Here is a 115,701-nt window from a genome sequence, read left to right as displayed (position 1 = left end):
ATTTCAGAATTTATCATAAATAGAGTTTTCTCAAGCATTTTCCACTATAGGTGCTTGATAAAAGCAATGTGGGCTTCTTGGCAGACTTCGCCTCACCCTATTAAGGGGGAGAACTGATGTCTTCTCTTTCCTTCCACTCCACCAAGACAGCAGCAACTTTTCAAAATGAACTTCCCTCGTTGGAGTTGTTTTTAATTTTTCTATCTCTACTTTCTATACAAGACAGTCTTATCACTTACCTGCTGAGCTCCGAAAAGCTGACTTCCGTGGCCAACCATTCCTCTGTCTGGAAACTCTGAAACCTTTCCCTGTTACTATCCTTTATGATAACTTGAATTTGAACACTTTATGACAGTAGGGTCAAGTAAATAAGATAAATCGGGATCAAAGTCTGTTTCTCTTTATGGATTCTTAGAGAAGACCGTAATTGGAAAAGATATCTTCCTAAGATCTAAGTTTTTATGTGTACCTAGGTTACTAGGTGGGGCCAGATATTGCTAAGAGGGAAGCCTGAACTTGTGCGCAAATTTGTAGCACATCTCACTAAACATTGCCACACTCAGTAAGATGACTGTGTTTTGATAATCTAGTAGCCTGTGGATTGTGACAGAACAAGACCAAGGAGAGGTTTGACTTTTATGGCAGTCAAAACATTGGAAGATTCCACACAACCTAAAAAATGCTGGAAATGCCTTTCTCCCACTAGTAACCCAAGCCCAGTGTGTAAACTACCAAGCCAGGCATGATAGGGGACAGTTTGATCCACTTGAGCCTCTCACCTGATTGGAGATTCCTTGCATTACACTGTGTTTATGATATTGTTAACAATGCATATGTTATCTGCCAAACACTATTGTTCCCATTTATACAAAAATACAATAGAGTATTATTTATGGTTATCCACCCATTGGTTAAGCACGCCAGAGATCTGCCTCTTACTGTGTGACTTTGAAAAGGTATTTAACCGCTATGAACCTCGGGTTCTATGGAAATAACAATAGTAACCTCCCTACAGAGTCACCGTGAGGATTAAATGAAATGAGGCACGTAGAGCTGCCACACAGTAAGCTCTTAGTTAAGCAGCAGCTCTTATTATAGTTATTATTGATATAGGCTGGGCAGGGCATCTTAAATAAACACAGCCTGACTACAGCATTGCTAATGTAAGAATCATAATGAAGAGCAGCTCCTGCCAGCAGGGTTGCAAGCGCCACCTAAGCCGGTTTTGAGCTTGCTTCTCTATAGACCCAAGAGCAATGTGTTTTACTATTAATATTATCATTTTTAAATGATGTCTTGGTTCTGGGTCCCTCTAAAGCAGACCCTGAGACAAAGCTTTGGGTGCAAGTAGTTTATTTAAAGGTAATCTCAGGAAGCACAATAAGGAAGCAAGAGAGGAAAACTAACAAAGAAGGTGTTAATGAACAGGTTACTGATGTGGGCAACTGTAGATCCTTTGACAAGGGTGTGTTCTTTGGAACACATCTCAGAATCAACTCATGAAGGGGAAGGAAGCTTGGATATTTATCCACCAACTTCTCTCCATCGTCCACTGAGGGACACTCTTGAAAGGTTGACTCTCTAGCACCTCCAGCCTGCCCTGTCCATAGTGGACTCTCTCAAGCTGACCAAGAATGTCCAGGCAAAGATGCCCAGCAAGTTGCCTGTTATGTGGGAACTCTTTGTAGGTAACCTCTAGGTAGGCCAAGGGGATGTGGGCAGGGCACCAACAGCAACTTCTACACTGGCTATTAGGTAATATTAGGAAATAATGGTTAATTATTCTTAGGTGTGATAATGGTGTTCTACTTATGTAGAAAATGTTCTCATTGTCAGGAGATGTCTGCTGAAATATTTATGGATTAAGTGTCATGGTGATTGCAACTAACTTTCAAATGATTCAGCAAAAATAAATAAACACACAGCAAATATAGCAAATGTTAACATTTCCTGAATCTAGATAGGGGGTATATAGATCTTCATTGTACTATTCTTCCAACTTCTCTGTATGTTTGACATTTTATCTGACTAAAGTGTTTGGAAATGTATTTAGCAGATATTCGTTGAGAATCTACTATGTGCCAAGTATTCTAAGTACTGGGGATGCCAGTCCCATCCAAGCCAATATGGTGGCTTTGTCATGAAGTAGGAAAAGATGGCTTCCCAAATCACTGTACTGCCATCTGTGGAAAATTACTGTAATTATTTTACAAAGCTATGATGTCTGTAAGATGAATGGTGCTCCTTGATCTCCACAATAGTAGCTGGGCACTCTGGGAGACCCATAGATGATTAACACAAGCTCTAGGCCTTCAAGGGTCTTACATTCTAGGGAAGAAAGTTCATGGTGGTCCATGGCTGCATAGAGTGGCCTCAGTCCTGAGGTGGGATTTCAGAGAAGAAAAATGGTATCATGGAGCCTCTTCTGGAGAGTCAAAGAAGTGATGTGACTTGTCTAAGGTCATATAAATCCCTGGGACATTCCTGTTTCCTAAAACTGACAGATGAGAAAAATCATTTTTCCATGAGTAGTTAAGCCTGGCAGTCAACCATTAAGCCCAAGTAGTTTGACTGACTGAAGTATTAATAGAACTTAATACTCCACAGCTTCCATAAGTAGCTTAGAACCAGAGGGAGAGAAGAAAGGCAGCCTTGAGTCTGAAAATTCCTGAGAATAGAGACCAATCTTCTTTGCCTTCTCCAGGCCCAGGCACTTCTGGAAAGGCAACAGAAAAGGGAGTCCGGGAACTGGCAGTCATGACTTTCTGATTACGGTGAGTATGACAATCACCTGGGGACTCTCCAGGGGTCCTCTCCTCCATCAGTTCTGACGGGACTTGGGAATCTCACCTTTAACAAGCCTCACAGGTGACTCTGGCACAGTGGTTTGTGAATCTTACTTTGAGAACCACAGCCTATGTGACCAGGCATTGACCAGGGTGATGAAGGTGAAAGCCCCTCCGCTAAGGGGAGGTGGTGGCCAGCACCGTGCATGGTGGGCTCTCAAGAACAAGGAAGGAAGGAAGGAAGGACGGACGGAAGGAAGGAAAGGAGAGACAGGCAGTATGCCCGCTTGGAGACAAATTAGAGGTTCAAGCTGGGTGCTCCACCCGAGAAGGGGCTGTGTGCACAGGGCTGGCCTGTGGGAGTCTGGCCATGCCCATGTGCAGGCCACACAGTACTTTCTAGTGTATGGGAGCGAAGAAGAGGATGGAGACAGGAGCGACCAGAATGTAGAAAGCCTGAGGGTCAGTGTGGTGACTGCTGGGCAGCACCATCCCACAGCCTCAATCTGCCATGACCAAACTTGATGTGACAGAGACAGCAACTCAGGAAATGGCTAGAAGGTCATAGTCCAGCAGCGTCATCTGCCCAGGTCGCTGGCAATGCCACTGAAGGTTTTAGAGTGACAGAAAAGCTAGAAATCTGGCAGTCAGAGCCCAGCAATGAGAGGGTGGGTCTTTGACCTATGCAGGGACCCAGCGTGTTGCCTTTTCCACCCGGACTCCAACACGGCATCCACTGAACTAGTTAAAATTGTCTTGGCCTTCAGAGTTTCCAGCTCAAACAGCGATCAGTGGTTCTCTAACTTCTCATCCCCCACTATCAGGATTCCTCCATCACCAAAATCTTAGACCTTAAATCAAGACCCAAAAGCCCACCTGTCTAGGGTTACCAGATTTAGCAAATAAAAATACAGGACACTCAGTTAAATTTGAATTTCAGATAAATAATACCTTTTTAGTATAATATGTCCTATGCAACTATTATGTGCTACTACATGATAAGCCAATATTTTAATACTTATACTTTAAAAAATCATTGTTTCTCTGGAATTCACATTTGACTAGGTATCCTGTCTTTATCTAGCAATTCTACATATGTCTAATCCTCCCTTTTTTTTTTTTTTTTTTTTTTTTCAGTTCAGCTTGGTGGTTTCCTCTTTACTGATGTGCCTCCTACCTTCCCCCCACAATAATCCTCCCTTTTTAGCAGGTGAGGAACCTGGGCACAGTGGTTCATACCTGTAATCCAGGCACTTTGGGAGGCTGAGGTGGGAGGATTGCTTGAGCCCAGGAGTTCAAGACCAGCCTGACCAACATAGTGAGACCCCATCTCTACATAAACTATTTAAAAATTAGTCGGTGTGTTGGTGCACAACTGTAGTTCTAGCCACTTGGAAGGCTGAGGCAGGAACATTGCTTGAGCCCAGGAGTTTGAGGTTGCAGTGAGCTACGATGATGCCACTGTACTCCAGACTGGGTAACAGAGCAAGACCTTGTCTCCAAAAATAAAAAATAAATAGGTGAGGAAATGAAGTTCAGAGAGGTAAAGGGACTTGTCCAAAGTGACACAGCTATTTAGTGGCAGAACCAGGATCAGAATTCATTCAAGACTCCTGGCTGCCATACTGCATCCTTTTCCAAATGTTTGATTTGAGAGTTTCTTAATTTGACTTCTTGAATCACTATGGAGGAGCTTTACAGTGTCACTGGAACCACTGAAATTGTAGGCAAAATTTGTGTGTGTGTGTGTGTGTGTGTGTGTGTACATATGTGTATTTTTCTGGGGAGATGGTCTCCTATCCTAGCCTGAATGAACTATGACATCATCCTATGCTCCACAACCTACCTATATCAAAAACAAAAATTCCTCTAATTTATCCTATAGTCTCCTTCCTTCTTTGTCCTCCATGCATTTTTTATTTGAAGGGAGGGAGTCGTAGGTACTAGGTAATTTTTACCAAGTACCTATTACGTGCTGGGCATTTACACATGTTCTTTGTGGGGTTGTTTTTTCTTTTTTTTTTTTGAGATAGGGGTCTTGATATGTTGCCCAGGATGGTCTTGAACTCCTGGCCTCAAAAAATCCTCCTGCCTCAGCCTCTTGAGTAGCTAGGATTACAAGTGAGAACTATATGCATGTCAATCTTTGCATCCACCTAGAAGGTGCCTATGATTATCCCCATTTTACAGGTGAGGAAACTAAGGCTTAGCAGGCTCTCAAGGTGAAGATGATAAAACTAAGGTAGCAACCCAACATGAACACTCCCCAAACCTGTGCCCTGCCCTTGCCCCCAAAGCTTTCTGCTTCCAGATTGAGAGCCAGGCAGAATCGGTGTCAGTAGGTTTTCATTTCCTCAGCTTCCTCCACCTGTTGGAACTGACAACCCAGAGTTGACAGGCCAGAACACCTGTAAGAGAATAGGTAGGCGAAGGTAGCAGTGATGTGACCTTTGTGACTGACCACTAGAGGTCCCTTCTCATCCACAGTGATTCTGAAGTCAGCCTTTGCTAGGGGTTGGAGAGGATATTTCCTTGGAGCTGGGCTCCGTCTGTTACAGGCATAACTGGTCCATTCTGTACCAAGCAGTGAAGGAGTAGACGTGTGACACAGCAGGAGCGACACAATAAAATGGCTTCCTCAGAAGGTGGATAATGTCCTCTGGCATCGGTCTTGAAGGCAGAGTTTTCAAGTCGAAACACAACAGAGTTCTAAAGCTTCCTCTTCATCCAAAAGGAAAAAAAACACAGGACATTCCACCACCCACCGTCACCAGGCAAACATCCAATTTCCTTCTGAGTATAGTCTGGCTCCAGGGGCGTATTTACTGGAAGCTAATGAAGCTTCAGCTTCAGGGACCCTCATTTGCACAGGCACCTTCTAAAGGCCCTGACTGTAGTCACTTTATATTTGCAATTTTGTATTGTTTTCCTTAAAGAAGCCCCCCCACCCCCAAAGCATATAAACAGCAGGCCCCATGGGGCTTATATCTAGTATATCTAGCCCTGTCTGGCTCCCGGATACAGGATTTCAGAGGAGAGGAAAGAAAGTGGGGGGAGTTTCAAAGGGAAGCTTCCTCCCACCCCACTTCCCCGCCTACCTGGCCCGACTAATAAGAGAGGGTTTCCTGTGGGATGAGGAAGGGATTCATACACATGCCAAAGACCCAGGCAGCCACTTAATTTCCAAAGAGCCAGAATTGTAGGGGCACCAGAAATGAGGGAGACCCCTCTTCTTGCCTGCTGGAAGCTTCCCTTGGCCAGCAGGAGTTTGCCAAATCTTTAGAAGTAGGGCGGTTCACTGACAGGCCTGGAGCATCCTGTTGGCTGCTTTCTGAATAAATAAATAGTCTTGCCAACCATTGTACAGGTTTTGGAAAAACAAAACAAAACGAAAACCCACTATAGTTCAAGAAGTCCTTTAAATTGTGATGAGGAATGAACTTTACAAAGGAGTAAATAATCAGGGTGGAAAGAACCATTCTGTCTGGGAGATATGAGTGGATTCTGGAATGAAAGCTAAAGCAATATGCACAATTTTAGAAGCAGATGAGTGTAAGGATATGAGAGGTTTTCCGTTTTTGAAAGCGAGTGGTGCTGGAAACCTGCAACCAGCAATGTGCTGAAACCAGCTTGCATCAGCTGGTGAGAGCTTGAAATCAGCCACCGCAGGAGTATTTACAGCTTTGAAACCATTACACCATTTACACCATTAAACCATTTACACCATTAGCCACCACTGATATTCGGGCTCTTCTCTCCAGAAGCGGTTGTTAGTCCTTTACCAGCATGTCATTGCCTGCACCTCGCCACCAGCACACACACTCACTCACATACAGAGCAGAACCTGCAAGCACGCCTCCTGTGTATTTGCGTAGACATAAACACATCACATGTATACACTGTCCCTTAGACCAATTTAGACCTCAGCAATCTTCCTTGCTCTGTAAATCTGCTGCTATCTTCAGTGTTTTCCTACTAATTGCATTCTGATCTCAGACAGTGATGTCTCTTTCTCAAATTAATAATTGTTCGCTCCCTTACATCATAAGGCCCTCGGTGCCTCAGGGATTAAGTACTTGATTGCAAAACCTTCTAAGGCAATAATAGTCAGGACAGAGATTATCATACCTGTCCATGTGTGAGCAGCAAAGATAATATCAACTACCCCACAGTATCATCCAAACAGAAACCATGTTAAGATTTGGCCAGTGTTCTTTCAAGAAGCAAAAAGCCCTTCCTGAGTTCTCACCGAAGTACATCCTGTTCCTCTAGCACAGGGAGAAATTTGACACGAGCACCTTTGTGTCAGGTGGATAGAAACAGGCAAAGTCACGTGACTGGCTCAGGCCAGCCCCAACAATGGCTATCAATTCTCAGCCTGAAAGCTTGAGCTGCAAACAGTCCACGGGAGACATCAGAGAGGGGATGACGTTTGCGTGCCTGTTTCACGCCAGGTACTCCTATAGCAAACAGCCTTTGAGGGAAACATTATTATCTCCCATTTCGGGTGAAAGAACTGAGGTCCCGGGAATTTAAGTAATCTATTCAAGGAAATACAGCTGGCAGAGAGTAGAATATCTTGTTAATAATTTAAATTAAAAAACCTTTAAGTCAAATAGCATAGCAGGGCTTGTCAGGAAAAACAACCCTTTGCCCTGTTTCACTCTCCGCCTCCCTCCCTTAAACCTGCTCCGCAAAGCAACTCTTTTAAAAGACTTTTAACTATTTCTTCTGGAAGTCACCTTAATATCTCTATCTTTAACCGACAGGCTTATTAGTAGAACAAGGAGTACAGCGACTTTGTTTTGTTTATTTTATGGCCATATCCTCAATGCCTAGAACAGAGCTTGACACATCGTAAATATTTGTTTAAAAAAATCATTTCTGGATTTATGAATTGACCTCTTGCTACGAGAGATGAAGGATCTAGTGCACTCACATGTCTCTTTTACCTCCCCAACTGTTTCCCACTAAGGTGTTTATCACTATTTTTAGTCTCTCAGCTACACCTTTGGAACCCTAAGTAACGCACGTACACCTTTATTTCTTGTTCCACAACTGCAGATAACATCTTTGGACTTCAGTATGACAGTCTTGACTTCAGTGCAGGTCTTGCCTGACTTGAGGGCTCACGCCCTTCCATTCCACGCCACGCCGCCCACACTGACCACTGCTGGGCCAGTCAGCGACCCTCTGCCTAATTTTGGGAAATATATTTTAAAATAATAGGCCCTGGGAAATGGATTTTGAACCAGAAGCAGTCTTGGGCCAGCGTATGCTAAGGAGAACAGACTGAAGATAATGGGGTGAGTCCTAGCTAGTTTGTCAAATTAAAGTTAAATTTAATGCAGAAGCATTTGAAAAAATATCGACGGTCCAAATTTTTGCTGACAATCTCCTGTTCTCTAAGGTGAATTGCTGCCCTTTCCGCAAGGCAGGATTCGCATTTTACGATAGGAATACTTTAGGCCTGGGGAAATGGTGAACACTCTGGGTTCTCCATGGCTGTCACTGGCTGAAAATACCAGAATGCCCCTGTGGGTGCCCTGGAGCCAGTTGTTTTCTTGGCGTGCTGTGAAAAGGAGAGTGGGAGCTGAGCACAGTCCTGGCATAGGACCGGGTGTGGGTTTCTCTAGATAAAGTCACTGACACCGAGAAAGGAAAACAGTCACGGCCTTTGTTTTCCAGGGGCCACTGGCTGGCACTGCACACACAACGCAAACACTGTCCACGTCGGTGCTTTACACAGATTTTTTGTTTGTGTCTATTCCCTGCCTGCTTCCAGAAGACAGCCTCACTTGTCTTTTATCTGCACTTCCTCATCTCTGGCCACTCTCACCCCGTTGTTCTTAAAGGTACCTGCCAGCTCTGTGGATCTGAGTTAGACAGGGACTTGACCTACAGGTCTTGTGCCTGTCAGGCCTTTGGATTTAGGCAGCACCCAGGGTGGCTGGCAGGAGAACTTGGTTCAGGGCCCCATGGCCTCCTGCTGGTCCTGTTACCTGAAGAGAATCCCAAGGACTAGCCTCTGCCCTGCCCTAGCACCGTCCCTGTGGTTCAGCAGGCGAATCAAGCTCTCTGCAGGCTGCCCCATACCCTGGACCCAGTCTGTCAATGCATCCTAGGTCCTTACCCTTATTAGTGGGAACCTGGCAATGTTTACCATAACTTTATACTTAGAGATAATACCTCCACTGGAAGTACTGTCCAGTAGTGGGGCAGCTCAGCCATGGCAAAACTAGATTTGAATTGCGTAAATTTAGAATTTGAACAAAGCCACATCATTAGTTAGATTGTACTCAATCAAGAGTAATGGAAAAATTCAGAAATGGCTTAAACAACACGCACATTTATTTTCTCCTTCACACTTAAGAAATCCAGAGATAGTCTTTCCAGGACTGATATGACAACCTTGGTCCCTGCCATGCAAAGGGAGACCAACAGGCTTAGAAGACCTGTCCCACCAAAGAGCCTCTGAAAACCACCAGCTCTGTAATGGATGTGTGCCTGAGGACACCAGACTTTTAAATCAGGATCCTTTTAAAATCAGCTTACTTAGACCTTGCATCCATCTTTAACACATGACATGGCTGGCCAAGTTCTGCCTACTGGATCACAGGACACTGAGAATGTAGGCCGTGCCAGATGGAGGGACCTTAGAGGGTGTCACTGACCAAGACCTGGTGAATCACGTGGCACCCTGGTCCAGGGAAAGCCACACCCATGGAAGTATATGGACACTGTGTTAGGCAGCCTCTGAGATGGCCCCAGTGATCCCCACTTCCCGGTATTCATGCCCTTGAGTAATCTCCCCTTGTTTGTGGGCTGGACCTAGTGACTCATTGCTAACAAATAGAATAGGGCAGAAGTGATGGGATGTTACTTCTGACATTAGGTTACAAAACGACTGTGGCTTCCACCTTGCCCACTGTTGCTCTCTCGCTCACTTGTGCTGGGGAAAGCCAGCTGCCATGTTGTGAAATGTCCTAGAAGAGGCCCAACTGGCAAGGAACGGACGTCACCAGTCAACAGCCAGGTATGACTGAGGCCTGCCGACAGCCACTTGAGTGAGCTCGGAAATGGATCCCTCTCTTGTCAAGACTTGATATGATGCAGCCCCACCTGCTGACTTGACCACAACCTGGTGAGGGACCCTGAGCCAGAGTCACCCCACTAACCAGCTAACCTGCACCCAGATCCATGCCCCACAGAAACCATGGGATAATAAATGTTTGTTTTAAGCTGCTAAGTTTTGTGATAATCTCTTACATGGCGTTAAATAACTAATACGGGTTTGCATCTTCTCAAGAAATTCTGTTAGTCTATTCTCATTCTCAGCTTTTAAAATTTGTTGCATGATCAGTCCCGAAGTAATAGGTTCAGGTCATGCAAGAATGTGAGTACAGCCTGAGATAATCCACTTGAAAACAGAGAAATATCTCTTCAGGCATTGTGGGTGTCAACAAAGAAATACTGTAAATCACTTCTTTTATTTAACAACTTTGTAGGAGTGCCCTGATAGATAGCATGCCCCCACGTAGAAAAGCAGTCTTGTACTCGCTGCCTGTTTTTTCCCACAGCACAGGGAAAGGACATTTAATGGTTGTGCACAGATCACATTTGCAACCTTCAACCCTAATTCAAGGTCTGGGCGCTTGTTGTCTGCTAATTGTTCTCTGCGAATGAAGCAGTGTGTGGACTGGCATTCAGGTGCAACGTTTTATTTTATTTTTTTAATTTTTATTTATTTTTATATTTTTCGAGACAGAGTGACACTCTGTCGCCAGAGCTAGAGTGCTGTGGCATCAGCCTAGCTCACAGCAACCTCAAATTCCCAGGCTCAAGCCACGCCCGGCTAATTTTTTCTAGTTTTAGTAGAGACGAAAGTCTCAATCTTGCTCAGGCTGGTATTGAACTCCTGACCTCAAGCGATCTTCAAGTGCTAGGATTACAGGCCTGAGCCACCGTGCGGGCCAGGTGCAACCTTTTATTCCTGTAGTAACACTCCTCTTTCCTAAACCTATGGCCAGTTCCATCAGTACTGATGCCAACATACATTTTTTCTCACAAAATAATTGGTATAGGTGAAAAATCTCTTCTCCTACAGCATGAGTCTGCAATGATAAGTAGAATAAAATGTTATTGTGTGCTTTTCCCTCGTATATGTAGCGCACATATGCCAGAGGCTGATTTATACTCATCATGTTAGCTGTTTCCTTTCTATGAGAAGAGAAATATCTTCAAGGATATACACATGATATTAATTGCTCTTTGTGATATTGTGAAATATGTATTTGGTCTTCATCACCATTTCCTGGCGTACAATGCCTAAAACGCTCAGAATCTCCAAAGTCAGGTCCTTGTCTATGCTAATGAGTTGACTGGTGGCTAGCAGCCTCTAGGTAGCTTCAGGCTGGGAACCAGTCACAGAAAAGACAAGGCAGGATTAGAGTTGGGACTTTTCAGCCCCACCCACCAACCTGGGGAGGGGGAGGGGCTGAAGTTAAGTCGAACACCAATGGCCAATGGTTTAATCAATCATGCCTATGTAATAAAGTCTCCATAAAAGCCCAAAGGACAGAGTTCAGAGAGTTTATGGATAGCTGAACAGGTGGAGGGTGACACACCCAGAGAGGGTATGGAAGCTCCGTCCTCTTCCCCCATACCTTGCCCTGTCTATCTCTTCATCTGGTGTTCATTGATATCTTTGTAATATCCTTTATAACAAACCAGTAAATGCAAGTGTTTCCCTGAGTTCTGTGAGCTGCTCTAGCAAATTAATCAAATGCAAGGAGGGGGTTGTGGGAACCCCGATTTATAGCCAGTCTATCAGAGGCACAGGTAAAACAATCTGGGGCTTGCGACTGGCACCTGAAGTCGGGGGTCAGTCGGGGATTGTGCCCTCAACCTGTGGGGTCTGGAACTATCTTTAGGTAGATAGTGTCAGAATTGAGTTGAATTAGAGGGCACCCAGCTAGTGTCCACTGCAGAAGTGACCGCTTGCTTGGTGTGTAGGAAACCTGCCCCCGCCACACACACACATTTGGTCATAGAAGTCTTCTGCATTGATTGTTGAATGAGAATGTAGGAAAACCTGAGTTTGTTTTTTTCCTGTATAGTCTCAGACTCTTTCACATTGTATACTGTTGAATTTTTGCGACAGCCAAAACTGTCACTGGATAAAGGACATTTATTTGCTTTCTCTTCAAGCATAAAATGTGTCATTAGCTTTGTAAATGGATTTATCCCTTTTTAACATTGGAGTGATTCATAGCATTGTTTTTTGTTTGTTTGTTTGTTTGTTTTTGGTTTTGGTTTTGGTTTTTTTTTTGCTCTTTGTGATATTGTGAAATATGTATTTGGTCTTCATCACCATTTCCTGGCGTACAATGCCTAAAACTCTGTTGCCCGGGCTAGAGTGCCATGACATCAAGCTCACAGCAACCTCAAACTCCTGGGCTCAAGCAATCCTACTGCCTCAGCCTCCTGAGTAGCTGAGACTACAGGCGTGCGCCACCATATATGGCTAATTTTTTCTATATATATTTTTAGTTGTCCAGATAATTTCTTTCTATTTTTAGTAGAGATGGGGTCTCACTCTTGCTCAGGCTGGTCTCGAACTCCTGAGCTCAAACGATCCGCCCACCTTGGCCTCCCAGAGTGCTAGGATTACAGGCGTAAGCCACCGCGCCTGGCCTACTTCTGTGTTTTCTTCTAAGAGTTTTATAGTTTTAGGTCTTATATTTAGGGCCATAATCCATTTTGAGTTAATTTTTTGTGTATGGTGTGAGACAGGAGTACAAATCATTCTTTTGCATGTGGATATCCCCTTGATCCAGCACCTTTAGTTGAAAAGACTATTCTTTCCCTCATTGAATGCTCTTGGCATCCTTGCTGAAAATGAATTGGCCAAAAATGGTAGGATTTACTTCTAGATGCTTAATTCCATTCCATTGATCTATATGGTCTATCCTTATGCTATTAGGATACTCTCTTGATTACTGTAACTTTTTACTAGGTTTTGAAATCAGGAAGTATGAGTCCTCCAAATTTGTTCTTCTTTTTCAAGATTGTTTTGTCTATTCTGAGTCTGTTGCATTTCCATATCAATGTTAGGATCAGCATATAAATTTCCACAAAATGATGCTGGTATTTTGGTAGGAATTGCATGGAATCTGTAGGTCAATTGGGAGTACTGCTATCTTAACAATATCAAATTTTCTGATCCATCAACATGAATGTCTTTCCATTTATTTAGGTCTTCTTTAATTTCTTTCAATGTTTGTTTTGTAATTTTCAGAATACAGGTCTTACACTTCTTTTGTTAAATTGATTCCTAAGTATTTTATTCTTTTTTTTTTAACCCAAAGTCACTGCTTTATTCATAATAGCTGCTAATAGGAAAAGGCCCAAATGCCACAGGGGAAGGAATAAACAAATCGTGGTGTCATTCAATGGAATTCTACTCAGCAACAAAACGTAACCAACAGCATGGTTCACTCTCAAAAGCACCATGCATAATGAAAGAAGCCAGACACAAGAGTACATACTGAATACTCACACGTGTATGAAATTCTAGAAAGGGAAAATGTAGTTTATAATAACAGAAAGGAAATCAGTGGAGTCAGGAGTTTGGGGTTAGGGGGGAAAGGGTGGAGACTGGGAAAGGGTAAGGTTTGTTAAAGCTCATCAAAAGCTTCCTATAGTAGAACCTTTATAATACCGTAAGAATTGGGGAGCAACCATAAAAATCAATTGTATCAATAGGTTCATAGGTCATTTGGGGGTAAAGGATTGTTAGTTTAAAGACAAACCACACATTTTTTCTCTTACAAAAAGACTAGTGTTCCAAAATTTCTGACCTCTTCTGTTATGACAAATAACTTTTAAAACTATACTACTAGTAGATATTAAAATAATAAATACATTTAATTAGTATCATTAAGGAAAATGTGGTATTTAACAGTGAATGGAAAGCAAGTGCTCTTACAAAGAAACTTTTGAGAGAGCATTTTGGAAATGGATGCCTGGAAATGTTTTCATTGTTATTTTATTCCTGAAAATGATATAACTGTTTCATTACCTATGAAACATTTATATCCATATGCTTTAAAAAAACTTGGAAGTAGTCTTTTAACCTATTAATATTCCAGACATAGCTTTATAATACTTTTCAATTAGCCTGGAAGAATAACTCTTTGACATCAGTAAATGTATTGGCTGAATTTCAATAAAATTTTGCATAATTGCTGGATGGAAATGAATATTAGAATTTAGCAATGCATTTTGGTGCATTTGGTACTGTGTAATTTTGAGACTATCTTTTTTAGCTATGATGGTAATTAAAACCTATTTTCAAAATAAACTGAAGTTAGAAACACACTTGTGAGTCACTGCATCACAAATTAAGCCCATATTTTTTAAAAACAATGTAATGTATTCAATTATAGGGAGAACAAAAAATGTTTTTGTACCTTGAAGAAATAAAATAAAAATTTAAATTAAAAATATTCATGTCCTCTCTATTGCCTTTTAATTTACACATTTGTATATATTTTACAATGTTCATATATGTTTAGTCATATGTGTACAACATTTAGAATTAAGTAAAAGTACTAGGGATTCATGCTTAAGTATTTTTATTGATAGGGTATGCTTTCAAAAGGGTTTGGAGACCACTGGTTTAGAAAGACAGGTATGAACCTATGTATGAGATAAAAGAAGAGAAAGGGCAGAAAGACAAGAGGACAAGAGCCTAGTCAGTTACCTCTCCAATACGATATTCTGGGCTGTTGGTAATAAAAGGCTGCATTAGGGTGGTGACATTTTGAATGGAAACGAATAGATCCAAGAGAATGAGGCAATGAGAAGACAGAAGCAATGAGCATTGACAACAGTGTGTAGAAAGCAAGGGAAGGGGAGGTGTCAATAACTGAATTGAGAGGAAGACAAAGTTATTGAGGGATAAAACAATGAATTTTGTTTTAAATATGTTGAACTTATGTGCCTTTGCAGCCATTAAGTGAAAAGTACCTAAGGAACAGTTTTAAAAAAAGAAACTGCACGATAGCAGCTAAAAATTACTTTTTTTTAACACTATTTATATGTTTTGCAAACTAACAGACATTGCTGAAAAGATAACATGCTGTCATGGGAACTGAAAATTTTGGCTTCTTAAAATATGGATAACTTTTGGAGGCATATGCATCTCTTTTTCCCCTCAGGACTTCCCACTGTAACAGAAGATGTGTAAGAGAGAGACTACAATGGATTAATGTATGCACATCCCAAAGCAATGTGCATACATTAATGGGTTCCAAACCCATTTAGTAGTAATACAACTTTGAAGACTTATTTAACTCTTCTAAGGTTTAGTCCCCTTATTTTTTAAAATATTTTTTTCTTATTTTCCTTTATTTTGAATTATAAGAGAAACCCAAGTCCTCTTATTATTAAATGATGGCACAACAATACTTATTTTATATAGTTATTATGAGAATTAAATGAGCTAGTATATGTAAAGTGCTTATGTCCTTGCCTTGTACAATTAATCATTCAATTTAGTTCTAATTATTGTCTGTTCACTGTAGTTATTGGAAAACAAATTGGCTACTGTGTTTTTACCTCAGACTATTACATCATATGCTGCATATTCACCTGCATACACACACACACACACACACACACACACACAAAATAAAGATCATTCACAAAGTTTTTAGTACCTGAGACTTGAACTTAGAAAGAATGTTGAAATTCCCATATTTGGATCATATCTATAATTATAATTATTATCCTTACATCTACAGAGAATTTTGCAGTCACAGAAATCATATACATTGATAAAACACAACAGAAATCTACCATATATACTTGGTGTCCTTGAGGTAGAGAGCAGAGCAAATGGAAAATAAAAATACTCAGAGAAAAGTATACTTTCCTAAAATGAAGAACAGAATCTACAAATTTGAAGGATACACTGTATTGTAGGAAAAATTAATACAGAGGCATAGAAACATGACATAGATACATCAAGTAACTAAACTCCATGAATTAAGTGAATTGTCCTATGGGTATCTAGGCAGAAAACACAAGTCACTTGTAATAGGAAGATGAAAATCCGAGCTTAAACTCATTCACAGCAATGGTTCATGCCAGAAGATTATAGAGCAATGTTTATAGTGTTCTAAGGAGAAACAAGTGTGACCCAAGAATTTTATGCCCAGTTAAATTTCCACTTGTATATAAAGGTGATCAATAAATAATCTCAAACATGTAAAAGTTTACCTTGGGTAAGGCACATATAAACAGTTGTTGAAAAAGCTACCTGATGATAAAGTCCAGCCAATTAAGACATTTCAAACTGAAAAACTAGGGAATGGGGAAAATTTTACAAGGCTAGTCATAATGTCTGAATCTATTTAAATCCAGAAATAAGGCCGGGCGCGGTGGCTCACGCCTGTAATCCTAGCACTCTGGGAGGCCGAGGCGGGTGGATCGCTCGAGGTCAGGAGTTCGAGACCAGCCTGAGCAAGAGTGAGACCCTGTCTCTACTAAAAATAGAAAGAAATTATATGGACAACTAAAAATATATATATACAAAAAATTAGCCGGGCATGGTGGCGCATGTCTGTAGTCCCAGCTACTTGGGAGGCTGAGGCAGAAGGATCGCTTGAGCCCAGGAGTTTGAGGTTGCTGTGAGCTAGACTGACGCCACGGCACTCACTCTAGCCCGGGCAACAGAGTGAGACTCTGTCTCAAAAAAAATAAATAAATAAATAAATAAATCCAGAAATAAGACAAAACAATTACAGATATTACAAAATAGGACCTACATGTTTGAACAAGGAAGCACAGCTGCCAAGCAAAGTGAGGTGGACATCCGTGAGGTGGACCTCCATGTGGTGGTGCAGCTCAGTGCAGGAAGTCACAGCCTAAGTAGAGCAAAGAGGGCATCCACACAGGGGAGCAGCCCAGCGTGAGGTGTCAGAACCTGGGCAGGGTACCAATATCGAATGGCTGCCTGAGTGCAAAGAGTAGGAGCCTGAAGGGGGTGAGAAGGGTGTCCGTGTGAAGTGGTTGTGGTGGCTCAGTGCACAGTGTCAGAGTCTGAGCCAGGTGACATGCATCAGGCTCCATGCATCAGGGTGACCTGGTGACAATGTCAGAGCCCAAGCAGGGAAAGGAGGGCATCTGCATGGGAGCATAGCCTGGCATAGGGTAAAAGATCTTGAGCAGCGTGAAGAGGGAATCCCCATGCAGGGGCATAAAAAGATTTTTGTACTTATTTTCCATTTTTTTCTAAAAAGTGTGTGACTGTTCTTTAAAATGTACCTTAACATATCAGATTCTTTCCCCATTATTATAGATAATTACCTGGGGGAAAATAACATAGAAAATATGCATAAAGTATTATTTGATGTATATGTATACAGATACTAGGAGTATCACATTAATCCCATGACACTGATTCCTTTCAATAGTCTTGCTTTTCCAATGTGTAAATAATTTTGGACATATCACTAAGGAACTTTGTCATGCTAATTTAATAAAACATTTTAATGATACTTAAAGAATATGAAGTGGGTAGATTGCATGTAGACCCTGAGAACTCCTAGATCACTTCCATTTGCAGTACTCATTCACCTGTTTCCTCACCACTGCCTAAGAAAGCACATGAAGCTTAGTCACTGTGCAGACTCCCCGAATTTTCTAGCACTCCACCGCAAGGGTTGAACCTTAGAACCAACTCAATTTCCTTGTGGTTTCACACTTTTGTTCCATTTTCTTCTTGCCTTGCCACCACCCACGCAGACTCAGCCTCCTGGCTGCATCAAATTTAGGTTGCATCACTTCCCACTTCCTGGCTTCTGGGAAGCCACACTTGCAAGAGCTATTGAGGGTGAAGCGGCTGCCCTAGTAAAGGCGCACAAATTAGGACATAGGAGCCACAAGTATGCTACCTGAGTGTGTCAGGGTAAGAACATTATGTTGACCCAGGCCTCACTTGTCCTCTGGAGGTGAGGCGTCTTGGTTTTCAGTCTTCCAATAACTGTCTGTGGAACATTTTTGCATGATATTCTTCTACACACCTAAATGACAGCATGCTTTCAGGACACAGAAAGTGTCATATTGGGTCATAATGATGATTCGATGGGCTCTGGATATTTATCACTGGTGGTATCAGCAACCCACTTTGTACGATCTACTGGTAGTGATTCCAAACTCTGGTCTCTAAACTTGTGCTAATATGGAAAGAACTTTTCTTTTAGTATTAATCTGTGATGAAATTAAAAGAGTAAGAATAATGTGGGAGAACAAGTCCAAATGTCATTTCAGGGAGAGAACTATTCTTTATCCTGAGGCTATGCCCTGCTTATATTTTTAGTTTCAAAAATATCCCTGTTTCATGAAATGCAGGTGATAGTAGATGGCAGGTTGTTGTTTTTCAGTGTCCTTACTTGGCAAAGTAAAAAGCAGGCAACCTCATGCAGTCCCTGGGCAACTTTTTTCCAATACTGTTTTTTTTTTTTTAAATTGTGGTAAAATACATATAGCTTAAAATTTACCATCTTAATCATTTTTAAGCATACAGTTTAGTGGTATTAATTATATTCATGTTGCCATGCAACCTTCACTACCATGTATCTCCAAAACTCTTTTCGTCTTGCAAAACTGAAAATCCATACCTATTAAGCAATAATTCCTCATTCCCTGCCTCCCACGCCCAGCCCCTGGCAACCACCATTCTACTCTCTGTCTCTATGAATTTAACTACTCCAGGTGCCTCACATAAGTGAAATCATACAATGTTTGTCTTTTTTTGAATGGCTCATATCACTTAGCATAATGTCCTTAAGGTTCATCTGTGTTGTAGCATATGTAAGACTTTTCTTCCTTTTTAGGGCTGAATGGTATTCCATTGTATGTATATACCACATTTTGGGTTTTTTGTTTTTTTACTTTTGGGTTTCTTTTAGAGACAGAGTCTCACTATGTTGCCCAGGCTGGAGTGTGGTGGCTATTTATAAGCACAATCATAGTGCACTGTAGCCTGGAACTCGTGGCCTCAAGCAATCCTCCCACCTCAGCCTCCCAAGTAACTGGGACTACAGGCATGTGCCACCGTACCTGGCTCACATATACCACACCTTGTTTGAGGAAACTCATGTTGCTTCCACCTTTGGGCTATTGTGAATAAGGCTGCTTTAAACACCCATGTACAAATATTAATTTTTTAAAAAGGAGTAATTTACATACAATAAAATACATAGATTTTAAGCGAACCATTTGATGAGTTTTGATCAAATGTTACTGTCACCCTAATCAATATATAGGACACTTTTATTACACTGGAAAGTTCCCTTATACCTCTTCTCGGTCAATCTCTTCTCCCAAACAACCACTGTTACGATTTTTTTATCACCAAGACAGTAGATAGTTTTGCCTGTCTTATTTAATATAAATGGAATTTTACAGTATGTATTCATTTGTGTCAGGCTTCTTTTGCTCAATATAATGTTTTTGGGATCCAGCCACATTATTGTAATCTGTTCCTTTTTATTGCTAAGTATTATGTCATTGCATGAATATAACATGCTCTCATTTGGTTTGCTTCCAAATGATTCACAATGTGGGGCTATTATGAATAACGCTGCTATGAACATTCTTGTGTATCTTTTTGTGGACATACACCTTCATATCTCTTGGGTAAATGTTGAGGAGTAGAATCACTCTCATCAGAGAGTTGTATATATAACTTTTTTAGGAAATGACACAGTTTTCCAAAGTGTTTTGCTTTTACCATTTTACCCTCTCCTCCCACCGCCACGCCCATCAATGTATTAGAATCCCAGTTTTTCCACATTTTCAACATTCAGTATTTGTCAGTTTTTTAAATTTTAACTCTAGTGGGTGTGTGATTGTCCCTGTGCAACTTTTTATAAGTTCCCCATGTCAATTAATTTCAGGGACTAAAAGCTTTGATAGGATAAAAGTTGGATAAACTTTTATCTTTGGATAAAAGTTACAGAAACACAGTTTAAACTAGTTTAAGTGGCAAGCAGAATTTGTTGCTTCTTGCACCTCAGCTATGGAGGGTGGAGGTGGAAGGGCCCTCAGGAGTGACTGAAACTACCTTCGGATCACATCTCCTTTCTGCTTCTCTCCACACATTGGCTTCGTTCTTGTAGCTCTATTGCCCCCACTAAACTGGAACTTTGTCTTCAGGCAAGTCTAAACTTTTATCCACACCGTCTTCTAACTGAACAGAGAAGAAAGTACCTTCCCTCAAGTTCCAGCTAGAGAACTCTGATGACCCTGGCTTGGGACATGTGCAATTGTCCCAACTTGAACCGATCACCATATTAGGGTGGAGACCAGCCTGGGTTGTGTGCCCACACTGTAGCTGGAGAATGGAGAAAGTGGGATTTGGTAGCCATGCCATAACTATGTTTAGAATGAGGAAGGGACAGTTCCCAAAGACATAGAGTACTCTTTGAGGTAGCTAAAACAATAAATGTCTATATAATCTCCCTGATTTTTAAGAAAATTTTATATTTCCACGAAATTCAAAAGTTTTGGAACCCTTGTTCTTCAACCCACTGATGACCACAAATTAGGGTTACAGCCCTGATACTTCTAACCTCACTGCTCTTGCACATCTCTCAGCTATGAACTTAACTAAACCATCCAGGAACCCATTCCATTTAGGTTTGGGCCTGTGTGGCCTCTCGAGCTAATTTAAGAACTGAGAGGGAGCACTACTTAAGCAGCTTTCTCTTGGATCCAGCAGCTCAAATACCATCTAGGCTTCCTAGCAGGGCTACCCCACCTTGTTAAGTTGTTGACATTCTCTCTTTCCATATTCTCCTTTGGCTCCTTAATCCTTGCCTTTGGAACCCAACTCTGCTCAGTAAATCATTGTCTTTTAACTCCTCTTCCATAGCCAAGCTTGTAACTTTGGAAACTTTCTGCATTTCTCTGCAATTCTCAGGTTCTAAGTCTAATTACTTTGGCTATTGGAAGCCATCTCAGGAACTCTCTTTTCTCCCACTTTTGCTGAAGCCTTATATTTACAGTTTGGATCACATTGCCTCCCAACTTCTGTTTAGATAGTATTAAAAAGCAGGAAATGATTTAATTCATCCTAATATGGAATCCATTCTGTCCCTCTGATATGTCGTTGTTCTTTGCAAAACCTTCTCCACATCTTGAAGCACAGGCACCAAAAATTCATTCAGCATCCTGATATGATAGCCCATTGATTTTGTGAGACTTTGTCAGCAAGTCAGCTGGGCCCCTTTTCAAGAATGCCAAGTTCTCCCCCTGTTGCCACCCCAACATCTTTCCATTCATTAACAACCATGGTTGCTACCAGAAATTGGGGAAAAGAAGAGCAGCCATGGTAGCCAGAAAGATAAGAGTCGTCCTCCCATAAGGTTTTTAAAGGCAGGTGTAGTATTCACAGCTGGGGTATCCCTAAAAGCACTAACAAAGCAGGAACATCAAAATGAGAGAGCAAGGCCCGTTGTGGTGGCTCACGCCTGTAATCCTAACACTCTAGGAGGCCAAGGCAGGAGGATCGCTTGAGGTTAGGAGCTCAAGACCAGCCTGAGCAAGAGCAAGACCTCAGTTCTACTAAAAATAGAAAAATTAGTCAGGTGTGGTGGCTCGCACCTGTAATCCCATCTACTCAGGAGGCTGAGGCAGGAGGATCGCTTGAGCCCAGGAGTTTCATCATTCCACTGCACCTATCCTAGGTAACAGAGCGAGACCCTGTTTCAAAAAAAAAAAAAAAGAGAGAGAGTGAGAGAAACATTCATCTTTAATTAATGAAATCTGAATTTTTTAATCCTCAAATCTAGAAAGAAGCTATTTTAATTTTAGCATATATGCAAAGTTCATGTAATTTTTAAAATTACATTTTTATTTTGAATTTTCTTTTGGGAAGGAGACACCCTCATCTTTTTAGCACTTAAGGCCTCTGAGGCTCTTCTTAATTTGGCCTTAATTGTGTTTTCATCACATCTGTATGCACAGAGCTTTGTACTGTACCTGGAATAAAGACTGTGCTTAGGCTGGGCACAGTGGCTCACACCTGTAATCCTAGCACTCTGGGAGGCTGAGGCGGGAGGATTGCTCGAGGTCAGGAGTTCGAGACCAGCCTGAGCAAGAGTGAGACCCTGTCTCTACTAGAAATAGAAAGAAATGATCTGGACAGCTAAAATTATATATATAGAAAAAAAATAGCTGGGCATGGTGGCGCATGCCTGTAGTCCCAGCTACTCGGGAGGCAGAAGGATTGCTTAAGCCCAGGAGTTTGAGGTTGCTGTGAGCTTGATGCCATGGCATTCTAGCCTGGGCAACAGAGCAAGACTCTGTCTCAAAACAAACAAACAAACAAATAAATAAATAAATAAAAAGACTGTGCTTAGTCAAAGTCTGTTGTATAAACTAATAAATGGAAAATGGATGGAAGACCTTGCAGAACAGAACCAAGTGCTGGGAAAGGGACAGAGATAGGGGATGGGGAGCAGAGTGGCATTGGAAGGAAGCATTAGAGAACTTGACTGGAACATCTGCTCTGGTGCCCCTAGAGATTTGCTGTAATTTCCACCAGTTCTGTCTTAAGAGCTAGTTCAGATTTGGGCATACCTTGCTACATCTGTCTTATCTTCAATTACATCAGTTCACCCGGTTTTATTTGGTTTCATTGACTCTTCTTTCCTTTCTTTGAGTGTCTCTCTTCCCTACCGAGCATATGAGCTAGTAATTTGTATCTTATGAAGGTCATTTTGCAGATCCACTCTCCTGTTCTGTGTCCCTGGCACTCAGGGCCTCCTAGGGAGTTTTGGCTCTTGCATGAGCTTGCACCATTTTTCTAGCTGCTTTCCCCAGTGCTTTAATTTCCCTTGTACCATTTTCCCCCCAGACCCATAACAGAAAGATGGCTGCAGATTGTTCCCATAAATAGCATCAATCTCTTCACCTTCTGGAGCTTCAGCTTGTACTTTTAAGACAGAGTCCAGCTGGCTGGGTGTAAATGTGCTTTGTTTATACCAATTCAGTCTCAGCAAGTATTTTCATCAAAATTAGAGGCTGAAATTGCTGACTGCCAGAGCATCCTTGGTAACTGAACATGTGTTTGGTTCGGGGTGTCAGTCGAGTTCTGGGCCCTTTATGCAAGAGTGCACAGTCCTAGTTTCTTGCTGTTTTTACTGGAGGATGTCTTCAGATCTGGGCATACCTTACTACATCTGGGCAAGAGAGCACTTGGTTCCATTTGAATTTGTTGCTGGAATCTAGGGCCAGCCTTGGGCAAACCTCTAAGATAAGTATAAAGGTATAACCCCAGTAAAACTAAGCTATATTTAGCCCTGTTGCGGCACAGAGTCACATCCAATATATGTATATATATATATATATATATCCAAATCCAACTCCTACCAAAACCTTGAAAAATAAAGTTTGAAAATATTCACAACTCACCATTCACCTTGAAATTATCTTGAGGGCACCTAGAAGAAAGTTGCTGACTCCATTATAGAGGATACTGTCTTTCTCCTAAAGTCTCACATTTCTCAAGAGCTGTCTTCCTTCTTCCTTCTCTCTCTCTCTCTTTTTTCCTTTTTTTTTTTTTTTTTTTTTTCCTGAGACAGAGTCTCATTCTGTTGCCCCAGCTAGAGTACAGTGGCCTCATCACAGCTCACTGCAACCTCAAACTTCAACCTCAACCTCAAGTGATTCTCCTCCCTCAGCCTCCGGAGCTGGGACTACAGGTAGGCGCCACCATGCCCCGCTGATTTTTTCTATTTTTAGTAGAGACTGGGTCTGGGGCTCTTGCTCAGGCTGGTCTCAAACTCCTGACCTCAAGCGATCCTCCTGCCTCAGCCTCCCAGAGTGCTAGGATTACAGGCGTGAGCCACCATGCCCGGCCCATATATGCTTTTTATTACTCTCTCTCCTTTCAGGGAACGCAGGGAGCAAGTGTTTTGTTTTTTGTTTTTGTTTTTTAATTTGAGGTAAAATTCACATAACATAAAATTAATCATTTTAAAGTGCGCAATTCAATGGCATTTAGTACATTCACAATGATGTACAACCATTAGCTCTACCTAGTTCCACAATGTTTTCACCACCCAAAAGGACACCCTGTACCCATTAAGCAGCCCTTCCCCATTCCCCCCTGTGGCAGTGTTTGTTAAAAGCTCCCTGGTTGGCTCTAAAGGGTAGCCAGGGCTGAAAGCCATGAGTATCAAGCAATCCCGTCTTCCCTGTGCCTTCCCTACTCACATCTGCACTCTTTATCCACATGGCCAAGCAGCTAAGTCAAAGACCCTCTTTCCACATGTGGGGGCAAATTCTGTTTTTCTCCCAGTCACACAGGTACCATTGTCTTTGGCAACCTGATTCCTCCCCTTTTATAATTTCTCTCCCTCTCCCGCATTCCACTGTCACGGACCCCTGCTCTCAGGAAGCCTGTTAAATAAATCCTCTCTGCAGTAAGAATCCCCCCCTTTCCCATCCCATCCTTAGGTGTCAGCTAATCACCAGATCCCTTGAGTGTTTGCCTTTTAATTAAGGAAAAAGTCTTTAAGATTCAGAAAACCCCTCTCTAATGGTGCATTTTAGGCATTAGAAAGAGGCTTTCCCAATTATTCTTTTTTTTTTTTTTTTTTTGAGACAAGGATTTTGTTTTGTTTTTTTGAGACGGAGTCTCATTCTGTCACCTGGGCTAGAGTGCCATGGTGTCAGCCTAGCTCACAGCAACCTCAGACTCCTGGGCTCAAGCGATTCTCCTGCCTCAGCCTCCCAAGCGGCTGGGACTGTAGGCATGAGCCACCTCACCCAGCCTCCAATTACTCTTTATCTATGAATGAAGCATATACTGAAAGAAGTATGGGTTTTGAAGTTGGAAGATAGTGTGCTACTAGGCACCGGTCACCTAATCTCTCAGAGCCTATATTCTTACTTGCAAAATGGTGATGATGATACTGACTTCAAAGGGCTGTATTTCAATACGTTGCAGCCGTAGAAACTGATTCTGCTTGCAAATGAATTTATTAAAAGGATATTGGCTGGCTCATAGAATTGCTAGGAGGGTTGGGAAATCAGAGGTTATACACAGACAGGAACAATGCCCTCAAACAAGCCGCAGAACTTAGGAAACTGCTATGTCACCAAGTGCCAGCTGCTGCAGCTTGTCCTGCCAACACCACTGGCACTGAGAGCAAGGTGTCCTGTTTGCTCTGTTGCCAGAAGCTATACGTTGCTGCCGTCTCCACCACACCACAGCCAGAAAGAATTACCCACGGCCTCCACTTCTTTGTGTCACTAGCTCCCGATTCAAAGTCTGTCACAAGTTCATCTGCTTGGTCCAAACCTAGGCTAACGCCCATGTCCTGTGAGAGCAAGCACCTGGCATTTTCAGCCTGCAGAGTGGGAGAAGGCCCTGCCTTCCACCAAGACTCCTAAGGTGGAGGGTTCCCCAAACAACGAGAGGGGGTTTCAGGTGCTGGATAGCCAAAAATAAGAACAAATGTTCCTTTTCAAAATTGTGGGGATTAGTGAGGCAAACTGTATGAGAAGCATTTTGTAAACTCTCAGGGGCCACGTGGGTATTGCTTATAAGCACTTTGTTCACACAGTCACTATCCCACTGCACCTCCTCCTCCTCCGCCCTCTCTTCTTCCATCTGTCTCATATACAATTATATGCCCCCCAGCCCAGGACAGGGCACACTCATAAATATTGACTAAAATATTCTGCTGCTTTTGCTCATTTGGTGAAGCAGGTCGGTATCTATCGGTTGTGTTCCCAGCTTCCATTCCCTGTTTCTCCCTTGCCAAAGGCCCCAATTCCCATCTGGGGATCCATGTAGTTCATGGGACTTGAACTCCATCTCCGACCCCAGCAATGGAGTGCACATCCTACACTACACCAATCAGCATAGTCTGTCTCCCTGCCCACAGTGACTGGTTCAGGGGTATGCAGGTGATCTAAGCTGCCCCGCTCTGAGCGAAACTTGGCAATTTTGCTAGGACAAGGGCATCCTCTGTTTTCTTGCTGGGTATGAATAAGAACACATGTGGTTTTGGGAGTTTCTGGCAGCCCTCTTGGAATCACGAGAGGAGTCAGACTTAGAATAAAGTGAACATTGTAGAAGGCAGGGCCAAGGGACAAAAAGAAATCAGGTGCTTGGTGACCATTTAGCCACCAGATAAAGCTATGCTTGAATCCAGACTTCTCCTTTGGACTTGTCAGTTAAATGAGCCAATAAATTCCATTTATTATTTAATCTAGAATGAGTCGGGTTTTCTGATATGTACAACCGAAAGTATCTGATACCTGCTTCCCTCCTTCCCTGCCTCATGAGAATAGAACTACTGTCTATTTGGTGCTGGCTAATAGTCTTTTGGAAACACAGATCAAAATCACTATTGTGGTCTCACAGTTGGACAGCAGCATATCTTTGCCCTAGAAAAAGGCCTAAATAAAACTGAAAATAGAATAGGCCTAGCTAACCAAGGGCAGGTTTTAAAAGAAATTTCCATAAACATCTTTCATTTGTCGTTGGCCTAGAAAGATGAAGACTCCAAGGAAGGAAGAGAAAACTCTGTAAAAACAAAACAAAACAAAACAAAACAAAACAAAAACCAAGAACAAACCCCAAACCAAACTAAACCAAACGGAAACAGAACATAATGCAAAGAAAGCAAAATGCATTCCATCTAACCCACGGAGGGAGGTATTATATTATGGGGTTATATCCTACCTAGCTGTCTTAAGGCATGTTCCTAAAAGCACAGCCTGAGACAAGGATGCTTGTACAAGTGATTTATTGAGGGAGTGCCCTTAGGAGAAACCTGTAAGGGATGAAAGGAAGCAAGACAAAGGAAGAAGCTAAACAAAGAGGAAAGAACTCTTCCCTCAGCCCGATCCTGCAGAAAGCTCTGGAGCATAAGCTGTTCCAAAGTTTGTCTCATCCAGAGGTAAGGGGGCCCATTATACCCTGCATCCATCAGTCATTAGGATGACACCGGCAAGCAGTGGGATGCAGGCAGTGTGTGTAACTTCTCGGGCATTTCTGGGCAAAGCAGCTCCCGTCAGCCAAGGGAAATCTTCCCAGCAAGGGTGCAGGTGTAGGCATCAGCTAAGAGGTGGGTACACCAGTTTGGCAGAGAATCTGGGCAGAAAACCAACAGCACCTGCAAGAACTGATAGGGCCAAAGTTTCTCTTGAAAATTTCTCCAATTTAGCCATTTTGAGGCTTCACTCCATTCATAAAAGATTGCCCTTCAGAAATAAAATCATTTTGTTTTTTGCTAATTGCAATACATCAGCAAATTTATGAAAATTCTGATTGGATGCTGCTTCGTGTTTTCATCATCCTTATCTTCTACAGACAGCTTTGGTCAGTTCCTCTAATTCTTCCTTAAGTCAATGCGTCTCTGAGGCCCTTGGTTAATTCTTGGATTTCTTTCTCCACAGGCACTAACCACATGCCTGATCACCTGCATATTGCATTTCATTTCTTCGTTAATGATCAGTAAACCCACATATTCTTTCCACAGTTTGCACCAACATGTAAATCTGCTTTATCTTTGGTTGCTACTTTCTTTCTCTTACTCTTTCTCTTTGTAAGTTAGATGTGCATGCAATGTACATATACCTCGGACTGGGTTAAGTATAACAAACCCCAGGGTGTGATGGCAGGAGTTCTGGACAGATCTTGCAAGGAGGGCTGAAGTTCCCAGCTCTGTTCCGTGTGCCTTGCCTGAGCTGGTTAGTGACAGCTTAAAATTAGAAACTTTCTAGGCTGCCCTGCTACTCCTCAGAGTTGTGAACATTGAGTAAAAGAACATACCTGAAAGCACATACAAATATAAGGTGATGGTGTTATGCAGACTGCAATTGACGTGATAATTGTATTTCAAATCCCAAATTTGCTTTCAGATGGTTGCCTTATGAATTCTGAGATGACTTCATCTCTTACTAGTTTTTTGGGCTGCAAGTTGCTAGGATTTCACTTTCTCTTGCAGAGGTGATCCAGAGCGAGTGGCCACTCGCCAAGGAGAGTTGATACTAGGAGGACCCAACAAAGAGCAAAATTGAAATGGAGGTTTTAATTGTGATTCAGTCTTTCGTCTCCCTTCTCTACATCCATTTTCTCAGGAGCTTCCCATCCTCTTAGAGTGGCTGTTGGATTTTCAGAACCCAATTCAATGAACTGTAACCACACCTTTCATGCTCTCAGACAGCTTCTCAACAAATAAATAAACTAAACAAAAACAAAACCTTTTGCTCTATGTTCCATTAGCTTTAGGGTCTAGATCAGGGGTCTCCAACCTTTTAGGCACCAGAGACCATTTTCATGAAAGGCAGTTTTTCCATGGATGGGGGAGGGGAATGGTTTCAGGATGATTCAAGTGCATTACATTTATTGTGCACTTTTATTTCTATTATTATTACATTATAATATACAATGAAATAATTATACAACCCACCATAGGTTGGGGACCCCTGGTCTAGATGACATGTTAAAAAACGGCTGGGCCCTACTAAGTGTCAATGCATGAAAATAGTTATTACTCTCCATTTCTCTCTCCCACTCTTTGAGATTATTTTACACTTTCCTCTCTTCCCTCCAACCTCCAACAGCTACTCCAACATCCTTACACTCAGCTGATGGCCTTGTTTCCCATTTCATTAAGAAAATAAAAGCAATCAGCAGAGAACACTCTCCCAGCACCTCACCTGCCTGCTTAATTGTACCTATGCCCTTATCTTCTGCTTTTCCATTTGTGACTACAGACGAAGTGTCTGTGCTCCTACCTAAGACCAGTCCTTCCACTGGTATATTAGATCCTATCCCTTCTCAACTATTCATACTCAAAGGCATGGCTCCACGAATTCTTCCTTCCCTCAAATTTCCATCATCAAATTTTCCCTCTTCAATAGATCATGCTCATCAATATACGAACCACCTGTAATTTCTTCCATATTAAAAAAAACCCAAACTCTCTCTTGGCCTTACATCACCTTCCAGCTTTGTCCCATTTTTCTACTCTTTATAGCAGGACTTTTCAAAAGAATTATTTCACCAACTCCACTTCATCACCTTCTATTCTCTCTTAAGCCCACCCCATTTGGGTTTTCCCTGTACCATTCCACCAAAACGGCTCTTAAAAAGGTCACCAATAATCTCTGCAATGCTGAATCCAGTGGTCAATTCAATTTAGTCCTCATTTTGCTTGCCCTCTCAGTAGCACTGAACACAGCTGATCACTCCCTCTTCCTTGAAGCACATTCTTCATGTGGCTTCCAAGAGCTCACACTCTCTTGATCTTTCTCCTACCTCACTGGCCACTCCTTCAAAGTTGAGTTTGCTGATTCCTCCTCCTATTCCCCACCTCTATACATTGACGTGCCCCAAGGATCCAGGATTCAGCGTTCAGAATCCCTCTTTCTCTGCCTCTCCCTCCTCATTTCTCACTCCTTTGGTGACACAATCTCATGGCTTAAATATCATTATGCCCTGGACTCTTAAATGGATATTTTCAGTCCAGACCTCTTCTTGAACTACAGATTTATACATCCAACTGCCTGCTTTGCTATGTGGATGTCTGATAGACATCTCTAAAGCTGAGCTACTGATGTTTTCCAACAAACCTGCTCTTCCCAAAATCTTCCCTAGCCAGTAAATGGTACCTCCCTTGAATGTCCTCTCCTCAGTAAGCCCTTCCCTGAACACCCACCCTATTTAAAATTGCAATCTGCTGTCCCTATTCTCCTTCTCTGTTTTATTTTTCTCCACAGTACATATCCTCACCTAAAACCTGATTTATTTTGAGCATTTGCTTACTGTCTGTCTCCTATCATGATGTAAGCTCTCTTGAAAGGAGAAATTTTCTTCTGTTCACTGCTGGGAATGGTGCCTCCTGGCATGTAGTATATGCATAATTAATATTTATTGAATAAATGAATAAAGTGTGTTGACATTTAAACTGAGAGCTCTCAGAGGTGCAAAGCCTTAGAGCTGAAGGAAAGCTCTCTATTAGTCAAATTTCTGATCAGTGAGGGAGACTATTTGGGCTTTTCTGCTTCTCTCCATCACCCTGCCTGTTCCACACACCTGAGGCAACTCCAGGGATATTGCTTCAGAAGCTGTTCCCACTCCCTGCTAGACATATGTGCTTCTGGATTTCACACAGGTATCTCAAACCTAAAAGGTCTCAAACCCAATACCTAATCTCTTTCCCCACACACCCCAACCTTCTCCCATTTGTTTCTTTTCTCCTGTCTTCCTCATTTTGGTTAATGGCAAGGCCACCTACTTGGTCACTTTCACTAGCTCATGAAGTCATCTTTTACTTCTTCCCTCTTACCCAAGCAGTTGCTAAATCTTGTCAATCCAACAGCCTAAACATCTCTCAAATTTATCTTCTTTCTATACTCACTAAATTTGTGAAAATCAGTTGGATGACAACTACTCTTCAGCCTACCCCACACAGCCCCGGGAATTCTCTTGCTAAAACACAGAGGTGCTCTACCCCATTCCTCCTCACAAATGGCTCTGTCAGTTTTCCATTGGCTGTGGAAAAAAAGCAAAACCTCCTCAGCATCATATTCAAGGTCTTTCATCATCTAGCACCATCTTGCCTTGACAGCTGTGGCTCCTCCCAACATATCTGATATTCCAGCCACCATTCACTACACGCCTCTCTCTGCGCCTCTGTCCTTGCTGGTCTCTCTGCCTGAGTGCTCCTTTCTCCATTTTTTTTTTTTTTCTGTTTAAGAATTCTTATTAATTAAAAACAATAAAATAATGGTAATTTCTGAATGCTTGTTATATGCCAAGTATTACATTAAATATTATGTATTATCTCATTTAATTCTCAGAAAAATGAAATAACTTGCTCAAGTTAAAATGGATAGAAAATGGTTGAGCCAAGGTTTAAACTTGGTTCTGACACCAAAGCTCCTGATCTAATAGCTTTGGTGAAGTTTCCTCTGATTCCTCACCATAATTGCTTGTTCCTTTGTGTTGCAAAAGCAGGTTTCTTTTTCTTTTTCTCTTAGAGACAGGGCCTCACTCTGTTGCCCAAGCTGAAGTGCAGTGGCATGATCATAGTTCACTGTAACTTCAAACTCCTGGGCTCAAGTGATCTTCCTGCCTTGGCCTCCCAAAGTGCTGGGATTACAGGCATGAGCCACTGCACCTGGTGTAGAAGCAGTTCTACTACAGAGGTTAAACATACAGCTGCTGAAGTCAGACTCCCTGGGTTTGAGTTCTGGATCTGGGGCTTGCCACTATGTTATCTTGTGCCTCACTCTCTTTATCTATGACATGGGAGTAATAATACTACCTACCTCATAGAATTGTTGGGGGGGATTAAATGAGTCAACCAATGTAAAGAGTTTAGCACAGTGCCTATTACATGCCTCTGGCCCACTGACACATCCTGTCCTTTGTTGTTTCTATGTTCTATGTCCCTCCATAGACTCAGGCCCCTGGGAGGAGAGAGATCTCCCTCACTCCTGTTCCAAAGCTCTAGCACCCAATACAACAGACCTCTCACCAGATTGGGTGCTCCATAAACATTTGTCAAATTAAATTGGTAAATCTGCAGGTGTTTGTGCCAGACAAGATGTTTACAAGTTCATGATCTATGCTGAACTATAGCTTTAATCACCTATGAATCTTTTACAGAAAGTGGTTACCAAATCAGGCTGTCCATCCAAAAGCCTCTGCCCTGTTTATTAAAATCCCCGTCAAACACTTAGCATTTCTTTGTGCTGGAAACATTTTGAATCTCTTCTAGCTAAACGTTCGAGATGATAGATATCCTAAATATTCTGATTTGATCATTATACATTGTATGCATGTATCAAAATATCACATGTACTCCATAAATATGTACAATTATCATGTATCAATTTTAAACAATTGATACATAGTAATCAATGTACTGATCAAGGGAAGAGGCCTTGAAATATCTGGCATTCTGCCTCTGTGCCCAGCAAGCCTTTTTATCGCCACGCCTTTCCCAAGTTCCGTCACTTGTGAGGCCAAGACTTGTCTTGGGGAGAGGAAAGGGACACCTGTCACAAGGTTCAAGATTTCTCAGACACAGCTGGAGGTAAACACAAAGCCAGCCCTCCTCCCTCCTTTTTCCCCTCCAGTGAGCGGTGACTGGGGTCTAGAGTTTTGGGTTTCACTTCTAACCACAGGCCGGTAGAAGGCTCTAGACCTGAAAGAGGACTCAAACACACCACACCTTGGGAGGCCTGAGGATTCCTGGGAGGGCGCTGGCTCAAGTTACATCCCATTATTTCACTGCCCTCATGCTTGTTTATTTACGTTTCAGCCTGCCTCACTAGGTGAGGCTGCAGGAGTGAGGGGTCAGGAAGAGGTTTTAAAGGAGAGTGAACATGGCAGAAAAGGAAATATTTGATTAGAGGTTAACATGTCCCCTGGGGCTTCTTTGATTTGGATTATTGTAAAAGTGCATGGTGTAATGATTAAGCACTCCCGGGGGTAGAGGGGGTGGGAGACATGTAGGGGATCTTTGTACAGAGTTATGGCCTTGTTTCTGATGAGTTGCAGCTGCTGTGCATAATGCAGATTAGACCAAATGTGGCGTAGAGGAGAAGTGTTCATAGAACCTGAGTGACCATGCTTGACCCCATGGCAGAATACTAAACTCATCATCCTCACCTAATCTTGTGCTTTCTCCTGTCCTGTACCTCAACTAACACCTGCAAATTGCTTAGGCTGTAACTTGGAGTCAGCCTACATTCCTTTTCTCTGTCTCCAGATCCTGTCCACTTTCCTTCCCAAAGGTCTTTGGAATCCATTTCCTTCTTTCCACCTCCACTGGCAATGCTCTCGTTCAGGGAATCATCATGGCCTTCTTAGAGTATATCTTCCTTACAGCTCTCTCAGCCTCAAGTCTTAGGCCTCCCATTCCATTCTCCAAGTTACTGTCAGAGAGATTTTTCTAAACTAGCTTAAAATCCATCCATTGCTCTCCGTGGCCGTCCAGATCAAGTGTGCTCCCCATAGCCTGGCTTGTGAAGTTCCCTGGGTTCTGGCCCTGCTTCTCTGGTTCATGTTCTGTCACCTCCACACCTGTGAGCCCCTTCACGAAATTCCCAGAACATGCAGGATTTGCTCTCAAACCTCACAGCCTTCTGTGCCTGCTCCTCCTTCTGCCCAGAAACCCTCCCTTGCCCCATGGCTTCCCTTCTTCTCCCTTCCTCCTCCTCAGATTGAATGAAGTTTTTCTCACCTGTACTCCCATACCTCTCTTATAGCATTTATCACAAACTGCATCGAATATCTTAATTGGGCAGAAGAATGAATTGCTTCCTGGCACCCAGCTTTGGCATACAATAGTTGCCCAATAAATATCTGCTAAATGAATGAATGCACTCTACTATCATATTAGGGTTCAAGCATAGTTCAGGGAAGGGGCCTTGAAATACCTGGCTCTGAAAGAAGGAAATTCAACAGTTATTGCAATTATGTTTTACATGGGTAGAATTTCATACTCGATAAAAAGATTGTGAAGTTTTGTGTTTCTTCAAGCTAAAGTGACTGCCTAAAGCCTATTTGAAAGGCCAGGTTAAAAAGATCTCTTCTCTAGACTTGATGAAACACTGTAATTGCCAGCTTTGGCTGAACCCTGAGGAGTTTAGGAATTATACTAGCCCAGGGTTTCTAGAAATGTCAAACCTGCTGCTTTAAAAAAAAATGTCACTCCAAGGCAACAGTTAAATCTACAACTCGCTCAGAAGCGGTTTGAGGAGTGGACAGTTGAATTGTGAAATGCAAACTGCCTAATGAGGGGGAGACCAGCACACACAGGGGACAAGGTGGGCTGACGCTAAAGAAATAGATAACATTAACACAAAGGGGGCCTACTACGTAGCACATGTCTGCTAAACGTAAAGGAGACACCTTCTCTCCACACAGCAACTCCAAGATGGAACGGGCTGCCTTGTGAGGTAGCGAGCCGCCTTCCACTCCGGCCGTCCCGTTCTCTCCAGCCGCACGCAGGCAGCGGGCCCGGGCCCACGCAGGACGAATCCGGAGGAAAGGTGCACAGGCATTGGGCTAGGTGTCCTTGGACTCTTCGAACGTAGACTCTTTCGAACTTACTGATTTTTTCGCGTCCTTTGATTCTTTCGAACCTTTCGATTCTTGGTTCTAAGTGTTAAAGCGCAGCTGAGAAAAGCTGCGACAAAGATGGGAAGGGAGCTAGTAAGAGTACTCAGAGAAGAAGGGGAGCCAATTTAGGGGAGAAGCCATAAAGAAGAGAAGGAGCGAGTAGAGGAGAAGCGGAGCAAACGCAGAAGAGGAAACAGGGAGGCGGAAAAGAGGGAGAGGAGCCTCTGCGAAGGGAGAGAGTGACCAAACTCGTCCCGGACAGAGGAGAAGGCACGCCCAGGCGGAATCGGCTGCTTTAAGGGAGGCCCCGCCCCCTGGCGTGACGCCGCAGCAGGCGCGTCCGCGATTGGCAGCGGCAGGAGGGCGGGATGGGGTTGCTAGGCGCGGAGGGGATCCGGCAGGCCTCCGCCTCCCGGAGCGCGGAGCCGCGGGAGCGGAGCCGGGGTTAGCGGCGCTGCTGGAAGATGGCGAGCGGCTGGGACGCGCGGCCGCCCTGGCGGCTGGGGAGCCTCCCGCTGCTCCTGTGCCTCCTGCTGCTGAGGAGCCCGGCCCGAGCGGCTCACATCAAGAAGGCGGAGGCGACGACAACAACGACGAGCGCGGGCAGCGAGGCGGCCGAGGGCCAGTTCGACCGTTACTACCACGAAGAGGAGCTGGGCTCGGCGCTAAGGGAGGCGGCGGCCGCGGGGCCCCCCGGCCTGGCCCGGCTCTTCAGCATCGGCCGCTCGGTGGAGGGCCGGCCGCTGTGGGTGCTGCGTCTCACGGCCGGCCTGGGGTCGCTGCTCCCTGACGGCGACGCGGGGCCGGACGCAGCGGGGCCCGACTCTGCAGGGCCGCTCGTGCCCGGCCGGCCGCAGGTGAAGCTTGTGGGCAACATGCACGGCGACGAGACCGTGTCGCGCCAGGTGCTGATCTACCTGGCCCGCGAGCTGGCGGCCGGCTACCGTCGCGGGGACCCGCGGCTCGTCCGCCTGCTCAACACCACCGACGTGTACCTGCTGCCCAGCCTCAACCCCGACGGCTTCGAGCGCGCTCGCGAGGGCGACTGCGGCCTCGGCGACGGCGGCCCGCCCGGGGCCAGCGGCCGCGATAACAGCCGGGGCCGCGACCTCAACCGCAGCTTCCCGGACCAGTTCAGCACCGGCGAGCCCCCCGCCCTGGACGAGGTGCCGGAGGTGCGCGCTCTCATCGAGTGGATCCGCAGAAACAAGTGAGTGTTGCCCACCCACTCTCTCCCATCCATGCGAGCATCCAAGGGCAGAGGCTGGTTCTGGCACCCAGTAGGCGCTCAAACAATGCTGGCCTAAGGGGTGGCGGTAGTGACGGTGGAGGGAGACATCCTGTAACAGCGACAGGGCCCAGGCCGCGTAGCCTCCTGTCCCGCTAATTGTCAGAGAAGCGCTGCCTAGAGGCTATTTGTTCAAGGGATGGGAAGACTTCTTTCTGGCATTCTGGTCCCTGTTCTTACAGGACTGTAGACTATGAGCCATGGAAGAGACCTTACGGATAACCTAGATTATTAGCTCACTCATTTTATAGATAAGCTGTCAATATTGTTATCTTATAACTGCTGTTGTGCTAAGCTCTTTCCGTGACCGCATTGCCTCACTTCATGTTGGCCACAACCTGATGACATAGACACCATTAATATCCCTGTTTTGCATTAGGGGAAATTGAGGGTCAATTGGTTAACTGATTTACATAGTAAGCAGTATAGCCCGCACTTGGTCTCTGATTCTTAGTCAGTGCTTTTAACAGCCAAGAGGGAGAATGTAGCCCAGAAATGGTAAATGACATCTCCAAGGTCTTCTTCCTTTTGGTTATTTGACAGAAACTGGTTCTTCTCCAGTCTTTATCTCTGACTCAGCTAAGGAGAATATAAACTTGGCTGGAGAACTTGCACAGATCTGCGAGTTGCTTCATTTTAGACTCTGAAGGGTTTCTGGTGCCATTTGTGCAGCTTATTAATGGGCCTGGGCAGAATGGCTAATTGTCACACTTAATACACATCTTGAATGTTATTCAGCACTGTGTGACATTTAAAAAATTAAAAAGCATGAGCATGAGGACCTCAAGAAATTAGTATAAAACAAGAGAATATTAGAAATATTTATAAGGTGTGTTTATGTACCCAGTTAAACTTTGCAGGAATTGTTCCCACTACAAAATGTGTGTGGGCTGCAAGAATATGGACCACCTATGTGGAAGAGGTAGAACTTGAGCTGAATCTTGAGAGATGGGTAGGATTTTCAGCAAAGAAGAGGAGAGCAATAGAGGAAGAGGGAACTTACTCCAGAGGGCATAGTGTCTGAAGTGAACATGCACCTCTTCCCTTTTCAAGCATCAGCTTTGCCAGCATACCCCATTTTTGTGTCTTCATAAGGCTTTTGAAGCAATAATTAATCATTACATCTTGATTTGAAGAAGATCTGAGTGACAGGTAAGATAAAGGTAATAATGAACACAGAAGTTTCTCTGTGGGACTTGGAATCATTTCTTCTACAAGATTTAAGTCATTGGACTCTGTCCTATAGCCTTAAAAAAAAAAAAGATTTTAGTCATATATAGCAGATCTAGAAAATTCACAGTCATTGAGACAGTTCCAATCTTTTTATTGTCTACCTTCCACTTTACTCCCCTTTATAAGATCCCTTGTAGATATTTAATTTCACTTAGACTTTCTGGGAAGACTTTTTTTTTTTTAATGATGATCGTGTCATGACCTCTGAACATCTGCATAAGAAATATGACTTTGACATACACTTACTGACAGATGCTGTGATGGCCAGGGTTTTCTGACATGATCTATCAAATGCACGGTTTGCATTGTTTGCTCGGTCACGGCCCTTGCAGAGATGTAAATTCTGTGGCTAGATTTTTCTCTTCAGTATTAGTTCTGATCTGACCACAAATGAAAATGAGCTTTCTCTTGGCGTAAGTCACCTTGAGGCTATGTGTCATTTTGTTCTGTGGCTATGGACTTCCCTTACCATACCAGACCATTTTTGAAACATAGACCTCTAATCAAAAGGGAAAATAGGTGACTATGTAGGGTGAAGAGTACATCCATCCATCCTCAGTCTTCAAAAATTAACTCAAAATGCATATTCTTTTTTATTAATCAGTAAAAGAGGACACTGATGTGTGAATAAAATTAAAAACAGAAGCACACACACAGTTTGAGATTGATGTCTACATAGAGAGTCAGCTTTATGGATAGGACATAAAAAAAACCCAAACATTAGTCTGTATGGGAAAACTACCCTTTTGAGTGTGAGGTAAATCATTTGAGTAATTTCCTTTTTTTTTTTTTTTTTTTTTTTTGAGACAGAATGTTGCTCTGTCACCCTGGGTAGAGTGCAGTGGCATCATCATAGCTCATTGCAACCTCAAACTCCTGGGCTCAAGTGATCCTCTTGTCTCAGCCTCCTGAGTAGCTGGGACTGCAGGCACACACCACGACATCTGACTAACTTTTTTGTTTTTAGTGGAGACGGGGGTCTTGCTCTTACTCAGGTTGGTCTCGAACTCCTGAGCTCAAGCAATCCTCCCAACTTGGCCTCCCATCCTGAGTAATTTCTTGATATCCTATTCACTCAGCTATGTTAGAAATAGATTTTTTGTTGTTATTTCCTCCAGTTTAGGAAAGTAAAGTTTATTTGTTTCACTTTACACTTCATCCAATGGGTGTTGAGACAAGGAGGAAAATATAAAAAATGTTAACTCCATCATTAAAATAAACTTTTTATAATTTACTTGACCCCCATATTTTTGGCATAACTATATTTATTTATTTAAGTAAATATACTTGCTTAGAGAGATTAGCATATAAATGATTTTTTGACTTGTCTTTGAAAAGCATTATCGTGGTGTTCGAGGGTGGGTGCAGATTATTTGGGGGGAGATATATATATAATCTACAATTTCCTGAATCTTTGAAATGTAGTTTGTCAGACATCAAGTTCTCCTAATTTTTTTCAAGTTATCCACAAGGTTATCTGGAGAGCATAATAGAGTTAATTTAGAGATTAACTTTTTTATATTTATAGACTCTTGTTTATATTTGCAATATATTTATCAGCTGCTTTAAATCTTATGCAAAAAATGATATGTGATACTGCAGTCAAGTGTGAGAAACACTTGAGAGAATTGATCTGAATGGAAACTATAAAATAACCTTTCAAATAAGATTGGAGTTGATATGCAAAGTTGGTTTGATGGAAGACTAAAAGCAGTAATCTTATAACCATTGTAATAGATGTCACTTTCTCTTGAAATCCTCATTATAAGAGTGGTACTGGTATTTTAAAAACTGTGTGATTACAGTAAGGAAAATCCAATTGAATTTTATCACTCAAGTAGATTGCAGATATTTCATTATCCTGAAAATATTTGGTTAGGCTGTTTTAACAATATTCCAAGAAGTGTTGCAAGAAAAGCCAAACAAAATGAAAAACAGCATTTAGTAGAGAATCTTGGATTTTAAAGTTTTAAATAAAAATATATAATTAAAGTAGCATGCTTCACTTATGTAGAATATTTTATTCATTTATCCACTTTATTCTGCTCGAATGTGAATGCTAGAGGGCATTTGTTTGTTGTGTTCACTGATGTGCCTAGAAAAATGTTAGGCACAAGGTCTACACTCAAGAAATATTTGTTGCTTAATGGATTACCTGAGCTGAAGTCAGTGGGGGTAAAAAGTACTTAAATTATTTTAGAAATACAAACCAGAAAGTAAATTGTTAATACCTTAGCGCTAGGGGAGGAGTGGGTAGGGTAGAGTTAGAAAGTTAGAATATGTGTTTAGTTTTCATTTCTGTATCATTCTATAACCAAGGGCTGACAGGATTGGAGAGTAGAATGATAGTCTGTAAGGCAGTGTGATTCCCTAAACAGGATGCTAGATGTCTCCAAAGAAATGAACATTTGTTGAGCAGGGGTTATAAAGCAGTCATTGTGCTAGAAGATGTTTCATGTTTGTTATCTTACTTAATTTTCGTAACAACCCTGGGGAGCAGGTAGCATTAGTCCTCATTTTATAGATGAGAGGAAAACTGGGGTTCAGTGAATTTAGAGGCAGTAGCTTCTCCTGATCATATTACCAGTGAGCGACATATCTGGGAGACTGAATGCTCTTACCCATATTTGCCTGGGCCCAAAGCCTATGCTATTGCCACTACACCAAATGGCATTCTTCTCTGGTGTCTGGAAGGGTGCTAATTATAATGATATTAGTTTTTAACTAGTCTCTTTTCATAGTCTATTCTAGTGTTTAATCACTGTCATTACTGGCTAAGTTCTACCTTCTGATGAACAGATTCTGTATTACAAGTAATTTTCATTGTTTGCTCTCCCCTGGGATGGTACTGATCATGCTTAAGCTAACCTTTCAAATTAGACATCTAACAGATTTAATTTTCTTTCCTGCATATAGAGAGAAATGTTACATATCAACCCCTTTTAGAATTTTGGTAGGTCAGTTAATTTCAACCACAGGCAAAAGTAAGAAAATTCAATTTAGAATCCAAAGAGAAAAGTATTTAATCTCTACTCATAGTAATGGTTTGAAATGTTACATAAGGGAAAGATGCATAAATATAATTTAAGCATGTTTTTTGCTTTTAGCTTTCACCATAAAAGGAGTTCTTCAGCATTTCTATATATATATATAAATTTGACCAAATTGTAAATTTGTTCACTAAAAGTAGAAACATTAAAAAAAATTTATTTATAGGAACATCCTTGTCTCCGTGTCAGTTTATTTTTTAATGGTCCAATCAGAAACCTTGAGCCTAGAAAGAGAGCTGCTTCTACAGTAATGCAATGGAAGACTAGTCTTTGATATGCTGTATTGTTTTTCTCTGAAAGCAGCTCACTGTATCAGGTTTTGGTTTTTTTTCATTTGTTTGTTTTTTGTTTTTCAAAATCTCCTCAACTGTGGCTTCTTTCTTGAAAATGTGAATTTAGTATATTGTGAAACTGGAGTGAGACAAAATACATCCTGCTTTAAATTAGACTCCCTATCTTAAAAATTCTCTTTGGATGATAAATGTAAAAAGCTTAAGTTATTAATCTAACTCATGTATTCAACAAATATGTGTATATATACCAGCCATGTTTTCTATGAAATTGACACATTATTAAATACAAGTACTAGGCTGAACTATATGAAATTGTCATTTCTGTAGGTCAAATAATGGTTGAATACTGGCAAGTTCATACTGTTCAACCTAATATGTGAATTTGGAATTCCCTAAATAAGACATCTGAAACATTAATTTATGTTGTGTTATCCAGCTACTTTTTCAGTTATGGAAAGTTCTTTACATTTACATTAGGTTAACTTGAATTATAAAAGCTGTTTGAAATTTTAAATCGATAATACTTTCTTTCCATTTCCTTTGTTGTTGTGTGTGGTGGTCTGCTTATAACAGCCGATAGAGTTGTCTTCTAGGTCTCTAAGAGAGATATCTGAGTTCATTTATGAAAGGTGTTGTGGAATTTTAAAATGCATGGTATTTTCTGGGTCCTTTTTTAGTGATATGTAATTTGGTTGTGTTTTCAAAGGTTTGTGCTTTCTGGAAATCTGCATGGTGGCTCAGTGGTAGCAAGCTATCCTTTTGATGATTCTCCAGAACATAAGGCCACTGGAATCTATAGCAAAACCTCAGATGATGAAGTCTTTAAATACTTGGCAAAAGCTTATGCTTCAAATCATCCCATAATGAAAACTGGTGAGCCTCATTGCCCAGGAGATGAAGACGAGACTTTCAAAGATGGAATCACAAATGGTGCACATTGGTATGACGTGGAAGGTATGTGAAGCACTGAATTTGCTGTATTTTCCCCCTTGTTCATTTGGTTTTCTTAAGTATATTTTGAGTGGAAAAGAAGAAACTTTGTAGAATTTTAATTTTTAAAAACCTTATTTCTTTTTCTTTTGAAATTTTCAAACTCACAGTAAAATTAAGACCACATGAACATTTATGTATCCTTCATTTAAATTCACCACTGTTACCTTACCCCAAGTGTTCTGCCTCTTCCTCTCTCACTTTCTACTTCTCCCCCACCCTAGACACACATTCCATTGCCAAACCATCTACAAGTGGGCTCATGACACTTTACCTATAAGTTGCTCTGCATGTATTTCCCAAGTATAGGAACAGTTTCCTGTACAACCACTACTATTATCACAACTGAAAAATCAACAGTAATTCAATACTGTCATACCACATGCTTTCCATAACTCAGATTTCCCTTATTATTTCCAAAATAGCTTTTGTAGCCCCATTTCCTCCAGATCTAGGATTCAGTCAAGGTTCAAGCCAGAGGTGGGGCACCTTTTCATGTTGGAAGGCCACCTTAATTTAGCTGTAATCAAATAAGCCACATTCAAGAAACTTCAATTAGATACACTTAAACATGTACATTATTTTGTAAAAATCTACTATGTACTTAATAGTTTCAAAAAATGAAAACAATTTGTTAATTATAATGTTAACCTTTTAATGACTTTGTTGTGTCTGCTTTTTGTTGGAAAGCATTGGAATATTTGGTTGCAGCATATAGGTCCCAAGTTTCAGTTGATCCTCTAGATGGGTATCAGTTATTTGTAACCTTAAGGGCATCTTGATTTGGGTCAGGTAGGAGAATGTGGATTCTCAGCATTAACTGGTTGAAAAGCAAGAAATCATTTTTCGGCCATGTTGCCAAAGACGTGAGTATTCTGCATTTTTCCATATTTCAATTGGATCTTTCTTAGCATCAAACAATGATTTTAGAATGTCATCTACTGAGAGCTCAATCAATTCCACCCGTAGTTCTTTACATGCCTTGGTGATATCAACTAGGTGAGGCTGAAATGCTAATTTGAGTGTGATGTCATGATTCTCAAAGTCAGTGAACCTTTCATTGCATTCTCCAATTAATAGGTCTATAACAGCTGCATATTCTTCACATGATTCGCATATATTGTCCTGCTCATCAATGACCTTTGCTAACTGGGAAAAATGTTCACCTAAAATTTCCTTTTGAAGAAGTGTTTTGAAAAAAGATAGCTTTTTTTGAAATGCTTGGATTACTTGCTACAAATCATATATAGACTTAGTTTTACTCTGCCAAGAAATATTCAAGTCATTTTGATTTGACATGATATCAACACAGAAATGCTACATTCCTATAGAAATCTTCTTTCAATCATTCACTTTGCTGATTTTGTTCTTCATAAAATTTAACTATCTGTTCTTGCTGAGATAAAATTTTGGCTAACACTTGTCCCTGCAATAGCCAACACACTTTAGAACACTTTAGAATGATACGGCAAATCCACACTGAATACCTCATCATTCAACTTTAGCATGTTACAAAACTGACTATGCCATGTTACATTTGCATGAATATAGTTAACAATATTTATAACTTGTTTTTTGTTTTTGTTTTTTTTTTTTGAGACAGAGTCTCACTCTGTTGCCCGGGCTAGAGTGAGTGCCGTGGCGTCAGCCTAGCTCACAGCAACCTCAAACTCCTGGGCTCAAGCGATCCTACTGCCTCAGCCTCCCGAGTAGCTGGGACTACAGGCATGTGCCACCATGCCCGGCTAATTTTTTGTATATATATATTTTAGTTGTCCATATAATTTCTTTCTATTTTTAGTAGAGATGGGGTCTCACTCTTGCTCAGGCTGGTCTTGAACTCCTGACCTCGAGCGATCTACCCGCCTCGGCCTCCCAGAGTGCTAGGATTACAGGCGTGAGCCACTGCGCCCGGCCTATAACTTGTTGCAACGTGTCACTTAACATAGTAACTTTACCACAGAGATTTTTCTGATGCAAAATACAATGAAAAGAAATTAGAGCATCTGGATCTGTTAATACTTTTTTATTTGTGCCATAAACCCTTCATGTTTTCCTGTCATGGAAGGTGCACCGTCTATACATACACTCGGTAAATTTACCAAATTCAGTCCAACTTCCCAACATTTGTCTTGAAAGTTGTTGAAGATATATATTTTCTGTGTTCTGTTCACAAGAGTGACCAAAGCGAGTAACTCTTCGTAGCAAAGAAAAACTGTTATGACCTGAGTCCTGTGCTGAGTCTGTAGTATCAGTTGATTCATCCAAAGCAATTGAATAATATATTTTTTCCTTTTGAAGTATCGAAGTTTTTCTGTTAAGTATGAAGTTGTTTTGTTAAGTTGAAGGCTAATTCATGCTGCTGATCAGTTATGGTTCTCCTTGAAAGAGGTAGTTGTTTGTACTTTGAAATGTTACCGGGATCTAAGCATCCTCCAACTTCCACAATGCATTCTTTCACAATTTCTACATCACTGAATGGCTTCCCTTTTTTCTTGAGTACATAAGCTACTTTATAAGTTGCTTCAGTGGCATTATTTTCAGGTCTTATTGCTACTTGAAAGAATTGTCTTTGCTTTTGCTTTTTATCTTTTAATTTCTGCAGTACAACCTTTTGCTCCTTTCCCTCTAGTTTGAAATATTTGTGGTTCTTATGAGTGTTATACTGCTGATGAGCATTGCATTTCTTTAATGTTGATATTACAGTATCACAAAGCAAGCAGATCATCTTTTCTTTAGCAGAAACAAGATGATGTTGCAATTCCCAATCCTCATTTAAAAAATCTGTTTTCTTACTTCAGTGTTCTCTTGATCTTCTTTGACATGACAGAATTAAAAAATACTGTCGAGCTGTGCAGCTATTCACAGATTCCCCACTTCAAACAGAAACACAGTGCGGTGTTGTCAAAAGCTGATAACAGACTGGCGTACTCAATCCCAATAAACTCTCACCAACCAGCCTCATGTGGTAGTGGCGCCAGTAAGGCTGGGGAAGTTAGAACTAAATCATGAGAGTGGCAGATGTCAATTTAGCCCTTATGGCTTACTAATGTTCTAGTTGTGCAGGTCAACCTGGGAGGATTATTTCATTGAAAATTATTTTATTCTTTGGTATTTTAAATATTTTTACTTTAAAAATAAAATAAAAATATAAAAGACAATCAAAAATTTATTAATAGAAATAAAAGGATTTGTTCTGTAAAATTTGGACTCAGTCAAAAGGCCACACTTAAGAACCTAGAAGGCCACAGGTTCCCCACCCCTGGTTCAAGCATTGTATTAACACTTCGACCTTATGAAAAGTCCAGGCCAATTGTCTTATAGAACATTCTATAATCTAGATTTGTCACTTTCTTGATGATAAGATTCAGGTCAAATTTTCCAGCAAGATAATTATGTAGATCACATCACATATTATTGGGAGGCACATAATGTCAAGTTGCAAGTGGCCAAGTTGAACATCATAGTTAATATAATGACCACCACCAACCAGATCTCTCCATTTTATATAAAGGCACATTTCCCTTTTGTATTTTAATCTGTGGGGAATCATGGATGCTATTTTTTTAGTGTTGTAAAAAATATATATAACGTAAAATTTGCAATTTTAACCCTTTTTAAGTATAGAATTCAGTGGCATTAATTACATTCACAATGTTGTACAACCATCACCGTTATTTCCAAAACTTTTCTTCACCCCAAACAGAAACTCTGTAACTATTAAATTATAATTCTCATTCCCTTTCTTCCTCCCTCACCACGCTCCACCCCTCCAGCCACTGGTAACCTCTAATCTACTTTCTATCTCTATGAATTTGCCTATTTTAGATATTTCATATAATTGTAGTCATATAATATTTGTCCTTTTGCATCTGGTTTATTTCACTTAGCATAATGTTCTCAAGGTTGCTCCATCAGAACTTCATTCCTTTTTATGGCTGAGTACTGTTCCTTGTATGTATATAATACATTTTGTTTATCAATTCATCTGTTTATGATCACTGGATTGTTTCCACCTTGGCTACTGAATAATGCTGTAATGAACATTGGCATACAAGTATCTGGAGGGTCCTTGTTTTCAGTTCTTTTTGGTATATACGCAATGCAGGAGTGGTAATTCTATGTTTATCTTTTGAGGAACTGCCAGACTCTTTCCCATAGTGGCTGGACCATTTGCATTCCCACCAGCAATACATAAAGGTTCTAATTTCTCATGGAATGCTATTTTTTAAAAAATAGTTAAAGTGGCTGGGCCCAGAGGCTCATGCCTGCAATCCTAGCAGTTTGGGAGGTCAAGGAGGGAAGATCGCTTGAGGCCAGGAGTTTTTTTTTATAGATAAGAGACCAGCCTGGGCAACAAGCCAGACCCCATCTCTACAGAAAATTTAAAAAATTAGCCAGGCATGGTGGTACTCACCTGTAGTCCCAGCTACTTGGGAGGCTGTGACTGGAGAGTCACCACCGCACTCCAGCGTGGACGACAGAGACCCTATCTCTTTAAAAAAAAAAAAAAAAGAGTTGTTACAGTAAGCTTGAATTGTTTACCTTTTCTTTTTAAATGTTATGAAAACAGCTATTGGTCTTCTAAACTTTCAGTATACTTTGAATAATAGCTTTTTTGTTTTTATGCACAGACTTAGACTTGGACTTAGAAGGAACTTAGAAGGAACAAGTTAACCCATGGAAATGTCATCAACATAAACTTTTTCTGTTCTTAGAATTGCCCATGGTGAAATGCCTTCAGTTTTTCTTACCTTCTAAAAAATCGTCTAATGACATGTCTAATCTTAATGTGCCTTTATTTAAACCTTTGAGTTATTCTTTTTCGTTTTATGCCAAGCCATGTGTACCCAAAATGGGTCCTAAGTTTGAGAACTTAATACTTTCTAGAATTTTCTTATCCTCCTGTAGTTTCTACCAATGTTTCTTATGTATAACAAGCATATACAAAGAGATTTGAAATACTATTTAGAACCCAAACTCTTCCCCCCATAATAGTGAGAGGTGATTTGAAAAACCTTAAACAAGTTTTTAGTAGAATAAGGGACATACTTTAATGTATTTAATCTTTACATTTCAATCTTCAGTAAATATATTTAATAAAACCTAACTTGGTGAATTGGTGGTTTTGTGATCTAGTCAAGTTACTTAATTAATTTGAGATGATGTTATTTAAAATAATGGGTTAAAAATAATTTACTTTTCCTTTTTAGAAAAAGTTGTAAAAGGTTGGAAAATAATTTCTAGTTGACAATTGATTGAGGAAGGTAAATCTGTATTAAACTACTTAAAAAATAAGTATCCTGCCTTCACTGAAAGTAAGTGTACTTTGGAATTAAGGTCAGAGATTATCTGACTAAACCAGTTATCAGATTTTTCTGATTCTTCAAATATCTGAAGAAGCTAAATTTTGCTGCTGTCCTTGTTATTGTTTTTATGAGCATCAACTTTTCTCCTTTTTTAGTTGAATGGTCAGATATGTCTTATGTTATTTCTACAATAACTAGCTTATTTCTCTTCCCACCTCAACAAATATTGAGCAGTTTCCTCTTGAAGAGGAGGCTGTGATAGTTTCAACAGGGCAAATTTCATTTTGTTTATCTTATGCAGTGAGTAAGATGTTGTGAAACCTTGTGACTAGGCATATATGCAAACCCGGATGTCCTGGTGTAATTTTACTCATGCTTTATTGTGATGTATTTAGGAATTCTAGCTCAAAGAATTACAGACTTTTGGAGCTGAAAGTAAATATATTGAGTTAGTCCCACCCTTATGCTTTATGGAAAATCAAGGCACAAGGGAGGAAATAACTTACGCAATATAATTTATTCATTTACCAAATATTTACTGAGTACCTGCCACGTTCTATACACTGTATTAGGTGATGGGGATACAGTGGGAGCAAAACGGAAACAATTTCTTCTCTCAACGATCAGACAATATGTTAATGTGGAACGTAGAGTGATTTGGCCCCTATGGCTTTTACTGTCACTGCCAGTGTTGACTCAGCATTTCTAGTTGCCTCTGTGGGTGAGCCTTGCTTCTCTCAACATGTCTCTCAAACCTACAGGATCCCTTTAGGGAATGACTAGTCAGGCTCCCCTGCTAAAGCCTCTTTATTATGAAAGCCTAAGCTGGACTTGTTCATGGGACAGGGTGCCTTCCTTTTTTTTTTTTTGTTTTAATCACAGTGTGCTGATTTCTGTGCCATTGGCCTACCATTCTTTCTTCACAGTTTTAAAGACAATATAAAAAACATACTAGTATGTTTTTTACTTTTTCTTTTTTTTTTTTTTTCCCCTCTTTTTTTTTTTTTTTTTTTGAGACAGAGTCTCACTCTGTTGCCCGGGCTAGAGTGAGTGCCGTGGCGTCAGTCTAGCTCACAGCAACCTCAGACTCCTGGGCTTAAGCGATCCTACTGCCTCAGCCACCCGAGTAGCTGGGACTACAGGCATGCGCCACCATGCCCGGCTAATTTTTTGTATATATATATGTTTTAGTTGTCCATATAATTTCTTTCTATTTTTAGTAGAGACGGGGTCTCACTCTTGCTCAGGCAGGTCTTGAACTCCTGACCTGGAGCGATCCACCCGCCTCGGCCTCCCAGAGTGCTAGGATTACAGGCATGAGCCACCGCGCCCGGCCTGTTTTTTACTTTTTACTTTTTTAAATTTACTTTATTCCAAAGTAAATTTAATAAAACTGAACTGTAGTTTTAGGTCAATTTTTAAGAATTGCCCTCTTTCAACTAATAAAATTTAAGAAAGGGCAAGTAAGCCCACACTACCTATATAATTGAAATTATTTGATCAAAAGCCATAGTTTTGTGTAAGTTTTAGAAGTTTTCTTGGGCAGAATGTTGTTATATTTTATTTTCCTGAAAACAGAAGCACAGTAGAAGGCAGTACATTATAGAGGCAAAGTGAGCTTTGGAATCCCACTGCCTTGGGGGAATTTCAGTCTTAACTCCGCCTTGACTAGCTCTGTGTGTGTGTGTGTGTGTGTGTGTGTGTGCGCGCGCGCGTTCATGCGTGAGAGAGATCTTGGACAAGTTAATGAATTTCTCTAAGCCTCAATTCCCACATATATATGAAATGAAGATAAATATTATCTGCCTCATAGGATTACGAGGCTCAAGTGAGAATAATATGTAAAACACTTAGCCTAGAATCTGGTACCATGGCTACTTACCTCCATCATGAGTTTAAATCTCATGAGGGTGGGACTTTATTTTATTTATTCTGTTTTCTATTTCCAGCACGTAGAACCATGTGTGGCATACAGAGGCAAACAATAAGTCTTTTTTGAATTTTTGAATAAATGAATTCTTCCCATCTGAAAAATGAGTACATAGTTATTTAAAATCTTAGATGATCTTTAGACGAGATAGTCTTAACAAAAATTTATGAAAACTTTCTTCTGAGTTTTGCTCCTGTTCTGAGAAAAATAAGTTTGCCTTACTGGTTGTTCCTAGATCAGTATTTTTTGAACTATTTTTTTCAATTGTGACCTATAATGTGAAATACTTTTTAGTGATTTATGGAGCCAGACACACTATCATTGCACCATGAGATCCTGCCTTTTAGTCATTTATGTACATTTCATATATGGTATACACATAAAAAAATTCATGAAACAATACTTACCTTTGTTATATATTCAGGTATTATTTCTTCCAGTCTGTTCTATTTCATTTTAAAAAATAGCATGTTTGAACCCACTCATATATGTCACAACCCACTAATGGATTATGACCTGCAGTTTGAAAAAACACAATTGTTGATCACCCTGTGATGGAATTGATTTATTTTCAAATTCTAAGTAGGAACAAAACACCTTAAAAGTTACCCATGATAACTTACTATTTGGGGGTTTTCTTTTGCCCTGGCTTGTTTATATGTCTCAGTCATTTCCAGTGAGGACTGAACCACAAATATTTATCTCAGCTGTTCTACTTTTAGATTGCCCTCCCTATGATATGAATGAGTATTGAAATAGGAAATTGGTCACAAATGTGGTTGTCAGGCCTGTGTGTTACTCATCTAGGTCTATGGATTCTATGATTAGTTAGGGCAGCTGCCATAAAGCTTTGTCTTTTACTTGGGGCTAAGCCTTTTCAAACTGGTAATTATTGTTTTCTCCCCTGCAAAAGGAAGAATATGTTCTGTGGATTTAACAAACTTTCTTCCCTCTCTTTTTATACTATGGGCAGAGAGTTATAAAATGTGACCAAATGGCATATAATGTAACCACTTCAGTTTTTTTTGTGACTATGAACTCCTTTAATCATGTGGCCAACCACTCTTTCTCTAATGTGGAGCTCAGACTGAGCAGCACTAATGTGCTGTAAATATTGAGGTGCATTTGGCTTGAAGCAGATTGCTGACAGAAAGAGACGAGCTCGGGGAAAATACCCAACTATTTTCAACAGCATAAAAGGTTAGATTTGGTCCAAAAATGAACCAAAACGTTTATTTTGGAAGAGTGTTTTCTGTATCATTAAATAGGGCATTATCAGTTAACCCATATAACACCAGAAAATTGTAATCTAAAAAAAATCAAATGAACAGCATATAACTGAAAAAATATAGTATCTAATATTAATAGACAAATCCATAAATATAGCAGGAAATTTAAAACATGCCTCCCTCAGTAACTGTTAGTGCATAAAGACAAAAATGTGAATAAGGATACAGTGGATTTAAATAACATAAATAAACCAGCCTAACCTAATGAATAATGAACACATACAGAATACTGTCTTATCTCTAATTTTGCTGCAGAGTCTGTTTGCTAATCTGAGGTGTAGATGCCCAAGAAACTTATCAGTTGTCACACTTAGGGAAAATGTGTCTGGTTCCATTAGTGCCCATGCTACTTTGTTTTTAGAATTATATATTAAAAACAAAACAACACACATATAAAAGCTTAAAATAAAGGGTTCTTGTATCTTTGCTTGTTTCCAATTTTCATAGGATCAAGTCTAAACTTCTTAGCATGATAATGAAGATCCCACAGTCTGATTCAAGCCTACATTTCTAGCCTCATCTCCCACCTCTCCCCTGCCACTGAACTACTACTTGTCCTTCCCCTAAAATCTGAACCTTCACGCTTTGGTCTGGAATGCTTTTTACCAGTTTAGCTGTAACCTCCTCTGAAACCTCTCCTGTAATAACTGTCACTATCCTCCCTTCCTAGAGCTTTTTGTTTATACAGTACTATCATTATAATGCTTATCCACTACTATGGTGTTAATAATTTTTTGTGTCTCCTGTTAAGAGTTTGAATTCTTTGATAATAAGTACAGTGTGGTGCTATTCACTTTGGAGTTTTCTTTGTGCAAAATGTATTGGCAGGGAAAGAGTCCTAGAGGACTAGGGAATTTTTGTTGTTGTTTTCAAAGACATGGTCTCACTATGTTGCCCAGGCTGGATTCGAACTCTGGGGCTCAAGCGATTCTCCCACTTCAGCCTCATCAGTAGCTACCGTGCCCAGCTAGACTAGGGAGGTTTTTATAGTCATTTGGAATGAGATCTATTTTAGAGATAAGGGCTTTACCTAGAGGGATGCATGGGAATGGAAAAGGGAATATTAGATATATAAGTGCAAGAAGAATTGCAGGATTGACCATTGGTTAAATGTAGAACAGAATGTCAAGGAGAGGAAGGACCCAAAGATATGACTTTGAGGTTTTTCAGCCCTAATAAATAAGAATGGTAATGATAACGGAAATGGGAAAAACTAATTGGAGGAGTGTGTGTGTGTGTTTGTGTATATTTTCTCTGCAGGTGAGAGAGGAGTGAAAATTGGAGGTGGTACTTGATATACTAGTCACAGGCCCCCAGTAGGCAATTTGGAAATAGGTTTTAGAACTAGGGAGAGAGGTCAAGATAAGAAAGAGAGTTAGGAGTCATGAGACATTTGAAAAGCATATGGCAGTGTATGTAATTTTGAAAATTGAATTGATAGTGTTTCCTGGCATAATTTAATTGCTTGGAGCTAGAAATTCAACTAGAACATATATATAAATGAACAGATGGGTGCTTTTTCACCCCCAAAGTGAATGCATTTCTGGTATTTTATACTGAGATGTTTTCTTTGAGGAATGCTGGCAATTCATATATTAATTCTCAGACTGTTCATGTTTTAAGAGTACAATTGATAATCACATGTAAATTAGTAAAGTGCTTTGTGTCTTATCTGATCTTGTCAGCGGTCCCCAACCTTTTTGGCACCAGGGACCAGTTTCACGGAAGACAATTTTTCCATGGATGGGGCAGGAAGGGAGGCGGAGCTTAGGCGGTGATGCTCATCTCCTGCTGTGGGGCCTGGTTCCTAACAGGCCACAGACCAGTCCACAGCCCGAGGGTTGGGGACCACAGTTGTACCTTAAAGAGCTGGTTGAGTCTCTTTCTTCCCTTTTCTTTCTTTTTTAATATGAGTGCTGCCTAATTTAACACATTAACTGCCACATGAGTTGTATTTAACTCATGCTAGCTTTGAGCCCAGGGATTCATGAAGCATATATAATGTCCACAAAATGGCACCATTATTTTGTCGATACATATTTCCTTATCTGGAATTACAGCAACCTGAAACCTTTCAAGAAGACAATCAGGAAGTGGCTATATCTTGAAGAGAGGGTCACCAGGAGGACATTATTCATTGTTAGAGAAATGCCACATTGTCAGAAGCATTTCAAAGCAGTTATGCGATATAAGCTTTTTCACTGAATTGTCATACAAAAGTTTTTCACCAGTAGTCCAGAAGTCTTGGCTTCTTGCTAAGGCCCACCCAAAACAACACTGCTCAAAATCGTTCCATTTCTTGAGAAGTGACATCATACCACTTTTTCAGTCAGGAGTGAGGTTTGATATTACCCTTTGTAAAGTCTGACTTGTGTCAATATTAGTTTCCTTTACCATATAGTCAACAACATCATCTGTTCTGAAGAATTTGAAAAAATCATAAGGTGTTTTTTCATGGAGATTAACTGCAATTTCAGTTGGAACACCAGGATTACTTTCAACAAAGTCAAAAGTTTTCATGTTACTTCCTGAAACTAGACCCCAGATCGGAAAACTTACACTAGTGAGGTTCTTCAGAAACATCTGATGAAGAGTCACTCTCACTGAAATCGGCTACAACTGCTTCAATTGTTTCAGTAATAGATTTTGAGCAATCTTCCCCACTTGGAAAGATCTGCATGTAATATTCTTCTTCTGGTTTTTCTCTGTGGGCTGCAACTGCTATCAGAGCTGTCCTTACTATCTCCACTAGGATGGTGCTCCTCTGAATCATCACTAAATAGATCAACATCTTCGTCACTCATGTCCAAAACTTCGTTCACTCTTTCCTCCAACAATTCCTTATGCTCATTTTCTCTGGACATTTTCTCTTGAGAACAGAAAATGCAAAATAAACTTATGTGATGATCATAGCTCTGGTCACAGAAGCTATATTAAAGTAGAACTGGGGCCAGGTGGGCAGGTCCATAGCATGCCTGCGTGCTGTGAAACCTTGCTGTCAATTGGCTCGTCTCCCCCATCTCCTGTCGCTGCTCCAGATGGCCGGCCCAAGCGCACCACTCGTGCTGGACTGTATTCTCCGGTTACCAAAACTTCTGATTATGCGTTTCCCCCTGAACGTTTGCCTGGCAGCTCCTTGAATGAAATTGATACGATAGTATGTGACGATGTGACATCGTTGCACATATAAGGGGGTGTGATTCAGAGCTTGTCATCCAGGACCACCCAAGGTCCACTCCAGATACAACTAAATACCTGTGGAATGACAAAAGGCTCAATTCTCAGAAACAAACTCAGTAAGTATGTTTGTTGTGAGTCACATACAACTCACATGGCGTGCAGTGTAAAAATTGATTCTAGCACCGTGTGAGTTGCATATAACTCATGCACAGAAAACAATAAAAAATAAATTTTTTATTAAATTAGAAAGGATGGTTTTGTCTTTGAAGTTTTTATTCTATTTTCATAACGAAGCACCATGGTCCCAAGGACAATTTTTTTTTTCTTCTGGTGTGGCAGTCAATGTGTTAAAAGGAAAGCAAAAGGTAAAACAATACTCCAAGCAGAATATTTGCTTCTTCTTGAGTCATGAGTTTGCTTTAGTAAACTGGGAGTTATAACCTAATATAAAATCTGACCTTTAGGGACAGTGCAGTTGTGTACTTTGTAATGTGGTAGTAGGCCTATGTGAGAACCAAACGCTGCTTTAGGATTTGGCCCCCAAATCTTTAGATCTAATGTCTATAGATTAGATGTGCTTTTTTCCTTTTTTTCCCTCCTTTCTTTTCTTTTCTTTTATTTTTTCTTTTTTTAAACTCAAGTGGTAGAGCATGGGAGAGTACTGAAAAAAAAAAAAAGGAAAATGCAGTTCAAAGAGCTGTGTGGGAGATAGTGTTAACCAAGTTAGACACTGAAAACAGAGGCAGGACTGTAATTTAGTTTAATTCTGTAGAATCATATCATTAGCAAATATATATTTAGTGGGAGTGGTGAAGGAAATATATTTTTCACAAGGTAAATTGCTCAGAAGACCAAGCTCAGTTAAGATTTGGTCAACGTGAACTTGAATTTAAAGACTAGGAATTTAGGGAATTTTTTAAAGGGCATCCTCTGGTTTTTCCATTCATTTGGCTCAGATTTTCCACTTATAATTTTTGCAAACATCATGCTCATTAGCTTTTAAAAATAAATCAAGGAGTGCAGAATTATCACTTAACTCACTTGTTTCTGTAACGAAATTGTTCGCAAAAGTCAAAGTTGTGAGGATTTCTCATTGTCCTTTGAAGTAGTTTTATTAAAGGTATAACATTAAGCTCCAAGTTGAAATATACAGTGTAAATTGCCTATCTGTATGCCTACACTTTAAAATGCTTTTCCTATTTAAAAAACACATAGTTTTCCTATAAAAGATTAATAGGGTTCTTGTTTAGTACAGTTTGACACTTTATAGTTGGCCTACCAAGGCAAGTAAAAATGAGAAACAAACTTGCTACCTTTAAGTCTTAACACTGAAACATTGACTATATTTTTCCTATTGGCTTTCTGCTTTACTCTCCTTTCAGAAGGGTAAATCTTTAGTACCTTTGAATGAAATGTTGAATTTATTGAAGTCTACCCTCCCATTTAAAGCTAGCTCTCTCTGTAGTCAAAATAGCAATAGAGACTTGTTCCATGATAAAGATGAACTGAGTATCTTAAAACATATGAAGATTAGTTCTGAGACAAATGGATTGAGTTTAATGAGTATGAGTAGATCCTTTGATCGTAAGAATTAGCCACCCATAACAATTAGTATTGGTATTGATCACAATTCTTTGTAGTAGTGGACAGATTCCTAATGGTGACACTTTGAGTCTTATTCTTTGTACTGGTAAAGGAATGAAAATATGGTATGTTTCATTGTACATTGAATTCAATTTTTTCTGAGCATAGAAAACTCTGTATTGGTAGGTAGATTTAAAAAGAAAATACATACCTTTTGACTTTATTTGTCAATTCCCTTTGTAGAGGAAATAGTCTAAATCGGTGGTCTTTAAATTGAGTTACGTATGGAGAGGAGGGGGAGACCAGTTAGTTTGGATACCTATAAGGAAATCTTCAATTTCCATACCTACTCTTTCCTAAAAGTGATCCACCTGAGAAAGATGCTTGCTTTGATGTTCTATCTCATCTGACTGAGATAGAACTTCTCCCACTTGACTGAAGATAGGCATACTTTTCTGCACATCTGAATCACAGTATGGTATATTGCCTCTGAATTTTACAAACTTCCAGGGCCCCAAAACAAAAGGGATAATTTGGTGATTACTTTAAGGGTATCATAAAAGCATTACCCCAAAATTTTCATTGAAAGATACATTTTCAATAATTATTTCTTCTTATTTATCAAAATTTATAATAAAACTATGGGTTTTGATAAATTGTGTGCCAATGACTATTGTAATAATTCAATCTAGAAGACAAAAATTTAATACTTAGAACATTACTGTCATTGGAAATTAAGAAAAATTTAAATATACATATCATAGATTAAAATATTGTAGGATTATCAGTGAAAGACTTTCAGGCATGCAGATTGTCACATTCAAATAACATCCTGTGGAGGAAGTGAAATGGATGGAAAAAAAGTTCAAGGAGAAAAAGGGAAGATATAAAATTCCTACTGTTAAAGAAGAGCTGTGCTCATTCAGTTTTTAAATATATAATTCTAGGAATTAAATCTCTGTGGCATTTTTATTTACTTGATACATTTAAAATAGTGATATAAAAGTTTTGTTTAAAAATACCAAAACTTACATTAGGCAAGAAATTACTTTGTTTACAACTATTTAAACTTAAGATGAAAACTTTAGATACCAACTTAAAAATTTGTGAAATGTTGCATAATTTTTCAGTTATTTTAGTATGAACAAACAAATTGAAGATCATTAGTTTAGGTAGCCCCCTGAGAGACTAATGGACAATAGAAGCTTGCTTATTTATGATTATTAATAAGTAGGATAAATAGCAGATCCTGTATACCATTAGTAAAGTACTTTATTGCTTTGAGATATGCCTATAATTGGATGTTTTACTCTCAAAATTAAAAATTTCTTTGACTAGATAAAGATATGTTGAAACCTGACATTTTTCCTTTAGTCTGTTGAGCCAAATGACATGTCAGTTCAAAAAAATAAACAAATGTAATTAACTGAATCTGGCAGTAGCTGCAGCTGTTAGTAATGTTGGGCTTATCTACAGATCAGTGGATGGTCCCTGTTACAGTGAACTCTTGTGTGAGTAGGTTTTGTGTTGAGGAAAAGACAACATATCCGAACCAGCTACTTAGTTAAGTTTACTCATTATACAATGTTTGACATTTAATATTGGAAAAATAAATGTGAAGTTTAACATAGATGACATCTCAAAAAAAATTCTTAAATTATTCATAACTCAGTTAATATCCCCATTGGTTTCCATGTTTTTAGACAATTTTTTAAAAGTAATTTCTAAACTAAAACTTGAAGTTGGTGAACAAAGACTTCTTGATATTCTAAAGCTAAAATAGCTTTATCTTTTTTGTCTTGTGTAGTAAAGATAGTTTGCTACTCTTCAGACATCAATTGACTCTTCAGAGTTTACAAAAAGATAGATTAAGGGAGATATCACAACTCACTAATTGCCTTTCGAGAATAGTTCATTATTTTAGATTCAGAATGCTTTACTTTTATGAGATAGCATCAAGAAAAGGGTACATATTTTATAGCTACCTGTTATTGATTTCTATTTAATTCCATCATGGTCAAAGAACATACTTTATGTGATTTCAGTTCTTTTCAATTTGTTAAGTTTGTTTTATGACCCAGGATATGGTCTGTCTTGGTGAATGTTCCATGTGTACTTGAAAAGCATGTGTATTCTGCTGTTGGGTGGGGTATAGTACAAATATCATTTAGATCCAAGTTGATAGTGTTATTGAATTCTTCTCTATCCTTTGCTGATTTTCTGTCTGCTTGTTCTGATTACTGAGAGAATGTTGAAGTCCGCAGCTGTAATTGTGGATTTGCACATTTTTCCTTTTAGTTCTATCAGGTTTTGTTTCATGTATTTTGAAGTTCTGTGGCTAGGTGCATACACGTTTAGGATTATATCATCTTGGTGAATTGACTCTTATCATTATGTAATGCTCCTCTTTATCCCTGGCATTTTTCCTTACTCTGAAGTCTATTTTATCTGATAGTAATGTAGCCACTCCATCTTTCTTTTGATTTGTGTGTGCATGGTATATTTTTTCCATTATTTTACTTTTAACTTCCTATACCATTATATTTAAAGTGAGTTTCTTATAGTAGCGTAGATGGACCCAACTCTATGGGTCTTATTTTTTAATATAATTTGACTCCCCTTTTATGTTGTACTTATCATATGTATTATATCTATATACTACATTGAAAACCCCACAAGACAATGTTATGATTTTTATTTTCGACATATTTTACTTTCATACAAATTCTAAAGAACTTAAGAGGAGAAAAATAGCTTATTATATTTACCCAGATATTTACCATTTCTGTTGCTTTTCCTTCATTCCTGAAGTTCCAAGTTTCTCTCTGGTATCAGTTCTCTATCAGAGAGTAGAAAAGCTCAAGAATTTTCTTTAGCATTTCTTTTAAAACAAGTCTGCTTATAATAGATTCTCTTAGTTTTCCTTCACTGAGAATGTCTGTTTTGCCTTCATTCCTGAAGGACATTTTCACTAGATATGAAACTCTGGGTTTATATAAAAAATGATAATTTTCTGTTGTTTGTTCCAGCAGGGAATGACCCAGTTAGGTTCAGGTGCAAATTCTGACTTGCCTTATGTGGGCTGTGATTCCAATGTCAGTTCAGTTTTCAAAGCCTTTGCAGTGCTGTTGAGATGTGTCCTGTGTGTGCACCACTCAGGGGCAAGTCTGGGACCTGGGCAGTGGCCTGTTTTGTAGTTCAGTTCCCAGTGCTTTTGTTGTGCTGTTTAAGGTTAGACTCACACATGTGCAGTTTAGAGGTGAGTCCAGGAATTCACACACAACTTTATGGGATCCCTTTCTCAAGCTCCCTCATATCTTGAATCTTTCCAATAGTCTCTGGCTTCCAGGGTCTCTATGAAGGATGTCTTTTCATGGGAAAAAAAGGATTTGCAATACATTAGTTGTCAGGGAAATACACATTAAAACCACGATGAGATGCCCCTATACACCGACTAGAATGCTTGAAATTTAAAGACTGACCAGTTGCTTGAGCCACTTGTTAGGTGATAATACAGAGCAAGTGGAACATTGATTCATTGCTGGTCTGGAATATGAAAATGATACTAATACTTTGGAAAACAGTTTCTTACAAAGTTAAACTTATTTACGACTCAGCCACGCCACTTCTAGATATTTACACAAAAGATATGAAAACATGCCCATGCTAAGATCTATGTACAGCTTTATTCATAATCACCAAAAAATGGAAACAACTAAAATATCTATCACATGGTAAATGGTTAAACAAATTGTATTACATTTATGCAATAGAATACTTAGTAATAAAAAGGACTATTTATATATGCAACAATATGAGTGAATCTCAAAAGCATTATGTTAAGCAAAAGAAGCCTGATACAAAAGGTTATATACGATATGATTCCATTTATATGACATTCTGGAGAAGGCAAAAATATAGGGAAAGAAATTAAATTAACAGTTGCCCAGGGCCTGGGAGCTGGGGGCAGGGAACCTCCTGGGGTGATGCAAATGTTCTGTATCTTTAGTTTGGTGGTAGTTATATGACTGTATATGTTGCACTATACACTTAAATGGGATGAGTTTTACAGCATATAAATTATACCTCCATAAACCTGACTTTAAAAAAAGCTTTAAAGGACCATATTGATTAGAGAGATTGTCAGAATTGTTTTGAATTGGTTACTTCACACTAGAGTAAAGGGGAATTGTTTAAGAAATTCTACATGCTTCAAAGAAGAATAAAATTTAAAGTATTATGCAAAAAGATTTGTATCTGCTGTTTTATAACCTTGTTTGATTAATATGTGGTAAATATCATGACAATAAATGTATGTCTGCAGTACTTGAAATGATTGCATAGTAGTCCATTTTCTATTGTAATTTACTAAGCTGGTCCTCCTCCATAATTGGACATTTAAGTTGTTTCTAGGTTTTTTTCTCCTTCAATTTAAACACTATAGTCCTCATCCTTATAGCTATTATCTTAGAATAAATTCCTGGAAAAGGAATTTCTGTGATGAGGTCATGCCTATTTTAAAGATTATATATAAAAATATATATATTACTAAATTGTTACCCAGAAATATTTTATAGTCCTTTGTCAAGTGTTTTTTTCTTAGTCTTTCATTTTCTTTTAAATTTTTTCTTGATAGTTTTTTGCCAACAAGTATTTTGTAATTTTTTGGTAGTAAAATCTATCATTCTGTTCCTGTCATGGTTTTATGCTACTTTGATGTCATACTTAGAAAGGCTTTCTTCATCCTGAGAGTATAAAAATACTTAATGCTGGCTTCTAGTTTTATTTATGATTTGATTTTTATGTTAAATTCCATTTGGATTAAAGCATTTATTTCATATGATATGATGTAAAGCTCTACCTGTATTTTTTTGCTATCTAATTAACCAGTTTTATCCACATAACAGTTACTAATTTTTCCCCATTGGTTTTTTGTTGTTGTTGTTGTTGTTTTTTTTTTTTTTGAGACAGAGTCTCACTTTGTTGCCCAGGCCAGAGTGAGTGCCGTGGCATCAGCCTAGCTCACAGCAACCTCAAACTCCTGAGCTCAAGGGATCCTCCTGTCTCAGCCTCCCGAGTAGTTGGGACTACAGGCATGCACCACCATGCCCGGCTAATTTTTTCGATATATATTTTTAGCTGTCCATATGATTTCTTTCTATTTTTAGTAGAGATGGGGTCTCGCTTTTGCTCAGGCTGGTCTTGAACTCCTGAGCTCAAACGATCCGCCCACCTCGGCCTCCCAGAGTGCTAGGATTACAGGCATGAGCCACCACGCCTGGCCCCCATTGGTTTTAAATGTCTCTTTTATCATATTCCAAATGCTTTCTTTTTGCTACTGTAATTTCTGTTTTGTTTAATTGGTCTGTTTATTTTGGCATCTGAAATTAACTACATCAGTAAGTATAGTTTTATAATATGCACTTTAATATTTGGGAATGCAAGTCCCTTCTTATCACTTATTTTTTAATTTTTTTTTTTTTTTTGGATATTCTCACACATTTCTCAGAAATTCTCACGAGGTTATTTTTCCAAATTAACTTCTAGATCATTTTCTTTAGTTGCAATGAAAATCTATTTTTTGCATATTTATAAATGAATTTGGAGGAATTTGATATCTTTATAAGCCTCCTGTCTAGAGACATGATTACTCTCTACTAAAATCTTCTGTATCCCTTAGTAAAATTTTATAATATTGATTTATATTGTGCATTTTATTACATTTAATCCTATACATTTTGTGGGATTTGTTGCGGGGATCTTTTTTATTGTTGTTATATTTTCTGATTATTGCTGAAATATAGTAAAGATTGATTTTTGTATTGTTTTTAACTGGTCATCCTTTTATTTCCAATTTCATTTTACCTGGCTTTTTGTTTAAATTAAATATGGTCTTATCAAAGGAAAATTTGGGGAATGGATGTCAAGATTTAACTGATATTCTGTATTTCTACTAGATTCTACACGTGAAGCTAATATTAATAATCATGTTACAGTTAGGTACACTATTCACTGTATTATTTCCTCAAGTCTGTAGGATCTACAAAAAGAGGCTTGTCTCCATGAAGCTGACCTTTATTTTTGGATTGTTTGTAGAGATATATATTAAAAGAATAAATATTTAAAGCATGCGATGTGTAGGACTAGAGTCCACTAAATATATTTTCTTGTCTTGGAATTAAGTCTTATTTTTAAAAGACTTCCATCCTCCTTGCTACCCTGGAGGATATATTGATATGAGTCATTGGTTGGAGCTGGGAAATTATGGTCCTATTAAAAGTTACATCTAAAAACATGATTGGGTAACACTCTAAAATGTTACTGTAAACTTGGTCTTTTTGCTGCCTCTTAGCTAGTACTTCTTAAATTGCCACTAAAGCAGGACAATTAAGGGATAGACGGAAGAATGTTAGGACTCAAACCTGGTGATTATAGTGTTATAAGTAGTCTACTTCACTGCCTTCTGGCATAATTAAAGTGTGAGTTGGCCATGTTTGCAAATTAACACAGCTATTAAATTTTACATATGTAAAAAAACCCTTAGATTAGTTTATATTTACATTGCTCTGAAATTGTTATTTTTATGTGTTCTCTATGTTACTTCCTCACCAAGACTCTAAAATCTGAGTGGAAGTATGTCTCTTATTTATAAATCCCAATAATCTTAGGATAATGTCTTACACACAATGACCATTGTACTGTGACCAAAATAGTAACAAAAATTGGAAAAGATTTTTAATAAATACTGTGTACAATGAATAGCGTGTGTGTCCATATGTATATGTGTAAGTGAGAGTTACCAAAGAATGATCATAGATCAGCAATGACTAAAGGTGCTTAATATCATCTAATGACTAAATATGACTTGGTAGGGATAGGAAAATCAGTTTCCTGCTAGTTTCTTGCCAGATCCAAAGTAAGTGCCAAGATGGTGGAAGATAAGAGAAAGCTAAGAGATGGATGGCTTTGTTTTTTAAGAGAAAAGGTTCAGACCCAAGTTCCTAGGCTTGTGGTGGTTATAAACCTGCATATGTTCTGAGAAGACAAAGTCTATTTGATATTTCCACATAGATATTCAGTGGGTATTTCAAACTTAATGTATTAAAAATAGACATCTTAATTTCCCACTGCCCCAATCTCCTTTCATTCATTCAACATATATTTATTGAAGGACTACTGTGTGCCAGGTACTGTTCTAGTGCTTGGAATAAATATCTATCAGTGGGGTAGCAAAGATCTCTGTTGCTTTTATTCTGACAGGGAGAAACAGGCAGTAAATAATAAACATAAAGGGTAAGAGGAATTGGAAATTGGGAGTGCTGGAGGGATGGCTTTGGGGACAGTGATGAGGAAAAGTAAGTAGCAACTTTAAATGGGGAGATCAGGATGCTCTGACCTCATTGTCAAGTTGAAATTGGAGCAAAGAGCTGGAGGTGAGGAACTTAGTCAAGTTAGAGGTATCTGGGGGAAGAACATTCCAGGCAAAGGGACTAAGTAGAGCAAAGTCAGGAGGTACCTAGTGTGTCCAGTGAACAGCAAGGAGGCCAGTGTGTCTGGTACAGAGCCAGTGATGGGGAGAGTATAAAAGGAGGTTAAAGAAGGAAGGCCGGTGATGGGGGCAAATCATGAAGGGCCTTAGGACACTGTAAAGATTTTGGCTTTTAGTCTGAGTGAAATACAGGGAGTCATTGAACTGTTGTGAACAGAGGAATAACATCTGACTTATATTTTAACAGAATTGCTCTGGCATCTCTGTTGAGAAAAGACTATAGAAGGGAAAGGGCAGAAACAGGGAAACTTGTTAGGACTGATTGCAGAAATCCATGTGGAGAAAAGATGGTGCCTTGTACAGGGCCACAGCAGGGGAGCTGAGGAAAAATCTTTGGATTCCAGATATATTTTTAAGTTAGAGCTAGCATGATTTCCTGACACTTTGGATATGAAACGTGACTCCAAGACTTTGGATCTGAGCCTAGAAGGACGGAAGTGCCATTAGCTGCAATGGGAAAGACTGTGGGTGGAGCAGGTTTGGGGAAGATGAGTTCAGTTTTTGGATATGTTAATTTTGTGACCTCCAAGTAGAGATGTTGAATAGGTGATTGGATGTACATACAAGTCTGGAGTCTGGGAAAGAAGTCTCGGCTGGAGATAGAACTTTGAGAGTTGTCAGCCTGTAGATAATATTTAAACCATGGGACTATATGAGACACCAAGGAAATAAAGTAAGAGAAGAGAACCAAAGACAGAGCCTTAGGCATGTCACATTTGTTTCCTTTGTTCTTCTTCATTTTTTCAGTAAACAGTACTACTATCTCTCTAGTTTCTTTTTTTCTTTACTTTTCTTTTCTTTTCCCTGTGGACCTCATGTGACTAAGTATTTCCCTAGTTCTCAAGCTGAACATATAGAAGTCATCCTAGATTCTTCATAAAGAAGTCATTTCTACATCCAAATCTTCATCTCCACTACCAGCAGCCTCTAGTCCAAGCCACCGTTATCTTCTAATTCATCTTCCTGCTTGCCCTATTTCCCCCTACAGTCATTTTCCACCCAGAAGTTGGAATAATCTTTTAAAAAGGTAATTTGGATCATATCACACCTCTGCTCAAAACCTGCCAGTGTTCTGCCCAGCAAATATTGTGAATGAATGTTTTGATTCACAAACATTGTGAATCCATGTGAAACATTGTCAACCATGAAACAATCAACAGAGTGAAAAGGCAACCTTACAGAATGGAAAAAAAAAATATTTGTGAACTATGTATCTGATAAGTGATTAATAGCCAGAATATATAAAGAAATCATACAACTCAACAACAACAAACAAATAATCGTATTAAAAAATAGGTAAAGGGCTGGCCCAAAGGTAGTGAGTTACTTCAATTGATTCTTCACAGTCAATTACAGATCGAACTCCTTGTTTTACTCTTTCCACGCTTCACATTGCTGCACTTGACTAGTCTAAAAGTAAATATAAAAATATCTTGGGCAAAGGACTTACATAGACATTTTTCCAAAGAAGACATATGATACAAATGGCCAATAAGCATTTGAAAAGGTGCTCGACATCACTAATCATTAGGGAAATGCAAATCAAAACCGCAATGAGATATTACCTCATACCAGTTAGACTGGCCACTATCAAAAACAAACAAAACCCCCCCAGAAAATAGCAAATGTTGGTGAGGACATGGAAAATCAGAACCCTTGTGCACTGTTGGTGGTAATTTAAAATGATGCAGCCTTAGGCCAAGGTGTGAGGATTGCTTAAGGCCAGGAGTTCCAGACCACCCTGAGCAAGAATGAGACCCCATCTCTACAAAAAATAGAAAAATTAGCCAGGTGTGGTAACGCACACCTGTAATTTCAGCTACTCGGGAGGCTAGGCAGGAGGATCATTTGAACCCAGGAGTTTGAGGTTGCAGTGAGCTACGATTACACCATTGCGCTCTAGCCTGGGTGACAAAACAAGACCCTGTCTCATTCATTCATACACACCTATGTGAAATGGTACAACCTCTAAGTAAAATGGTATTGAGGTTCCTCAAAAACGTAAAAATAGAATTATTATATGATCTAGCAATCCCACTTCTGGATTTATATCCAAAAGAATGGAAAACAGGATCTGAAGAGATATTTACATACCCATGTTCATTACAGTGTTATTCACAATAACCAAGAGAAGGAGGCAACTAAATGTCAATTGACAAACGAATGAATAAAGAAAATATGGTATACACATAAAATGGTTTATTATTCAGCCTTAAAAAAGAAGGAAATCCTGTCATATACTATAACGTGGATGAATCTTAAGGACATTATGCTAAGTGAAATAAGCCAGTCACAAAAAGACAAAATACTACATGATTCCACTTATATGAGGTATCAAAATTAGTCAAAGTCTTAGAAACAGAAAGTAGAATGGTGGTTGCCAGGAGCTGGGGGGAGGGAGGAAAGGAGAGTTGTTTAATGGGTACAGAGTTTCAGTTTTGCAAGATGAAAAGTTCTAGAGATCTGTTGCACAGCAATGTAAATATAGTTAACATCATTGTACTGTACACTTAAAATGATTAAGATGGTAAATTTTATATGTTTTTTAACACAATAAGACAAAAACAAAGGCCCTGCAGTGGTTCCTATTGCACTTGGGATAAAATTCCAAACTCCTTACCCTAGCTGCCAAAGCCCTGTATGATCTTGTTTGGCCTGTGTTTTCTGTTTTGTTGTTGTATTTTTTTTTTTTTTTTTTGAGACAGAGTCTTGCTCTGTTGCCCTGGGTAGAGTGCACTGGCATCATCACAGCTCACTGCAACCTCAAACTCCTGGGCTCAAGCCATCCTACTGCCTCAGCCTCCCAAGTAGCTGGGACTACAGGCACGTGCCACGACGCCAGGCTAATTTTTCTATTTTTACTAGAGACAGGGTCTCACTCTTGCTCAGGCTGGTCTTGAACTCCTGAGCTCAAGCCATCCTCCTGCTTTGGCCTCCTAGAGTACTAGGGTAACAGGCATGAGCCTGGTCTGTATCTTTTGACATTGTCTTATAACACTCTTCCCTTCTTCATTATTGTCCAGCCACAGTAGTCTTCTCTCCATTTCTCAAACTCACCGAACTTTTCCCCTCTGCCTGGAATGTTTTCCCTCTGACTTTTATAAGGCTACTGTGTCTTGTTTTTCAGATCTCAGCTGAATTTTAAGTCCTCACAAAAGTTTTTTATGACTACCTAGCCTCTGGTTGCCACCAAACACTAGCTGTCACATCACTCAATTTAAATTGCATAGCATTTCTCACTATGTGGTATTTTTCTTGTTTATTTTTGTTTGCTTCCCCAATATGGGAGAATTTAAGTTATATGAAACCAAGGACTTTGTCTATTTTGTTCATCACTCCCCAAGCACCTAGAACAGTGCCTGACATGTAGTAGGTGCTCAGTAAATATTTGCTGAGTGAAAATTGAACTTCCTAGTCTTAAATTATAATTTCTTGAGAAGGACTGCCCTTTCCCCCAAGTTCCAAACTTACCTTTTAAATTCCTTCTTGGGTATTTCTATCTAAATGTTCTGTAGATACCTCAAACTCAGCATGCCCCAAACAAAAATTGGCATGCCCCTCCCTGCTCAGTTACTCTTCCAGACCTTGCTTCTTCTCTCTGTTAATGGCATCAAATGAACAGAGAGAAGCTCAACTGGTCAGGCCAGGGGTCCTCTTGGATTTCTTTCTTTCCTTCAACTCCCACCATTAATTTGATCCCATCAGTATTTTTTTTTTTTTATCTTGCATCCTTCCCTTCCTCTCCACACAGTTGCCACCATCTCATTTTAGGTTTAATTATTTTTTACTTGGACCATCGTAAAAACTGCCTAAGTGGAGTTTCTGCTTCCAACCTCTTTCCTCTCCAGACTGCACTACCTTCTATCCATTTTTCTGTCAAAACAAATGAAAAAACTCAAATGCAGTCATTTTTTTTTTTTATGCCTTGGAAAGCCAATGAAGGCTTTATCCTCAGCCTCTTAAGACTCTGCTTATCTTTCCAGCCTGACCTGTCACTACACCCCTGAAGCCCTGTGCTCCTGCCCCCATACTGTGTCCTCATCAGCCTCACACCTGTTTGTCAGCATACACCAGGCCCTCCCACCCTGCACCTTTACAAAGCCATTTCCAGTGACTAGAGTGCCCCTCAACCCCGACGTCCCTTTTGCTGACTCACTCAGTTTTATCTACCCTTCTTTAAGACCTAACCAAAAAACCTCCTCCCCTGAGAGGCCTTTCTAGATCTTCCCTCAACTCTAAATTTGGAATTAGTGGCATAGGCCTGTAATATCTCTGTTAGGTTTTTTTTTATTGTGGTAAAATATACCTAATATAAAACTTACCATTTTAACCATTTCTAAGCATACAATTCACTGGCATTAAGTACAGTTACATTGTTGTGCAACAGTCATCCCTGTCCTCTGTTATCATGTTTACATTAATTATTTGTGGATGTAGTTGTCTCCTCCTCTAGGTTGTAAACCAACACGGCGTTATTTATAAGTGCTTGAATGAACATGAATATAATTTGATCATCTCTTTTATGTATCCTGAGATTAGACTGCACGTCACCAGCATGGGTGTGATCCTGCTTGGGTGACTTTGGGATTGTGTTCAGTTTCCTTGTTTGTACTTCTTTTTCAAAATGGCACTGGTTGGAGTTTACAGAGCCCTGGATTTTTAAAGATTCTTTGCTCAATTTCTTCTTTACTAGTTTTTGATGTTTTACACTTAACCTAGCTTTTTGTCTTAATATTTATTCTATAAATATGTCAGTGAAATGGAGCAGATTGTGTCAGGAAAGGTGGACATATTTGAAGAACTGGATGTGTCTCAAAGCACATAATGAAACCTCAACAGAAATGAGATTAAGAGTTTAGGCTCCAAAAAAAAAAAAAAAAAGAGTTTAGGCTCCAATAATATTGCTACTATTTTATTTCTGTCAAAGTTTTGTTAATTTTGCTATTTTGTTTGTTTTCTTCACTGTTTTATAAGCCCGTGTTCTTTGATGAACTCCTAATAAGCTAGGCTTTAGACTGTGACATTGACTTTTCTCCAGAAACAGGTTACAGAATTGTCTTTTTTTTCAAGTGTTCTTTTCCTGCTTTTTCTCTTATAATCAAATTAGTATATATTTTTAGACATCATAGAATCTGACAGTTGCAAGGGTCCTTCGTGGTGATCTAACACTCACTTTGCTTATAAATAAAGAGGCATGTTAAAGGCAGTAAGTGGCATGTTAATGCCAGTAAGTGGCAGAGGAATATGACTCAAACATACCTGTTGGTGCCATGTCAATGAAAGGGAGATTATTCTCCTTCCTTTTGAGATTTGAAGGATCCTGTATAACATCATCTCAGGTGCACTGGAGGCTGGGGAAGATGACCCTCCAAATCCACATTTGTACTTTGTCTTGTCAGAGGGGGGAAAAAATCTCTTTAGAGAAGATTGTGGAAATATGTCCTCCTTGCCAGGCACAGATATATACCAGGATTTTCATGAATCGTGGGCATCGACTAAGCCAAACCTGGGCTTGTGAGGCATCCTTCAGGGATAAAGGAAGGAAGTGACTAAGGTCAGGGTCCATTTCATGTGCAAAAAAATGGGCCTTAGAAACCATCTGATATTATAAATATTTGTCTGCCCACCTTTAAGGAGCAAGGTGAGATCATAGAAAAGTTATGCTCCCTTGATTCTCCACTTTTTAGTTTTTTTCCACTAAAAAGATGTGGGAAAATCAAGTAACAAGAATGATACAGTAATAGGCTTTCAGCAAAATGAGCCTGTGGGCTTATAGAGGTGTAAAAGTGGTGAAGGTGGTTGACCAGGGGTGCTTATTTCCCTTTTAATTCCATCGTCTGTTAAACATATTTTGAAAGAGTTTATCGTGTCTTTCATTTTTCCCTGATTTGTGTAGCTGTGCCACCCTAAATACAATCTTTCTTTTTTCTCTTGCCACCTTGTTGATAAAGGGGAGTACGGTTAGATACATTAAGTATAGCAGATACTTAATAATGCTTTGGCATGAATATCCTTCACACTTTAAAATCATGTATGTCCTTTATTGTCATTCTGTTATACAACTTAATCTCTTTGTGCCTCACTTCTCACATCTGTGAAATGGGTGACATAGTAATACCTACCCCCTTATAATTGTAAACATTAAATGTTAATACACATAAAGCTTTTAGAACAGGTCTGGTATATAGTAAACACTCAAAGGTAGAGCTGTTGTCGTTGTTACTGTTATTTACTGATGTATTCATACTCTTCATAACTGTGTATCCTATTAAACGTATTTCCTTGATTTATTCTGTTTCAGTGCATATCCTTTAACCTACTTTGTTTGTACTATAATTCAAGAGGCTTCTCCAATTTCAAATAACTTAATGAAAAGAAAATTTGTACATGCAGAGAGATGGCTGATTTAGTTTCTTCAGTCTTTTGGAGGGTAGAATTATTTTCCTTCTGAGGGTGAAATTATTTTTTCTTTCATGTTACAGGTGGTATGCAAGATTACAATTACGTATGGGCCAACTGTTTTGAGATCACATTAGAACTGTCTTGTTGCAAGTACCCACCTGCTTCACAGCTTCGACAGGAATGGGAGAACAATCGTGAGTCTTTGATCACATTGATTGAAAAGGTAAAATAGATGACTGGAAGGTTGGGGTATAGAAATTGGATTAAATAAGGGAGAAATTTGGTTGCATGTGAATGACAATCTATAGAGTATTAGGTATTTATTTTGTCTATTTTTATTTAAGATTACATTAATAGATTCTCTTTAAGGATTATTAGATTATAATCTATTAAAACATATTCTTGCTCTGCCTCCCCTGCCCCTCAACCTCAGCTCTCTGCTCCATAGGACTCCCTTTGCCTGTCTTAGAATATTTTTGCAAACAAATTAGCCAAATTTGTACTACCAGGTTCTTACAACATTATGTGATCATATTTGCTATAGAGCCTTTACCACTATATGAACCATGGACATCACTTTAATTTAAACATCAGACAGGTTAATAAAACAATTGGATATATCAGAAACTATACCTTGTTGAGAAAATTATAAATCTGGCTTTGAGGAGAGGGGATTTCAAAAGCATCTTATTAGTGTAGAGTTCAGACACTTATGATTTAAGTGTAGGATTTAATACTTTTGTCTATATTTTATTTCTACTTCAAGGGATTGAAAAAATGTTTTGGGGAGAGACAGAAGTAATCTTATTTTTTAGAAATTCTAGCATCAATGCAGAGAGAAGTTATGCCCTCTTGCCTTCCAAATTGATAGTCTTTGAGTTTTGATTCTTGTTTTTTTAGGTCCACATTGGAGTTCAAGGATTTGTTAAAGATTTGGTAACAGGATCTGGTTTAGAGAATGCAACCATCTCAGTGGCTGGTATTAATCATAATATCACAACAGGCAAATTTGGTGATTTCCACAGATTACTTGTTCCTGGAATTTACAACCTTACGGTAGCTTTAACTGGGTAAGAATTTAAACTACATAGACTCCTAATTAAAACGTCAAGCCTCTGTTTTATATCTAAGACAGAAATCTAGACAGAAATGTAGCCTAGTAAATGTTACTATATCTGGATTTTATTTTTCATTATTTTCTGATTTTTTTCCTTTTATAAGAAAATATGATCATGGAGTTTTTTGTCAAATAGTCTTACAACTGGATCTGAAACATAAGTGTAGCATTGGAAGGAAGGACAATTTTAAAAGCTTGAAAAGCTGCTTAGCTGTGTGAAGCATTATCTCAATGCTGATTGAGTAGGAGAAACTCAGGGCTCTGTAAATGACATTTTGAAGAACTGTCTCAGCATCCACTTTCTAATGTGTTAAATGAGTGGTTTCCCACCTCTCCTGGAAACATTTCTGGAAGCTCACTTTGATAAGGATTTCATTGATAACCTTTAATCTTGAACTTTCCTGTTTGGCAAAGAAGTTGAAATGTCAGTTTGAAAAAGTACTGCAGAGAACTGGATATTTATCCCTTCCTTGACTATTGTAACAATGATTATAATAGAGTAACAACCTCCATCTTTCAGTATTCTTTCCTTTGAATGTGATTTTTTGGTAAACATTCTAGTGTACGGTACCTGAAAAGATTTTCTAAAAGAAATAGTTCTTAAAGACTTAATCTGGGCTGGGCATGGTGCCTCTCACCTCTAATCCTAGCATTTTGGGAGGCTGAGGTGGGAGGATCGCTTGAAGCCAGTTCAATATCAGCCTGAGCAACATGTTGAAACCCCATCTCTACAAAAAATAAAAAATTATCCAGGATGGTGGTGTAAACCTGTAGTCCTAGCTACTTGGGAGGCTGAGGCAGGAGAATTGCTTGGGCCCAGGAGTTTGAGGGTGCAGTGAGCTATGATGATGCCACTGCATTCTAGCCTGGGTAATAGAGCAAGATCCTGTCTCAAAAAAAAAAAAAAAAAAAACTTAATCTGGGATTCTCTGTGAGCTAACATCCTAAAACTCTTAACTTTACACATCTATCTTTATGTAGTTTGAGTTTTGATAGACCATTAAGTACAAGAGTATGAAAAGGCTGCTGTGCTTTTATAATGTTAAAGCATTGTGTGTCTTAACTCCAAGCCATCTACTTTTTCAAATATTTTTTCAGGTATATGCCATTGACTGTTACTAATATAGTGGTGAAAGAGGGACCAGCCACAGAGGTGGATTTTTCTCTTCGGCCAACTGTAACTTCAGTAATCCCTGACGCGACTGAAGCTGTAGCAACTGCTAGCACTGTCGCTGTACCCAATATTCCTCCTGGAACATCATCTTCCTACCAGCCAATTCAGCCAAAAGACTTTCACCACCACCATTTCCCTGATATGGAAATCTTCTTGAGAAGGTTTGCCAATGAATATCCTAACATCACCCGGCTTTATTCATTGGGGAAATCAGTAGAATCAAGAGAGCTTTATGTGATGGAGATATCTGATAATCCAGGTGTCCATGAACCAGGTAATTGATATGGCTTTACACATAATTTCAGCAGTGCCTCTCAAAACTATGTTCTATACTACTATGTTTCATCTAGAACGGTCACCTATAATATGTATAATTGGAATTATGAAAACCTAACTAAAATTTAAAAAGAAAGAAAGAAAATATAACCAATCTTTTCCCAGAAAAGAAGAAACTCCATTTGATAATCCATATTAGGCATAGTATTTAATATGTGCATAGATTGGATTTCTTCTAATAGTATTTTTGCTTTCATATTATATGGCATATATATGCTTTGAGCATGCTCAGATGTATGTATTGGTAAGGAAGCTATTTTTTAAGAGATTTGCAAAGGTTTTGCTTCTTCCTAAATAAATGTTTTCTAAAATTTTTGGTTCAGGATTTATATATGTTGGGGAAAAAAACAGAGAGATCATGATAACTGAAAAGGAAAAGAAATCTTCCATGTAATTATTTTGTTTTCAGGTGAACCAGAATTTAAGTACATTGGAAATATGCATGGAAATGAAGTGGTTGGAAGAGAACTGCTATTAAACCTTATTGAATACCTTTGTAAGAACTTTGGAACAGACCCTGAAGTAACAGATTTGGTTCGTAGCACTAGAATTCACCTTATGCCATCCATGAATCCCGATGGGTATGAAAAGTCCCAGGAAGGTAAAGAATAGCCTGGTTGTTTCCTAGAATTTCTTCCTATTTTTTCCTATAATTTATAATTGGTTTAGCTCTTGTATTCTTGTAAGATAGGCCAGTCCATTCAACAATTATGTGATGAAGTTTATATTTAATGGTGTTTTCCATTTGGCAATGACTCTTATTTACTAAAAATAGTGTAGGATTTTTACAAATTGTTCCATTTTAACAATACTTCTTATTAAATTATTATATTGGGTACCTTATTTCATAAGCACAGAATCAAACCAGGCATCTTTTGAAGCCAGTAACTCTGTTTTGACTCTCAGTTCTATTCCCCAAGCATATTTTAAACCTGCTGTTACTGACTTCTCATTCCTTTGCCTCCTCTGGGCAAGCCCATCTGTCCTGGGGAAATAGAGCTAGGGCTGGGAGAGTCAGTTTTCACAGGCCACCTTATGCAGAACACTAGAAGAGTGAGGATCCATCTTTTCCTAGCCCATGATTTCTTCCAGGCAATGATACCTGTGAGAAGATTAAGCACCACAGTATGATATGCAGCCACATGACTTCTTATACTGACCTAACCACTAGAAGAATCACCTGGTCATTGGTACCCAGAAGCTCTCTTGAACAAATAGCCTCAAGTTAATCCATAGATATATTATTCAGATTCTTTCCCTAAGGACCTCATTCTTTGTCAGCTTCACAAATCCCTCCTACAGCCTCCCTAAATCTTTCAGAATGGTGGAACTAATTACTACCAGTGAGCCCTCCAGTTCAGTTTTCTTTATTCACTTGTAATTTTTTCATTATAGTGACAATAGTAGGACTCTTGCACCCTATTAAAATGGAATATGTACAGTTAAGCTTAAATTAAACCCTTTCTCCTTCATCTGGTTAAACTTCCAACTGTGTTCTTGGCTAACTTTACTTTTTTGTGATCATTTTAATGTGAACATATCACAATTTTCTTCTTTTCATTTGGTCTTTTCTTATGATGTCTTAGCTTTATACAAGTACGGAGAAGAGTATAGAGTCTCACTCTGATCAGTAATTCCTACTTAACATTATGATCATGTCATTTCATGTGGATTGACAGTTGAATAACACTTTAATATAATTTGTATAATTGGATTTTTTCCCTCTTAAAGCATGATCAGAGGGTAAAAATGGTTTTACCTCTCTGTTCAAAAGATCTGGAAGACATAGATTTTTTAAGTGCACAATGTAAAAAAGACGTGTTTTAATCATAGTGTGATTGGTAATAGTGAAGCCTGGTGTGCTCACATTTACCTTGGAATTAAGACAGCTGAAGTCATATGTGTTAGATTAAAATATAAGTGAACATAGCTTAAATTTGAATCCTTTATCATACAGGAGATTCAATAAGTGTAATTGGCAGAAACAACAGCAACAACTTTGACCTGAACAGAAATTTTCCAGACCAGTTTGTTCAGATCACAGATCCTACCCAACCAGAAACCATTGCTGTAATGAGCTGGATGAAGTCCTATCCGTTTGTACTGTCAGCAAACCTGCACGGAGGTATGGCAACTTTATATTCCACTAACTAGTTCTGGTTGAGAGTATTTGAAAATCCTGGTGGAATTTTATTTGTTTGTAGTCTTACGATTTCTTAAAATGAGTATCCTGTTGCTTTTATGGCAGATAACAATAAAGGTCTTTTCACATTACTTTTTAGGCCAATTTCTGGCTGTTTTCCCCCTCCTTTCTCTCTCTTTTCCTCCTCTTCTCTCTGTCCCCTTCTCCTCTCTTTTCTCAGCCTCCTCTTCCCCTTTCACCCCACTTCTCCTCTTTTCTCCTTTTCCCACCTCTCCCTCCTTCCCTTCCTCCTCCTCTCATAGTTCTTCAAATATTTTATATTTATCCCTTACACTGGGAACTTGGTAACATGTTCTTTGTCATTCATAAAATTTGAACACTTACAGATCCAAATGTTTAGTCCTGTTTTCTCCCTAAAGTTTAATAAACTCTTTCATGTAAATTTAGATCCTGATATTCTCTTATCTTTTACTTGCTATGTCCTTAACTGCAGCACAATGACCCCATTCTCATGTAGTGTCTGAGCTTATACACCTCCATATAAGTCGGCAGGAATAGATCAGTTCAAGAGTTCAAGATTAAAATTATCACAGTGTCCAAATAGGGTTGTGTAAATAAGAGTGAAGTTATCAATACCCAAGAAAACCAAAAACATGTCCACACATAAACTTACTTGTCTACAAATGTTCATTCAATGTACAATGTACATGTTCATGAATGTTCCTTCAGCATTATTCATAATAACCAAAAACTAGAAACAACCCAAACAACCATCAACTGATAAATGGATAAATAAAATGTGATTTATCCTTACAATAAGATATTTGGCATGAAAAGAAGTCAAGTGCTGATGCATGCTATAGCATAGACAAACCTTGAAAACCTTGTGCTAACTGATAGAAGCCAGTCACCACAGGGTACATTTTGTATGATTATATTTTTATAAAATGTTCAAAGTAGGAAAATCCATAGAAACAGAGTAGATTTAGTGGTTACCTTGGGCTGGAATGGATAGTGGTGGGAGGGAAGGGGAAAGTGACTGCTAATGGGTTTTGGGGTTTCTTTTTGGAGTCATGAAAATATTCTATAACTGAATAGTAGTAATGGTTCTACAATCCTGTGAATATAAATAACTTTAAATAAGTGAATTGTATGGTATCTGAATTATGTCAGTAAAGCTGCTAAAAAAAAAAAAAAAGGGACAAGTATTGGCACCAGGAGGAACAGGAAAGAAATATAGTGTCAACATTTATTGGGATGTTCAAAAGAAGTATCATAGTTAAGTTTTCATGGCATACAGAGTATCCTATCACGTTAAAATGACGGTACATATTTATGGATATTTAGATTAAGGAAGTAAATTTAGATTCTCCAAAAATTGCTTTGAAAGTTTGCCAGTAGTAGGGGAGGAGGAAAAAAAAACTAATATAATTGGTACTAGGAAAAAAAAAAATATATATATATATAGTTGGTAATAATCATAGACTGTTCTCAAAGAGCCAGATAGGAATTATGAAGTTAAACCCTGGTTGACAAAATAAAATTTTTAAAATATTTTGTGTATTTTATGCCATGTTGGATAGAAAATATTTTTCATTTAGAGCTTTTAAAAATATTCTCTGAGTAAGTCACATGTCATGTTGCATAAATCTGAAAAGTTAATAATAGTTACATTCCAGTGAAAATAAGTCACAAATTTACAGATGTGGTCTCAAAATCTTGGCACCATGCGGGATAGGCATCTTCAATCATACAGACATCTTTCTTTCAGAGACATATTTTGTTTTCTCATCTTAAAATCCTTAAATGGGTTTTGAAATCTTGGCAAAGAAATTTAAAGGAGGACTTCTTTGCTGCTATAGGGAAGAAAAAACTTTTCCTCTACCCTCTTAGGTTCTGCAGCTGGAGCATGTGGATCAAGTTGAAAAAAGACAGATTAACAGGAGAAAAGCATACAAATATTATTTGATGTTAATATTTTTATGGAAAGACAGGTTGTAGGAAAGAAGTGAAACCCTCAAAGAAGCAGTTAGCTTGAGGACTTAACTGCTCTTTTAACAAAGAAAGGGCAGTACATTATGGAAGAGTGATGAGACAAAGGAAAAGAGGTTTGGGCTTCTAAGGGTGGTAAATTGTAGGAAAGTGACTAGGAAATATATGGGGGAAACTAATGAAAGATAAGGGTTATTTTGGTAAGGTTTGTTTGTGTAGACTCAGCTTGGCATTGACCCCTATCTCTGATGGTAAGAATGTTCTTTTCTTTCTGGTACTGGGAAGGCACTTTTCTCATGGGAAGTTTATGCCCTGCTTTTAGGCAAAAAGAGGGAGAGCAGAGAGCCTTTCCTGCATCTGCTGCTTCTCAGTTGCCTTCAGCTCAAAAGGATTAATATGCTGAAGCGGCATATTTTGGAGTGGTATGTTCTGGTCCTCTTCACTGCCAACTTAATACTTTAGAAGGATTTAGAAAGAATGTAGGGAAAAGCAAGATTCCTTTTTATAAACTTTGATACTGATTTTTTTAATAAGGTTAAGTTCACGTAATTCCAGTGGCATTTAGTACATCCATTATCTTTTGCAACTTCCACCTCTATCATGTTCCAAAATATTTTTATCTCCCCAAAGGATACTCCATACCCTTTAAACAGTTGCTTCCCATTCTCCTCTCCCCTCAACTTCTGGTAACCACCAATCAATCTTTGTTCTGGATGGATTTATCTATTCTGGATATTTCATAGAAATGGAATCATATAATATATGATCTTTTGTGTCTTGCTTCTTTCATTTAGCATAATGTTTTCAAGGTTCATTCATGTGTAGCGTATATCAATACTTCATTCCTTTCAGTGGCTGAATAATATTTTTTATTTATATATATATATATATGTACACATGTATATGTATATGCATTTTCTTTATCCATTTATTCATTGATGAACATTTGGATTATTTCCACTTTTTTGTTAGTGTGAACCATACCACTATGAACATTGGCATACTAGTATCTGAGTCCCTGTGTTTAATTCTTTGGGGTATTAACCCAGGAGTGGAATTGACATATGATCATTCCATGTTTAGCTTTTTGAAGAACTGGTTTTTCACAGGGGCTGAGCCATTTTACATCCCTACCAGCAATGTTGTGAGGGTTCCAATTTCTCCACATTCTCACTAACACTTACTATTTTTCAGTTTTTTAAATTGTAGCCATCCTAGTAGGTAAGAAGTGGTACCTCACTGTGGTTTTGGTTTGCATTTGCCTGATGACTAATGATGTTGGGCATCTTTTCATGTGTTTATTGGCTATCTGTATTTTTCTTTGGAAAAATATCTGTTTGAGTCTTTTGCCCAATTTTTAATTGGGTTTTTGTCTTTTTGTTGTTGAGTTGTAAGAGTTTTTAAAAATATATTCTGGATACTACACCCTTAACAAATAGCTGGTTTGCAAATACTTTCTCCCATTCTGTAGGTTGTCTTTTCTCTTTGTCAATAATGCCCTCTGATGCCTAAAGGTTTTTAATTTTGATGAATCCAGTTTTTTTCCTTTTGTTGCTCGTCCATTTAGTGTTGATACTAATTATTTTTGAGATAGACTATTTGGTAGAAGTATTTTTAGTCTTTTATGACTTTTTGGGGGGACCTTAGAAAGCTAGCCATTTGAAAGACTGTATTAAATAGAAATTGATACTGACTTTTTTGTGTTTGAATTTTTATACATGGGTCATGTATTCAGAGTGAAATTAAATGTTTTTGAGAAATTAAATTTGGGTAAGAGGAGGTGTTGAAACATACTTGTTCTTGTTAGAACTATTTTGGGGATAGAATAAGCATAGTTTGCATACTTGTTTCTTAAAGAAATTATTTTCTGGGAATGTTTGCTGGTGTTTGTTATTAGAGAATTACTTCATCTGAATTCAAGTTGAATATAGTTCTTTACTTCCATTCCCATGAAGTAGTATGATGAAAAAGAGTAAAGATAAAAGTCTCAATAGAAGATAGAATAAGTGAACAGATGGATAAATGAAAACAATATGACTAATAGGAAAATAATGGATTCAATCCTGTGATGGGGAGTGGGGATGTATAGCTCAAAACTTTTGCCGAGAAGCACCCTAACTACTTTATGCCCTGTGGGGAGCATGAAGGGAGATGATACCCTTTACATATGTTGTAAAGCATCACTTTCTTTTTTTTTATTTTTTAATATGAGACGGGGTCTTGCTGTGTTGCCAGGGCTGGTCTTGAACTCCTGGGCTCAAGCAATCTTCCCACCTCAGCCTTCTGAGTAGTTGGGATTACAGGCATGCACCACCACACCTGGCAATATCACTTTCCTTACCTTAGGTCATGAAAAGTTGTATGATATAACTCCAAGTGAATAACTTCTAATATGACTATAAGATAAATTTTTAGCATTTTAGTGGGTCAGGGCTGCTGCTTCTATCCGTGAGACATTTTAATCTCTCTGCTTTAGATTCCACATCTGCAAAATGAGAAGGATAGATTAGTTGGACCTCATAGGTCTCTTCCTATTTAATTAACTAATTAATTTTTTAGAGACAGGTATCACTTTGTTGCCCAGGTTGGAGTGCAGTGGCTATTCAGAGGCACGATCATAGTGCACTACAGCCTTTAACTCCTGGGCTCAAGTGATCCTTCTGCCTCAGCCTCTGAGTAGCTGAAACTACAGGCACACACCACTGTGTGTGGCCTCTCTTCTGATTTTAAAATTCCATGACCTTAAATATGTCTGAATTCTACTGAAAAAATATCAAATTTTTTTGATCCTAAATAATATAAAATTGTTTAAATTATACCTGTACACTTCTGTTTCCAGCTCTGACATGTAAATTATACCTGTAAATTCAGGTAAATTCCCAAGACTTTTCTAGTTACCTTTAGGTATCATGCATAGGTATTTATTTTCTCACTTATCCACTTTGATTTTCTTTTTCACTCTGTTGCCTGGGCTAGAGTGCCGTGGTGTCAGCCTAGCTCACAGCAACCTCAAACTCCTGGGCTCAAGCGATCCTTCTGCCTCAGCCTCCCGAGTAGCTGGGACTACAGGCATGCACCATCATGCCTGGCTAATTTTTTATATATATATATATATACACTTTTTTTTTTTTTTTTTTTTAGTTATCCAGCTAATTTCTTTCTATTTTTTAATAGAGACGGGGTCTCGCTCTTGTTCAGGCTGGTCTCGAACTCCTGAGCTCAAACAATCCACCCGCCTCGGCCTCCCAGAGAGCTAGGATTACAGGCGTGAGCCACCACGCCTGGCCCATTTTGATTTCTATTGAGAAAATTAGTATATTTTTCATTTCTATTGAGAAAATTCACCTTGGCAAATTTTATTGGTTTCTGTTCCCTGACAGATTCCGAAAAGCTTACTCATGTGACTGAAAAGTTAATGATCCATCTTGAAACAGATAACATGATACATTTTTCTCTTTTCCCTTGTAGGTTCTTTGGTGGTTAATTACCCTTTTGATGATGATCAACAAGGAGTCGCCACATATAGTAAATCACCAGATGATGCTGTGTTTCAACAAATAGCACTTTCTTATTCCAAGGTAGGCTTATGTTTGAACACAATATTCTGTAAAATTAATCCTTTAATTTAAAAAAATGCCTCAAAGTCCTGCAAGACTCAGGGCAAGTGCTCTCTTAGTTAAGCCTCTCATGACTCCTTTCAGTCAGCCATGGGGTTTTTTCTCCTGTTTCCCACCTCACATTTGAACATACTACATGTCTTTCTCCATTGGCCTTTTGTCTATGTTTTTTAACACAGGACCTGGAACATATGCATGCTAGTTTATTTCATTTGACAAATACTTAAGTTATAAACCCAATAAAGTAAGCTAAGGTGGGGATTGATGAACTACAGCTCTGGGGCCAAATCTAGCCTACCACCTGTTTTTGTAAATAAAGTTTTATTGACCCACAGCCATATTTTTACCTATTATATGTGTGGCTGCTTTCTCTTTCAACATTTGAAAATAAGTCAGTGTAATTCACCATATTAGCAAATGAAAGCAGAAGAATCCCGTGATCATCTCAGTAAATGCAAAGGGCAGAGGTGAGTAGTAGCATCAGAGACTTTCAGATCTATAACACCTAAAATTTTTACTATCTGGCCCTTTACAGAAAAAAGTTGCCAACCCCTGCTGTAAGGCATTAAAATCTTATAGTAATATGTAGCAAGGAAAAGCAGGCAGAAATTTCTGTATTTTCTAAACTTTCTATAATGAAAGTGGATTATTTTTACAATCAGGAATGTTAAAATTTGTGTGTATATATGTGTAAGACTGGGCACAGTGGCTCACACCTATAATCCTAGCACTTTGGGAGGCTGGGGTGGGAGGATCGCTTGAGGCCAAGAGTTCAAGACCAGCCTGAGTAACATAGTGAGACCCTATCTCTACAAAAAATTACCCAGGCGCTATGGCATGCACCTGTAGTCCCAGCTACTTGGAGGCTGAGGCAGGGGAATCCCTTGAGCTTAGGAGTTAGAGGTTACAGTGAGCTATGACCATGCCACTGCACTCCAACCCAAACGACAGAGTGAGATCCTCTCATAAATAAACAAACAAACCAATCAACCAACCAACCAACTAGTGAAAAACCAAAATGGATAGAAAGCTATTAATATATATTGAAAAGTCTGTTTACCATGGTCCCATTTACCCCATTCCCACTGCCAGTTGATAGCCACACCCTGTTGGTAGTCACTTTTATTTCCTATATCCTTCTGCATCAAAATGCAGTTACAAACAATGCACGATTCTTCTTTTTTTTTTTTTCCAGGAAAATTCACAGATGTTTCAAGGTAGACCTTGCAAGAATATATACCCTAATGAATATTTTCCTCATGGAATAACAAATGGAGCTAGTTGGTATAATGTCCCAGGTAAAGATTATTTTAAAACAAGGCTTTTCCACTCCCCTGGATGGTGCTGCTTGTTACTGATCTTTCAATTTTGAGGAAGAATGGTTCTTTTAAAAACATTGTTTAAATAGTTTAAAACATTCAAATAATCTTTTCTACTACTTTTACGTTTGGTGCATTTTGAGTTTTGAGTAAGAGTAATGCACTAAAACTTGATTAAAGTGTTCCATTTTACTTCTGGCTATTACAAAGAACCTTACATGAGCTAATAGAAAAGCTATTAATACATTTGAATTCTTCTTGAATATGAAACTACAGATGTTTTGCCTGTATCACAGGCATCTAAGAGCCCTCATATGAATGCATTATTGTTTTTTATTCAATGCTGATAGAAAATGAAGTTAGCTTTTTATTAGGAATACTGCTTACCTTTTGGGATCTGAGCTATTTAGAACTACTTTAGAGTGACTGATTTTTCATTTTTTATCCTTTAGGAGGTATGCAGGACTGGAACTATTTACAAACTAATTGCTTTGAAGTAACTATTGAACTAGGTTGTGTGAAATATCCATTTGAGAAAGAACTGCCAAAATTTTGGGAACAGAATCGAAGATCTCTAATCCAGTTTATGAAACAGGTAACTATTTGGGAGTGAAGTATGTAATTTCTCCCAAAAGCAAGAAGATTTTCGTGTGCACAGGTGGTTTTCATGCAGTGATTTTAGACTACATCCTTTTGAATTCCAATTTGTTGTAGCATATTCAACCAATTTGTATATTCCAATTTGTTTAGCATATTTATCTAGAAAATTCATGAATGAAAATGAGTTTATTTGTATACATGGGGAAGAGTTGAAGAAAACAATTAAACAGGCTCATGGTGTTTGGCTCTTAATGGTTAGTGGTCACTTTTTACCCTGTCTTTATAAAAGGCCAACATTAATTGGATATACACCTAAGCATTTATCAGGTGATAGAAAGATGGACTGTGGAGTAAATGTTTTTATTCTTTTTCGTATTGCCAGTGATTTACCATGAAATGATTAATTTCCTTTTGTTTGGATATGCATGGTGGCCAGTAGGTAAAGACTATAAGAAATATGCTAATGGTTAATTAGGATAATCTGACTAATACTTTGTGCCAGTACATTGCTGCTTTCTTCTTTTTCCTGAGTAATGTGGCATAAAGGCTGTTAGTTTGTTTACTAATATTTAAAAACATTTTATTCTGAAAAATTTTAAACATACAGAAAAGTTATGACTAGTCAATAAATATTCCTATACCTAGATTTAACATTTTTAACATTTTGCGTTAGTTGCTTTTTATGTAAATTTTACTTGTACACATACACATTTTTGGCTGAAACTATTTCAATATAAATTGCATTATGATATTTTATCCTTAAATATACTATTTTAGCATCTATCTCCTAAAAATAGGAATAGTCTCGTACCTATCTCCAAATGCCATTATCTCACCTAAGAAAATTAATAGTAATTCCCTAATATTCCTAATACTTAATCTATATTCAAATTTACACACTTGTCCCCCAAATCTAATTTTATAGCTATATTTTAGGACCAAGATCTAGTCAAGGTTCAAGCATTACATTTAATTATAATATCTCCTTTTCCTTTCTTTAATCTAGAACAGTCCTTCCATTTAAAAAAAAAAAAATGATGTTTCCTTTTTGAAGAGGCTAGGCCTATTTTCTTATAGAATGTCCTATATTCTGAAATCATCAGAATGAACTTAAGTTTAAACAGTGTTATCTATGTATTCCTCATGATAAAGACAAATCTAGCCTATGAAAAATTAGCCTTCAGAAACTAACATATTTTGTTTAATGAGCATTTACATTTAACTTTACTCTGAACTTCTAAATTCTGTTTGTTCCATTTGTTTGCATTATTAACAATCTGTTCTTTTGAATATGAGCTCCCAAGATAGTTAGATGATCATCTTTACTATTGAAATCTGGGTGTCCTTATACTTTATCCAGGTTCATCAGGGTGTCAAAGGATTTGTCCTAGATGCCACGGATGGCAGGGGTATATTAAATGCCACCATTAGTGTTGCTGAAATTAATCACCCAGTGACTACTTACAAAACTGGAGATTACTGGCGTCTCTTGGTTCCAGGAACTTATAAAATCACAGCATCTGCTCGAGGGTGAGTGACTGAATGCTTGAAATTGAGTCTTTGAGGATAAGACACACATGTCTCCCTTATGGAAGATAATTACCAAAAGTCTTAGAGAGGCTGCCAAGCAACCTTGAATTTAATGCTGGGAAGTTAAGAGCTGGTTACACCTTTGACTCTCTAGTGGCAGAGTGAGTACACGAACTGTCCAATGTAAGAAATATGTAAAATTATGCACTTTGAACAGTGGCTTTTTTCTTTTACTCTCCTCCTTTCTGATCACCTGTCCCCTGTTCACAGTGTCCACAGGTAAAAGCCATAGTGAGTGGTTTCCTTCACTAGTGGTAACAATTCTGGGAAGTACCTGTCAGTTGGGGGAAAAAAAACCAAAAACCACCAAAACTCCTGTTTTGCTGCATACTTCTAGTCATGTTGTTCAATAAATGCCTCTACTTTACATTTGTGCCCTTTTATAAAGCCTTTAAAGCTCTTTCTTTGGCCGCAGTGGCTCACACTTGTAATCCCAGCACTTTGGAAGGCCGCAGTGGGAGGATTGCTTGAGACCAGGATTTTGAGACTAGCCTGGGAAATATAGTGAGACCCCATCTGTACAAAAAAAATTTTTAAAAACTCTTTCACAGACACTAATTTTCTTTACAGTTATTCATTTGCCTTATTGCTTCAGTGAAGTTTTGTTCCTATTGCCAGTTCTCTGAGGCCATTTTCATCTTTTTTACAGGGTTTCTTTCCTCAAAGATTTATTTACTAAAAAGGAGAAAATGAACTGAACTTAGGACCTTTTTTTTTTTGAAAAAAATTTACAAACAGCTTAGAATTGGAACCAAGTGACTGTTTAATTTGAAATTTATTTTTACCCTCTTGTAGTTTCTTTTTTTATGTTTTGATAAGTATAGATGTTACCACAGTATATTTTCCTCTCCCCCTCCTAGCTAACTTATTTCTGAGTGTTAGTCTGAACACCCATTGAAGTAATGGCAAGTACATGAAAACATTTATTGTTATTGTTACCTTTTTAAAAAATGGCTTTCAGATATCTAGTGGTCCATAAATGGATGGGTTAGAACCTCACACTAATGAGTAATGAAGTCTCTTCTGTTAATCCTTCCATTTTGGCAGAGTATTGGAGAAACTAAAACAGCAGGGGACCTGAGAAACAGGGCAAGAGTGATGTTTGGTAGAGAATGTCCTACGTTAGTACCTCTCAATCTTTTCCCCCCATATACCCTGATGGCAGACAAGTGAACTCAAATTCCAGGGGTATCCACTACAAGCACTAACTTTCTTTTGAAGTCATATATTTAATCTTAAAAACTCACTCATATTTTATAGTATACCTATGTCTGTTTTTTATGTATTAAGAAATCATAGATTACTCAAAGTTAAAATTTTTACTCTTTAGGAAGATGTACCACATTTATCCCAAGGATCCACATATCCTCTGCACATGTCTGTTTCCCAGGGCTTGGGTACTCCAGCTGAAGAAGTGTGACTCTGATCTATCTCCTTTATTATAGGTATAATCCAGTTACCAAGAATGTGACTGTGAAGAGTGAAGGTGCTATTCAGGTCAACTTCACACTTGTTCGATCCTCAACAGATTCAAACAATGAATCCAAGAAAGGAAAGGGGGATAGCACCAGCACTGAGGATGCCAGTGATCCAACTACTAAAGAGTTTGAAGCTTTAATTAAAGACCTTTCAGCTGAGAATGGTTTGGAAGGCCTCATGTTACCCTCCTCCTCAAATCTCGCTCTTTATCGATACCATTCATACAAAGACTTATCAGAGTTTCTGAGAGGACTTGTAATGAACTATCCACATATTACAAATCTTACCAAGTAAGTGTCACCTTCTTGCTCTTTCTTTTCCTTTCTTTTGTTTTTTGTTAAGAGAGTACATTCAACATTAGCCGTGTTGAATGGTGCTTGTAATTTAGTTAGAAATATTTGGGAGCTGAATGTATAAAGAGTTGGAGTTTACTTATTTTGCAACAGATATCTGCTTGGAGAACTTTCTAACAGTGAATCTGAGGAACTTTTTTTGAGGAACATTGGAGGAGAATTACTTGTTAGATTGGATATGTGTATAGCCTGTGCCTTCAGCAAATGCAAAATTGCTCTTCATAATAATTACTTTGACTGATTTCAAAACTCTTTTCATTTCTCAGCTACAGATCTATGCTCTGGCTAAATATTGCTAATTTTATTTTATTTTGCTGGGGGCAAGGGAGGAATGTGGAACTATGAGCGCACCTGTCAGGGATCATGTGTGACCTTTTTTTCAGATTAGAAAATGAAGCCTAGTTGCTGTCATTTTCTGTTCTACTCGCTATTCACAGATCTATTACTTGAAGCTTTAGGGACATGTGTGATTGAGGGTTCCGGGGAAAATATGCAGTACTGGCTTATGTAAAGCTGGTGGCTGAGACAGCCTTTACTTTCACTTTCTGGGGCTTCTCTGCCTCGCTTGCACTATTTCATTATTGGACCCCTTGTTATAGTTACTCCAAAATTATTTCTATGATTTTTTTGATTACTATGCTTTGCCTATTGTAGGTAAGGTCTTTCCATTTTGCGCTGAGCTTATAGTTCTCTACTGCATACCTCATGAATATTATCTAGCTTTTTACTTTTTTACTTTGTCTTTATTCATTGGTTCTTTTAATTTATCAGAAAATTTACCTCTTAAATTCTGATTTATAATGTTCATAGATGCAAAGAATGATATTTACTTTGGCAATACCAATTACCTGTCTTCCTCAACTGAATCTTTATTATTTCTGCCTACTTCAGGTTTTAATATCACACATCTTAGTGCCATATAGAGTTGACATACTTTTAGTTTAAAATAAACCCCAATTTGGACATTATTTTACTACCTGTTTACTTCATTTAATTTTTTAACCTTTTAGGTCAAGGTGCACTTTTTAGTTAAATACTGTCTCAAAATATGACACACTTGCCAGTGGTGTAGGCCCTAAGGGGCACAAGACAGTTTCAGGTGGTATACCAACAGGCACTAATGAGTATCACTGAATGGCATGATGAGAAAGCAGTAATTTTTCTATTCTATTAATCTTTCTCAATTTAATGCTAATATATTTTTTCTGTCTAATTCTAATAAATTTCCCTTTATGTTAAAAGAAAGCAGGCCATAAATATACACTTAGGTATATTTAAATATTTCTGTAAAAAATGTGAGTTAATTTAAAAGATATATTAACTAAATAGTATTATAGATTATAGAAGATAGGGCAAATATTGTGAATATGGTATGAGAATGACTAAATTTGGAGAAATGCTAGACTAAATTTGGAGAAATGCTAAACTAAATAATAATCTTTCCTAAATCTGATAATATCTTCTGTTTGACTTTGGTCAAGGAAAACTAATTTTCTTAAGATTTTTTGTTACAATGATTAATTTTTAAAGACTTTTTAAAGCTTCTCTTGTTTTATTTTCATTTCTATTTTTAAAGTCCATAAAACAGCATTAACATAATGTTTGATTACTTGCTGACATTTTGTCTTTTGGTTTTTGAAAGTTTGGGACAGAGTGCTGAATATCGTCATATTTGGTCCCTCGAAATCTCCAATAAGCCCAACATATCTGAGCCTGAAGAACCAAAGATTCGTTTTGTTGCTGGTATCCATGGAAATGCTCCAGTTGGAACTGAACTGCTTTTGGCTCTGGCAGAATTTCTCTGCCTGAACTACAAAAAGAACCCAGCTGTTACCCAAGTAAGAGAAAAGCCTGTATTGACATGCTTTAAAATGAAAAAGCTCAGTAATACATTGACTTCAGGGCACCATTTAAAAAATTTTTAATTTCTTGTTATATTTTACCCAGAGGCACCTTTCGTACAACATTATAAACTTTGCTCTTTAAAAATGAACCATCTTTGTAGTATATACTTGTTGTTAATAGTATCTTTCTATTATATTTCTTTGTATTTATTAAGAGGCATAGAGAAAAAAAATACGAAAAATTTATATTCAATCTTCTATTTAATAGCCAAGCTACTCTTTAAATCTTTACTCGCAGTTCTGTACATTCTAACTTGAGGGACATCCATTCTTAGTTACTTGTAACTAGAACCCTATCTTGAAAAATCTAGTGAAAGATAGTGTAGTTTTTCTTTTCATATAGTACATAAAAAATTATTGGACATTTTGGCTGCTAAGCGATTTTAGATAAAGCATATGGCATTGTCTACTTTAGCCATCCATGACTATAGAAAAGAAATTCGATCCAGAGGCTTAATCACATAGGATTAAGCAACCCAGTTCTATGTTGTCTCAGAGAAAGGAAGGAAAGAGTGCATCCTTCTACAGCACTCACTAATTGCAACAGTCCATAGTGAATTTAGGAAGGGGGAAAGAGCTAATATTTGTTGAATACATATTAAAACTATGTGCCAGATACTATACCAAGTACTTTGTATACCCCATTAATTTAATCTTCAATCCTGTGATAGATTATCTTCATTTTATAGATGTGCAAACTGAGACAGAGATAGTCATTAACTTCTAGGAGGTCCCTATAACTGGAAAAACTGGAATTTAAACTCAAGTGTGTCTCACTTTAAAGCCCCATGCAGTTTTGTTATACCATTCTGCCTCCCCCAGAAGAAATTTGGAAGAATTGATGTCATGATTAGGATCAGAAGGGACCTATGTGATTTAGTAAGATGAACTTAGATTAGACCTGATCAAAAATTATTTTACCATCTTCAGCAAAGCAAATTCTGTTGACTTCTTCATGTGAGTTGCAAGTAGTATGTCAAAGACATTTTTTTGTCTTTTTAAAATTGGGAGAGTATCTAGGACAATATTTTTTAATCCTGACTACATATTAGAAATACCTGGAAAGCTTTTTTTTAAAAAAAAAAACCAATGCCTGAGTAGAGGCATCAATATTTCTTTAAAAGTGCCTTAGGTTATCTAATATTTGTCCAGATTTGCAACCTACTGGTCTTATTTTTATAAAAGACTGTATATCCTAGGTAAAATGCCTAGCAGGAATTTCAAAACTCCTAGTTGATGAGAATTTGCTTCATGAGTCTAATTGGGCTTAAACAGTTCACTCACAAGACTAGATCACTTTAGATTGCCATTTGTTTTGAGCTAAGGGCTAGAACAGGGGTGGGAACCTTTCCATGTTGGAAGGCTGCATTAATTTAGCTGTAATCAATAAGGCCACATTTAAAAAACTTAAATTAGATATGCTTAAAATGTACATTATTTTGTAAAAATCTAACTACTATGTACTTAATAATTTCAAAAAAATGAAAACTAATTGTTAATTTTAAAGTTAACCTTTTAATGACTTTGTTGTGTCTACTTTTTGTTGGAAAGTATTTGAATATTTAGTTGCAGCACAGAGGTCTGCAGTTTCAGTTGATCCTTGATAAGAGTCAGTCATTTGTGATCTTAAGGGCATCTTGATTTGGGTTAGGTAGGAGAATGTAGATTCACAGCAATAAGTGGTTGAAAAGCAAGGCATGTTGCCAAAGGCATGGGCATTCTGTATTTTTCCATATTTCAGTTGGATCTTTCTTAGGATCAATGACTTTAAAATGTTATCTACTGAGAGCTCAATTCCATCTGTAGTTCTTTAGGTGTCTTGGTGATATCAACTTGTACGTGAGGTTGAAATGCTAATTTGAGTGTGATGTCATGATTCTCAAAGTCAGTGAACCTTTTATTGTATTCTCCAATTAATAGGTCTATAGTAGCTGCATATTCTAATGATTTGCACATATCATCCTGCTCATCAGTGACCTTTGCTAACTAGGGAAAATGTTCATCTGAAACTTCCTTTTGAAGAACAAATGTTTTGAAAAAAGATAGCTTTTTTTGAAATGCTTGGATCTTTTACCACATATTATATACAGACTTAATTTTACCTTGCAAAGAAATATTCAAGTCATTTTGATTTGACATGATATCACACAGAAATGCTACATTCCTGTAGAAATCTTTCAATCATTCACATTCCTGATTCTGTTCTTCATTAAATTTAACTATCTGTTCTCGCAGAAATGAAATTTTGGCTAACACCTGGCCCTGTGATAGGCAACACACTTTAGAATGATACAGCAAATCCACACTGAATACCTCATCATTCAACTTTAGCATGTTATGAAACTGACCATGCTGTGTTACATTTGCATGAATATGGTTAACAATACTTAATACTAGTTGCAAAGTGTCACTTAACATAGTAGCTTTAGCACAGAGATTTTTCTGATGCAAAATACAATGAAAAGAAATCAGAGCATCTGGATCTGTTAATACTTTTTTATCTGTGCAATAAACCCTTCATATTTTCCTGTCATAGAAGGTACACCATCTGTACATACACTCACTAAATTTACCAAATTCAGCCCAAATTCACATTTACCTTGAAAGTTCTTGAAGATGTCTGTTCCCCATGCTGTGTTTATAAGAGTGCCCAAATCGAGTAACTCTTTGTAGCAAAGAAAATCTTCTCTTATGACTGGAATGAAGTATAAAACCTGCACTGAGTCTGTAGTATCAGTTGATTCATCCAAAGTGATTGAATAATATATATTTTCCTTTTGAAGTATTGCATGAAGTTCTTCTAAGTTGAAGGCTAATTCATGTTGTGAATCAGTTATGGTTCTCCTTGAAAGAGACAGTTGTTTGTACTTTGAAACGTTATTAGGGTCTAAGCATCCTTTAACTTCAACAAATGCATACTTTCATACTTTCTACATCACCGAATGGCTTCCCTTTTCTCCCAAGTATATAAGCTACTTTATAAGTTGCTTCAGTGGCGTTATTTCCAGGTCTTATTGCTGCTTGAAAGAATTGTCTTTGCTTTTGCTTTTTATCTTTTAATTTCTGCAGTACAACCTTACACCTGTCCCTCTAGTTTAAAATATTTGTGGTTCTTATGAGTGTTATAATGCTTATGAGCATTGAATTTCTTTAATGTTGATATTGCAGTATCACAAAGCAAGCAAATCATCTTATCTTTAGCAGAAACAAGATAATATTGCAATTCCCAATCCTCATTAAAAAATCTGTTTTCTTCCTTCAGCATTCTCTTAGTTTTCTTTTTTGACATAATGGGTTGTTAAGCAGACATAATTAAAAAGTACTGTCAAGCTGTGCAACTATTCACAGATTCCACTTCGGACAGAAACACAGTGCAGTGTTGTCAAAAGCTGATAATAGACTGATGTACTCAACCCCCATAAACTCTCCACAACCAGCCTCATGTGGTAGTGGTGCCAGCTGGGTGGGGAGAAGTTAGAACTAAATCCTGAGCATAGCAGCTGTCAATTTAACCCCTATGGCTTGCTAATGTTCTAATTGTGCCAGTCAATCTGGGAGTATTACTTTGTTGAAACTTATTTTATTCTTTGATATTTTAAATACGTTCATTTTAAAAATAAAAATATAAAAGACAAACAAAATGTATTAATAAAAATAAAAGAATTTGTTCTGTAAAATTTAGACTGAGTCTAAAGGGCGCACTTAAGGATTTAGAAGGCCACATGTGGCCTTAAGGCTGCAGAGTCCCCACCCCTGGGCTAGAATTACCTGCAGAGAGCTTAAAAAAATACACACATGTCCAGAGATTCCCCATCACCAGAGATTCTGATTCAGTAGGCCTGTGATGGAGCTCAAGGTATACCTTAGGAAAAAACCACCCTCAGGGAGAGATTTAGAACCAATGAATTAAAGGGTCTGAAATATTTTCAATCTGTAGACTATTTTGCCAGAATAAATAAGCCAGGGATCACTTATTCTGATTTACTATTAGAAATATATAAGATGAAGTATATCAAAAATTGAGTAGCTATGGATCACCTGAAGGAGAAATTATTATGACTAAGACAAATATCCTACCTCCTTTTTTTTTTGACATTGATTTCAACTCTTCTGTCTGATTGTTTCCAAACATACATTGATATTTGTCAGATTATACATTCTAATTTTTAATCTAGAAAATGCAGTCTCACTATTATCATTGATCTAAGCCAGTGGTTGGCAAACTTTTTCTATAAAAGGCCAGGTAGTATGTATTTTAGGCTTTGTGCAGCACTCTGTGTTATAACTATCCAGTTCTAGCATTGTAGCACAAAAGCAGTCACATATAAATGAACAGACATGGCTGTGTGCCAATAGAACTGTATACAGCAGGCAGCAGACTGGGTTTGGCCTGCAGATAGTGGTTTCTGACCCCTGTTCTAAGTCACCAGGAAGTTTCTGGGAACATTAGTTGTACAGTAGTTTTTTGCTTCTTTTTAATTTATTTGAAGCATGAGAAAATTTTATTTATTTATGTATTTCTTTTAGTGTTCTGCCTTTTAAATTAACTGTGTTTAAAATAAATAATAAAGATTTTCTGTTTGAGACATGCATGGGAGGGTACCTGTTGATTCTACATAGAGCTAATAAACTCGTTGATTTCTGTTTCTGTTTTAGTTGGTTGACAGGACTAGGATTGTGATTGTCCCTTCTCTAAATCCGGATGGGCGAGAGAGAGCACAAGAGAAAGATTGTACTTCAAAGATAGGACGAACAAATGCTCATGGCAAAGACCTGGATACGGACTTCACAAGTAAGACTAGTTTTTAAGCCATTAAGTACTTTGGAGATAATTTTCATTCTTTTTACTAGGAGATTGGTTCCTCCTATTGTGTCAATGAGTAATGGGGTACTTTCTTGTCTAGGTTATGAATGCAAGGTATAGATGAATACAGACATCCAGAAAACTTTGTGAATTTTTCTCCTTTTTCATTTGCAAAAGTACTTAAAGTTTTTTTCATAGAAATTCAATCAATAATATTGGGATTCCATCACTAGTTGTATAGAGATATGTATTCTCTCTTTCTCAACGCTCTCATGTATATGTACACACACACACACACACACACACACATTCACACACACAAACACACTATATGTTGATTTGGAGGGGTGTCGCGCCGCAGTTGCCAGCAAGTACGACACGACCAGTTGGAGTTCTTCCAGCAGTAGTTTAATGAGGCACCTACAACAGTTACATGGCGAGAGACCTCGAACAGGAAATGCAAGCTGCTTTTATAGCCCCGGATAGGTGTGTCCCACAAGCGTGTCCCACAGGGATAGGTGGAGGGCCTGACTATGCATGTCCTGGGCGGATACACTAGGAGGCCTAGACCGCTCCCCACAGCTCCCCCGTTTGTTTTTGCCTCATAGTGAACGGAAGCCCCAGTCCGGATCTAGGGTCACAGTTCACCAAGGGGCGTATGGTCACCACTCTTCAGTGCAATGAGCGAGAGCTCATGAAGGTGCAAGGGCTGACCACAAAACAGGGGTCGCGCGCCCTTCCCGGTGCAATGGGGACAAGCCCTCGGGGTGCAAGGGCCACGCCATGCTGTCAAGGGGAAAAGCGGTAGTTGCCGTCCGTATGTAACATGCTTATCCACACTCCAGGAGGAGAGCCCTCATGAAGGGCAGCAAAGGCTTGAGCCATGACCACTCGATCCCTTTGTTGCTGCCAACGGACACGCATGAGCATCCAGAACACGAGGCCAAAAAGCAAGACATCCCAGCAGGCCCAGGGATCCAAGACCTGCCCATTCCCGAACCCCGTGTAGAAGCGACAAAAAGGTGGGGAGGAGGCCATCAGTAAGCATAGGATCTAACCGGGTAGAATTAATATGGGTGATTTCTAGTTGTAACTGAGTGGCTAGCTTGGAGAAATTGGCAGACCAAGAGCCCTGTAACAGCCGAGAAAGCTCTTTAGAGAGATTGGCCGCCTGGGAAAGGTTAGAATATGGGATCGAAGTAATACACAATCCCGGCAGTCGTCGCTCGCAACCAAGCTGGGTGAGCTGTACCAAACTGTCCACCTGTTCTTGAACCAAGTCCACACGTTGATTTAGGAGCATAATCCCTCCCGCCAGGTGTGAGTTGATAGAGCTTTGTGTGTCCAAGGCAGTTGCTACCGTTGCTGACAGGTTATTTAGGACCTGTGCCGTTTGTACGGCGCCCGCCGCCGCGATTGAAGCGGCGGTAAGGGCCGCAGCGGAGGCCGCTGCAATAGCAAAGACAAGAGCTGTCACGCCAAAGTCCCTACGATGTCGAAAGAGAACCAACGAATCCGGTGCGTCAACCGGCCAGGGGACGTACCGGGGCATGCGTGCAACCACGGCCATCCTGTGTTCTGAGGCATTCCAGCAACGTGTATACGTGCAGTTTACGGTTGAGCAGTTAAGGGTGGCCGTATGGTTTTCCAGGCGGGCCACAATCCAGATGAATGGAGGCCAGAGACAAACAGGCGTGGGACCGAAGGTCACGTTGGAAAACTGAGCGCCTGACGCAGCGGTCTCAAATGTTCACAGTTTTGTGTAACGCAGGCCACATCCCTGTCACAAAAGTCCCATTAGCAAAGGTCCCGTTGCGGGGACGCGGCCGGTCCACCCAAGCACCCGTCTGGTTGGCAAGAAGTATACAGGACAGGTTGCCGTTAGTCGGGATAATGGTAGTAAAGCACAAGGACCCAGCAAGGATATAGGATTCATTGCCGGGAACCGCTCCAGACTCGTTGGACCACGGGAGGTAGGGAAGTCCTAGGGAAGCATTGGTAATAAAGAACCGGGGGAATATCTGCGAATCATGAAACACCGGCAGGGGTCTCGGGAATACAGGCAGGATGGCCCAACGACGTGTTCTGAGGCCTCTCCCAGGGCGAGGAGGGTCATGGTCAGGGAAAGCAGAATCCGCCACAACAGCATCGTCGTCAGGAGCCGGCGAGGAAGCAGCAGGATGACTGAGGCGTCGCGTGAGGCGTGTCGGAACCCAGATAGGGTCCGGGGCGTCCTGTGGAAAAACACAAACAGCTCCCCTGGATCTGCTGAGAATCAGATCCGGTCCTTTCCATTGATTACAAAGCACATCTTTCCACATCACCCGCTCGGAAAGGGGGGGGCCAGGATCCACATGGCGATCTGCCGCCGAGCGACCACGGTCATCCAGCAGCAAAAAATTTAAAGTATATAGAGTAAGAGATAGGGCAGATTTGGGAGACCTGCCACCGCCCAAATCCCCAGCCTCCCCCTTTTGTTTTTGTAAGTAGACTTTGATTGTGCCATGGGCGCGTTCTACAATGCCCTGGGCCTGGGGGTTATAGGGCAAGCCAGTGCGATGGGTAACGCCGAGACGGCGGCAAAATTGTTGAAAGGCCCGGGAAGTATAGGCCGGGCCGTTATCAGTCTTAAGGACCTCAGGCTTGCCCCAGGCAGCCCATGCTTCTAGACAGTGCGTGACGACATGACAGGCGCGCTCTCCAGCTAAAGGAGTGGCGTGGATAATCCCAGAACAGGTGTCTACGGACACATGAACATAAGACAACTTACCAAACATGGGAATGTGAGTGACGTCCATCTGCCACACCTGGAGAGGCCGAAGGCCCCGCGGGTTGACGCCCACGGAAGGTTGTGAGCGGAAAGGTGCACAGTCCGCACACTGGAGGACCACTTCCCGCGCAGAGGCGCGGGGGAGACCAAATTTAAGGCGTAAAGTACAAGCTGGGACATGGTACAACAAATGGAAGTTGCGGGCACTTTCCAAAGGAGAAGCAAGCCAACATAATTTCGTGGCCCGATCCGCCAGGGCATTGCCGGCAGCCATAGGTCCAGGCAAGAGCGAGTGGGCCCGAATATGAGTGATAAAGAACCTCGCACTGCGCGAGTGGATGGCTGACCGGACAGCACAGAATAAAGAGAATACTGTGCTCCGTGGGTTCAAGGCATGAGACACTTCTAACAACCGAACAGCCTGAACGACATAGACAGAATCAGAGACAATGTTGAGTGGTCCTGGGAAAGTACGGAGGACCAACTCAACGATGGCACATTCCACATGCTGAGGGGAAGAGTAAGGAAAAGAAGCGGTGAAGGCCTGGCCATTGACAACATAACTACCCGTACTATTAGAGGACCCATCAGTATAAACTGTAGTACCATTGGGAAGAGGGTCAGAAGACGTGACACGGGGGAAGATAATCTGATGTCGCAGAGCAAACTGAAGAAGAGGGTGCTTGGGGAAATGATTGTCTATAACACCAGAAAAAGAGCATCGAAGGACTGCCCAACTGTCTACCGAGGCACAGAGAATCTGTACTTGAGCTCTAGTATAGGGGCAATGGAGAACAGAAGGATGGGCCCCAAACTGAGTTAAGGAGAGTTTAAGCGCAGACAACGCGAGATCAGCAACCGCGGTAGGACAGTGCTCAATGGCCCGTCGCGGAGAGGTATGCGCGTGAATCCAGAGCAGAGGGCCCTCCTGCCAAAGAACTGCAGTAGGTGTCTCCAAAGAGGGCAAAAGGCAAAGAGAAAAAGGCTGATCAGGCTGGATCCGAACCAACTGGGCGTGCTGTATCGCCTCCTCGACCAGCCGAAGGGCCTGTCGTGCGTACCTCCCCCGCCATCAACTGGTGGGGGAGGGGCGGAGGCATACGGAGGCGGGCGATAACGCTCCGCCTCATACGCCGCCACCGCCTCCTCCAAGTCCGCCTTATCGGCCGGAGAAAGCTCCGCCTCCCTCTCGTGAGACGAGGAAGAAGAGCGGGACAAAGAAGAGGAAGAAGAAGAAGAAGACAGATGGAGGGCGGCCATTTTACAAGCCACGTCCTCCCTAGATAACGGGCCGGGCAACGGGCGTCCCCGTCGCCTTCCTGAGCGCCCTCCCTTGCGGGCGGCTCCCCGCTTTTCTTCCGACCGGGTTCTCGAACGCCCCGGCCGGTCCGGACCACCCTTATCCCTTTCTGACATACTATCTTGATAGTCACTCAGAGCCTGCTGCCCCTGCTGCACTTGAATACTACAAGGAGAGTCCTCTAGGCAGGTGCGCACCAATGCCCAAATAGGAAGGACGCACTCTCGAAGGAGCCCAGTAGCATGGGCACAGCGAAGGTCCTTCTCTAATTTATCCCAGCTCGGAACGGTGAAAGAGCCCGAGTGGAGAAACCATGGTGCCACACGATCTACTTCCTGCATAAAATGCCGTAAGACACGCTTGGGGATTTTCAACTCTCGTGCAGCCAAAAGCTCCTGTAGAGCACGGAGCAGCTGGGCGCTCGGGGAATTTCCCATAGTGAAGCACGATCAAAGGTGGGGGTCCAACTCTACCTCTACTACTGCGGTTCTGAACTCACCTCTAATGAGGTTGTCTCCGCCTGGTGCGAGAGTTCCCGGGTTTCGGCACCACTTGTCGCGCCGCAGTTGCCAGCAAGTACGACACGACCAGTTGGAGTTCTTCCAGCAGTAGTTTAATGAGGCACCTACGACAGTTACATGGCGAGAGACCTCGAACAGGAAATGCAAGCTGCTTTTATAGCCCCGGATAGGTGTGTCCCACAAGCGTGTCCCACAGGGATAGGTGGAGGGCCTGACTATGCATGTCCTGGGCGGATACACTAGGAGGCCTAGACCGCTCCCCACAGAGGGGCCTGTTTCTTCTTTACTTATATGGGATCATCAACTATTGTATCATTCTGTAACTTTTTTCATCGAATATGTTGTTGAAATCTTTCCATCTCAGTACTTGGAGACCTCTAGCATTCTTGTTAATGGCTTCTTAGTATGCCATTAATCTATGGCAATACTCTAGTTTATTTAGCCATTTTCTACTGATGGACATTTAGCTTGTTTCTAATTTTTCACTTTTATAAACAATGCTGCGAAAAACACCTTGCTTTCTTTTTTTTTTTTTTTTTTTTTGGTTTTGTTTTTTTTGTTTTTTTTTTTTTTGCTGAGACAGAGTCTCACTTTGTTGCCCAGGCTAGGGTGAGTGCCGTGGCGTCAGCTTAGCTCACAGCAACCTCAGACTCCTCGGCTTAAGCGATCGTACTGCCTCAGCCTCCCGAGTAGCTGGGACTACAGGCATGCGCCACTATGCCCGGCTAATTTTTTCTATATAGATTTTTAGTTGTTCATATAATGTCTTTCTATTTTTAGTAGAGACGGGGTCTTGCTCTTGCTCAGGCTGGTCTTGAACTCCTGACCTCGAGCGATCCACCCGCCTCGGCCTCCCAGAGTGCTAGGATTACAGGCGTGAGCCACCGCGCCCGGCCTAACACCTTGCTTTCTGAAAATCTTATTTTCTTTCAAAGATAGTTTATGTTAATATATTTCTAAGTTATTTTTTATAGCAGGATATGTCTCTCCTTTTTTTTCCCCAATAAGCATTTTCTTTAACTTGCTTAGAATCATTAGTATCCTGAAGTATGTAAAACTCAGAATAACCTACCTTCTATAATGTATCTTTCTTGCTTGAGATAGTGCCTTATGGAGAAATACAGTATTTATCTACAAATTTTTAAGTTAGCATTTTGTGTTCAAGTAGTTATTATTTTCATGGATACTCACACTAAGATTTAAAACTTGGTATTTTATATTTGACTTTTTTCTTTTTTAGATAATGCCTCCCAGCCCGAGACTAAAGCCATCATTGAAAATTTGATTCAAAAACAGGACTTCAGTCTTTCTGTTGCTTTAGATGGTGGTTCTGTGCTAGTCACATACCCATATGACAAGCCTGTACAGACAGGTATGTAGAATGTCATTTCATATATATACTATTTAACCTTAGGTAGAAAATTCCAATTAAGTAATGTCCCTCCTAAATTTTTTAAATGGTGACCATTTGAGCACATTCCATGAGCAAATAACCAACGTAAGAAGATTGTACATACATCAATAGTTCAAACAGTTACTTGGGGAAGAGAGATCAGATCTAATGATAGCCTAGCTTTATTGAGTCTACCCATCTTATTACATCTGTTACGTACTGTTCAATGGAGTCCACAGGCATTTATTGAGCAATTATTATGTCCATAAATATTGGGAATACAAGTGAATATGACATAATATACCTGCCTCAACAAACTCATATGTAACCAAATATTAACAGGACAGAGTTACCCTCCCCTGCTTTAAACTTTGGCTAACTGGTTACACCTCATGGTGAGTTAAACAGTTGCTTGTTGAATCTCTGTGGGGGTCACAGAATATGGAGATAGTTTGGATTGTTTTCAATGTAGCTTACAAAGAATATTGTTATTAGGCCACAGTTACCCCAAAATACAAGTTTGTATTTTAGTGTGGTAGCCTGTTGTGTACTCACCATCAGTACCTGTTAATACAAGAAAAATGTTTGTTGTCTTAGTCTGATTATCTTGGACTAAGCAAAACCATTTAGTTAATTATAATTCTCAATAAACTTCAGTAGAGTGTAAAATTTACTTGGAGACGATGACTTGTATTCACGAAGGTGAACTTGGAGAAAAATCTTTTCGATTTCTTCACTGGCTTCTGAATTTTTCTTTTTGTAGTGGAAAATAAAGAGACTCTGAAGCATTTGGCATCTCTTTATGCAAATAATCATCCATCGATGCACATGGGTCAGCCCAGTTGCCCCAATAAATCAGGTAAGTATTTACCTTTTGTTAATGTTGTTTTTGTTGCTTTTGTGGGGGAGGGGGTCTCGCCTTACAGTCTTGTTGATTCTACATCTCTCAATGCTTTTATAGATGAGAATATTCCGGGAGGAGTAATGCGTGGAGCAGAATGGCACAGTCACCTGGGCAGCATGAAGGTACGCTTCATAGAACATGGTTAGAATGGAATTATAAATACTGGCCATCGAGTGAAAGAATAGGCAACTTTCTGATACTTCAAAGTGAATGACATCTGCTTCATGGCTTTCTTGACATGTTTAGCCCTAAAATTAACCTGATAGGTTTTTTGTTTGTTTGGTTTTTGTTTTTTGCCATTTTAACCATTTTTGATTGTACCATTCAGTGACATTAATCAAATTTACAATGTTGTGCCACCATCACCATATCTATTTCCAGAACTCTTTCATTGCCCCAATAAGAAACTCTGTACCCACTAATCAATAACTTGCTATTCTCTTCCTCCCACAGCCTCTGGAACCTCTATTCTACATTCTGTCTCTATGAATTTGCTTATTCTAGATATTTCATATAAGTGGAATTATACAATATTTACCCTTTTGTGTCTGTCTGCTTTCACTTAGCATATGTTTTTAGGGTTCATCCATTTTGTAGTATGTATCAATACTTCATTTTTATGGCTGAATAATATTCTATTGTATGGATAAACCACATTTTGTTTATCAATTTGTGTGTTTATGGACACTTGCATTATTTCTACCTTTTGGCTATTGCGGATAATGCATTGGCATGCAAGTATCTGTTTAGGCCCCTGTTTTCAATTCTTTTGGATATATACCTAGGAGTGGAATTGCTGGGTTATATTGTAATTCTATGTTTAACTTTTTGAGGAACCACCAAACTGTTTTCCACAGCAGCTATACCGTTTTCCTTATCAGCGATGTTTAAGGGTTCCAGTTTTTCTATATCCTCACCAGTACTTTTTTTTTTAATTATTATAGCCATCCTAGTAGATGTGAAGTGGTATCTCATTGTGGTTTTGGTTTGTATGTCCCTGATAGCTAATTGTGTTGAGTATCTTTTCAGGTGCTTTTTGGCCATTTGTATATCTTCTTTGGAAAAACATCTGTTCAAGTCCTTTGCCCATTTTTAAATTGGGTTGTTTATCCTTTTGTTATTGAGCTGTAGGAGTTCTTTATGTATTAACATAAAGAACATATCCTGAATGTTATATATTCAGGGTATCAAATCCTTATCAGATATATGATAGGATTTTCTCCTATTCTGTATGTTGTCTTTCTAATTTCTTGATCGTGTCCTTTGATGCATAAAAGTTTTTAATTTTCATGAAGTTCACCTTATCTATTTTGTTTTTCTTGTTTATTCTGTTGTTGTCTTATCTAAGAATCCCTTAACAAATCCAAGGTTATGAAGTTTTCTTTTAAGGATTTTCTGGATTTACCTCTTGTATTTAGGTCATTGATACAGTTTGAGTTCATTTTTTGGTGTGAGGTTCAACTTCATTTGTTTACATGTAGAAATTCAGTTGTCCCAGTACCACTTATTGAAAAGAATATTCTTTCCTCATTGAATGGTTTTGGCATCCATGCCAAAAATCAATTGACTGGCCAGGCGCGGTGGCTCATGCCTGTAATCCTAGCACTCTGGGAGGCCGAGGCGGGTGGATTGTTTGAGCTCAGGAGTTTGAGACCAGCCTGAGCAAGAGTGAGACCCCGTCTCTACTAAAAAAATAGAAAGAAATTAGATGGACAACTAAAAATATATAGAAAAAATTAGCCGGGCATGGTGGCGCATGCCTGTAATCCCAGCTACTCGAGAGGCTGAGGCAGGAGGATTGCTTGAGCCCAGGAGTTTGAGGTTGCTGTGAGCTAGGCTGATGCCACAGCACTCACTCTAGCCTGGGCAACAGAGTGAGACTCTGTCTCAAAAAAAAAAAAAAAAAAAAATCATTTGACCATAGAGGTATGGATTTATTTCTGGATTCTCAATTCTATTCCATTGGTCTACATGTCTATTTTTATACCAATATTTCTATTTTGACTATTGTAGCTTTGTTGTAGTAAGTTTTAAAATCGGGAAGTGTGAGTCCCTTAACTTTGTTGTTTTTAAAGATTGTTTTGGCCATTCAGGGATCCTCATAATTCCATTTGAATTTGAACATTGGCTTTTCTCTTTCAGCAGAAAAGGCATTCGGATTTTGTTTATGGGTTATGTTGAATCTGTAGATCACTTTGGGTGGTAGTGACAACTCTACAATGTTGTCTTTCTATCTGTGAATATAGTATGTCTTTCCATTTACTTATGTCTTCTGTAATTTCTTTTTAACAGCAAATTAATTGGTTGTCCATCCACTTAACAAATTAGGCAGGAGTTATTTGCAGATGCATGGTTAGTTGGTCATTTCATTCACGTGTACAACCAGAAAATTGACTTCCTTCCCATCCCTGACTGCCTTACCTCCTTTATTTACTAAGAACTTCCCACTACTGGGTGGCACTTTGCTGTATTAGTGATAAATAATATTTATTCCCTGGCCTGTTATACAAATAACTATGTTACAGAATTAATCGATTTGATCTAGAAGAAAGCAACTTTCAACATGCCATGAGAAATTAAAGATAGAAAAGATTATATCTAGTCAGGAAATAACAGTCTTCTCTTTATAGAGGAGATAGCATTTGGGATGCAGAGAGGAAGCAGTATGGAACAGTCTAGTTTAGTTAAAATATGGGGTGTAATGGAGAACAGCAGAAGATAGAATGGAAAGAGAGTTTGGAGCTTTGAATGCTTTGTTTTAGTAAAGAATGAGAAGCCACTGAGGTTTTGAGCAGGGATGATACAGGGACATGATTCTGAGCTATGCTTTGGGAAAATTAATCTCTTGACAGTTAAGATAGTTTGGAGGAAGGATAGACTGTTGCAGGGAGACTGGTTTGGAATAGTCAAGACAAGAAGTAATGAGGGCCTGGATTAAGGTAGTGGCAGTGGGAGTGGAGTCAAAGGATGATGTTTTAGAGACAGTGTAGAGGTGGAATTGATAAGATTTGGCAAATTATGGATTTGATAATAATGAAATAAAGAAGTAAAAGACAAGAGATTTCATGGCTGTGTGAGAAAATGAGTTCATGCCATTAAATGAATTAGGAAAAAGAACAGGTTTTGGGGAAAGATGGTAAGTTAGGTTTTTGAACCTGTCTACACAGGCAGTTCCTATGTCTGGATAAATGCTATGTTGCAGGCAGTGACTACTGTCACCAGCAGGCTACAGGTTGAGGGCATCAGAGGACAAATGCTTATTCTTCTTTCCAGAGCTCCGAGAACGACAGTGAAGTTTCTGGGTTTAGAGGGAAGCTAGCCCTCTCCATGTACTTATTCATTCCTTCATTTATTCAACAAACCATAATAAACCTCCTCTACCTACCAGGCACTCTGGGAAGCACTGGAGATATACAAATGTATTAGACATAGTCCCTGTCCTCAAAGGCTCTCTTAGGATCTGTCACGTTTGTGACTGATTATAATACAGAGTGGTTTGTTTATATTTGCCATAAAGTGCCTTACAGATTCTTTGTTTACATTGCCAAGGTTTTCTTTTTATTTCACTTACATGTTGTATCACGAAGCCTCATTCTTACTTTTATTTATTAATTTTCCCACATTTGATTTTGAACTTTATATTCCAGGATTATAGTGTCACCTATGGCCATTGTCCGGAAATCACAGTGTACACAAGCTGTTGCTACTTTCCTAGTGCAGCACAACTCCCTTCCTTGTGGGCAGAAAATAAACGATCTCTTCTTAGCATGTTGGTAGAGGTGAGTCCTTCCCTTTTAACTAGAAGCAAACTCCCAGGAATATGTTCAATGGAAAGTTTTATCAAAACATCGTCTTAATCTTTTACCACAAATTTATATTATTTATTTAAAATTTATATAGAAAGGAGAGTTTTGTCCATTTTATATTTCCTAAATAGATACCATTCATTTACCTATCTGGAATCTGCTGTAATTCAGGTAATTTGATCTTGTAAGATGTTGCAGGTTCTTTGATTTGAATATCACACACAGTTACTGGGGTCAGTGTACTATGGTAGGAAGGAAATCATTCAAAGTCTTAGAAGGTTGGGTTCTAATGCTTTAGGCTTTGACAATATCAGAGTTCTTTTTTACCTCCATCTCTATGACTTGGAAGCATTGAATGAGTAGCAAACAAGGTCAGAGTCAGTGGTGAGGGAGCCATAAGCAAGCCTTACAGGTTGTGTGGTTTTTTTGGTTTGTTTTGTTGATTTTGGCCATGCTTCAAACTAATGCCTCCAGAATCCCTTTCATAAGAAAACATACATTTATATTTTAAACATTTTTTCACAAGGTTCACAAGGGAGTCCATGGATTTGTTAAAGATAAGACTGGAAAACCAATCTCTAAAGCAGTCATTGTACTTAATGAAGGAATAAAGGTACACACAAAAGAGGGAGGTTATTTCCATGTACTGTTAGCCCCAGGTGTCCATAACATCAACGCCATCGCTGATGGGTACCAGCAACAGCATTCACAGGTAAGAAACTCAAATTGAGTAGTATCATGTAAATTTTTATTCTTAATAATACTTCTAGGCCGGGCGCGGTGGCTCACGCCTGTAATCCTAGCACTCTGGGAGGCCGAGGTGGGCGGATCGTTTGAGCTCAGGAGTTCGAGACCAGCCTGAGCAAGAGCGAGACCCCATCTCTACTAAAAATAGAAAGAAATTATATGGACAGCTAAAAATATATGTAGAAAAAATTAGCCGGGCATGGTGGTGCATGCCTGTAGTCCCAGCTACTCGGGAGGCTGAGACAGGAGGATCCCTTGAGCTCAGGAGTTTGAGGTTGCTGTGAGCTAGGCTGACGCCATGGCACTCACTCTAGCCTGGGCAACAAAGTGAGACTCTGTCTCAAAAAAAAAAAAAAATAAAAAAAAAATAACACTTCTATTTTATTTTGAAACTCTTGCTAGAAAGCTTAAGGGGGAATAAAGGAATAGAAAGTATGACCACCTCTTGAATATGGTATCTTGTTATCTTTCTATCCTTTGGCAACAAAAGGGAAATTCTGATAACATATTGTATGCTTTAGATGACAGTGAATCATCTCCTTGGTTTGCTGTGCTGGCCCTAAGAATGTAGCAGGGATGCAGTACACCTTAAGTAAACTTTTTCATAATTCTTGCACTTTATCCTTCTAGGTTTTTGTGCATCATGATGCAGCTAGTTCTGTGGTTATAGTCTTTGACACAGATAATCGGATATTTGGTTTGCCAAGGGAGCTTGTCGTCACTGTATCAGGTAAAGAAATTTTAATTTTTAGTAGTTAAAGTTAAAACCAGTCTTGACATTTTGGTTTGAGAGTGGATCACCTCCATGATCACCTGAAGCTAATTAATTTTCTTCTAATGTCTCCTTACCTAAACATGATTTTCTTGCACCACTGTTCTCCCATATGTTCTCGTGGCTTGACCTTCACTTTTTCAGGTCTGTACTCAAATGTCACCTCCACAGAAAGGCCTTCCCTGATCTCCCTAACTAAAATAGTACCCTGTCACTTTCTCTACCCTGCTTTTTTCCATTATAGCACTTATGACTAGCTGACATTATATTATATATGCGTTCATTTATTTGTCTACATTCAGTCTGTCCCACTAAAACATAAACTCTGAGAGAGCAAGGAGTTTATCTGCATCCCCAGATCCTAGAACCATGGTTGGCTCATAGTGGATCTTAATGAAAAGTTGTTGAATGAACGAATGAATGATTTGCTTTATATAATATTAAGGTTATAAATTCCTAGGACTTTAACTTATATTAGTTCTTGTTTCCCAAGATCCAGGAATGAGGAAATGTTTGTTTTCTCCATGGTTAATTTGTGGCATTGCTTGAAATACTGAAAGGTTAAGAAGAAAAAAATATGTGGTAAAATAAATACTTTACTGTATTGTATCTATTTGACCCAAAGAGCCTTAGTTCATTTCTAAGTGCAACTTGGACTTGAGGCAAAATAACCAAGTTTTAATACAAGGTGTGTGTAGGAGAGATCCTTAGTTGAAAGTATTATATTGGAAACATGGTCCAGTGATAGAGCCTATTGTGGTGTTTTTAAAGAACTTTTCGCTCAAATCAAATAAAATGTGAATAACTTAGTGGTTAAAAACACAGAAGCTAGGATTTGGCTGTGGTTTAAACCTGTCTCTCTTAGCTGTTGTGAACTTAATTTCTATTATTTTATTATTGTTTGTTACTAAGACTCTTTGATACCCTTATGTACAAATTTAAAATAAATGAGGGGTTTTGGATGAAACAAAAAGTTACTGAAAAGGAAAAGTAGAAGGTATAAAAAGCAGGTTGCAGAACAATAGACACAGTGTAATTTCATTGTGGTGAAAGAAAAAATAGATGTACATACATATGCATAAAGATCTGGAAAAATTACACTGAGATAATTAAAAATGATCTCTGGGTAATAAAAAATGTAAAGATGTGAGGTTTTATAGTTTTGGTTTTTGTTATTTTTGCTTAAGTGTTATTTTCTAACTTTGCGTACTATACATATACTGTTTCTATAATAATAAAAGGTTTTTCTTAAGTGCATGAAATAAAAATAAAATAAATGAGGGGCATGTTATTAAAAGTGCTATTGTAAGTAGCTGTTTATTCATGTCCTTAAAGTACAACATTACCCACATGATGGTTTTTGTTTGGCAGGTGCCACCATGTCGGCATTGATCCTAACAGCTTGCATTATTTGGTGCATCTGCTCAATCAAGTCCAACAGACACAAGGATGGCTTTCATCGGCTCAGGCAGCATCATGATGAGTATGAAGATGAAATTCGCATGATGTCAACTGGCTCCAAGAAGTCCCTCCTAAGCCATGAGTTCCAAGATGAAACAGACACTGAAGAGGAAACATTATATTCCAGCAAACATTGAAAAACACACTTTGCACATCTCCCAGCATAAGTACCAAGCAAAATTACAGTTCCTACTGGGAGACACTGCATTAAGAAGAAAAATTATCTTGCTTCTTCAAAGAGCTTTGGGAAGTTAACTTGCTAAATTTGTATTCTCTGTGAATTTTGCTGGCAGTGTTGAACTTCCCTTCCTTAAAGTACTCTTAACCTTTAAAAAGAAATCTGATGTCTATTTATGCAGCAGAGATGGGACAGCCACTTTGTTTTCTTTTTAATTTAAGATGAGCTATTTGGAGCTTATGTAATAACAGCATAAAGCCAACTAGTGGATGTTGTATTTTGTACATCAGGTGTTTACTAGTGGCTTTAGCTTTTTTCCTTTATTTTAAATGGCCAAAAGAATCCAGAAACATTAAGGCAGGGACAGCAGTCAGAATCTGACATAAAGCTTTAAAAACTCGGTTTTCTCAACCTACTTAGGAGTACTTTTCTCTAGTTATGAAATAGCTGGAGTTTCTCTTATTCAGGTTTAATGGAGGTTGAATTGATTTTTAAACACATATAACATTAGGAAATGAATAAATGGGCTTCCGCATTTGGCTTTCTACTTGTTCCAAGGCTAGATCAGAACTGATGGGCTGCACTCTAAGCAGGATTTCACTACCTCTCTTGTAAGGTTTAGCAAACTTCTAAATACCCCATTTTAAGGGAGAACTTAATGGCTTTGTTGTGAAAGATCCAAATGTCCACTTGAATGGAGCTGAGAGGGAGATCCAGCAAAAGCTAAAACTCATGTTGCCTGTCTTCTAACTTGGTAAAAACCCACAGGTGCTGCTGCTTTTATCTGTGAAGGACTAGCTTATTCCAGAAATGCCTAGCTCTTTAATATTTCCTAAATTTGAACCTTTTTCTATGTTGTACACTCATGGTTTTCAGATGACCCAGCCATCTACAAGATCTGAATTCTACTGAAACTATGTGGAAGTATGGAAGAGACCTACTCGCACATTCTTAACCTACTTTTGAACACAAAATATCTATACTTCATGCTCTAGCCCAAGCCTACGCCCTATAGTAGCATACTATTATTAAAATAGCTTGGCCTGTCTTGTTCATATAGGCCTCTGAAAATGATTGGGTTCTTTGTCCTAATGTTTCATTTGACAGTTTCCTTTTGATCAACCAATTTTGTTAAAATTCAATTGAAAGCTTTTAAATGTGGCTCCCTCCATTTAAAAAAAATGTAAACTATGAACTGCCATGTGCTATAACACCGCGGTGTGAACGTGTCATCTTCACTGCCAATCAGGCAAAGACCTGAAAGATTTACGTTTTATTGTGTCTGTCTTATGCTATTCAATGGAAATGAGGCTTTTTGTAAGTACGAGTCTTACCAATGATCTAATGGTTTAATACCTTTGAATGTTTTAATGGCCAAGTTGCTGCTGAACTTGTACTAAATCAGGGGATCAAAAAACTTGCTCTCATCTTTTCAAATTGTATTCTATATCCATTAATGTATCCGTCATCCCAAAGCCTTCATGTGAGGACCTCCCGTGGTGCGATGGTAGCGCATCTGACTCCAAAGCCTTCGTGTAGAGTGGTTTACCCTCCATCCACCTAGGTCATTCAACCAGGTTTTGTGAGGAATGCATCCAAAGTGGCTTTATAAAAAGAGATTTTGTTTAGCAGGAATAGTGAGGTCATGACATTTGTTAGTATCTGTGATAAATCTGAGTGATTCCAGGTTAAGCCATTCTGGTATTAATCCTGGTATAGCAACTCTAAATTCTGCCACCTCACTCTCATCCCACCATGTATGTGGAGCAAAGCTTGTGGGATACTAGCAGTGAATGAAATATATATGATCTAATTTCTTCTAATCTTTTATTTTTTTTTTTAAGGATATGATGTATTGCTCTTTTTCAGCTTTAATTTTAAGAGTACAAAGTTAGAAAACCAATAAGGGGCCTATGAGTATCTGGCCCTACTTGGGATACTGCAGCTATAAATGAAACAAAGTTGATGTGACAGCCTTTGCTTTATCAGCATTGGTCTTCACTAGAGAATACCTTTTACATTTACTTCTCTCTTGGATTAAACGTGTCTTTAACTATACATGTCAGTGGCTGGAGGACATGCCAGCCATGTGTATAAAGTTTTTAAAGGAATGAACATACAAATACTTCTTTTAGAATTTTTCCTGAACAAAACAAACAAAAAGAAAACCCCAAATTCTGCTATACATCTTAAATCTTTAATGAATTTCTAAATAATGCATTTTGCTGGAAAATAAGTCCTCTCAACTGGTGTTACCCTATGAAGATGAATGTACATGATCCATGACTACTAAGACTGTGTTCTCAGCCCTGCTCTGTCTCCTATTTGTGGATCTAATTTAGTATTACACCACATTAACTGCTCATGGCATTGAAGCCATGTGGGATGGGGACACATTTCTTCAGTGTTTCTCCTAGAGACTTTCCATTTCCTTGGAGTCATGGAGGCAAGTAAGTATCACAGTATTAAGAAATTCACCCCAATCTGAGTTGTGCCTTTCTTTTACTCACAAGGCATGGTTTTTGTCCTGGTGATCAGTGTGTAAGCCACCTTCCCCTCTAAAAGCAAAGTGATTGAGTAGGTAATGTTCGAAGTGTCTGCCTATGTGAATGTACTTGTACCGATTATGTAGTTCAGTAAGATGGGCCCACGTATTATAGTTTCAGAAGGAAAGACCCTTTGGTCTTGATGTATGTTATGAACACTTCGGTAGTGATTGGGATCCTATCCAGCTGAGGAATGCTTGCAACGCACATGGAAGGGATTTGCTTTGGGACTTTGTCGTGCTCCAGAAAGGAAACATATTGTATATTTGGCCCAGTGTGATTGATTGGTTAATCTTTGATAAATTTTGCCTGAATGGGATTTGCTGAATTAATTACTATTGAACTTAAGACTAATTATGAGTTGACAAATAAATAAAAGGTTAGTGTTTATGTCTGAGCTTATTGTGTTTCTGAGCTCACACCAATTACTTAGTATCCGTGACCTGCTTGTCCATTTCCATTTATTCTCAGCATTAAATAGTTTTATCTTGTTATTGCCAAAAATGCACTCGTGCCAGGTTTTGCCCCTGCTGTATCAAAAGCTTCATGGCTATGAATGCTGTAACAGTGCCCTATGTTATGGTTCTTGGGTGGAATTGTTTTAACAGTAGCAACCCAGCATTTCCCCTTTATTTTTGCTTTAGTGCTACTACTACTTCCACCATGATTGATGTTCATTGACTTTCTACCTAGCAACTTTTTGAGAACTCTTTGAGTTCCTAATTTGTTTTAATTAAAGCAGAATTTTGGAGGGTGATTAGGGTCCTTGATTAATGTCAACTGAACTTGGAGTTCTAGTTCATGAAGAAATCTCTCCTAATACCAATTTCTCCTATTTTTAGCAATAATTCATTAGTGGTTCCACTTGACTTTCAGACTATTATCTTGGTTGATTTTGATTGACAAAATATATTATGAAATTTGAAAGTAGATTACCATTTTGAGGCAATTGGACATAAATTATGTAAATATATGATTATGTTTTTTATAAATGGCATGAGTGTACTAACTACATTCTATGCTGGCCATGCTGCAGATTTTCTGGAGGTGTAGACATAATGGTATTTTTTAATGATCAGATTAAAATCAACTTTTCACCTCTCCATTTGTTTCAGAGTGATACTCCTCAGCTCCAGAGCAATCTATAGCTATTTATATGAGGTGTGCAACACCCATTCATCTCAAGTGCTTCAGTCATTGGTTTATTTCATGCACTGTGCCTTCAAAATGAAATTTTTAAAAGGGACTTTAAATGAAGTTGAATAGTAGTTTTAAAAAGTCAATCTGTGTAATTTATGTGAAATCTAACTGTAATGAGGTTCTTTCTGTTTTTATATGTAAACAGATCTACTAATCCTGTATAAAAGTTATTTTATGATGTTTGTCTTTGTGTTTTGTCTCCAAATCTTTTTTCAGAAGCAATAGGCCAGAAAAAGTTATAATTAGTTCCAATTTGAAAGTTATGTATTTAGTTTTTCTACCTATACTGGGGGAAAATAGTACAAGGTTCAGAATACCTGTAGAACATTTCTGTCTTTATGAGTTGACTCAAAAGAAAGCTTTTGTTTCTTAAATAATCATATCGTATAGTAGCCACAGTTCTCTTTTCTGTTTGTAGCTCAGACTGATACATATTTAATCACTTCACAATGACACCATAAAACTGACCATTGAAAGGTTTATGTACCCATTTAAAACTTGCTTGTTAAAAATTTAGTTATTTTCCCAGGTGAGGCCCACTTAGAATGTGTCCTGGAACTTTTAGACACAGTCATGGTGAATTTGTTGGCTTGAATTCATTTTGATTTTTATATAGCAAAACTTTGTTGCTACTGCTACTCTAATAGGAATTGGGAAAGCAAAATTATACAAGAAATATGGGGTCTGCTGACAAAGAACTCATAGTCTAGACCAGAGGAAATAAAATAGCTATACTTCAATAGTGATTGGTTCCTCTACAAAGAAAGTCTCTGCTGTAGAAGAAGTAAACCAGAGAGGTTTGAGCATGGACTTTGGAGTTGGACCAATCTATGATTGATTCTTGGTTCTGCCACTTGCTTCCTCTTCCTGTGTGACCTTGTACAAGTTTCTTAATGTTCTCTGAGTCTCAGTTTCTCTAGTGGTTAAGGAACAATCCATGATTGGATTTAGGATTACAGTGGGAATTAAATGAAATAATGTTAGCTATGCATAATAATTGAATGCCCATGGTAACCAGCATCATTTTCCTTCATTTGCAACATTTTCTGATCACTTTTAAAGAAAGTTATTTTATACATGAACAAAGATCTGTTTACAGGTGATCTTTTTAATTTATAAGAAATCGCTAGACATGAGTACTTAAAAAAATTTCCATTTTGTGGTTTAATAGATTATTTAAAGCATGCAGTAAAGTTTTAATTGTGGCAAATGCTTTATGTTTGTTTTTAAATCCAATTAGATCGTATTTATGGTTCTTCTGTGAAAGCAGCCTTAATTGCTACAGGAAGTCTGAACAGTGACAATGGTTCTTTTTCTTTCAATGTTTGAAATATTTTCCTGAATTTTTCTCAGGATTGTTCTTATACCTGAATCAAGAACTCTTTTGCTTTGTTTCATAAACAGTAATCTACCTACCAACTGTGTTCAGTTTTTCAGAATTCTAAAAGCTGGTTTTCAGCAAAGTAAACATGATGGTCAATACTCATACAGTACTCAATTATGAATAGGTGCCATCATGTAGGTCTTCATTTCTTATTCTCACTTGCAGTTAGAATGTCACTGATTCTATGCTATTTATTGAAAACCTCAGATAAATATGCCATTAATTATCCACAACTTAGAAGCTATGAAATCAGTAGATAATGTGCAGTTTTAACTTTAATACAGTTTCCACCTACATTAATCAGAATATTAAAAGCATGCTTTTTTTTTTTTTTGGTGTTTTGGCTGAGGTCAAATGGGATCCTATTCCCTATTACTGTGTAGGCAAATGTAGATAAGGTGAGCAAAAGTGAGATACGATGTCCTATATGGAGTAGAAACATGTTCAAGTTCATAGGCCAGCATGGAAGAAAATTGAAGACAAAAGAGTGAGATTTACTTGATTAGATTGAAGGTATGGTAATTGGAAGTGGGCGTATACTGAGACAGATGCCTCAAATTCAGCAAAGATAATTTATTGATTCAATCAGAAGCAGTAGTATGAAGAGGCAGTGATAAAGTCAAGCCTGTGGGTGGAAAACCAGCAGGTGGAGAAATTGAAGATGGAACATGGAGAAATAGAGTGCAGATGAAATAGAAATTGTCATGATGAAATGCATTATATTCTGTGATTGTCACTGAGGTTCAGCCAAAGTGAAAGGATCATGGGGAAAGTCTAGATTGCTAATTTCAAATAGTTGGAGTTATGCCAATATTTATAATTATTGTTACTTATTGTGTATCATATGATTCCTAGGAGAGTTTTTAAAAACCAAACAGGCTTTTGATCTAGCATCTGAAAGATGTGAGGTGACTGAAAGATTTGATTCTAAAGATAGGGAATAGAATAGATGAGGAATGGGCAGGTTATGGTAATGACCAAATTGGAGAACTGCTAGATTCTTAAGAAATAATTTTAGAGAGTTTTAGATTTACAGAAAATTTGCAAAGATAATAAGGAGCTGGCTGCTGAGGTTTTTATTTGGAGGATGTGGGTTTTGGGAGGGCAAAAGAGGAAAGATTATATAAACACTTTTCTATTTAGCAGGACTTGAATGGAATACTTGTGAAACAGGGACTGGGCATAGAAAACAGGATGTCTAGAACCTGGTCAGCTATGGGTAACTTGGGTAGTCCAGGTGTTAAGCCGTGGTGGTACTGCTTCTAGGTGACTGAATTACACTCCAATCTCTAGTGTAAGGTATCTCCATCTTAGAGTTGGGGGAGACCTCACAATTTTTCCCCCCCAGTCAAAAACAGCAGACAAGGTTCTATGCAGGTTTCAGATGTTGACATTATCAAACACTAAAACAAATAATACGTACCATTTTCAAAGAAATAAAGATAAACCTGAGACTATCACAGGGAACTATAATAATAGAACTTCTGTAAATTAAAGTACAGAAACTAAAATTAAATGGATAGTTGTAGTGCTAGATTGGGCATAGAGAAGCAGTAAACTAGAAGATAGATCTGTAGAAATTCTTATGCAGCACAAAGACAAAAGGAAAATATGAAGGAGAGAGTAAAAAATGTGGATTTAACATAATACTAATACTACATGTTTGATCATCAGAGTTCTAGAGGTAAGAAGAGAAAGAAGAGAACATAGGAAACTATTTTAAGAGACAATGAGAATTTCCCCAAACTGATAAAAGATATTAATGCACAGATTAAAGAAACTTAATCCAAGCAAGAAAAAGTAAACATGCACACTTAGACACATCAATGAAACTGCAGAGCACCAAAGACAAAGAGAAAAAAATACATAAAGCAGAGAGAAAATAAGTTAACTTTACAGAATTAGCAGTTACTAAGAGATTAGACTCACCCAACAATGGACACCAAAGTACATTGAAATTATACTTTGAAAGTGCTCGGGAGCACATTAAATATCTTCCAACATAGAATTCTATACTGAAGCTGTCTTTCAAGAATGAAGGTGATTATGGGTGTGGTGGCACGTGCCTGTAGTCCCAGCTACTCAGGAGGTTAAGGCAGGAGGATCTTTTGAGCTCAGGAGTTCAAGGTTGTAGTGAGCTGTGATCGGGCCACTGCACTCCAGGCTGGGTGACAGAGTGAGACACTGTCTCTGAAAAACAAAACAAACAAAAAAAAAAAACCAAAAAACAATGAATGTGAACTTCCAGGTAGCTGAAAACATTAGTGGCAGCTTAGCTACCTGTCTCCCAATATTTTATTGCAAAATAATGTAAAATACAAGAAGGAAAAAGTAAATCTACGGAAATCACACTCAGCATATTTTGAAGTCAGAGAGTTTTAAAATTTCAAACTGAATAAAATGAGAAAAATCACCAAGTTGTAGCATGTACTCAGAGGCACCCACACCCCGTGCTCTATAGAACGAAGGCAGATGAAGATAAACTGCAGGAAGACAGAAGAGGGACACCAGCAAAAGGGAATAATGTTCTAAGCTTGGCCTGAAACCACTGTCAGAAAGACTAAGTCCATCCAAGTCTGAATGGTCTAAAAAATGTGTCCAAGCAGATCAGAGCACAAACTAGAGAGAAAGGGTTTCAAAGTGAGCACAATTTAAAGGGGACAGGTGTGATTTAAAGGGATGGTCTTTGAAACACATAGCCTCTAGTAAAGGAAAAAAGTGAAAAAAGGAGAAGCCCTTTTGACAATTAGGTGATGAAAGAAAAAAGATGCAAAAGAGGAAAATTTAGAGTCCTGCTAGTCAAATGAGAACTGCAAAATTGGAGCCCTTACAACTCCTGCCCTTTGCCAAAACATACTAACAAAAAACCCCACTGAAGTACCTGCACCTTCCTCTATTGACAGAATAGATCTCAGCCATGAGTATGAAAATATAAGTAATAACAGATATGAATGAATACTGAAAAGGAAGGAATAAATTTGTCATTATTTGCAGACAATATGATTATGTATGTAGAAAACACAAAATCTACACACAAGTTAGAATTAATAAGAAAATTTCGTTCTACTTCCATCTATGGCTTGAAAGACCTTCTCATCAAGAACAATTAGAAAAGCTGCATTTAAGAAAAAAAAAAACCATTTGAAGGATTGGAAAACTACTAAGGTAAGAACAACTTATGAGATCAAGATCCTAGAGCAAAAGGAGTTGAGAGGTGAACATAATAGTAAAACTTTTACCTTGGGGCATTTATTGGTTCGTAAGTGGTGACTAAGAGGTCAAGACACCTTAGCAGCAGAGAGGCCAGGCAAGAGGCAGAGAACCCAAGCAGAAGTTTTAGGCAGTATTGTTGGGGAGGGGAAAATACAAGTTTAGCACCCTTCCCTGATAGGTTTGCTGGTAAACAGGCTTTCGGTTATGAAACTTGAATGGCTATCCATTAGAAGTAAGGGCTAACCAGAAATGGACCAATTTTAACAAAAGCAGAATCCCACTTGGTATTAGTTCCCTCCCATATTGGATTAGGCTGATCTGCCCCTACCTAAATTGCCTGAAAGAAGCAGCAGTAAACTTTCTCTGGAGGAAGATAACAGCATCCAGAGCCTCAAACAATTATTACAAATTAACTATAATAGAATATGCAGCACCTAATCAAAATTACTCTTATTGTTAAAAGACAAGATAAAGTGACAAAAGATCAAGAAAAAATAGAAACAGTCCTATGGGAGGCACAGATTTTTCAGTTATCAATCAGAAGTTTTTAAATTACAGTGATGAATAAATTAAGAAAGTAGAAGACATGATGAATTTTAGCAGAGAATTAAAATATATTTAAAATTTAAATGGAGAATTTCATCTCCAGACAAGATGGAGTAGATGTATTTCTTTCTATTCCTCCCACACAGCAAAGAACCTCATACATTATACATTAAACACACAATGTTTTAAAAAGACTCAAAAAGGCAGAGAGGCCAGGCAAAAGGCAGAGAACCCAAGCAGAAGTTTTAGGCCTTATCACAGACTGGCTAGGGACCTCAGGATCTGAAGAACAACATGATGGTGAGTTCTCTGGGTTTTCTTTTTGTCCCATATATCCCATAATGGGTGCTGGAGAAGCTGGCAACCTAGAGATGCCAAAGGGTGCAGACAAGAAAAGCTCAAAGGAAAGGCTTCTCTCTCTAGACAAACAGGTAACCTAGCAAGATAGAATACTTACAGACAACAATTGCACTACTCTAGACAAATGCCAGAGAAAAAACTAAGGCCCATCTTCACCTCTGGTCAGCAAAGCTGAGTGAGGAGCCTAGAATTCCACCCTCATCTGGCTGTAATGAAGCACCCCCCTCTACCTCTGAAGTGTCAAAGAAGGCCAAGGAGGGGAGCCAGGACTTTCATCACCAGGTAAGAGTAACAAGGCTCCCTGCCATGGTATCAGTGGAGGCCACATGGGGAGCAGTACCAAGGCCCCCCTCCCTACCTGGGGTATCAATGAAGGCCAAAGGAGAAACTGAACTTCATCTGGAAGTAGCAAGCAGTTCCCTGCCTCTCCTACTAGCACAGTGTCAGAGGAAGTCTGCTTACACAGAAGATTTAAACAAGATCCAGAATCTCATAACAAATACCTATAATAGCAGGATGCAATTTAAAAAATCATTCGTTATGCCAAGAACCCAGAAAATTTCAACCTGGGTGAAAAAAGACAATCAACATACCCCCACATTAAGATAACACAGATGTTGGAATTATTTGACAAGGACTTTAAAGCAGCTATAATAAAAATAATGAGCAATTACAAACTTAGAACAAATGATAAAAAGAGTCTTTGCAAAGAAATAGTCTCAGCAAAGACAGAAGATATAATAAGGAACTGGATATAAACTTTAGATATGAAAAGTACAGTAACTGACATGAACTCAGCAAATGGGCTCAACAGCAGAATGGAGGGGAGAGAGGAAAGAGATACTTGCCTGTCAGTGAATCTGAAGACAGAATAGCAGATATTACCCAATCTGAACAATAGAAAATAGATTGAAAAAAATTTAGTAAAGCCTTGGGGATACGTGGGACTTTAACAAAAGAGCTAGCATTCATGTCATCAGAGTCCCAGCAAAGAGGAGAAAGAGTATGAGACAGAAAAAGTATTTGAAGAAATAATGGCTGAAAATTCCCCAAATCTGGTAAAAGACATAAACATGAGAATCAAGAAGCTGAGCAAATGCCAAACAGGATGGATCCAAAGAAATTTACACCAAGACACATCATAATTAACTTCTGAACACTAAAGAAAAAGAACAATTCTTGAAAGCAGAGAGAAAAGATACCTTAATATAGTGGAAAAACAATTCAAATGACAGCCAATTTCCTCATCAGAAATTGTGGAGGCCACAAGGAATTGGCACATTTTTCCAGTGCTGACAAAAAGAAATTGTCAACCCTAGATTCTATATCTGACAACAATATCTTCTGCAATGAAAGGAAATCAAGACATTCTTAGATAAAGAAAAACTAATAGAATATGTTGCCAGCTACCTACTCTTTTAAAAAAATGGCTGAAGGAAGTTCTCGAAACAGAAAGGAAATGATAAGAGAAGAAATCTTGGAACAACAGGAAGGAAAAAGAACAATAGAAAGAGTAAAATATGGGTAAATAGAGCAGGCTTTCTTCTAAATTTTGCAAATTCTGCTTGACAGTTGAAGCAAGTATTATAACATGTCTGATGTGGATCTCAATAATGTAGAGGAAATGTTAAAAACATTTATAAATGAGAGTAGGGGGAAGGACTTTATAGGAGGTAAAGTTTGTACACTTCACTAGAACCGGTGAAATGTCAACACCAATAGACTGTGACAATATATGTCTCTATAAAGGGTGGGTTTGGACAGCAGATTTTAACAGGTTGAAGGGTCAAGATGAGAGCATGTGGAAGCAGTTAGCACACACCGTCTAGATTTGGTGGCTGGAAAGGAAAGAGGGTAGACACAGGGGAAAGCAGCCAGTGGAGAAGAGCACATATGCCAGAGAGAGAGATGATGGAGAACAGGCCGAGGTAGGATGAAGGGACTGGTTTTGGGAAGAAAGGCTGGCTGAAGATACACTTTTGAGAGGTGAGGGAAATTGAGGGAGTTGTCTGAGGATGGCTTCCCTCTCAGTCACGTAGGCACCTTCTGAGAGAAGGGATAAGCCAAGATGAGGGAGATGATGAGGGTTCGGGGCGCAGAAAGCGACACGAG

The 115,701-nt window shown here is 38.9% G+C and overlaps 1 protein-coding gene across 1 annotated transcript; it reads left to right on the top strand.

Moving 5' to 3' along the window:
- Positions 1 to 34,403: 34,403 nt before the first annotated feature.
- Positions 34,404 to 108,202, top strand: CPD (carboxypeptidase D). The gene is made up of 21 exons (XM_069482198.1): positions 34,404 to 35,173; positions 40,534 to 40,781; positions 68,141 to 68,283; positions 68,961 to 69,130; positions 70,276 to 70,625; positions 71,097 to 71,288; positions 72,645 to 72,812; positions 78,291 to 78,400; positions 79,635 to 79,737; positions 80,211 to 80,353; positions 81,719 to 81,888; positions 83,394 to 83,717; positions 85,423 to 85,618; positions 90,341 to 90,476; positions 96,320 to 96,451; positions 97,236 to 97,331; positions 97,434 to 97,498; positions 101,024 to 101,155; positions 101,709 to 101,894; positions 102,560 to 102,659; positions 104,073 to 108,202. Exons 1-21 carry the CDS (start codon positions 34,428 to 34,430, stop codon positions 104,297 to 104,299), a joined length of 4,137 nt encoding a protein of 1,378 aa, XP_069338299.1. The 5' UTR covers positions 34,404 to 34,427; the 3' UTR covers positions 104,300 to 108,202.
- Positions 108,203 to 115,701: the final 7,499 nt, after the last annotated feature.

The sequence above is a fragment of the Eulemur rufifrons genome, chromosome 9 (genome assembly GCF_041146395.1).
Source record: "Eulemur rufifrons isolate Redbay chromosome 9, OSU_ERuf_1, whole genome shotgun sequence".
NCBI lineage: Eukaryota > Metazoa > Chordata > Mammalia > Primates > Lemuridae > Eulemur > Eulemur rufifrons.
This window is presented reverse-complemented; position numbering and strand designations above follow the sequence as displayed.

What these genes read in the sequence shown, in the direction of transcription:
- CPD (XM_069482198.1), top strand. Translation starts at nt 34,428, where the DNA reads ATGGCGAGCGGCTGGGACGCGCGGCCGCCCTGGCGGCTGGGGAGCCTC. An exon ending in TAGTTGGTATAATGTCCCAG is followed by an intron (nt 79,738 to 80,210) that starts GTAAAGATTATT and finishes TTTATCCTTTAG; the next exon opens with GAGGTATGCAGGACTGGAAC. An exon ending in ATCACAGCATCTGCTCGAGG is followed by an intron (nt 81,889 to 83,393) that starts GTGAGTGACTGA and finishes CCTTTATTATAG; the next exon opens with GTATAATCCAGTTACCAAGA.